At 40.8% G+C, this 137,626-nt stretch overlaps 2 protein-coding genes across 3 annotated transcripts; one reads left to right on the top strand and one right to left on the bottom strand.

The window, feature by feature from the left end:
• Positions 1-36,809: 36,809 nt before the first annotated feature.
• Positions 36,810-80,265, top strand: GSDME (gasdermin E; the record flags this gene model as incomplete). Its single annotated transcript, XM_084229566.1, has 9 exons — positions 36,810-37,020; positions 47,680-47,872; positions 60,519-60,690; positions 62,282-62,402; positions 66,387-66,530; positions 70,873-71,000; positions 72,710-72,905; positions 74,966-75,039; positions 80,035-80,265. The coding sequence occupies 9 exons, from the start codon at positions 36,810-36,812 to the stop codon at positions 80,263-80,265; spliced, it is 1,470 nt and encodes a 489-aa protein (XP_084085692.1).
• Positions 80,266-90,134: 9,869 nt separating this feature from the next.
• Positions 90,135-130,384, bottom strand: PALS2 (protein associated with LIN7 2, MAGUK p55 family member; the record flags this gene model as incomplete). 2 transcript variants are annotated; one of them, XM_084230931.1, is made up of 12 exons in its annotated part: positions 90,135-90,311; positions 97,446-97,574; positions 98,448-98,650; positions 102,392-102,553; positions 104,047-104,115; positions 104,451-104,550; positions 107,206-107,337; positions 108,756-108,797; positions 117,223-117,450; positions 118,083-118,232; positions 124,104-124,256; positions 130,268-130,384. In XM_084230931.1, 12 exons carry the CDS (start codon positions 130,382-130,384, stop codon positions 90,135-90,137), a joined length of 1,662 nt encoding a protein of 553 aa, XP_084087057.1. The 2 variants fall into 2 exon arrangements, with proteins under 2 accessions (XP_084087057.1, XP_084087058.1); XM_084230932.1 differs by lacking the exon at positions 108,756-108,797.
• Between the last annotated feature and the right edge of the window lie 7,242 nt (positions 130,385-137,626).

Below are 137,626 nucleotides of genomic sequence, written 5' to 3'. Positions count from 1 at the left end.
AAATTCAAATTAAATTTATGCCTTATAAAATTATGTTGGAGGAAAAGAGGTGCATTAAGAAATAAGAATACCCAGGGTCACCTACCCATGTGTAAGCTACCCAAGTTTAATTTGGTAGCTAAGATATCTTTTTGCCTCAGACAGCTCTTGAATTGCTCACATAGAACAATTCTGCTGGTGCTGGAGTCTAAAGAATATTTGCATTTGTATTTTTTGTGGTTGGGGGGATGATATGAAATGAGTGAAATGTGTTTTTATATAAAATGGATATGGCACCTTCTTGAAGAGAAAGCATTTGAACTCATCCTCCCTATAGCTGTATTGCCTTATGTGCAGAAGTATACCCTGTACTCAGAGAAATCGTTAATCCCAGAAATTACCATTAATTAAGTGATTAGGGAGTTAGTAGGAGATTTCTCCTACTAGTAAGAACTACATCCTTATCAAGTTAGACTATTTTGCACTTTCCACCCCAACCCTGCTTCCTGCCCTGTTGGACCACATCTCTGAGTGTGGGCTCTCCCAGTTTAGTGTGAAACGTACAGTACTTTCCACATAGCCATTTGACTTTCTAAATGTTTAGCAAAATAACTGATTGTTTTAAATAGTTCCACGTGTGTTTCTTAAATACTGTTTTTGGTATTTTCTACCTCTTAATAAGCACCGTATTTTAGATCTTCTATAAAAGTTCGACCATCTGCCTTATAGACACATGTAGAGAATTGATGCTCTTCCTTTGTGTTGTGTTCTGACAAATCTTTAAGTGTCTTATCCCTTTCCTGCATTTTCTTCTCACTCATAACACCCTTTTGGGAGTTTTGCAGCAGTCTTAAATGACATAGATTATAACTATCTAAAGGGGAAACTTTGTCTTTTTAAACAAGTTGTTTCAAATTACAATAATAGAATTTGTGCAGTAGTTGAATTGTATTATGAAAGCAATTCCATGTTCTGCCCAGATTACATTGAAACCAAAGCCTAATTTTTGAGCCTATTACTCTAATGTCCGTAACAAATTGTATGGAACATCAAGTATAAAGATACGATAGAAATATTTCTCAAGAAAACATTTCAGATATTTAAATAGTTTCAGAGCATGTAGAATAGTATGAATGAAAAGTAGAATAAGTAACAGGGAAAAAAAGAGTGCTTGATTTTTCAGTATCACATGAAATATCAGTTGGACAGTATTGCATTTTCAAAGCAGAGAGTAATTTAAAGTGGATCAGTAGCCTTTTGGAATATGCAGGCAACTAGCATTTTATAACAATAAATGACTTATTAAATATTGCATTACTTATTCCATTTTATGAGGATATCACAATGTAGACAATGTGACTATCATTTCCACTTCTAAGCAGTTAAATACGTAATCAAATTCTTTGGTATGTGCTTTGTTTTTTTCTTTTCAAGCATGTATCCAAATTCTGCTCACAGACAGGAGGAATCAGGCAATAGATTTAAGGATTCTCCAGGGGAAAACAAATCTAGTTTTCACAATGTGAAGGTAAATATAGGACTTTAGTACTACTGACTCTTAAATCCTCTTGCTCCATAGCCTGGCTCAAAAATTCAAAAAAAGCAACAGAACAAAATATGCAGCCTGAATGAATGTAGCTTTGTTGTGCAACATCTGGCAGTTAATTGTCCTAATACTGTCATTTCAGTCTATCTGATGCTTTGTTTTGGAATCACAAGGCTAAGTGAACCAAATATCACCTTTTTAGTCATCTGATTTAAGATGGGGACGAGAATGAATTAGAATATGATATTGAACTGCATGCAAATTTAAAAATCTACTAGTCAGTACCAGCATCTATAAAAGGGCTTTTCTGAAATGTATACAGCTTGATGATGCATCCTGATATTATAATCTCAAAATTACCTTGAGGGGTAATGGCTTTCCCCCCCTTCTATTTCTGTTCTCGAAAGCAACTTCCACCAAAGTTGTTGTTCAGGATGTTTTGTATTTTTAAGATGAAAAAAAAAAAAAAAACAGAAACATGGCATTGTTTAGGAGAATTGAGGCAGAACTTAATTTTCTGGACTTTAAACCTCCTGATTAAATAATGCTTGTCATTGCATCATTGGATATACAGGTTTAACTGCCATTTTATTACTGATTTACTCCATCCTAAATTTATGGTCAATTACACAGATATTTGGGACTTTGTATAGTCAACCCAATTGTACTTCATATGTTCCTGTTGTGCTACTAATGACCCCAAGCTGCAGGAGAGCTGCTTCGGAAGTTGTGAGTCCAGTAAAACCCGTAAAAGATCACTTTGCTCCCCAAGCCCCAAAGCTGGGGCTGGTATTTTCCTGAGTTAAATGTAATAATCAAAGTCTCAGGAAAGCTTCTCCATATAGTTCATCTCTTGGAAATGAGGCTGTTTCTGATACTAATTAAACAGAGTTCACTTTAAGACAATAGTCCAGTTATCTATCAAGTCCCCTGAATATCTAAATAGCCCCTCGTCTTTGTGTACTTCCTGTGAGACTGTTGGAGAGAAAAATATACAAACCATTTTTTAAAATGTTTACTTCATTTGGGTTGCTGCTTTTCTCATATTCTACTTTTAATCATTTTCCAATAAATCACTTGCTTGAGCTTGGAGCACAGTCCATCATCTGTGTTTATCAGATTTATGATTAGTGGCCCTGTTTCACTCTGACAATGTCAACCCTAAAAGAAAGTGTAAAATGTAAGTCTTTATGTGGCTGATGAACCTTGATGTAGCCCTAATACATATACTACAAGCTATATTATGCCTTCGAGTTGTCATAGAATTTCCTTAGACCTTTTAGTTATGAGTAAGAGCAATAAGTTGTTCTTATATCTTAGGAATAATAATTCCAGTGTATTGGCATAATTTATTTGAATGTCTTTAATTTTGATATTCACATTGGCATAAATCTATTTTTGCTACCAGATGATAGCTATTTTCATGTGCTCAGTTTTCCTCTGTATCTCATCAATCTGTTACTCAGTGTTAGTTTTTATTTTTCTCTGTTGGAGATGTGTATCATTAAGTACCTGCAAATCATAACATTCTAAAATGCAGACCATTTTTGGAGACTTTGGTTTTGGGGAATGCAATGATAAGAACTTGTTAATTTATTTTATTCATGATGACTTTATCTTCCTCTGTTTCCCTCAGAGGATACTATTTTTTATGAATATTTGTAAATCTTTCATCTAACCATTTATAATATTGTTTTCTGTTTAGATCTCATCCTTCCACACATATCCCTTTACCTCCCTCAACTCTTACTAATTTGTCTACCCCCCTCATGTAGCTAGTTATTGTGAATAAATAACATGGAAAAGCCTCCTTTGTCTTTGTTTTTCTAGGTGAATGGGTCTAAGTGGCTGCTCAAAGGGGACAGAGCAAGACTCTAGAGTCTTGGGAGGAAGAAACACACCAGGTTACCCAAGTGAAGAGCAGGAAATAAGAATATCCTGGGACACAAAGAAACTTAGAAACCACAAAATTTCTTTTGATCCCAACATTTCCCAGGTATACTACAAACGTAGGTACCAGCCCTTACTTAGGATGGGGGGCCTGAGGCAGCTGGAACCCCAGAGAGCCCCCAAGGAGTCCCCTTTGCTTACTCCAGCATGCTATGGAGATAGCATTTTCTGTGTGTTCTAACACAAAAAAGAAAAATGCTGACTACTCGCACTGATTTAATGGCCCTCTTGGATGACTGACATCTCCTGCCATTCCTAAGTTGTGTCCTTTGCAATGCAAGGAACACTCTTGGCCTTGACTAATGTTCCACTAGATTCCATTTGATGTGCTCACAGTGTTAGACACCATGCTAGATCTGAGTTACGGAGTTAAAGTCACTTTTCTGCATCCTTAAAAACATTAAAATAAAAAAAATTAAAATCAGGGGCCTCCCCGGTGGCGCAGTGGTTGAGCGCTGGGTTGCGAAGCTGCCCACTGCCTCTGCAGCACCGGTTCGATCCCCGGCTGCTCCCCGGCCACCAGAGGAGGGTCCCACATGGCGCGCAGACCTCTCCTGCCGCCCGCTGCTCCCCTCAGCAGTGTACTTCGGTCCTTCTGCCTGCTCTGCTCCCCGCTCTGGCTCTGGTGAATTCTCTCACCCTCCCGCGCTTCTGACTGTACCCAGTGCATGTATAAACAAACAAACAAACAAATAAATAAATAAATAACATGCCTCTATAAAAAAATAAATAAATAAATAAAATAAAATAAATTAAAATCAGATGCAGTTCATGAACCTTGACTGGATTGCTGACTTAAAAGATAAACTATAAAATCTATTGTGAGAACAACTAGGGATATTTGCATGTAAGTATGATAAAATTATTGCTAATTTTTGGATCTGCATTGTGATTTTCCCTGTTGATCTAAATCAAATCTGCCATCAAGGGAGGACCATTTTCTCTATTATTTGAAATGAGTTGTGAACACTAAAGGAAAACTTAAAAGGCAACCCCAGAATGTTTTAACATGTTGGCCTTTATTGGAATAGGTATTATGGTCACCTTAAGATTTCAACTTCGAGGAGATAATAACATTTGGAGGTACAAGTTCCAGGCCACTAGTTTACAAACTTAGTAATATTATTTTCTAGTTGTTTTGCAACCATCCCAGGCCGGGTAGGTTCACCGTCAGTTCTAGTGATTTGAAAGAGCATTTTGGAAACTTTGGCATATGTAGGATAGGTAAAAGGTATCAGGCTTTTCTGCCCTCCACCATTAGGATAGATGAGGGAACCCTGTGGTCCTGAATGCATGCCTGATGGCGGGCATCTGGAGTGCGTACACCTGGGCTGAGAAACTGGACTTTTAAGGGCGGTGTCACGGGGATGCCAGTAGTAGCAGAAGCCGAGGGAGAGGAGAAAGGGGAGAGGGGAAAAGGGAGAGGGGAGAGGGAGAACACTGGAGAGCCCAGATACAGTGAAGACTTGCTGGGGGCTGGGAGGCCTGCCAGCCTCCTGGCCCGCCAGCCTCCTGGCCCGCCAGCCTCCCGGCCCTCCAGCCTCCCAGCCCCACAGCACCCCTGCCTGTCATGTACCAGGTAAATCCAATAAAAGACCTCAAAAACCACTGAGGACTCTGACTCCTCCTTTACCCGGTCTGCATGGGATCAGAAAACCTGCACTGTGGTCCTTCCTGACCCTACAGCATAATTTTCACAGGTTTAAGTGGTAAGCAGGGGACGCAAGCCGGCAGGGACTTGAGCCCCCTCCCCAAGGGTGACACCACCATTTCAGCCACTCCCTCCTAGGCAGTGTACACACTTGCTAATATGCACACATCCATGCTCAGGTGTCCATAACCAGGCACTTGTACCCCACACCCACGAGCCTCATATGTTAACGAGATCAAGGCCGCAGGTGATAGCCACAGAGGCTAATTGATTGGGCATGAAAGCCCAATCAACTTCATTTACCTACTCTAGTCCTCCCAGCAAATGCCAGCAATAACATTAACTGATGCTCACTAGTGACCAGCAAATCAGGACATCACTGTCCTGGTTGACTCTGCTCGAGGATTCTCTTGGTGAACTTTGAAGGAAGATTCCCTGCGGGAAGCAGAATCCATCTCTGATGCTTCAAGAGATTTAGTGCAAGCTCTACTTGTGAGGCTCTGAGGAGGTTTAGGCCAGATTAGCAGCAGCTGGAATGTGCTTGAATGGTCATGCGCAGAGCAGCTCAAGCTCAGAGGCAGGAAGGACAGGCCAAGAGTTGCTGAGGGAGTGGAGAGACCTATGCCTCTGCCAGAGAACCCTCAGCAGGATGAGAAAAGCTCCCCCAACCTCTGTCTCCACTGACCTCCATTCGCCCCCACTGAATGAGAGTGAGCACAGGGACCTAAAGTGAATTAAGTTCTTAGAGTGCAGCCGCTGGAATAGGGGAAGGACCTGCAAACAGAAAAACCAGCACCTACTTGGACCTTATATTCATCAGTATCATTCACATCTGAGCTTCAGAGGAATTTTCAGTAAGTAAACAGGCTTTGAATCCCTCTCCCTGGCTTTTTTGGAGTGGAATTTATTCAATTGTTTTGGTTCCAAGGTGAATTATGACTCACTGCTTTGCAAGGACTCTGGTTCTCCGTGATATCATTGGTAGAATTTTTTAATGAGCTAAATGTAGCCTCACTTCTTTAATGTCAAAAGTTAAACAGATGCAACACTGGAAAAGATATATATATATATATATATATATATCAATTTAAGTAGCAATTTTCAAATTTGGTTAATGTCCTGGGAATAGTTTTATATTCACATGCATTCCCCCAGGTGATGACCCTCACAATCTGTTGACCAGCATTTACTCAACACAAAGGTGGGACACCACTTTCTAATTTCAGGATTGTTCTAGGACTTTCCAAGTGGCATGTTGGTAACAACTATGTTTCTTCATTGAATTATGTATATTTGCTTTAGTGCTGTGTTTGAAATGGAAAGACAGGGGCCTTCCTCCTGTGACACCTCAGAGAGTTTGCAGACAGGGAGCAGCCAACAACTGCTGTCATTAATTCTCTGAAAAATATTTACTGAGCCAGGAGTGGTCCAGAGACTGGAAATACCCAGTCTTCTTGCTTGAGAATTTTCTGCCCCCTGGGAAGCCCAGTTTGTTAGCCAAATAAGAGGGTCCCAAGTGATGAGGGAAGAGGTTATGGGGTTCAGCTAAGCTGCGGATGTGGACTGAGAGGCAATGTTATAGAGCAACCCCAATATTAAAACGGGTTCCTGGCTGTGGGTCCTCACCCGCGCGCTTTAAAGGGACTTATGAATACTCTACTACACACACACACAAAAGGTTAATAAAAGGTTTATTTACAAGAGAAAAGGAAATAAGGAAAATGTACAACTCAGGGAAAAAATAGGGAAATAAAGTCTTTAATGCGTCCTACCCAATCCGACGACCTGGAAACCCAAAGTCACTCTCAGAGCTGCCCAGATGCTGCGAGCTGGCGGAGAGCCAAAATGGGGGATCCCCCAAAGCCCACGTGTCTACCTTTTATATCCACCTGGCTGCTTAACCCCACCCTCAGGTCCCAGCCACCTTCCCTTTGGTAGTGATGGGATTTAGAGTTCCCAGTGTCTTTGGCTTTGACCTGGGGTGGGGGTGGAGTCCACAAAGCCTATATGGAATTAGCTTTGGGACATCCTTTTCCCCCTAACAGCAAGACCTCAGAGATGTCAGCAGAACAAGACGAGGCCAGGGGGAGGGTGGAAGCGCATATGACTCACAGGTCCTCTGTGCCAGTTAAGACACCACACTGCTTCCCAACTAGCATTAATGAAATTTTTAAAGTGTCACGATGTCTGGTTCCTCCTCAGCCCAGGGCTATGACACAAGGTGGGGAGCAGAGGCAGGTGGCACACAGGGACACAAGGAATTGGAGGAGGCCAAGAAAATCACACCCACTCTTCTTCCTCTGCAGCAAGGTCCCATGAGCCACCACCTCTAGCGTTTTCCCCACCCCCTCACTTTCCCAAATATGCAAGCATGTTCTCTGTGAGGGGGAGGGGAGGCTTTAAAAATCTGAGAGGTTCATCATCTCTCCAGAAGTGAGTGAGCACCACCACAGCAGACAATCTAAATGATCAGATTAGACTAAGGTTTTAATTTTCTATTGTGCCAAAATATACATAAAATTGTAGCCAGTTAAGCATGTTCTCTAGTTTTATTAAGCTACAACTGACATACAGCGTTGTGTGAGCTGGAGATGTACAGCATAATGACTTTCATACATTGTGACCCTTTAAAATAAGTCAAATCGGGCCTCCCTGATGGCACAAGGGGTTAAGAAGCAACACATGGAGCAATCCACAGCCTCTGCAACACGAATGCAATCCCCCAGTTGGCCAGGGAGCAAGCCACATGATGCAGCAGACCTCTCCTGACTCGCCCACTGCTCCTCTCAGCAGTGTACTTCTGTCAGTCTGCCTGTTCTGTTCCCCGCTCTTTCTCTGGTGAATCCTCTCACCTCCCCCCCCCCCCACCTCTGGCTTGTGCCCCAGCTCTTATATGCATAAAATAAAATAAATCTTTAAAAATAATAAAATAAGCCAAATCATGTCATTCCTCTCCTCAAACACTTTTTTGAATTTTAATCCCACTTAGAGTAAAACAGAAGTCCTCTGACCACAAGTGTCTCCCTGTTCTAACTTTATCATCCTCTGCCCCCCACTCAGGCTACTGAACGGAGACCAGCCAGTTCTCACTTCTTCCCATCCAGCCTCTAAGTGGCAGCCAGAGTGATTTTTCTAAGCTGGGGTCATGTCACTAATCATTTTGCAACAGGGTGGTCCCCTGCTCTGCTCAAAACACCTCAGCTCAGTGAATTTATACCACAGCACTCACAAGTCAGCCATGAGAACCCTGGTGCTGCTTTTCCAGTGTCCATTTCCTCAGTCTTTCACTGGACTTAACTCCTGGGTGGTTGTGAGGGTCACAGGCTGCCACCACTCACTGAGCACTCGCTCTGCTAATCACTAGTCCGCAACTCCCTCAACAGCCCTGGGGCAGTGTAGTGTCAGGATGAGGCTGGAGGTTTGGCAGTAAAAATATTTACCAGAGACAGAGTGGACAACAGGAAAGGCAGATTTTTTTGTTGTTGTTTTCTTTTATTTAGTTTTTTTTAATTTTTTTAAAAAAAAAATTTTTATATTCCCCATATAATTGCAACCCCCTTATTTTGACCCCAATCCCTCCGCCCCCCTTCCACCCCCCCACTGTGTGTCTCTGGAATGAAATACCCAGGGGACCAGACAGGATAAGTTTGCACAGGAAGACAGATTTGAGGCTCCCTTATACTCTGGTTTCAGGGGCTTTCTTACTTGGGGTGCCAGTTTGCACCAGTTTACACCAGTTATCTGCTGGACATCTGGTCTCAGGCACTGGCCTTTGACACAGAATGTGTCCTGCCCTTCCTTCTGCTTTCCCAGGGCTGGGCTGGTTTTTCTTGTCATGGATGGCCTGGTTCCCGTGACAACCTATTAATTTCCTTATCTATTCAATCTTCCCAAATTTGCCTGCCAGGCAGAGTGGGCACTTTAGATTTTAATCTTATTAAATGATACCCAGGCAATCCCCACTTACTCTAAGAGGAAATTGAGGCCTGGGCAAGGTAACTTGATCACACTCACAGTCTCATACGTGGTCAAGCCAGGATTCAAATGCTCTTCACCTCGAGGATATAGTAATTTTGGTCATTCAGATGACCAGTAAATATTTGTCATCTATATTGGGTCTTCATTCTTAGTTCCTGGCTCACAATTCCTCAAAGCCTTGGAATTTCTGAAACTTTGAGAGTGCTGAAGGCATCCCTTATTATGTTAATAAGGTGATTTGGGGCAGCACTTAGGACTGTTTTCTAGGTAAACTAACCAAGTGATTAGGAGGTTGGAATTTCCAGGTCCACATCCAGACCTCTGGGAATGGGGTTAAAGATTGAATTCCATTGCCAGTGGCTGTGATTTAATCTTGCCTAAGTTATAAAGCCCAATAATAACCCAAAAGGAAGGGCTTCAGGGAGCTTCCAGATTGGCAAACACATAGAAATTTAGGGACAGTGACACACCTAAAGGGGGCCTGAAAGGTACATGCCTTCCCCCCATACCTTGTCTCAAGCATGTGTTCCTTCTAGCTGTTCTTGAATTACATCCTTTTGTAATAAATTGGTGATCTAGTGGGTAAATGGGTTTCCTAAACCCATTTCTGTGAACTGCTCTAGCAAATTAATTGAACCTCAGGAGAATGTCCTGGAAACCCTTAATCTATGTTTGGAAGGTTAGGTAATAACCTGGACTTGTGACACTGTCACCTAAAGTCGGAGGAGGGCTTCATGGGAACATCCAAACTGCCCACTGATCAGAAGTACAGGTAATTCCTGGAGCTCATAACTAGCATTGGAAGTGGAGGATGGTCTCAGGAGACTGAGCCCTTTATCTGTGGAGTCTGAAGTCTCAGATCCTGTTAAGCTCTGCATAAACAGTGTCATAATTTAGATAAGTTTAGTTCAATTCTCCAACACCCTGCTCATGTCAGAAAATTGCTTGCTGATGTGGGGGCACCCACATATAAATGAGTCTTAAGGTACCTATATACAACCTCTCAATCAGCAGCTCCTAGACAGTGGTCTGGGAACCTTGGGGGACCCTGCAGACCCATTTAAGTGGTGTGGAAACTCTAATAATATTTCATAAGACACTAATTGCCTTTTTCACTTTCATTCTCTTATGAGTATGTTGTGGGGTTTTCCAGAAACAACATGACATGTGATAAAGCAAGTGGCCAATGTGAAGCATGTATGAGACCCCAGCTGTCTCCTTTTAAATCAGGATTAATGATATTTGCAAAAATGTAAAGCAGCATTACTCATCCCTCCATATTTTTAAAAAAGATTTATTTATTTATGCATACAAGAACTGGGATACAGGCCAGAGATGCAGGGGGTGAGAGGATTCACCAGAGGGGAACAGAATAGGCAGATTGACTGAAATACACTGCTGAGGGGAGCAATGGGTGAGTCAGGAAAGGTCTGCTGCACCATGTGGCTTGCTCCCTGGCTGGCCAGAGATCGATCTAGTGATGCAGTGGCTGGGAACAGCTTCATAGTGCTGTGCTTAACCCCTTGCACCACCAGGGAGGCCCCCCTCTAATTTTTGTTTTGTTTTGCTTTGGAGAGTACAGTTATAGTTCATTAAAAGTATTTTTTATAACAAACTGATCAATATTTAAATGAATTACTCTTTCTCAGTTTGAAGATCTAATACTATAAATGGCAATAAACACAGCCTACATAAATAAAAGCTGTCCATAATTTTTAAGAGTATTTAGTTTAAGAGTGTGTTTGGTCTTGAGATCAACTAGTTTGGAAAAGCACGGCACTAAATTATGCCTAATATATGTGAATTGCCTGTCATAGTGCTCACTGGAAAATAAGGGCTCAAAAAATGGTAGTTTTTGCTATTTTATAAGGTTCTATAAATGAATAATAAATATGCTACTGCCTGTGATTACTCTAGTCTAATTTCTCATTACTTCCTCACATGCCCTCTGCTCTCCTATTATGCTAAACTGCTGTGGTCTCAGACCCCTCTGTCTCTGAATCCTCTATCCCTATTTGAAGACTGCCCTGCCCTATCTACTTAACTCACACCTTCTTCCTCTTTACACTCAGCTCAAGCATCTGCTACTCTCTCTGTCCTGTCAGTTGTCTTCCCCGTATTTTGTTGATTTCCTTAGAAAAGGACTAGAGAGAAGATTTTGTCATTGTGTAATCAGTACACTTGCGAAAAGGCCTTCTTCCTGATACAGAGAGATTTCCTCATCACTAGAACAATAGTTGTAAGAAGGAACAAGGACAAGGCCAGTGTTTCCCAAAATGTAGCCTTGAGGCCCTGCATCCTGGTCACTGAGGTTTGTGTTCATTTGTACATTCCTGTCCCCACCGCAACCTACTGTGTGGACACCCTGGGGCTAGGGCCAGAGAATGAGGTTTTTTAAAACAAGTCTTGTGATTCTCATAAAAAATAAAAGTCTAGGAACCACTCTTCTGGGTTTACTAGTTTCCAGAAAAGCATGAGGCTATCCACTGGGGAGACAAAAATGGTCATGAATTATACTGCAATCGGAGAGGAAATAACCTCCAGTCCCCACTGTGACTCCTCCCCTGCCAGTGGCTGGCTTAGGAATTAACGGCCATGGGATGCAGCTCTGACCAGGTGGAAGGAGAAAACCTCTGGCAGCTTTGGAAATATTCTCAACATTCTCACAATGGAAGAAAAGAAAGGGCCACCACCTTCCCAGTGACTATTTACCACTACGGTAACTTAACAGACAGAGGAGTTGGTTCTATTGGGAAGGGGCCAGGAGGGATTTCACAGAAGATGTGACATTTGAATTGGTGTGAATGAGCATATCTAGGCAAAGGACAACATGAGTATTCCAGACTAGGAGGTGAGCGTGTTTTCCAGTCATTGCAGAGACATTCGTGCATCTTACAAAACAAATCAATAAACGGATGCCCTGATTTATAAATTGACCCTTGGTTAGGGTGTGTCAACACTGCAGAAAGTGGCAGGTGACAAAACTAAGTTTGTAACGTGCAACACTAGGTCAGACCCTCAATTTGAATTCACAATGCATGAACCGCCCCCCAGCTGACAGCTCAACCCTCCTGCCATGGACTGTAATCATGTCCTAGAGTCACCCCTTCATCCTATTACTTACTAACAGAGTTCTGATTCTGTTAGAATACCAGCTGCCTTGCGTTTGAGGGGAGGCCGAGGCCCCTCTCCAGCCTCAGTATCATGACCAGGCTCAGCCTATATGGCAACGCCTCCCCTGCCAGTGGCTGGCTTAGGAATTAATGGCCATGGGATGCAGCTCTGAGCAGATGGAAGGGGAAATCCACGGGCAACTTTGGAAGTATTTTCCACATTCTCACAATGGAAGAAAGAAAAGGGCCACCACCTTTCCAGCCTTAGACTGTTGTTTGTTTGGATAATTTCTGCAGCTGTCCTGAGACAAGCTTGGAAAAAGTCCTGAGGTGCTGAGGACGGCATGCAAAACGGCAGACAGAGCTCTGATTGTGGAGGCTGTGGTTGGGTCTCTGATCAGCGCTCTGGCCCCTGCGCTCCCTCCACATATCTTGGTATGTGAGGTGACAGGTGTCCTTATTCACAAAGCCATATTTATTCAGATTTATCTAGGGTTGTTTTTTTTTTTTTTTGCAACTGAATACACACTAATGGCAGCACACACACACACACACACATACACACCTTGTGTCACATCCTCAACCTGCCAACTGATGTTAAGGTGTCATAGGGAAGGTAGTAACAGACTCACTCCTAGGCCTTCAGAAACTGGGTTGTATTTATTCAGAATCCCAGCACTTCCATCACCGAGATTAACTTTTCTTTCTCAAGGATTGGCTCTCTCTCATGGCTTCTGCTTTTTGGTGGTTTCTGCAGCCTAATTTATCTTTAGGTATCTTTCAGCAAGCTCCTGAAACTAACTTTGTGTGTCAACATTTCAATTTTTCTGTGGGTAAAATGGGATGACTATCAGGCCGGCTGAGAAGCTGACAACATTATAAATTGACTGGCCTTGGGTCATAGGTCAGACCTGGACCACCCACTTGATACCTAGATGGAGGGTCACATGGTACCAGTTTAACAATTTATGCAGAAAGAGCCACTTAGAAAGGAGTTGTGAGGCGTGTATGGCCGGCACTGTGAAGTATTACATGTTCGGCACCCTGGTAGCTCACCAGGTGCCTCTCCTATATTTAGTCTCCTATTATTCAAAATAATGGCTCTTTGCCTGGGTACCTGGTTACCTAGCTAATGATATTTCTCAGACTCCCTCCAGGGGTGGCCATGTGACTGCATTCCAACCACACAGTTAGGAGCAGCAGTGGTGTAGGCAGCTCTGGGTTGTGCTTTTAAGATGCCAGAAATGCGCCTCCCTTTGTCCAGCTCCCATCCCTGCTGGCTGGCAGGGTCACATGGTAGCAGCCAGAGTGGCTCTCTTACATCTCAGCAGACAAGCTGCATATTGCAAACCAACAAGGTGATCAATCCTGGAAAACAACATCTAAGGTCACCAGCTTGTCTTGGTTCTCCCAGGATTTTCTGGCTCTAGAATTGAAGTCCTACAAGCCAGGAACCTCCTCAGTTCCAGACAAATTGGACAGTTGGTCACCCTTGTCCACTGAGCCACTACAGCATCTGTTGACCACCTCCTTAAACTCTTGTTAGAGAAAGAACAAACACACAGCGCTTCCTGCTTGAGTAAGTCACTTTACATGGGAGTTTCTTCGTTTCCATCACCCTGTCCCGTCTGCTAGTAGCACAGCTACATTGGGCCTCACCATCCGTGTTGATCACTATGTTGTTGCTGCTCAGCCTGAGGCCAGATGTTCAGGTCTGAAGCTCCACAGCTGGGCTCTAAGATCCCATGGTCTGGTCTACCCACATTTGGGTCCTAATTTTTCATTACTGAGCCTCCTGGGGACACTGAGGCATGACCATCTCCCTGCTCTAACCTAGCCCTCTCCTTCCCTGTATGAGTGGAAAGTGACTTGTGAAGCCTATTGACCCGTGCAAGTGAGCTCCCCTACATAAGCATTCTCTGTGTGTGTGTGTGTGTGTGTGCACGCAGAGAGAGAGTGTGTGTGTGTGGGCACATGCGTGTACTCCTCCTTTTTCTAGTCAGCCTTTTTAGAGAGAGACTGTGGGGGACAGATGGGAAGCTGGAGTAGATTCAAGAGCAAAATAAATTTATTTTTCTTCCTGAAATCACACAATACATGTTCTTTAAGGAAAATTAGAAAACAGAGTTTGGTTTCCTACATTTTTTCGGGCAAATTAAATGGGAACAGTAGAGCTACTTACTTTTCAGTGGTGACACCAACAGATATCACTCTCCTATCCAAGGACTCGGGCTGATCTCAGTGTCTGGGGGAGGGTGTGCTTCTTGGAAGCAGAGGAATTCAGGCTGATAGGCCTTGCTTCTCCCAGGTCAGCTGCAAGGATGGCTCTAAGAAAAGCAGGGACTCTCTGTAGGTCGGAGTTTCCCCAGGAGAGCCCTGGTTTCAGATATCCTACTTCTTATCCCCTTCAAATATCCCTCTTTCTGTCCCTAAGAGCCATCAAACCCCTCCAAAATTTTCAGTGATTCAATTCCTCAACTACACTTCCTACATTACTATCTGCTCCCCGAAGCAGCTCTTGTCAGGTCATGGGTCTGGCTCTGGGTTCAGATGCTATGTAGGGCCCTATATATATATATATATATATATATATATATATATATATATGCACTAGAGGACTGCATATGTGGACAATTTCAGGGTGACCATGTTTGTTGACATAAACTTTCCCCCCCAGTTTATACTTATCCTGAAGAGTTCCTGTGTGTAAAACCCCAATATGTTGCTTTCCATAAACATATTTTTGGAATTTATATTCCTCATGGTAGTTATTTTTGTTCATTTTTAAAAAAAATCTTAAAAGTAACTCATACTTCTAGAAGTAGAAATTTTTTAAATTGTACATATAAGATTATGAATATAATAATTATAGTCATTACTTTTAGAAATAGGAAATTTTTAAATAATCTTAAAAGAATAAACTGGAGTGTTCTCAGTTCATAATACATATAATTTTTCACCTTTAAAGTACTCTTTCTATTATACACGTTCCTATGATACACATAGAAATGAATTTCTGAGATTTTAAGAACTATAAAGTCACCATTTATATCAAATTGCTTTGGGAGATAAGAGTGGTGGCCTAAGAAAGGGGAGAGTGATACCACTGCTAAGTCAACAACAAGGGGATCCTTTGGGTGCCCAGCTTGCCATGTGCACAGGTAGAACAGCAATGTATATGTCTTCTGGAGGTTTTTATGTTTTTTTTTATTATTATTTATTTATTTATTTAGTTAGTTAGTTAGTTATTTATTTATACATAGCAGAACTGGGGTATAGGCCAAAGACGCAGGGGTGAGAGGATTCACCAAAGACAGAGAGGGGAGCAGAACAGGTGGATCTATTGAAACACACTGCTGAGGGGAGCAGCGGGGGAGATAGGAGATGCCTGCTGCGCCATATGTGGGTTAGCTCCTTGGCCAGGGTTTGATAGACACAGTGGTGATCACACTGAGACTTAACCCCTACTCCACCAGGGAGACCCAGCTCCTGAAGGTTTTAATGAAGATGATCCAGTAGTGCTTTAATTTTCATTGAATTTTTAGATGACACAAAAGCAAATCCTGGTGAGTGTGTAGAAATGGTTAGAAAATTAAACTAGGATTTGCTTCAGAATGAAATGATGGATGGGGGAAGATGGAGCAGATATGGATGAAGCAGAATTGCCTATGAGTTGATAATTACTGAAGCTGGAAGATAGATGGTGGATGATTGTGCTATTCTATCTTCTTTAACGTAGGTTTAAAGTTTTTCAAAATAAAAAGCTAAAGCCAACCCAGAATTGGCTCATATTGACAGGTATAATCTGATTCAGGCTCTCCCATCTTCCCTTTGCTGAGACTTCTCTTTTCTCAGAAGTACTACCACCATCAACACTCTGAGTCATTTAAAATTACTCATCCCAGCCACCATGGTCAGCCACCAGGAACTCCTGTTTACCAGAAGGCATTGTCCTTGCAAAGATCCCAAGAGACAGGTTGGGTCCAGGAGGCAGGCAGTTGGGGCAGTAACCTCACAGAGGAGTCCTTTGCAAGCTTGAAGTATTTTAGAAATCTAGAGGTTTCTCAAATTTGTGTGGGTTTTGCATTCTGAACAATGTGATCTTTAGGTAAATTATTTAATCTCTTCGAATCTCCATTTTCAAATCAGTGTAAGTGAGATAATCACCTTGACTTCACAGCACAGCAATAAATAAAATGTAAAATACAAATATATTTTTAAAATATCCAGCAGTATGTCTGACTCACAGCAGATGGTCAATATTCATCCCCTTTCCTTCTCCTGAGTTATTAGGAAATCTGAAAGAAGATCTATTCCTTCCTAGATTTACAATACTGCTAGGAAGATTATTTTGTCCATACAATATTTTGTAACAGGATGAGAAGAAAATTAACAAATTTCTCTTGTATGGGAATTCAAGCAACATTGGGATCCCACTTGGGGAAGGCATTGTCTTCCTTAGGAAGATTAATTTGATGTGGGTGAAGTGTGGGTGAAGAATGACACTCCAAAAGGGTGGCTTGGGAGAAGGCAAACCAAGAGATGGCAAACTCCCAAGGCCACCTACTATATAATTTTGCTTTCTTGTAAACTATTCCAAACTCCCCACACATTTGGTAACTACTTCCACACACATATGTCTTATGTGGGTGGTATTTGTGTAACTTCAAGGCAGGGGCTGTATTCCTCAGCTGGGTCCCTTCCAAGGAGGAGAGACTAAATAAACAGAGGTGAGTTAGCAGACCCAGATCTTAGAGCCAGAACGAGATTGAAGTCCTGGAAGATCTAGCATCTTGTTTGAAGTCCTGGAAGATCTAGCATCTAGTTTGAAGGACTCAAGCTGAAATAGGGCTTTTTTTTGAAAGGCTGGCAAGCAACCACTATATTGTTTAAGTGGCAAATGAGTGATGCCACCAGGAAATGACCTAGAGGAAGGTGGCTTCTGTGGGGCAGTCATGATGGAGTTGTGGAGGAGACAGGGGGTGAACAGAGCCTGGAAGTCCCTCACAACTCAGACTAGTCCACGACAAGCAGAATTGCCCCCTTCAAAAGAAAACAGGCCCATTTGCTTATAATCTAGACATCATGAACTTTCCAAAGAGATTGGTGTATCTGAGATATGCACATCTACCTGAGCATGGGAAGATCAAAGGCTAAAAGAGGGCAAAACCATGAAGAAAAGCTCTGGGAACAAGGGAAGAGGCAGCCATGGCATTTGAGTCTTCTAGTACTTCAGGAATTAGGAGTCACAGAGCTTTCCATAGCTGACCAAAGGGGTTATACCAATTCAGAAGATTGCCAGGTTCCAGAAGAATTTCTTCCAGGGCCTGTTTTCCTCTCTGTGTAAAAGGCTCAGCTCTATAAAACCCAAAGACCCTCACATCATTGTATTAGAAGACACAGAAAGGCTCTTGCACAGGTAGGGGAGAGAGGGAGCCCTACCCACAAATGACAATATGACTGTGATTGTTAATCAGTCTTAAAAATTCTTTAGTTCTGCATAATATATCTCAAACTGAGAGTCTCCATAAAATACATGAAAATAAGAGCCAATTACAAGTTGGTAAATGGAAGAACAATATGAATTGCCATCAAAAATGAACACCATTACAATGAATTAGTGATAAACTATGTGAAAATGAAGGCCACGGGTATGTGGATTTATGATTTGCACTAAAATGGGAAAGAATAATAATAGCACTTTATCTTAAGCTATCAAACTCAATTTTTTTCAATGTGCTTCAGGTATTGGCTATATAACTTGAAACATCTAAATCATAAAACAGAATTATAATCAAAATGATTTAAACAGGGACATAAGACTAAACAAGCTTATTTATACCCAAGAGCTTATTGGAATTGTGTTTATGAAGAAACTAAGGTGAAAAAAATTAGTATTGTCAATGATAAGTTTCCAGGAGACTAAGGAGGAAGGTGGGTAAAAGAAGAGCTTTTTCTGTCACCGAATCTATCTCATACCCTGTCTCCCTCTGGGTTCTGGCACCAGGAAGTCAGGTTAGGCCTCAAAAGCAAGGGGTGCCCTAAAATGCAATCCCTGTGTCTACCCTCTCCCTCCCCCCAGGTGTCTCCAATTTTATTAGGCATTTCATTGTTTGAAATAAGTTATTAGACTCTTCATCTTTTTTTTTTTAATATTTATTTATGCATGTAAGAGCTGGGGTAGAGGCCAGAGGTGTGGGGGGTAAGAGGATTCACCAGAGACAGAGTAGGGAGCAGAACAGGCAGACTGACTGAAATACATTGCCGAGGGGAGCAGTGGGTGAGACAGGAGAGGTCTCACCATGTGGGTCACCTCCCTCGCTGGGGCTCAGACTTGTGCTGCAGTGGCTGCACAGCTTCATAGTGCTGCGTCTTAACCCTTTGTGCCACCAGGAAGGCCCTGACTCTTCATCTTTAAAGGTTAAGTTTCATCTCATGGCCTCTTTATAAATGTAAAAATTTATTTTATAAATCAGAGACATTTTCATATGAAAGTGACAACAAGGCACAAAACAAAACACCACTGGAAGTTCCAGTGACACAGATTTCTGGAAAAATTATTGAACTATATGGAAATACACTCCTAAAATCCCAGCAGACCTTGCAAAGACATAACGGAGCATTGCATTTGGGCTTTTTATCCAGAATCTTGAAGTCTGACTCAATCTCAGAAGTTGAGTCCAGCTTTCAGTTTTCAGCAACAACATGTGGGACACAGAGACAGAGAGAGCTTGCAGGCCATGAGTTCCAGCTGGGGGCAGCCTTGGGACACGTGTGTACTGTCTCCTGATCTTTATTTACCCAGTTTAATCTCTCTTTTGTTAAAGATGACATTTGATAATTTATTGATGAGTGAGAACTGACTCATCGGAGATGGTATATGATCTGTAGCACCAGCCAGATGGTCCTTAATCAAACATTAATAAAGCAAAAGCAGATGGCATTTAATAAAGTAGTATACAAATATGCCTGAGGGCCATCAAAAGCATTTTTTTCTGGACTCCCTAATAATAGATCATTATCAGATAAGAGATAAAAGAGGAAATTTGCCCCTAAATTGTGATATGAGAAAATGATTCAGGTTCTATTACATATTTTGGATAGTAAGATTGTAGATGTAATTTTATCATAGATTTCATGGACCCTATTTGTGACTGTGTTTAGAAGAAATGACAAAGCTTTAGTAGAAACAAAAAAGTTTCTACAACTTCCCTCTCCCTTGACTATTTAGCAAAGCCAGATTATCCAACTTTCCCACTTTTCCAGAAAAAGAGATTTCTGGAAGGCATAGAAATAGCATATTTTAATGTCAGGGCAATAGAAAGCATTTGACTAGATTCCAGGTGTTGTTTTAGGAGTCACAATTCCAGAAAACTCTTAAGATCAGAAGAAATAACAAAGTATACTAGCACATTTCCAGTGGGAGAATACTATTTTACCTAAGCGTAAAACACTGGCCTTTCAGAATTGTATCCAAATTGTGTTGTTTTTTTTAGATTTATATATTTATTTATGCATACAAGAACTGGGGTACAGGCCAGAGGTGTGGGGGCTGAGAGGATTCACCAGAGACAGAGTGGGGAACAGAACAGGTGAATCTACTGAAATACACTGCTGAGGGGAGCAACTGGCAAGTCAGGAGATGTCTGCTGCGCCATGTGGGTCATCTCCCTGGCTGGGGATGGAATTCATGCTGCAGTGGCTGCTGATAGCTTCATGTGCTGCGTCTTAACCTCTTGTGCCACCAGGGAGGCCCCCCAAATTGTGTTTAAATGTTTGACTTCCTCCCAAAATTCACCTGTGGCACATCAGTCCAAAGTTAGGAGCTTGGATTCAGATCTGAGTCTTTTATTTCTATTCAAGGATGGCTGGCTTTATTTAGGGGCACGGACAAAGAGGAAAGTGAAATGACAAGACCTGTTAGGAGAAGGCAGGGCCAGGGAAGAGGCAGAAACTCCCTTTTCTCAGTCATGACAATCTCAGAAGCTTGGGGCCAGAGTAGCCCCCTCCTTTAAAAGGGCTCATTCTAAGTTACTGAGAGAGCTGGCCTTCCAATCAATTTTTGAACCTCAAACTCTAACAGACAAAAGCCCTCTGGCCAAGGATATGGAGGAGGGGAAAAGAGGGCCTGCCACTGGAGAAGCAGCGCACCTCTCATTGCAGACCCTGGCACTGACCATCTCGAGCTCCTTGCTCTGGTCCCCCCACCCTGCAGCAGTACCTTCACCTTCCTCAGGGCCCTGATGCCGCATTGAGAGAAAGAGGTGGTGTTAATAGTCACAGGTCATCAGCACGGAGTCGGGGGAAGGGAACTCGCTGGGTTTACAATAGCCCACAAGGGCCTGTGCCACGTGGGAGCCTGGCAGGTGCTTTGGTGGTCACTTGGAACGGTCATGTTGAAGGGATTTCATAGGAACCTGGGATGGCCACATGACCAACCTCTGGGGCCCATCAGGACCACAAGGCAGACGAACAGAGTTTGGGGGATCATCATAGGCAATCACTCTCAAGACCCAAGAACTGAGAGACATTCTTAAAATGTAGCAATTTATGGATCTCTAACCCCTTGCTCACTGTTCTAACTAAACTAAAAGTAGCAAAATGATGAAATTATTTGTTATTTCTTTTTTTATCTTTCAAATTTGTTGTCCAGAAAGGATTTGTATCAATATCTATGCCTTCTTATGACCTTGGCAGCGAGGCTTCTCTTTGGGGTAGTTATATGTCATGCTTACTCTAATTCTAGAGAGCGAGCTACTCCTTGGTGGAGGGAATGTCTGGCCCTTGTGGGGGTAGCTGCTTGAAGGGTGAGGAGGAAGAGATGAGACGTGGAACCTCAGGAGTTTTCAAGCATACTTCTTTAACTTTTTTGGATTCTTTTCTGTAAGGTCCTGATAAAGGCTAGTCTTTCCAGGACATATTTCCTAACAATGTCCCTCCCAAGTCAGAATTATTGTTTTCTTTTTCAGCTTTTCCACTAAGTCACTCTTTTCATAGTTGTGAGTGACGAAGGGCAGGGAATGACTTTATTAGGAAGTATAATGGGCACTCCATGTTTGCAGAATGGAATGAAATTCCAGGAAACTTGAAACTGATGATGACAGTACCATTTTCAAGTATCTCCTGGGTGCCAGCTAAATCACAGTAATCACGTGAGTTAGGGGAATCATCTCTACTTCACACGTGAGAAAACTGAAGGAGGAGGGGTAATGCAAGTAGGAGGCAGATATGGACCTCAAACTTATTTGTCAGGAAGGGGAGGAAATTTTCCTCTACTGCTCTGGATTCATTTTGGGTTGGTAGAGCAATAAGATGAATATCAGACAGATTAGTAGGTAGAAAAAAACAACTTAACTTTAATTACATATGTATGGAGAATCTACATAGATGTGAATTCCAAAGTAAAGGAGGTATATAGCCTAGAGGTATATATCCTGAGCTAAAGAATGAAATAAGGGCCTTCTGGGGCTTCTGCATTTAAAAAGGAGGGGGTATTTCATGATAAGGAGAGGGTGACTAATGTAATGAAGATCAGGTACTCTGTGATTAGATACATTTCTCTAGTAGAAACACTATTTCTAGTTTTTTTTTTTAAAAATTCACCTAATTTGGGCAAATAACCCCAATTTTCATTCTTCTAGGTTGTTAAGGGAGTTTGTTGTTTCTTTTTGTGAGACTACAGATTGTCTATTGTGCTCAGCTTCACATAATCCACATGCCAAAGTGACAATCTTGGGAAGGCCTAAACATGTTGAGGAGACCTGTCTTATCCTTCATAGCACTTGATCCAACTCCAATTATGAGATAACCAAGTCTTAATCAGCTCTCCGCAGTAACACTGGGATTTGGTTGGTTGATTTTTGCTGTTTGTATTAGCCAGGGCTCTCGAGAAAAACAGAACCAATAGGGCAGATATAGATATAGATACACACATACACATATATATGGATATATATATATATAAAATTAGATCTTATAGATCTATATTTCTCCATATAGACATATGTGTGTGTGTGTATGTATGTGTATCTTCATAAATGTTATGGAGACCAAGGCCTCCACAACATGCCATCTTGGAGCTGGAAAATCAGCAGTCAGTGGTGTAACTAGGTCTGGGTCTCAAGTTTAGAGAACAAGGCACACCAGTGTACCAGAGTAGGAGATGGATGTTCCAACTGGGGCAGAGAGAAATTCCCCTGGACTGGGTGATGCCACATTGGTAAGAGTGATTTTTTTTAACGATTTATTTATTTATGCATACAAGAACTGGGGTATAGGCCAGAGGTGCAGGAGATGAGAGGATTCATCAGAGACAGAGTGGGGAACAGAACAGGCAGACTGACTGAAATACACTGCTGAGGGGAGCAGTGGGCGAGTCAGGAGAGGTCTGCTGCGCCATGTGGGTTGCCCCCTGGCTGCAGAGGCTGTGGATAGCTTCATAGTGTTGTGTTTAACCCCTTGTGACACCAGGGAGGCCTGCAAGGGTGATCTTTACTCTACCTACGGATTCAAATTGTAATCTATTTCCAGACAGACTTTCACAGACACACCCAGAAACCATGTTTTACCAACTGTCGGGCATCCCTTAGCCCTGTGAAGTGGACACATGAAATTAACCTCCAAAGTGCTGATGTTTCCATTGTTTTAATATGAGATGGTTAGCAAAGGGAGATTGATTAACTTTCAAAATGCAAGTCTACTTGAATTGTGAAATCCCGTGTACCCTTTTCTTGCTGGCTGCCTATATTCCTCAGAGAAACCCAGCCTTGTGATGAGATGACAGGGACAGTTCTTCTGGGGAGAAAATGAAGCTGGAAGATTTCCAAGTATATATTCCATCAAAGTTTGCTACAGAATATGCTAGTATTAGCTGTATTATACAATATATACAGTTTACATATATAATATACTAGTATTATGTATACCACACAATATTACTTAAAAGTATACTATCACAAAGTATATTATATTCCTTCTCAAGCAACAATTTGAAACAAAGTAAAATCTTCCATGAAGTGGAAGGTGACGTTGCCCAGGGAGCCAGAGGCTCAACTTCTGTAGTTGTTTGCTCTTGCATCATCCAGACAAACACCTTATTACACTAGTGCTTTTAGCAATTAGACAAGATTGAATCAGATGCCAAGATAATTTTTCCAGGCCCAACTGCCTTTTCTATTGCAATTAGCCTTTTTTAAGGACCTCCCAAACAATAAATATGTATACAATTCCCACTCTCCTGCTCCAATTAAAACGCAGCTAAGAAGTTTTATCGAAATAATTGTTAAGGATGAAAATAGCACCCTCATCAACTCTGTCACCAGTTTCTTCACGTTTTCTTAGATATCCTTTAAACCAGGTGTAGGATTTACCATACATGTTTTATAATCCAAAAATAAATTAACTAAAAATGTTTACCCAGTTGGGACTCTTTGTAACAGCTCTGAGTTTAGCCAATATCTATTTGTCCTCTGAAAGCATTTTATTTTTTATTTTTTTTTTTAATTTTTTTTTTAATAGAGGCATGTTTTATTTATTTATTGTTTGTTTGTTCGTTTTTTGTTTATACATGCACTGGGTACAGTCAGAAGCGCGGGAGGGTGAGAGAATTCACCAGAGCCAGAGCGGGGAGCAGAGCAGGCAGAAGGACCGAAGTACACTGCTGAGGGGAGCAGCGGGCGGCAGGAGAGGTCTGCGCGCCATGTGGGACCCTCCTCTGGTGGCCAGGGAGCAGCCGGGGATCGAACTGGCGCCGCAGAGGCCGCGGGCAGGTTTACAACCCAGTGCTCAACCACTGCGCCACCGGGGAGGCCCTGAAAGCATTTTAAAGATGAGCTTATTACTGCTCTTCCAGTTCCTCTTCTCTTTTCTTGGGCACCAAAACAACATTTCCCAGCTTCCCTTGCAGTTAGGGGGACCATGTGACTGATTATGGCCAAAGGAAGTAACATGAAAGTGCCAAGACTATGGAAATCTCCATAGTTCCCAGTTCTTTCTTTGCTGCCTACTGGAGCTGTTCAATCCAGGAAACCTTGGCAACCTGGAGTTGAAACTGGCATTGCTTTGACCAACCCTAATTTCTGAATGTTTTCTCCATTCCCACCTATCACACCCTGAGACTATCTTCATTGTTCACTGAGGGGAAAAAGAGCTACTATTGTATGTGAATCTTTATAATTTCAGGGTTGGTTTGTTTTAGCAGGTAGCTTAGCGTAACTGACTCTCCTTTACCCAGATACCTTTTCTCCCCCACTATGTCAGATATTCCAGCTGAGTGGTTCCATGCAACCTCACATTAAACTTCTCCCTTATTATCCTTACTGTTTATCTGTATTCCTAGACAGATCCCCAAGCTCTTATAAGGGCACAGAACATATTACCCTGGATCACCATTATATCTCCAGTAACTAATATAGTGCTTGGCACATAGTAGGTCATCAGGAAATATTTGTTAAATTAACACAGTGTTGTTTAACACAATGTTGGATGCATGGACTTTGCCCTTCCCTAAGCTGGACACAGCAAAATCAGGTGCTAGACAATCTGTAAGAATAATGATAATGGAGTGGGAAAAGCAGTATGCCTATGAGTTATACTTTTCCTGAATATTTCTTTAAATCTGACTCCAGTGAATGACTGCTGGTCTATATTGCAAATGTCCCTAATGGTGACAGTAATCTGTGATCTACATGAACAGTGGACCAAAAAAATAGGAGTTTTTACCTTGTTTATTGGATCACTTGCTCTTGAAGACCCAAGCCTCCCTCTAAGAAGGGTGACTTCCCTGCAACCACCAAACTACAGAGGCCACATATAGTGAGCTGGTTGCTAAACCTAGCAGAGCGCCACCTTCTGCTGTCTCTGCCAATGTACAAGCATTGTGGGTGAAGCCCTCTGGGACCCTCCACATGAGACCCTCCACAGGGAAAAATCATTGAGCTGAGCTCTGCCTGAGGCTCTGACCTGCCAATCCATAACATGCAATAAAATGGTTGTTGTTCAGTCAATAATAGAAGCAAAATTATCTTATTTCTCCAATAATATTTACAATGAGGCTTTTAATTTTGACAATGTTGATTGATCCTCTTCTGACTACAAGTAACTTGCAGTTCTTCTGTTGATCTCTGTGCATTGCAATCAAACAAGAGATTGAGACACTGAAAGAAAACAGGGTATACTAATTCTGAGTCATATTTAACCCTCCATAATTGCTAATATGCATTGGCAATTCAATTCTGGGATTCAGGGAGGTAAAAGAAATGCATTTACAGATATATATCAATGTATGACACATTTTAATTTAAGTTAGAGCAGTCAATATGGTAAAAGACAAAATTAAATGTAGGTGAAAAATTTTAGGCTCAATTTAAATGAAAAATAGAGAAGGAAAGGAAACTAATTTTCATTGAGGATCTCTGTGCTGAATGCTTTTCATAGGTCTTTTAATCTCTTGACAACATTATTAGTTTGTAAGTGGGAGTTGAACATTTGCCAAAAGTCACCCACCTGGTAAGTGGTAGGTTCGATTTGATTCAAATTTGACTTATACAAGTGGCATGTGTTATTTCTCTTCTCTAGAAGCTCTTCACCTGAGAGTCTAGGTTGCTCCAGCAGTAGCTCTTAAAGAACCAGGGAGTGGTTTGGGCAGGCATGCAGAGCTGGCTTGTTAATATGTTCATTAATGAAATATATCCCATGAGTGGATTTTGTCTATTTTTGCTGAACGTTACAAGTTGTTAGTAAGGATCTGGGGAGATAGTAAGGAATACATAACACCCCAAAGATGTGTCATAGAATCCATTGTAAAGCACAGTTTATATAATGAATCTTTTTACAAGCAAATCCTTGCCATCACTACCACCACCCCAATTTATCCTTGCAAAATTCTGTCCCATATTGCTCTATTTTCTTAAGGCAACTTATCTGCAATGGAATGAGAGATTGGGGTTTGAGATTTTTTTAAAAAATTTATTGAATATTGGTTTATAATATTATATAGGTCTTGGGTGTAGAGCATTATAATTTGCCTTCTAAATGTTCTACCCAATATGATCACCATTAAAAGTCTAGTTTCCATCCTCCACCATGCACTTGACCCCTTTTCCATGATTTACCCATTTCTGACCCCTTCTCTTCTGGGAACCACCTTTTTAATCCTATAGTCTAAGAGTTTGTGTTTAGTATAGCTTGTTCTCTAGTTTTATTTATCCTATACATATGCCTGAACTCCTATAGTATGTCTTTTATGGTCTGACTTATTTTACTTAGCATATATCCTCAAGGCCCACCCATGTTGTCATATTTTCTTTCTATTCACTTTTTTCCTAGTTGGGTGAAAAGTCTTCATTTTGCATTTGCATTTGCCTATCTGGAATCATCAGTTAATTTATTTAATAATAATAAGCACAACTTCTCAAATACATAGCAGAAGAGTAGAGACTCTCAGTTACGTCTGTGCCAGCATGGAGCACCCTCCAGCATGGAGCAAGGAGGGCAGCCACAGGGAGAGGGGAATCTTCTTAAACACAATTCACCCTCCCTCCCAACACATGGTGTGCTCAAACATGCTTTATGGGGATCCTCTAACTATGCTCCTTAGTTTCTGTTCTAAAGAGTCTGTGCTGTCGGTTTAAAAACTCAGATGGTATCCAATGGCCTGGGTTTAAATCTTGGCTCTGTCTCTTCCCAGATGGGTAGGCTTTCTTGCTGGGGCCTGCTTACTCATTTCTGACTTGGACCTACAACTGGTTGCCCTGAAGATGAAATAAACATAGGTGAAATAAATGCACGCAATGATCTCCGAACCATGCTTGGTGACAGGAAGGAAAAAGCACTATATATATTAGCTGTTGATCTATCTCACTACTGTCTTCCTCAGGCATTCATTGAAATGCACTGGACAGGATAAAAAGAGTAAAAGATTTTGAAGCCACAGAGTAACCATGGCACCAAAAAAGTGCCACCCTCAATGCAAGTGGTATCCTATCTAGATAGCAGGGTGGGGCTTGGTGGTGGGAACTTCATGAACTTGCTATTTACAAGGATGTACTGAAGGCGTAGGTCAGGAGGCAATAATCTCTGCTAACAAGCCAGAGTCCTCACTGTATGATTATATGAGGACAGAACCAACTGCATAGATGCTAAGTCTCGTGACAGGGCCAGGACAGCAATACTTTTTCCCTCCAATAGCAAACCACTTTGGCAAGGCAGAGGACCCCACTTCTCTCTCCCATGCCTATCCAGTTATTCATCCAATAGCTCTGTGCTGTGCATTTACCTTGTGCAAAGATGAGTAAGACCCACAGTTTAATTTGAGAAACCAATGAAAAGATGCATTAATTATTTCAACAATTATTTACTGACTCCTTACATGCATTATGTACTATGCCTGTGAATAAATAGGCAAAAGTCCCTGCCTGCATGGAGCTGAGGTTATAAGAAAGAGAAAGATAATATATAAGTATGATGTGTATATCAGAAGGTTAGATCTGCAAAGGAGATAAATAAAGCAGGGGAGGGATGTTTCTGTGGGTGAGTGGACTGGTTGTACTTTGAACAGAAGAAGGCTTTCTTCTCTAGGAGTTCACAATCTAAGGATATGTCCATATCTGAAGGACACAAGGCAAAGTCCTGTCTCTACCCAGGTCTGCTGAGGGCAGCAACAAAACTCAATTCTCCTGAGTGTAAGGTCTCTGAGCGTTGAGCTTTTATTCTCTGCTGATAGATGCTCAGAGATGATGATCCATAAATATTCAGAGATGATGATCCATAGATACTGAGAGAATATAATGTTCAAGTCACCCAGTCAGCAAGCAATATTGCTCACTAATCCTGAGCACAGCGTTAGATGAGCACTTAGTATGTGAGGTATACTGGGATCTGTCCTCAAGAAGCTTCGAATACAGTTACATGAATTATTAATTCATATATTAATTATTATTAAGCTTCGGGACTAAGTGTGGGCATAGACACACCGTAACTTTGTACATTCCCACGTCTGGGCATCAGGGGCACTCATGGGTAACAGAGGCCTCGCTCGAACTTTTCCAGTAGTCTAGAAGTCACAGGGCCCTCACACCCCACTGCTGCCGCTGTTTCTCGGCACAGCGCTCACTCCAAAGCCCTGGCACTACCCAGCGGGGTGAACCCTCTGGAGGAAGGCCCAGTTCATTTCCCCGGGGCGCCCCACGCCTCGGAGCCTGAAAGGTCCTGTGGGACTTCAGCAAAGTCCAGGCCGCTCCAGGAGAGCCACAAAAAGCCAGGGGCCCAGCTCATTTGGGCCTTCGTCCAGGTCCTGGGTTCGTTCTGCGTAGTCCTCGGCCGCAGCCCGGCCCCTCTCCCTCTGGGCCCCTCGCCGGCCTCGGGGACGCCTTCTGCGCCCCGCGCCCCACACGGCCCCCGGGGCTCCCGGGCTCCCGGGGGCGGGGCCGAGCAAAGGTCCGGGCCCGCGGGTCCTCCCGCCCCGCCCCGCCCCGCCCCGGGGCCGCTCGGACTCCGCCGGCGCGGGACGCGGAGCGCGCGGCTGCGGGACCAGGTGGCGGGCGCGGGCAGGTAAGTTGCGGGTCCCCTTTCGCCGGTGCGCGCGTCCGGCCGCGGGGAGCCGAGTCCGCGCGGCTCCCTCTCTCACCGGGACACCTTCCCCCCACCCCCTCCTGCACCGCTGCGGGGGGAGACGGAGCTGCGGGGGGAGACGGAGCGCCGCCGCCCCGCGGCTGGACGGCTGTCCCCGTTGCGCCCCCTTTACGCTCCCCCTTCCTAGCCCTAGTCCCCAAACCTGTCTCCACCCTCTTCCCATCGCCTCTCCCTCCTTGTCCCCGCGCCACTTCCTCCCTTGGCCGTGCAGTTGCAAGGGCAGCCGGTGCCTTCTGTGCACCCCGCGTCGCCACCCTCCTCCCGTGCTCCTTTGTCTTCTGCTTGCTCCCCAGGGGGAGAGGGGGAGCGGGCTCTCCTGGCCGGGGCGGCTACGGAAGGCCGGGGCGACTGTGGAATTCCTTCAGTTTCTCCAGGCCGGAACGAGGACCTTCCGCCTGGGTCTGGGATGCGGGACCCGAGATTGGGGAGGAGGCCAGACCCCGCCCCGCCCTCCACCCCCCCCCCCGGGGGGTGTTCTGGGCCTGCGCTGCGGTGACCTCACAGCTGTGGGCACGGCAGACCCCAGGGTGAACCCTCAGCATTTGCACCTGAGAGGGGAAGGCTCGAGGGCCACTCTTAGGATGGCTTTGGTTGTATGGAGTGTTAAAAAAAAAAAAAAAATCACTCGTTGAAAGTCTGCTCTGTTCGAAGACTCAAAGATGGTGAGAGGTACAGAGGCTTTGGGATCGCAGCACTCAGCCGGCAGGTAGCGGTTAGAGAAGCTGCTGAATGAGAATAAATTACTTGTTTTCAAAATCCACCACCCAGGAGCATGACTTCTAAAGGGCGACAGCTGGGAGAAGTTGGGCCCAAGTAGTAAGATCTGAGAACTAGGGACCAAAAAAAGCTCGCAGCTGCTGTTGCTTAGTTTATCTGCTTTATGAGCAAGCTTCTAGACTCCAGAAGTTTCTTTTGGTGCTTGAATCCTCAGGGGAACAAGAGAGTTCTCTTTTTAATCAGTCTCTCTTCTGATTCCACTCCATTTCCCAATAGCCTTTGCTGCCTCACCCTGGTTCCTTTTCAAGCTGATGCCTGTCTTGTCACCATCACTTGTTTTTTTTTTATTTCACATCTTGATTTTTATATTAGAAATGATAAGAGTACCTTTAATTTTTCATCTCCTATAAAAATGAGCTCCTGTACTGGACTTGAAGCTCTGGAAGATGTAACAGGATGACACCTTTGTTTTGATTTATAGATTCAGCATCTCTTACTTAGAAAATAAAGTAAGATGTGCTAAAGTTGTTAACTAGGAGACAAGGAAGTACAGCAATGTCTCATTTCCCTGGATAATGAAGAAACAATGTGTTCCTTAGCTGTGATTTTCGCTTCTGCTATAACTGAACTTTACCCTTTTCATCACCGTGTCTTATTGTACAAAATGGATCATTTATACCCCAAACTTTTAAAAAAGAAAAAAAAAACTGGGACATTACCAGTGGGGCAGTCATGAGCTCAGGCTTGGTGAGCAGGTGGACCTTGGTTGGAATCACCGCTCAGCACTAATTCTCTGTGTGATGATATTTACTACCCACCAGCCAGGAGGCACTGAGTGTTGAACAGGTTGGGATTGTTGCATTGAGGGGGACTTCCCACCCGGAGCCCTGCAGGGTCTTGGTAAGTGGGTGTGATGTTAGAAAAGACTGATAGAGTTGTGTTTGTTGATGATTTGGGGGAGAGTTTAAGGAAAATGGGCTTTGCTCCCTGCTGTCAGGAAGGAGGGGGGAATTCTGTGGCTGAGTGTTGTATTGGCAGGAAGGGACAGAGCAGGTTCTCTATGATTAGAGCATATGAGTAAAGGAGGGAGTCCTGGAGTTCTTGGTGCCTTTTTCAGGCTTTTATTGAGTGTACCTGGTACACAGCAGGTAGAGGTGCCAGGGGCCCAGGAGGCGAGTTTTCACTCTTTCTGGGCTCTCTGGCGTTCTCTTGTGGCCTCTGCTTCTCTGCTCCTGTTCTGGTTGTTCTGTTCCTCCTATGACAACGCCCTTATAAGCCCAGTTTCAGCCCAGGTATACCCACCTGCGCATGCCCATACCCTACTCCAGGTGCCCACCATCAGGCATGCATTCAGGACTGCAGATCCATCAATCCTAATGGCAGAAGGGCAGACACCCTACAAGTGTCTTCATGAATCTTGTCTGGAAGGAGAGAAGGCTAGAGTGAGGCTAAAGCTATGGTTGGCCAAGAAGCAGCAATCATCGGGATTGTGTAGTATGGTAGTGTGTTTGGTCATTTTTGTGGTTTGGACAATGTTTGTATATGTTTGTGGTCAGATAGGATTAGTGGAGCTCTTGTTTGCGTCTTTTTTTTTTTTTTTTAAGATTTATTTATACAAGAACCGGGGTACAGGCCAGATGTGTGGGAGGGTGAGAGGATTCACCAGAGACAGAGCAGGGTACAGAACAGACTGCGTCACCAGGGAGGCCCTTGTTTGTGTCTTGATTTATCATGAGCATAGAGTGGTCACGATGTGTTGTTCACCAGGAGAACACCAGGCCAGCATCTTCACCAGGAGTAACTGATAGTGCTGTGTCAACTTCCGGATGTCTGTCTTTTTTCCTTATGGTCTTGGGCAAGTTACTTAACATCTTTGAACTCCAGATTCCACATTTGTAAAATGCCTACTCATGGTTATTGTGAAAATTAAGTGAGGAAATGTGTAGAAATGAGTTAGCTCTGTGCCTGGCACATAGCAGCTTCTCACCATGCTGTCGTCCCTCTGTTTATTTAGAGAAATGATGTTGCACTTTCTTCCCTAAGCAGAAGCCCACTGATCAACCAGAGCTGCTCTGGAGAAGAATCCTGAATTGGGTCTTTTCAAGTCAAAAGGTTTGATGATCCTCTCACTCTAAATTGTTTTAAGAACTAGTGAAGATAGTATCTTCCCATGCAAATATCTTGGTGATGATTTTAGGATTCTACGTTTCTAAGAGTTAGTGACTGTTATCGGCCCTGTGCTTTTCTGACTGTGTATTGTTTTGCTTTCTGGATCTCTGCCTTGAAGTCCCTTGTCCAGGATTCTGTTTTAACCTTGCATATTCTTACATTCACTTTGGTACATGCACTGCTAATCTGCTTTGAGTTGGGAAACCCATGACAGGTGAATAAGGACTGTTTGCAAATAGAATTCTTGACGTTCAGGCTCTGTCAGGATCACAGCTGTGAAGGGCAGTAGGTTTTTAGGCCATGAGCTGTTTGAGCTAGATATCTCTTGAGGCTATTTTTGTCTGCTGCCAGGTGGAAATCTGAATTTATAGTTTGATTTGTGGTTAATTGAACCATTATTGTTCTTGTCTGTGTCAGGGAACTTGAGTTCTAGATCCTCCAGTGGTTTCTGGGCCTATTTAATTGCTCCTTGCTAGACAGTTACTTTAGATATTTGAGAATGGTGATGACAGCTTGTCTCCCAGTAGCACATGATAAATTCAATTATATTAAATGTCTAACCTATATTTTCATTGAACTTTCTATTATATCAAAAGCTTGTTCAAATAGTTTTCTAAAAAAACACCAGAAACTGCAGTTAAAAAGAAAACGCCTTTAAACAAAAATGTTTGATTTCATTCATACTAAAACTACATAATCTGAAACTGTCCTGAGGTACAATTTCTCACCTATGAGATTGATAAGAATACAAACGTAATAACATCCTCTCTTCTGGGACTGGTACTTTTACATCTCGTTGGTGAGGCTGCAAAATGGCACAGCCCCTATAAAGATAGGCACTTTTACTCACCGATCAGCAGTCCCTTCTCTTGGACTCTACCTTCAGGTACCTGTATGAAGAAGTCATGGTCAGGAGTGTGTACTGTGGCCTTTTTATATTAACAAATTTAGAAATAGCCCAAGTGGCCAGCAATATGCAACAGATTAAATAAATAATGATGTGTCCACCTGATGGACTGTCCTGTAGTTATAAGGGAGAGGAAAGGTCTCCAGGAGATACTGTTCCATGACCAAAAGCAAGGTGCAGAACAGTGTCTGACTCCTTTGTACTTACATCTGTATTAAGAATTTTGAAGGTAATGTACCTGAAAGTGGAAGAAAATGGGATCTGTGTAGGAACGGGGCTTCTCAGTGTCTGTTTAGTGTAGACATCTGAGCCATGTAAATGTACCCTGTATTCAGACGTAACAAAGAAACCTCTCACTTCACAAGGAAAATATTCTCAAAGCAATCCTTGATTGAATAAGCCTAATTCTAATAAAGGCCTACAAAGCAATAGCCAACTCCACAGACTCGTCCTAAAGCAACCTGCCCAGTCGAGAGGGCAACTTGGCTGTGTTTGTATTTGATGTTAGATTGCAAGGGGGGGGGCATTACAACTAATTTAGCAGTCCCTTTTCCTCATCTTCTAAGCAGTGGGGGAGCACAGGTGTCACTCCTTGGGCTTTGCTGCTCACAACAGATGGGCCATGTTTTGTTTTATTAGTGGTAAGCTTGAGTTAGCTTTCTCAGAAGCCTCTTTGAAGGCAAGTTAGTAAACTCCCATTTAAGTTGTCCCTGAAAAGAAGAAAACTATAAAAATAGTCGTACATCAGTGGTAATGTGAGGCAGATTCTTTTTTTAAAAAAAGATTTATTTATGCATACAAGAACTGAGGTACAGGCCAGAGGTGTGGGGGAGAGGTGAGAGGATTCACTACAGAGTATATCTATTGAAATACACTGCTGAGGGGGAGCAGCGGGTGAGTCAGGAGAGGTCTGCTGCACCATCTGGGTAGCTCTCTGGCCGGGGATCAAACTCGTGTTGCAGTGGCTGCCCATAGCTTGAGAGCACTGAGACTAACTCCTGTGCCACCAGGGAGACCCGCCAGATTCTGTTGCACCTCTTCTCTTGGACAAGTAGGGTGAATTCTGAAGATCATTGGAGAGAACTTCATTTGTTAAAAGTCCTTTCCCTGTGTTTGGCAAGATAAAGATAAATATTGCACTTTATCCTACGTACACTCTCAGCAATCCCTGTCTTATGCTCCCAGCCAATCTGCTTCCTCCCTGACCCCCTCTCTTGGTGGATGGCATCTCGATCTCATTAGCCAGCCCACCCCTGAGATACCTGGAGGCCATCCTAGGAACCCCCTCCCTTTCAGCATCTCCTTCACATCCAATCAGAGTTCTGGGGAAACTGCCAAGCCAGCCTCTTTTCTGTCCTATGCCACTGACATAGTGCAGCAGCATCTTTGGTTGTCCATCTCTGATCTTGTTTCCCCCCAGCTTGTTGCCTGCTCTGCTTCCAAAAGATCTAAGTGACCACTCAGATCACGCTGCTCTCTATGTAGTCCCTCGATGATTCCTGCTCCCACTTATGCCCCCAGCAGAGGAGGTGCAGGTTGCAGGACCTGGACCAAGGCCTCCTGACCTTGTTCCTTGCCTTTTCCCATTCTAGAACATTGCACTTCAGTGCAGGAATCAATCCCAGAATTAGACAAGCAATTCTTGGTTTGTGAAAGAAGTGGCAGTGGGCATCTCACAAAGTCATGTGTCCTGGCTGGTCACAAATCTTGCCTTGTATGGTCTTCCTCACCCCTCACTGCCTCTTACAAGCTCTGGGTTTTGTAATTGCAATTGCTACTCTTGTTGGAAGCCCACCCCTATGCCCCTTTGTCCACTTACTTCTGTGTAGCCCACAGCATGCGTCCTGGAGGGACCTACCTGGAGATGACTTCTATGACCTGTGTCTCTCTCCAGTTAGACTTAAATGCCTTTTTCTTGGTAGCAATCTGTCATAGCTAGCATAAAACTTAGTTGTTTATTTCCCATCGGACCACCAAATTAGTAGCTTATCATTAAGGAGACAGACTGTTTTTGTCTCTATATAAAGGAGTAGTAGCTACTTTAAAAGATGAATGAATGATTCAGTACATGCTTTGATAAATGAATACGTGAGGGCTCATTTGCATGCAGGAGCCTTGTGCTTAATAGAGAGTGCATTAGCATACTTAACTGTCTTTGCAATTTACTGTTTATCAGAAAGGAACTTTTACAAGTTTTAAAACCTCCTCCTTAAATGTTCATTCTAATTGTTAATATAAAAGAACAGGCTTAGGTAGCTATGCAGTCTTTAAGAAAAGATACTCCAGAACTTGTGATAGGAAAGGAAAATGTTTTCTGATGCTCTAGCGGAGATTCATGTTAAAGTGGGGTGAATGAGTTAACGTCTAAGATACTTCCAGTTCTCAGGTTCTGTGACTTTATTATCTAGATACCAAGGTGATTGCTAGATACCAAGGTACTTTAGGTTCTGTGACTTTATTATCTAGATAATGATTGCTAGATACCAAGTGATAGCCAGATACCAAGGTACAAATACAAATAGAACACAGTTCTTGTGCATTAGACATTTTAGTAGTTTAAAATGTATGTTTGTGCCTTTTTTGAGTTATAACGATTATATATGTATGTGAACACATGTATGTATGTGCATTAGATTATGTGAAGTTTAGGTATTGTGGATTTTTTTATAACCATTGCCCATTTCTGCTAGTTTAAAACTTGACTTGTAAAGTTCTTTTAAAGTTTTCTTTAATAGTTTTTCTTAATATTACAAATATTTTCTGTTTGCTGTTTGTCTTCCTAAAGGCTTTTCTCATTACAATTGTACAAATAGTCTATGGCCATACCCCCCTGAACGTGCCCAATCTCGTCTGATTTCTGAAGCTAAGCAGGGACAGTCCTGGTTAGTATTTGGATGGGAGACCGCCTGGGAATACCGGGTACTATAGGCTCTAAAAACAAAAACAAAAAATAGAGGGTTGCAGAGGGTTGAGTGCAGTGCTGTGAAGCTGTCCGCAGCCTCTGCAGCTGTCCGTGGTCTCTGCGGCACAGGTTCCATCCTGTCCCACTGGGGAGAAACCCACATGGTGTGGCAGACCTCTCCTGTGTCGCCTGCTGCTCCCCTCAGCAGTGTCTTCGGTCATCTGCCTGTTCTGTTCCCCACTCTGTCTCTCGTGAATCCTCTCACCCTTCCGCACATCTGGCCTGTGCCCAGTTCTTGTAGCATGAATAAAAGAATAAATCTTTAAAAAAAAATTGTACAAATGTTTGCTAGTGTTTTCTAGCACTTAAATGGTTTTATTTTTCCTCAAAAACTCCCTAATCCATTGACTGTTTGCTCTTATGTGTGTTATGAGATAAGGATCTGACTTTTCTTTCCAGATGATTAGCCAGTTAATCAACACTATTTATAAATTAGTCTTCTTCCATGAGGTATAGTACTTTTTTGTCTTCCACTATGTCTCTTTGTTCTTTTTGCCTCCAGTTGAAGTTTGACATTTTAATTTTCTGTGAAATTTACAGTTTTATTCATTTTCTGAATAGTAGCTAGTTATTTTCCATTTAGGAAAAGGGACAATTACATGGTGTAGAGAAAGACATGCTTGTTCCTTCAAAGAAGTAGTCATAAATAAGAAACACATTGGTATGTTGTCCAACAAATATTCCAGATACTTGGTAGGATTGTATGTTCTGACTTTGTGGTTGGATGAGGCCATGTGACTAATTCTGACAAGTTGTGAGTGGACATGAATTGGGTCAGTTAGACCATTTAATGCTGGTATGAGCCTTTTCAGAACTCTTGCTGGATGATGACTGAGAATTTTCAAGATAGTGATTCCCCTTCATTTTAGATTCCCAAATGACAATGATAAGGAAAGTTCTCCTGTTCTCCTGCATTGGACATGTAGTGTGAGCAACAAATAAACCATATTGTTATAAGCCAGTAAGATTTGTAGGTGGTTTCTAAAACATAACATAGCTCATCCTGAATTATATACACAATCTTTTAGTATTTCCATTTGGATTGTCATCAACTGAACATAAGTTAGCACCTTTCTAGGGGAAAGGCATTCTTTCATGTGTACTAAATGAGGGTAGTGAGAAAGAAGGTAATTTTATGAAAAAACCCTTTAAGTAATAATTTTGGGATGTGTTTTTTTTTTTCCCCCAGGTAATTTGGAACTCTCAAAATGTTTGCAAAAGCAACAAGGAATTTCCTTAGAGAAGTTGACTCTGGTGGTAACCTGATTGCAGTATCTAACTTGAATGACTCTGATAAGTTACAGCTTCTAAGTCTGGTCACCAAAAAAAGGAGATTCTGGTTTTGGCAGAGACCGAAGTATCAGTTTTTATCTGTCACCCTTGGAGATGTACTCACAGAAGGCCAATTTCTGAGTCCAGGTATGTTTCTTGAGATACATTCTACAACTCGTCCCAAAATAGAAGATGAATCTTCTTTTAGACATGTGTTGTCTTGAGTGAATATAAGGTATTATAATCACTCTTATTCCCTGTTTTTTTGCCTACCATTTAAAAAGAATATCCTCTCAAAGTGAACAAAATTCTGTAGACCCATAAAAATAATATTGCTGATTTTGGTATAAAAGGAACACATGGCTATTTATGGATGTTGCAGTCACCAATATCAGTGGAATGACTCTACTACCCAAAATTTGGTGTTGAGGCTGATGTTATCTCAATATCATGCTCAATGAGAGGGTGTGAAAAGTGTTATTCATGCAATGAAGCTTTCTAAAGAGTGCAGGACAGGTTCCTAAGCTGGTCCAAAAATGGCCAGATAGAAGGGAAGATAAGGAGATGGGCTTAGCTTTTATTAGATTAGGATATGGGGCTGGGGTGAGGAGGCCCCGTGTGGGATTTGCGAGGTTTGAGCTTGCTGCAGGTGCCAAAGGAGGGAACTCTGGTTTCTCACCAGCTTGCCCATGTGTGTAACAGAAAGGGAGGAGGGTGTGGGAGCTTGAGAGCAGTCAGCAGCCAAGCATCAAAAGTAGAATCAGACTCATTATGACAGGAAAGTATTTTTAGAATGTAGAAGGGCATGAGGAAGAAAATAAATTGGCACAAATTTCACCAAGGGTTACTTCCTGATAATACTTGGATTGTAGCCACCTTTGCTCTTTAACTAAATTTTTTTAATACCACATCATATTTTATGTTCACTGTAGGGATTTTCTTTTAAGATTTTTAATTTTTATTTATGCATACAAGAACCGGGGTGTAGGCCAGAGGTGTGGGGGGGGTGAGAGGATTCACCAGAGACAGAGTAGGGGGCAGAACAACTGGATCTACTGAAATACACTGCTGAGGGGAGCAGGGGGTAAGACAGCAGAGGTCTGCTGCACCATGTAGGTTCTCTTCCCTGGCCGGGCATCCAACTCAGTGCTGCAGTGTCTGATGATAGCTCGATGGCCCTGTGTCTTTAACCCCTGCACCACCAGGGAGACCCTCTTCAACTAAAATTTTTAAACAAAACTGGAAACATACATATACTTTTTCTCTATTTGTTTTTTATTTAACCTTATATGTTTTTCCTCATATTTTTAATGCTGGTTTCAACAAACATGATATTCTCTTGTGTGTATGCACCCTAATTTAACTGTTTCAGTTTAAAGCTGAATAAGACTGCCATGAATATTTTTGAATTTTTGATGTTTTTGTTTTTCCTCTAAGCAATTGCTTTAGCATAGGTTCTTCGTGGTAGAATGAGTAAACAGGGGCTTTTACACTGATTTTTGCAACATGGTGATATATGGAAGTATCATGAGTTCTTAAATATTGGACCAAATGATGTCTGAATCCTCTTTCAGCCTGAAAGTAGTGTGATTTTATGATAGTATCTCTCCACTCAAGCAAAAATAGAAGAGATCAGTGAGTTGACCATTTCCAAACTTTCTTCAAGATAAGCAGCCAAGCCAGTTCTGTCTTTGGTCAGGCTCACTCTCAGAACTGCCCAACACTGGGCAGATGAACTGCTCACAATTTTATGTCATCACCCCCTCCTGGATATTTTGTGCTTTCTGGTGGAACTTTTATTGAGTAGTGAAATAACTAAATGTGAGTATGGGCAAGAGAAAAAACTTCACAAAATAGACTATGGACCCCTGAATAATTTGCATTTCACTGCTGTGCTGTGGAAGTGCCCCTTCTGGGGTGTCCTGAGAGATCTGGGAGACTTACATGGGATAGTGAGGCCAGATGTAGTTGTACCCCTGAAGGCGCCCAGATAGGCTAGTCAGCTCAGCCCAGAGCTCAGCTCTGGTTCTGGGTCCTGTTGGCAGCGGGACTGTCATGGGTGGGGTCCTCTAGTTTGTCTGCTGAGCAGATTCAGGAGGCTTCCCCTACATTATTTTTGTCAAACTTGTGGGTTTGTGTTGCCCTGGGATGCAAAGGTTGGGGGGTGGTAACTTGACTGCTGGCAGCCCCCGGGAGAGTCTGTTGGTTCCCTCACTTTTCCCTTGCACCAGCAGCAGCCGATGACTTGATGCACAAGGGTGATGAAACTCCTCCTCTGGGCACTGTGTTCAGAGTGGCTTTTAGGGATACACAATCTTGATTGTCCCGACCCACTGTGGGGTCCAGTCCCAGGGACAGAGTTTCCAGGAATAGCAGTAAGCCTGATTGAGACCAGCTGTGTTCTGAAGCGAGCATTGCTGTCTGGATATAGCCCCGTGTAAAACAGGACTGTCTTGCTTAACAGAAAGTGATACTGCTCTGCTGTAAACTCAGTGGGTCGATTCAGCACTTGCTATTTGCAGGGCTCTGTATTAGATATGTTATATACATCAACTTGCAACAGAATCCATCAGGTAGATATTAATTATCTCTAAATATTTGGCAAACTTGAGGTTTGGGGAGATGAATGTTATCCAGTGCCCCCCAGCTAGGAATATTAGTGAGAAAACCTGGAGCTCTTAACAGCTGCGCTCTCCTGCTTCCCATGTCGTTTCCCAAAGTGTGCTCTTGCTAGTTGATGTTAATAGGAAGAGGCTTTGACTTGGGAACATTTTCATAGCTGCCGCCTTTTTTTTTTTTTTTTTGTGGTGGTGGTGGAGGTGAATCTCTATAAATTGCAAGGATAGTGAATGGTGATTAATTCTCGTGAACCTGGTTAGGGAATGGGAATGGTTTTCACAACTGGAGTGAAAGAAATACAAGTATTTGGGACAGTGAGTGGATGGAAAGAAGCATTTCAGTTTCTGAGAGGATTTGAATACCTTATGAAGTACATACAACCGGGAGCTCAGAACCACCTGGGGTCAATTTCCTTTGGGTCAGGGAAATTGAAAAGGCCCAGTTGAAGTTCTCAGGAGACTGGATGTAACCTACTGAATGATGATAACTGAGACTTTTTTTTTTTTAATTGAGACTCTTTTTTTTTTTTTTGGAGATTTTTTTATCATTTTATTTGTGTATTTTTTTATAATAAATTTTATTGTTATATTCCCCATACAATTGCAGCCCCCCCATTCTGACCCCAATCCCTCCCCTCCCGCCCCCGCCCCCCTAAAAGTGTCTCTGGTTCATAGTTTTTTGTTGATTTTGATTTTCACTTTCTTATAGTTATTCATTTTCCTGGTCCCTTATTTAAGTTTTCTAGATTCCTGCTATGAGTGAGACCATCCGGTATTTTTCTTTTTCTTTTTGGCTTATTTCGCTGAGCATGATCCCTTCCAGCGCCATCCATGTTGCTGCAAATTGCATGTGTTTATCTTTTTTGAATGCTGAGTAATATTCCATGGTATATATGTACCACATCTTCTTGATCCAGTCATCTATTTTTGGGCATTTGGGTTGTTTCCAAAGCTTAGCTATTGTAAACAGTGCTGCTATAAACATAGGGGTGCAGGTGTTCTTTGGAATTGATGTTTCTGTGTCCTTTGGGTAAATACCTAGGAGTGGAATTGCTGGATCATATGGAAGCTCTATGTTTAGTAGGTCCAGAAATCTCCACACAGCTCTCCACAGTGGTTGGACCAGTTTGCACTCCCACCAACAGTGCAGAAGAGTTCCTTTTTCTCCACACCCTCGCCAGCATTTGTTGTTGCTAGTTTTTTTAATATGTGCCATTCTCACTGGTGTAAGATGGTATCTCATGGTAGTTTTGATTTGCATTTCCCTGATGGCAAGGGATGTTGAACATTTTTTCATATGCCTGTTGGCCATTTGCATTTCCTCTTCAGAGAAGTTTCTTTTTAACTCTTCTGCCCATTTTTTGACTGGATTATTTTCTTTGTTGTTGTTGAGTCTCATCAGCTCTTTGCAGATTTTTGTGATCAGTCCTTTATCATTAGTGTTGGGTGCAAAAATGTTCTCCCAGTTGGTGGGGTTTCTCTTTGTTTTTGTTATTGTCTCTTTTGCTGTGCAGAAGCTCTTTAATTTGATGTAGTCCCAGCTGTTTATCTTCGCCTTCACTATCACTGCTTTGGGTGATGTGTCTGTAAAGATGTCTTTGATGTGCAAATCACGTAGTGTTTCGCCTATATTTCCTTCTATATATTTTATGGTTTCAGGTCTTATGTCTAGTTCTTTAATCCATTTTGAGTTGATTTTTGTGTATGGTGTGAGGTAGTGGTCAAGCTTCATTCTTTTGCATGTAGCGACCCAGTTTTCCCAGCACCATTTATTGAACAAACTTTCTTTGCTCCAATGCATAGTCTTTGCTCCTTTGTCAAAGATTAGTTGACCATAAATCTGTGGGTTTATTTCTGGATTTTCTATTCGATTCCATTGGTCTGTATATCTGTTCTTGTTCCAATACCATGCAGTTTTGATGATTAAGGCTTTGTAGTATAGTTTGAAGTCTGGGAGTGTAATGCCTCCATTCCCTTTTTTTTTCAGGAGAGCTTTGGCTATTCGGGGTTTTTTGTGATTCCATATGAATTTCATCAATAATTGTTCTATTTCTTTGAAGAATGACATTGAAATTTTGATTGGAATAGCATTGAATCTGTATATTGCTTTTGGAAGGATGGCCATTTTAATAATGTTTATTCTTCCAATCCACGAGCAGGGGATGTCTCTCCCTTTCTTTGTGTCTTCTTCTATTTCTTTTAACAGTGTTTTATAGTTTTCTTTGTATAGGTCCTTTACCTCTTTTGTTAGATTTATTCCCAAATATTTGATTTTTTTTGTTTCAATAACAAAAGGGATGGTTTTTTTGATTTCTTCTTCTTCAGATTTATTGTTTGTGTATAGGAAGGCTACTGACTTTTGCGTGTTGATTTTGTATCCTGCCACTTTACTGAACTGATTGATGAGTTGAATTAGCTTTTCTGTGGAGTTTTTGGGGTTCTCTATGTATAATATCATATTGTCTGCAAATAGTGATAGTTTGACTTCTTCTTTTCCTATTTGGATTCCTTGGATGTCTTTCTCTTGTCTTATTGCCCTGGCTAGGACTTCCAGTATTATATTGAAAGCAGTGGTGAGAGTGGACATCCTTGTCTTGTTCCAGATCTTAATGGAATTGCTTTCAGCTTTTCACCATTGAGAATGATACTGGCTGTTGGCTTGTCATAGATGGCCTTTATGATGTTGAGGTATGTTCCTTGTATCCCAAGAATTTCAAGGGCTTTTATCATGAATGGGTGTTGCACTTTGTCGAAAGCTTTCTCAGCATCTATTGATATTATCATATGGTTTTTATATTTCTTTTTGTTGATGTGTTGGATAACGTTGATTGATTTTCGGATGTTAAACCATCCTTGTGCCCCTGGAATGAATCCTACTTGGTCGTGGTGAATTATCTTATGGATACATTGTTGGATTCTGATGGCTAAAATTTTATTGAGGATTTTTGCATCAGTGTTCATTAGGGAGATTGGCCTGTAGTTTTCCTTTTTTGTGTTGTCCTTGTTCGGTTTTGGTATTAGTGTAATGTTGGCTTCATAGAACGTGTTTGGTATTGTCCCTTCCTTCTCAATTTTTTGGAAGAGTTTGTGAAGGATAGGCACTAATTCGTCTCTGAATGTTTGGTAGAATTCATTTGTAAATCCATCAGGTCCTGGGCTTTTGTTTTTGGGGAGGTTTTTGATTACCATTTCAATTTCGCTAATTGTAATTGGTCTGTTTAGGTGTTCTATTTCTTCTTTATCTAGCTTTGGTTGATTGTAGAGTTGTAGGAATTTGTCCATCTCCTCTAGATTGTTAAACTTGTTTCCATATAACTGTTCATAGTAGTTACTGATTATTCTTTTGATTTCTGCTGTGTCTGTTGTGATTTCTCCTCTTTCATTGATGATCCTGTTTATTTGTGCTTTCTCCCTTTTTTCCTTTGTGAGCCTGGCTAGGGGTTTGTCTATTTTATTGATTTTTTTCAAAGAACCAGCTCTTGGTTTCATTGATCTTTTGAATTGTTTTTTTAGTTTCAATTTCATTTATTTCTGCTTTGGTTTTTATTATTTCTTTTCTTCTACTGGTTTTGGGTTTTTTTTTGTTGTTCTTTTTCTAGATCCTTGAGCTTCGAGACTAGGTTGTTTCTTTGAGTTCTTTCTTGTTTCTTGATGTGAGCTTCTATTGCTATATATTTTCCTCTTATTACTGCTTTTGCTACATCCCATACATTTAGGATATTGGTGTCCTCTTTGTCGTTCAATTCAAAAAATTTTTTAATTTCTTCTTTGATCTCCTCATTAGTCCAGTGGTCTTCCAGTAGTGTGGTTTTTAATCTCCATGAGGTAGGAAAGTTCCTTGCCTTCTTTTTATGGTTTATTTCTAGTTTGATGCCTTCATGGTCAGAAAAGATGGTTGATATGATTTCAATCTTGGTGTATCTGTTGATGTTTGTCTTGTGCCCCAGTATGTGATCGATCCTGGAGAATGATCCGTGTGCGCTTGAGAAAAATGTGTACTCCGTTTTTTGGGGGTTTAGTGTTCTATAGATGTCTGTTAAGCCCAATTGCTCTAGGTCCTTATTTAGAGCTTTGGTTTCTTTACTTATTTTTTGTCTTGTTGATCTATCCATTGTTGATAGTGGTGTGTTGAAGTCTCCCACTACGTATGTGTTTTCTCTGATGTCTGTTTTCAGAGAGGACAACAGTTGTCTGATATATTTTGGTGCTCCTTCGTTTGGTGAGTATATGTTAATGAGTGTTATTTCTTCTTGAAGTATTGTCCCCTTGATCATAATGTAGTGACCATTGGGGTCTCTTTTTATCTTTTTGAGTTTGAAATCTGTTTTATCTGATATAAGTATAGCTGTTCCTGCTTTCTTTTTTGGTCCATTTGCTTGTAGGATTGTTTTCCATCCTTTAACTTTGAGCCTATTTTTATCTTTTGTAGCTAAATGTGTTTCCTGGAGACAGCAAAAGGTTGGGTTTTGTTTCTTAATCCAGGCTGCAACTCTGTGTCTTTTTATTGAAGAGTTTAGTCCATTTACATTTAGAGTTAATATTGATATGTTAACATCTGTATTTGCCATTGTGTTTGTCTTTCCTGTGATTTTATTTATTTATTCTTTTAATAACTTTTTTTTTTTTTGGCCTTCTTTCATTGTTATTCGTCCCTCTGAGGTTCTGGCTTTAGGACTCCTTGTAGTATTTTTTGGAGTGGGGGTTTAGTTGCAATGAAATTCCGGAGTTTCTGTTTGTCTGGGAAGGTCCATATTCTTTCTTCAAAGAGGAAGGAGAGCTTTGCGGGATAGAGTATTCTTGGTTGGCATCTGTTTTCTTGGAGTCTGTTGACTATGTCCCTCCACTCTCTCCTTGCCCGTAGTGTTTCTTCGGAGAAGTCTGATGTCAGCCTGATTGGCTTTCCTTTGAATGTTATCTGTTTCTTCCCTCTTGCCAGCTTCATTATTTTTTCCTTGTCCTGGATTCTTGGGAGCTTTACTATTATGTGTCTTGCTGTATTTTTTCTTTCGTTGTGGAAGTTTGGTGTTCTTCTTGCTTCTTGTATATCAATTTTCAGCTCCTTCTTCACATTTGGGAAGTTCTCTTCAATTATCTCTTTGAATATTTTCTCTGTTCCTACTTCTCTCTCCTCTCCTTCTGGTATTCCTATAACTCTTATATTTCCTTTCCTCATGGAGTCAGATAGTTCCCGAAGTCTTTCTTCATTCTTTTTCCTTCGTACTTCTCTTTCCTTTTCTGTTTTCGTTCTTTTTATTTCTGTGTCTTCAAGAGCACTTATTCGTTCTTCCATTTCATCAGTTCTGCTTTCATTGCTTTTCCCAGAATTCTTTAGTTCTTCCACTAATTCTTTGATCTCCTGCATTTCTTTTACTTCCCTCTTTAGGGACTCAATTTCATTCTTCTGATCGTTGATTATTTTTCCCTTATCATTGTTTTCCTTTATGACTTCTGTCAGTTTTTTAATCATGGCAATTTTAAATTCTCTTTCTGGAAGGCTCAGAAGTTCTTCCAAGTTACTGTCGTTGCAATCTGGGGGCTGGTTTTCTTTTTGTGGTGTGCTTTTTCTCTGGAGAGTTGCTAAGTTGCGTGTGGTTCTTCTCCTCCCTACTGTCTGTTTTCTAATTTGCCGTATGCGTTGGGACACTGTGTTGTTGGGACTGGCCGGCATCTTGGGTGGGCTTCTCTGCTCCCCTCTGGTTCCTCCAGGAGTCATCTGTCAGTTTCAAGCAGTCTTTATTGGAGAAAGGTCCCTGTCCTAAAATGTCGATGTGGGGACACACTCCCCTGTGCGCCTGGTCTGCCCCGGCGGTGGGTTCCTGCTCCCCCTCTGGGCTTGGACTGCAGGCCAGAGGGGGTCTGGCGTGGGCGAACTTCCCCCGCTCACCTCTGGCTCCTGAGGAAGCCTTCTGCAGGTAGTCTTTACTGAAGAAATGTCCCTGTTCTAAAATGGTGATGTGGGACACACTCCCTGCGCGTCCGGTGTCAGGCACACTCTTCTGCGTGCCTGGTCTGCCCTGGCTGTGGGTGCTCGCTCTCCCTGTGGGCTCAGACTACTTGTTCGGAAGGGGCCGGGTGTGGGCTAACTCCCCAGCTGGCCACTAGCTCCTTCAGGAGCCTGTGCTGGCTTCAAGTCGCTAGGTGGCGCCAGAGATCTCTCCTAGAGCCCTTGGGGAGCTGATTTTCCACCCCGTGGGACAGGGAGCAGAGCGGGGATGGTAGGGTACACCTCAATGGCTTTGGGGTGCTGTGTCTGCCTTGTGCCCCACCGTCGTGGGGAACCCACGCCCCTAATTTCGTGCCCCGGGTCTCAGTTCCAAAGCCCTCAGTTCCAGGACGGGGGCTGTAACCCAGATCAGTGGCGCGGGAATGGCGCCTTTTGCACCACTCCCGTGTGCCTGGGCGCCTGGTTCCTGCTTACTCAGGGAGGGACCTTCACCTCAGTGAGGACCTCCGCTCGTCTCCCCGCAAGCCTAGGTCGTCTCCCAAGCCTAGGTTGCAGGCGCGGGGACCTGGGCAGCCGCGATCCTGGTCTGCACTTGCTTTTCAAGCGCGCTGAGCGCCGCTATCCGCGCAAGCTTACCGGCAGCCCGGGCTGTGTGCGCGTCTCCTGGGGTCTTTGTTCTTCTCTAATGGCGCCCGGAGCCGTTTGCTCACTGCCACGGCGAATCCTGCAGGGTTCGCCTCAGCTCCCGTTCACGGGGTGTGGTGGCTGCAATAGTTCCTTTCCACTCACAGTCCCGCTTGCTGTGTCCTTTGTTCTTGTTGGCTGTTTTGGTTTGTTGTTTTCCTCCTCTCTGCCCGGTGGGAGAGTGCCGCCTCTGTGGGCGGGGGAGGGGAGCAGGGTTCTGCGCTTCCCTCCCTTCTGGTCCTCTTTTATGGCCACTTTCTTCTTCGGGCAGTTTGCTGGAGTCGTCCGTTTATCTTCCGTGTCCCAGTTCTCACTGGGACCTGCCGCTTTTCCTCCCTATTAACTTTTTTTAATGGGAGATCTTACTCGCAGCGTCTCCTCGCTGCCATGTTGCTCCGCCCCCTTTCTGTCCTATCTAATTGAGACTCTTTATGTTAGTATTTGGTTGGATTAAAAATAAACAGTAGAGGTGTGGAGATAGAAGCCTGGCAGTTGAAGTATGAGATCAGCAGATGTTTATCTTTAGGGTTCAGATCCAAAGGGGAGATCTGGAAGACAATCTAATAGCAGATAGGAGGTATGGCCGTGAGGAACAGGGCAGTTCCAGGTGGACATAATTGAAGACGGGTCACCAGCGAGGTCGTGGCACCTTAAGAGTCTGGTGAGCCAGGGAGGCAGAGTGGAGGGTCCGGAGTGTGTGTGTTCACAAAGGCTGGAGAGGAAAAAGAAGGTACACCCATTGACTTTATTGGGAAGATAAGATAAGGAATTGCATGATGAGGGATTGAAGGACAGGGTGGAGGTCAGATAGAATGAGATAAGGATGGGAAAGAAATTATTTGCTTGGAGATGGTGATCAAGGCCAGGGGAATGTTCTCCAAGAATAGTGGGGAGGAAGGGGAGGTGCCAGGGATAGGTTCAAGTGGCCAGCCTGCCAGAGCTGAGGAACATTGGCCCCTGGAGTGTACATTCTGGGGGGCTGGGGAGATGTGGCTTTCTCTCTGCTGAGGTGTCATCCGCAGCTTCTTCCTTTAGTCTTTACCCTGGGAAAGGCACATATTTAAACTCTTGTTTCTGCCCCTAATAGTGGTCAAATAGATGTTTGCTTTAAAATCATTTGCCAAACTCCACAAATACATTCTGTGCCCTTTCACACATGCGCATGCGCGCGCGCGCGCACACACACACACACACACACACACACACACAGAGGAATCCATGTATGTGAGAGAGATGTGTGTGTATATATATCTGATATATATATATAATATATATGCTAAGAATTGAAAGATAAAAAGCCCTGTGCTAAGAATTGAAAGATAAACAACCCAAACCAGCACCTAGTAGAGCCTTTGGCTCCCAGTTCGCATCATGCTCTCTGTCAGCACCCAGGGGGGCGGCTCCCTTTTCTTGCCATCCCTGCAGCGTGACTGCCAGCTATCCATTGTGTGTGCGGCCTCATGTTTCCCAAGGGTCGGCACAGGTTTGGAGAGCTGGGTGATCTAAGGCACAGATGTGGCCGTATCGTCATCAGATTTTTTCATGTCTCTTTCATTCCAGTGGTTGTGGAGTCAGACTTTGTAAAATACGAGGGCAAGTTTGAAAACCAAGTGAGCGGGAGCATCGAGACGGCCCTGGGGAAGGTCAAGCTGAATGTGGGCGGCAAAGGGCTGGTGGAGAGCCAGTCCTCTTTCGGAACCCTGAGGAAGCGGGAGGTGGACCTGCAGCAGCTCATACGAGATTCCGTTGAGAGGTAATGAGAATTCTGTTTGGCATTTTGGGTTTGACATGTCTCACATTTAAAGGTCTCTTAGTTGGACCTTTGTTTAAAGGTAACAGTTGGGAACTTGCCAATCAACAAACATTTATTGAATAGCCCCAGTGCAAAAACTCTCTAGGAACTCGTTCTTTATTCTCGACTTTACTGACTGTTCTTAGCCTGAGGGGGAGACTTGGGAAGCATTTTAAAAGGGTGTTACTTCAGGCAAATATGTACTTTTTCCCAATCATTCAATTTTCAAAATGCCAACAGAGAGAATGCTCTGGCCTACATTTTTAAATATTAATATTAGCATTAAGAAAATCGTACCCCCACCCCTGGCTCTTTATAATTTTCTGATCAGAAAAAGAAGAAATTGAAGAATGTGAGGGGCTTCAGAGAAAAGAGCTGGTTTTCAACTTTGAAGTCTTGAAGCAAACCCTGTATTTATTCTTTGTTTAGCTTTTAATAAATATTTTACCCCAGTCTAACTCCTCTATATTTTCACCTTACGCTCATTCAACGTTCAGTAAATAATTTTATCAGGTGCCTGCTATCTGCAGGGTACTGTTCTATATGCTGAGGGTATTCTATATGTTGGGGATAGTGCCTGAACAAAACACCATTTCTGTCCTACATTCTTGGGGAAGAAATGCAAAATGTATAGCTAAGTAAAATATAGAATAGTTTGGTAGCGAGTGATGGTGTGGAAAAAAGTATAACAGGACAGGAGAGGACAGGGTATGCAAGGGATAGGGCTGAAATTTGAAAAAGTGGCTAGAGAAGGCATCCTGGAGAAGGTGGCATTGGAGGAACACAGACTTGCAGTTGGGGAGGGGGCACGCACTGGGGCGTCCTGGGCAAGAATGTGTGGCTGGGCCTCCCTGGTGGCCTAGGGGTTAAGTGTCAGCTCTGTCACTGCTATGGCCTGAGTTGGATCTGATACCGGAATTGTCAGGCCTAGTCTCTCAGCCAGGAACGGATCCCAGGCTGCAGGGCAGCGCTGAGCCCCAGCCGCTAGACCCCCACGGGTTGGTGTCTCACGAAGCCGCAGCAGGAACTTCGCAGACGCTCAGGCAAGCAAGCGAGAAGAGGCAGGTTTGTTTAGAAGAAAAAGTTTATTGAGGAGAAAAAGAGCAGAAATAAAGTGGGACTCCCAGGCCAGGGAACCAGGCCTGGGAGGGGCAAGGAAGCCAAAGTAGAGTCGTGTCTTAGGGAATATATACCATTTTTTCCCTCATTATTCTAAAACTTCACCAGTCTCTTTGTGATTGGTTAGTTCTCGCCTGTCTCACTTAATTTGCTACTGAGTGGGGATCTTCACATTCCTTATCTAACAGCTTTTTTTCCCCCCATTTGTTGCATTTTTAAATTTATGGCCCAGTCTTCTGGATGGGCATCCCTGCATTGAAGTTAAACAGCTGCCCTTCTAATGTGACCATAAATTAAACCACTCTCCATTTCTCCAATCTCCGCCTCCCTTTACCACCTGAAGGAAACCAGGACCAGCGTTAACAATGTTGTCCTTGGTCCTGGCATGTTTGTTTTTCCTAATGGAATGGGTTACTTTCCCTTGCTTGTCCTTATGTCTGAAGCCTCCCTAAATTTTTCAGAGGTCCCCTCCTGCACTATCCCTAAAACTGCCTAATAACCCTAGCTTGCCCTGTCTCAGATCCTCAGCCTAGGAGCTAATCCACTTCTGGCACAGCAGACCTCTCCTGTCTTGCCTGTTGCTTCCCTTAACAGTGTATTCCAGTAAATCTACCTCTTCTGCTCCCCACTCTGTATCTGGTAAATCCTCTCACCCTCCCACACCTCTGGCCTACACCCAGCTCTTCTATGCAGAACACACACACCACACCCCCACCCCAACCAGAGGGGGAGAGAGTGAGTGGCAGACCCCCAGGATTGCACAGGTCATGGGTCAAACTTTAACTCTTGCTGGAGTGAGATGAGAAACCACTGAAGACTATGAGCAGGAAAGTGATGTGATCCCACTTATGTTTTAGAAGATCATTTTGGCTTCTGGGTTGAGAAGAGACCTGCTGGCGGAAGCAGGGAGTCCAATTGAAGAGGTTATTGCCACAATTCTAATGAGAGATGATATTTCAGTTAGTACAGTAACATATGTGCATATTCATGTGTAATTTTATCACCCTTTTTTCCTTTAAAAAGAAAGTGCAAATCCAAATTAAGGAAACTCACATGTAAGTATGAGTGGTTTATCTTCTTTTTTGCAAGTTCTTAGGAGTCTATCAAATATAAAATACATTTGCTTATTGAACAAAATTATGTTTAAAAAATGAATGAGTAACAGATGCCATCATGCGCACGTATGGAACATCTCGGCAGATTTTGTTGGGCAACTGCAGTCTTCAAAACCCATTCACCTCCCAGTGGCCTCTGATGCTTACTGGAGTTGGAAGCTGTTGCCTGTGCCTCCTGGCACTCCCTGGACACCAGGACTCAGTTAGGAATTCCCTTTGGGTCAGAGAACTTCAAACACTCTCTGGTGGCACCAGGTGGAAGGAACAGCCTCCTCTGTCTCTAGAGGCCATGATCTTAATTTTCCTTTCTCTACTGCTTTTCTTCTCTGGCAGAGAAGTATTTTCCTTTCCTGCTACAATGCATGGGACATGATAGAAAAATACTTGTTTATCAGAAAAAATTTAACTGGGTGATCTGCATTTTCATTTGCTAAGTCTGGCAAATAAAGGGGAAGAGACAGGAGGCCTGGGGTGTCCAGGGGCCTCTGCTCCCTTAGTCACCAAGGCCTCTTTAGAGCTCAGTTCTGTTCCACAGTCTTGTTATTTCTGTTTCTAGAACTGCAGTCTGGCAGCACTCTGTAATCACATTTCCCGATATAGGTTTTTCAAACACTCTTCATGATTCAGGTGTAGGAGCCCATGCCAACAGGAAGCCTGTGGGAGGGGTCAGTGAGTGGAGATGGGAGAAGATATTCTCCTGTGAAGAGAAAGAACCAGCTAGTGAGTGGGGGTGGGAGGCAAGGAGAGAGGATGCGGAAGGGCACATGCACACGGAGCACCTGCTTTGTGCCAGGCACTCACAGACATCCCCTCTCTCACTCTGCTGAGCTGCCACAGGAGAGAGGCTGAGACTCAGGAAGGAGTGATGTGTGCTCAGCTCCAGAGACTATCTTGGGTGCTGGAGCTGGGATTCAACCCAGGAATTTCTGGCTCCAGAGCTCCAGTTCTTGCCTCTAAATCATGCTTAGTGACACTTTGCAGAAGCTGGCTGAGGTCAGTTTAGCTAAAATTACAGCACAGAAGGTAAGGGCAGAGGCGTGAATGCGGGTTCCTTGTGAGGCCAGCTGGGTGTGCACAATGGCCTAGGGGAGTCTGCACAAGCCGATGTGACTAGTGGGCCAGTCTCCTGGGATTCCTGCATGCGGGATGAGAGCACCTCGGGAGGGTCTGCAGAAACCCTGCTCCTTGGGAAGTGATGAGAAAGTTTGGGGGTGGCTGTGACACAGGAACAAGCAAAGAACAAATGCCAGGTCTAGAAATGGAAGAAGTGACTTGTCACGGTCACCTCTGTCTTGTTCTGCTGTTTAGAGGTAAAGGTGAGCTACAGGGAGGGATGAGTCTGGGCGGGAGGACTCCGGGCCAGGGGATGGAGATCGGGCTGCAGTAGGACGGTTTATCTGTTGTCTCTGGACTCCCACATTGACTGATAAGATGCTGTTTGGCACACGTGTGGCCTTGGGAGTGGTGATTAGTAATGCTTAAATACCGTACATTCTCCAGGGCTGATCTGCAGTTACTTTTATTTCAGGTTATTTAGATAAGTTGTCATCTGTATACATGTTGCTTTTGCCCTGAGAATTCAGAGCAATAGCTTTATTGTCAGGAGATGTGTGCATATCTCAAACTTCATCTATTTAAAACAACAAGCAGTGTTATGTAGCTATATATAGCATTTAGCATGCTGGGCACAAAGGCATTCCATGGGAATTAACCTTCCAGATACCTAGAGCTCCCCCTTTGAGTGAAAGCTCTGTGTTTATCTGAAATCATCCTTGATGGAAACTGTGCTAACATAGATCACATGCTTCTCTCTCTTCCTAATGCAAAATACCACATTTATTAAGATCTTTTCATTGTGTCTCACATTCATGTTTTATTCTTAATTTAGCATTCTATTATAAACTCTTCAGTTGTTCTGCCTTGTCTTCCTGTCAGCTGCCATTTTCATGGCCTTAAGTATAACCACCTCATCTCATCCCATTACTGCCAGCAGCTGGCTGCTCCCCAAACAAGTGTGGCCCTAGACACGGAGCCCTGCCTTGGAAAAGCTGGAAAGCGCACAGTCTGTTCTCTGCATATGTTGTTTGTAGCAGGACATGCTTATTCAACTCTTGAATAAAGATGTATGAAACCATGCATAATATCAGTGAGACATCAGTACCTTTTCTTGGTCATCACATTCTTCATTGGGATGAGCACCTGTGAAGCATTCAGAGCCCCGCTAAATCCACTCTTTTTAAAAGATGTCTTTCCTGAGACCCCCCCCCAAGTCCATATCGCTCTCTGTGATGTCTGAAAGTTAATTTATTGCCACTCCCCCCTAAATTATGTCTCCTGCTTTAGTTGGTTTTAGTTCTTTAGATTAGGAGCTCCTAGAGGCATGTATGACCTTCTGTGACCTTCAATTGTTTTTATCTGCAGAAAAGTATAGCCAGCTGACCACCCCTTATGCAGGAGAGTAGGGCTAGAAGGGCCTTTTGAGAATTCTTTCCAACATTTCACCATTGGAGTGACTTTTGACATCTTTGAAAGCATCCTGTCCTATGAGTTTAACTTTTAAAGGCTACTTTAGATCTTTTGGGAACTAGGTAGGATTTACATCATAACGAAAGACATTCAAGTACTATTTTCTTCAATGATTGATAGACATTGTTGTATCCACTCTAAGATGCACTGCTATTTTCTATACCAACGAGGAAGAACACTGCCAAGTAACCATATCACCCATCAATTTTAAAATATCTTGATTTCAGAAATATTAAGGTATGAAAAGTGTTTTAGAATTTTTGAGATACAGTGTACAAAATTGGGGTGGCTGGAGTGAGTCAGGAGTTAGAATTCAGGTGAGTGGATGTCTGTTTCCCCAGAGTATGCACCCAGTGTCTGACCTGGATTCTCCCCACCACTGAGCATCTCATCATCTCTCCAAACCAGTTCTCTGCCTGCCTCCTTCCAAGCTGCTGGTTGCTACAGCATAAACCCAGTAGTGTCAGCCAGACAGAGGAGTATCAGATTTGGCTCCTTCCTTGCCTGTTTCCTACACCATGCCTCTCACTAGTTGATTCTGCCTCTTTTTTTAAAATTATATATATTTTTAAAGATTATATAAGAACTGGGGTACAGTCAGAGGTGTGGGAGGGTGAGAGAATTCACCAGAGACAGAGCAGGGAGCAGAACAGGCAGACGGGCCGAAGATACTGCTGAGGGAAGCAGCAGGCGAGACAGGAGAGGTCTGCTGTGCCATGTGGGTTTCTCCCTGGCCGGCCGGGAATTGAACCTGTGCTGCAGAGGCTGCAGATAGCTTCATAGTGCGGCAATCAACCCTCTGTGCCACTATAGAGGCCCTGCCTCTTTTTTTTTTTTAATAAGATTTATTTTTATTTATGCATGTAAGAACTGGGTTGTAGGCCAGCGGTGCTGGAGGTGAGAGGATTCACCAGAGACAGAGTGGGGAGCAGGACAGGTGGATCTACTGAAAGACACTGCTGAGGGGAGCAGCAGGGGAGTCAGGTCTGCTGTACCATGTGGGTTGCTCCCTGGCTGGGGATGGAACTCATGTTTTAATAGCTGACAATAGCTTGATAATGCTGAGAAAACCCCTGCACCACCAGGGAGGCCCCAGATTCTGCCTCTTGATTACCTTTCTTACCTGTTCCATTTGCCCCAGCTCACAGCCACATCCCTGGTGCTGTCCTCTATCTACTGTCTCCCACCTGAATGTCCTCGGAGATGTGCATCCCCCCACCCACCCCTTCCAGCTGACTCTCCACATGTTAGCTATGGGATCATGTGACTGGCTCAAACCCTCCTGTACTTTCTGCTGTCCTGGGATGATGACAACACACACTTTTGCTCTCCAGCATTCTCTCTCACCCTCCTCTCACCCCCTCCAGGCCAGTCACCTGAGTTTATTTCCATCTCTGGAATTAACGCCTCAGGCTTTCTCACCCCAAGCCTGTCCACACAGACCCCTCCCTCCACCTCACCTGGCCCGTCGCTTGCTGGGATTAGCCTCCTTCAGGAACCCCATCACCCGGGTCCCCCTGCTGGACATCAGCCGACCACATGGTGAGGTGTGTGCTGACTGCCCAATCCGCGTGTCTCTCCTACAGCATCTGCTTTTGCTCCCGATGGCCCTGCACAGCACCTGCAGCACACCAAGCACTTTCAGTTGAAAGAGTAATTGGTTCATCTTTATTTTACATCTGAGGAGCCTGAAATGCAGAAGTTAATTAGTTTGCCTTGACTCAGGATATAAGCCCAGGCCCACAAAACGCAGGATTTTTTCCAGGGCAACTGCAGAGGCACAGAATTTAGAAAGAATAATGTCCTGAGGGCTCTGTGTGAATTTGCTCCCTGCATCAGCTTCATTTGGTCCATCTTTCAGACCTGCTGGGTCTCATAGCTGGTGGCCATTAATGAATTACTCCATCAGAAAAGCCAAACATTTCTGAAAAGCTAACCATTCCCCGGCTCTCCCCGGCTGTTTGTGAGATAAGCAATTACAGACTGACGTGCGCAGAGTTGGGTGGTCGCAGTGCAGGCCAGTGCTGGTCACTCACTTTGGTAATGACCTGTGGTTAACATTTTGATTTTTTCAGGCAATTTACAATCCTAGAATTATAGTCGAGTGGCGAGACCAAGGCATTTCTCACACTATTGGAAAAAGCGGCCCCCCGGGTCCAGTAGTTTGGGTTCCTGGAGATTCCCTTTTATGGTTGAAGTGGAGACTTGGTAATGAGGAGCCCACAAGTGGTGTGTGTGGGCTTCTAAGAGGATCTGCTCCTAGTCTCTGGGTTCTTTGCAGGAGGACTGAAACACTGAACATGAACAGGCAGGTATTATGTACCTTCTGTATGCAGGGTGCAGATGGTTCAGGAGGGAGAGGGAAGATGAATGGCAGGGGTTTGGGGCTGGACTCGATTTTCTCAATCTAGCCCTTAGCCATGTGTCTTTGGGTCCCTGGCTGATGAGCTCTCTCTACTGCTTGTCCCTCAATGAAGTAAAAGTGACCATAACTTTACAAACCTTTAGGGTGTCTTTAGTTGCAAAGAACATCTGTTACTGCCTCACACAAGAAAACATGCAATGTAGGGTGAATCGCCTTTAACCAAAGGTTGATGGTGGATGGTTTGTTCTTTGGCTCTGTGGCTCCCCCTTGTGGCAGCCTCCACAAGTTGCTCGTCCCCACAGCAGCCTAGTTCTTGTGGTTCCCAAAGGTGGTGTTGGGAACAAGGAGGTCTCGAGGCAGAAACCTGGTCTCTTCCTTGTGCCTCTTTTAAGAGGGAAAAGGATGCTCGCAGGGACCCTTGGCAGGCTTTTTCCTTAGGCGTCAGTGGCCAGAATTGCTGCAGATGTCCCGTCCTAACCCAGCCCCTGTTAAGAACAATGCAGTTACCAGGCTTGGAGCAGACCTCCTAGACTGGGTCTAACTCCTTCATCCCTAGTACGAGTGCCTCAAATTTGAATAGAATCTGGGTAGGCAGCAACGAGGGCACCACATTCAGGGCGTTGAAGCTGCCAGGCCTGAGAGCTCAGTGCTGTGCCTGGAGAAATAGCACAGATGTGGTTGATGTGCTCCTTCCCTCCCTGGCTCTCGCAAGATGCTTACAGACTTTAAAAGGTAAAGGGAGTGTGAGTCCCTGGAGGGATAGACAGGTGGATGAAAGCTGCCGTGGTACATGCATAGATGCCTTTCTAAATTAAACTCCCAAATTAAGCTCAAGTCACAGCTTTGGTGGGTGCTTTGCCACATCTGTAGAATGGAGGAGGTTGGCTATCAAAAGGGAAGCCGACACTTCACTGTGTAATGAAATCTTGAACAAAGTCAAGCTATGTGCACTGACCCGATCTGAACAGACTTTCTAATTTTGCCTCTCTACAGCTGATCCGAGAACATACACTCACACCTCCTGTAACTGCAGTGGTCGTTAGTCATCACATCAACACCCTTGGGGCAGAATGCCCAAATTACTTAATCGTCCACATAGATCTGCATTTCTGTAGGTTAGCAATTCTTAATTTTCTCGAAATAGTAGCCGGCCAGCCATCACCACCTTTGGGTTCTTTTTATGTCCTCATCACTGATCTGGGAAGATGTTGAAACAGACTCTGGCAATTTCCTGCTTCTTTAGAGTGTGCTTACTTCTTTTGCTCTTGCTGGCAAGCTTCTGCCCCGTTTCTCCTGTCAGTGGACATTGAGCTCCGGCTGGTATCCGGAGAGCTATATTCCAACCCTGCCCTTTAGAATTTCCGTGGGCATGTGTCCATTTTCCCAGCAACTGGGTGGGTAGCATAGGTCCAGGCACAATAAAAAGAGCAGGGTATTTTATCCTCTAGGCGCTCACAGTCTGTCAACAGGTCTTTTTTTAATTAACAAAAAAAATCCTTAATAATTGATAAGTTCATGTGGTTTAAACATCCAGAGGTCAGAAGAGATCAGGTGAAACGTCTCCCAGCCAAGACACACCCTCCATGAATAGTTCTTTGTGTCTCCTGTGTCTCATGGACAAGGGATCTGTCCCTGTTGTTCGGAGGTTCTTACCAGGGCCCAGGAGAGATGATGCAAATCAGGACAGTCAAGGGAAGAATTTGCTGAGACCATGTGGCTGCTGCAGCCATTAGAAGGTGGGGTCCAGGAGGACAGATGGGTGTGGCTAATCTGAGGAAGATTCCCAGAGGGCTTGGATGTAATCCTTCCGGTTCCCAGCCACTGGTCTAGCATGCAATATTGATGTAGAAGTGAACATGGCAGTATTAGCGTTAACTGGAGATGAAGGTCACGTTCTAGTACAGCTCCTGGGTGCCTCCGCTCACAAGAGGAGCAGCTGCCATTGTGGGGGATGGGTGGGGTGCTTTGTGAAAGGCCAGCCAGGCATTTTAGCTGTGTGACTCACTATTTTCAACCTCTATGAGCCTCCTTGTTTCTCATCTGTGAACCTCCTCTTCTAGGGTTTTAAACTTTTTATTCCTTGATCCCCTTGAATGGGCTAAGGAAATCCGTAGAGCTCTTGATATGCACACAGGAAAATACATAGGACTGTAAAGTAAGCGGATTAGCAGGAATATGTCTGGTTTCCCCACTTGGGTCCCGGGGCACCCTGTTGCATGGTGATTCCTACTCTGAGGAGGCCCAGAGTCAGGGTCTGGTTCCCGCTAGCCCTCCTGGGGCCTGGTGGTGTGGGCAGGAGAGGAGGTGGGAAAGAATTCCCTCTGGAGATTGCAGAGTCAGGCAAACAGTCCACTTGCCCTGACAGTGAGCCCCTTTGTCTGCTGGAGTTCTCCTCTGCTCTCTGCGGCTTTGTCCAGCGTTTGATTTCCAAAAGGTGGCAGCACTGTCCTGGGTGACCGAATCCCAGTGACCTGTGTAGGATGTGCCTGTCGGCTGGACGCTGCTGCCTGCATGCCTTGTAGCCCCTTCTGCAGGCCTTTCTTCTCCAGTTTCCTAGCCTCGGTGAGGGCGTCTCTGGCCAAGCTTCTGTCCCCCTCCTGTGGCGGGGCCCTGCTGTGGGCACAGGTGCTTGGCTGACCGGCAGGCATCTTGGGGCCAAGTCCTCGTCAGCTGCAGGAGGTGATGTTCCTGTAGTGACTTTTCCCCTCCCCCTTTGGGTGTTTAGGAGGAGGTGAGGTGGGCCTTCTGGAGGGAGGTGGGCATTTTAAACAGTGGAGTCTTGGATAGTCCAGGCTGAGTTTTTCTTTCCAAGCAACGTAACATGACTTAGACAGCGTCAAGTGTTTGAGTGAATTTGTTTATGTTGCCCGTGGTGCAAGGAAGTGACTCCATCCACCAGAGTCACTTCGGATCCCTCACGGTGGCCTTTGCTCCTTACCCCCCTTCAGTTCCTCAGGTATTAGATCGGGACTTGTGGCTTTTGATGTGTGTTCAAATGAGGATGTTGCCAAGTACCTGTACTGAGGGAGTCGATTTTCAAGAATCTGCTCGAAGGTGGAATTGTGTCCAGTGGCAGGAGGAATTAAAGCACTGGCTCAAATACACCCTGTGACTGGTGGAGGCGCTGATGCACATCTTCAAGGACCCAGATGCTCTCAGGAAGACCCCCACTGACACGTCCTCCTTTAACCACACTGCGAACCCACCATTGATATCTTCTGCATGTTTTCTCTCTTTCATACGCAGATGCATGCACACTCACACATTTACACATTCATTAAAGTAGATAAAGAGGAGAAATCCATAGGTTTTATTTATCCATTCGTTCCAGAAATATTTACTGAGTCCTTTGTATGCGCTTACTAGGCACTGACATGAAAGAAGCCATAAATAAGACAGGCACAGCCCCTACTTTATATAGAGTTTAATTCTAGAGGGAGGACACAGGCAAGGAACAAATAAATGAATGTGCTAGAAAAGAACTCCAGAGAAGTGGTACCCTGAGGAGATGAGCAGTATCACTGATATGAGGGGAGGGGACTAGGCCATGACCTTGGGGTGGGCATGCGTCTGGTGTCTAAGGCACAGGAGAAAGCTGGAAAGTGGGGCCCTTCAGGGGCCTCGTGAGTTGCCTGGGTGAGGGGTTGAAACACAATGTGGCCATTGAAGGTTTCTAAAGGAGTGAGTGATGTGAAAAGGATCTCGGACCCAATAAAGTGACCCCTAATTCCCTTCAAGTGCACATGCTGAGGCTTTGCTTTGTGGGGCCCAGTAGAGAAGGTGGCCTCAGAGGAGGTGGCTGCCACCTGTCAGTGTTTGTGTGGCATGAACTCTCTGATTTGGCAGGTCACCGATCTAAGCCCTACAGCAGCCCTTGAGGGAGCACTGGTGTTGTCAGCTTATCCACAAGAAGACTAAGGTGCAGAGGGGATGTCATTCCATCACGCCCAGTGGCTGGAGGGCAGAGCTGGGACTCAAACCACAGTGGGTAGGCTCCACGCCTCTGCTTTATCAGCCTCCCTGGAAATGGAGCTCTGGGCAGCATTTTTATTGTGATCAATATATTTTTATTTTTTAGTATGTGTGAAACATTATAATCATTTGTATCTCTTTGAACATGACTGAGATTGAACAGCCATCATTTTTTATTGCAATAAGACACAGGTAACATTTTAACCATTTTAAGTGTACAAGACAATGGCAGTAAGTATATTCTCACTATTGGACAGTTATCACCATTATCCATTTCTAGAACTTTCCGTCCTCCAAACAGAAACTCTATAGCCAGCAAGCAAGAATTCTTCTTCCTCCTCCCCAGCCCGTGGTAACTTCTGATCTACTTCCTGTTGCTATAGTTTGCCTAGGCAGATACTTCATGTAAGGAGAGTCATCCAAAATTTGTCCTCTTTTTGTCTGGCTTAGTTCATTGAGCATGATGTCTTTATAGTTTGCTTATGTTGTAGCGAGTGGCAGATCGTTCCTGTTCATAGCTGACTTCTGTCCCAGGTGTGTGCGTGGCGTGTCCTACTTATCCTTCATCTATTGATGAACATGGTTGTTCTTGCCCCAAGCAGCTTGTACATGGTAGACAGGACCTTTCCAGCAACTTAGTCCAGTTGAGTTGGAGATACTTTCTGGAGCCTAAAGAGTTGCATTTGCCCAGAATAGAGGGGCGGGGGCCACCTCTGTCTGGTGAGGGAGGGTGCTGAGCCTTTCAGGTAGCTGGATCTTGGACCATTAAAAAACCGGATGATGTAATTATTCTCGTGCCTCTACCAGCTCTAATTTGGTTCTTTTCTTGTCTACTTCATAGACTCACAGGGTTGAATGAGATCTTAGCGGGGATAGCATTATTTGCTTCTAAGTATGAAATCACCCCCTGTAGATGGAAATTCAGCTTGTTCATGAAATCTCCAGAGTAGCTGTGTGGGAACCACAAATCCCTGCTGGGGGGGGCAGGACACTCCTAGCTGGCCTCAGTTTCCCCATTTGTGAAATGATGGAAACCCCTATTAAGAGAGCACAGAAAGTACCTTTTAGTTCAACTCTAGTTTTTTCTTCATTACCTGTACTTTAAGCCAATTCCTCTCTCCTCCCATTCCAGGCCCCTACACTGTAATTTCTTGGGCTGGGACTGTAATGTCCCTCGGCCTCTGATTAAGTAACGAGGTGGAGCTCCCAGGGCCTGAGGCGGGCATACCACAGTGCTCCCACAGGTTGGTTTTCTGTTTTTCCTCTTTGACAGCCACACCATGCCCCACAGTGGCACCCCTCCCTCCCTCAGTTTCTGGCCTTACTCCAGAGGCCTGGGCTCTCTGAGGGGGTCTCTCTTTTCCAGATGAACTGCCCCTCATCACAGGAGGTACCTGATGCTGGCTGTCGCCTGTGCCCGCTCAGCAGCTGGCTGTGGAACAGGAGCAGATTCATGCTGCAGCCTTCTCCCCTGAGTCCCTGGCCACTCACAGCCATTTTTCTATTTCAGGAAAATAAATCTGAAAAATCCTGTACTGCAGCAGGTGCTGGAGAGGAGGAACGAGGTTCTGTGCATCCTGACGCAGAAGATAGTGACCACACAGAAGTGTGTGATATCGGAGCATGTTCAGATCGAGGAGAAGTGTGGCGGCATGGTGGGCATCCAGACCAAGACGGTGCAGGTGTGTGCTGGGGGCGGGCTGGGGTCAGGGCCACAGCAGCCTCTGGTCCCAGCCATGGAAGCCTGGTCAGGGGCCTCTTTGGGTGTTCTCATTGGTCAGAAGGCTTTGTGTAGTGAATTAACAGAAACCCAACTTGAACTGGCTTAAGAAAGAATTTATTAGCTCATGTGAGTGAAATGTTTGGGGCGACTGGCTTAGTCACAGCTGGAGCAAGGACTCAGAGAAGGGGACCTGCCTTCCCTGGGGGTGATTCTCTCTCAGATGTGCTCTCAGGTTGGTGCTGGCAGCTGTAGGTTTCCCCTGATCTGTGGCAACCCAAGGTGGGAGTGCTCTGGGGTGGCTCACCAGACTGCCCTGAACCTGCCCTTCTCTGGTACAGACCCCAGTTTAGGACAGCAGGACACTTGGTGTGACCGTGTAGGTTTGGGCCAGGTGCATTCTACAAAGAAAATGGGTCAAATGGGCCCATTTGACAAATGCACAGATAACCCCTAAAGCCTCTCAGAGCCAGGGGCCTCAAAGGATTTTTTTGGAATTAGTGGCCTCCAATCCTTTGTGAATCGAGTTAAGGAAGTAAAGATCAGTACTTGTGTCTGTCTCTAGATACATAAACAGATGCTTCTGGATTAAACCACAGGCATACCAAGCCGAGCCTGAGCTGATAAACATCAGTGGAACAGGAGGCTATCAACCCCAAACTCTTTCTCCTCCAGCTTGTCATGGTACTTGATAATCTGTTCTTAGAGATTTACTTCTTGAGGCAACTTTTAGTTTTTTGCAAGAAGGCCTGGGAAAGTTGTGTTTGGAAGGAGGTGGAATTATAGTTCTGGGCTAGACTCTCCCAGGAGTGGGCAGGCTGGGACAGCAGTGATGATGGAGGTACCCAGTGGCAGATGACAGTGACAATGTTTCTACCCATAGATACCCCCTACCAGAGGCCTGGAACAACCCCCCCCCCCCCGAGTCTCAGGGGGCCTGGCCAACATCACACTCTACCCAGGATCAAGTTGCTAAAGGTCTCTCACTTCCAGTTTGTGTGCAGCAGATGGATTCTTGTTTTTCCTCTGCCCAGGTCATTGAGGGAAAGGTCAGATTCATAACACTGCCTGAAGGAGCACCCTTGGGTGGCTGTCCTCTTGGTGTTTCTTGTCTGCCCTCTAATTTTTGCTTTTCCTCCCTCCAGCCTCTCCCTGGGTTTTGTTTCATAGCCCAGTGTCCCAGCCTCAGGAGTGGAAAATGACATGCAGGGGGGTTCTTGTGCTTAGCTAGGTTCTCCCCGTCTGGCTTTGCTATTGTTTAAGCTTTTCACTAGGATTTCAAAGTTGTTTTTCATAATTCTTCATGAGGGGACTTGGGAAGTTATTAACTTCTTTACTCAGACCTCATTTCACTGTGTCCCTTTTCTGGAATCTTGGTTTTGTGCCACCAGGTTGGCCATTTGCCATGAGGCTAGCAAGGATTAAGTCCTTCCTTCTGCCGGTCCTTCCTTCCCGTTGGCTCCCCAGGCACAGAGTTGCTCTTGCATGCAGGGCCCCAGCTGGCCACGGGGGAGTGTGAGAGCACAGGTACAGGCGTGTGCTCTCACCCACAGGTGTCAGCCATGGAGGATGGAAATTTCATCAAGGACACCAATGTGGTGCTGGAGATCCCAGCTGCCACCACCATTGCCTATGGCGTCATCGAGTTGTACGTGAAGCTGGATGGCCAGTTTGGTGAGTGTGGCCCCCTACGTGGGACTCTTAGGAGGTGGTTGAGCCAATGCCGAGAGACAGCCCCTTCTTCCCTTGAAGTGCACACTTGTAGAGGATCCCCTACCACTATGGGGATCTAGAGGCACTCACCTGGCCCAGGGCTAAATACCTGGCTCTGCAATCAGGCCCGTGAGTGCTGTGCCCTGGCGTCCGGTGGACTCAGGCAGGCTGTTGGATCTTGCTGAGCTTTTCCCCTCTGGTCTGGGGAGGACTGAGTAAGATGGGGCGTGTGAAGTGCCCGGAAGGCGGGTGGTTCCTGCATCACTCCGCCTTAGCTCCCATAATGCTGCTGGCTCTGTCAGCTCATCACCAGTGTGCTCAAAATTGGGAGTGCCTGGTCACTGCAGTGTTTGAAGAAAATAAGGGCTTTCACTTATTGGGTGTCTGCCATACGTCGGTGCGCAGAGCGACCCCCCCATTTCATGTTCTTCCTCACAAGTTAGGGTGAGCCCAAGGAAACGGACTGCTTGGGGACATGAGTGAGCACATGTAACATCATGAATTATTGTTGGCCTTTTGGGCTGTGGTAATGACAGTATGAGTATGTTGATAAAAAAGGTCATCGCCTAGAGACTTACACTGAACTTTTTCTAGATCAAATGGTAATGTTTCTGCAGTTCGCTTGGAGAGGATTATGGGTGGGGTGTGAGGTGTGTGGGGCGGCGGGTAGAGGTCACGACTAGTTGTTGGAGCTGGTGGATATGTGTTTGGAGGTTCATGATACCCTTCTCTCTCCTTGTGCGCTTTCCTTAGTGAAAATGTTTTTAAAAGTGGGCCCGCTGCAGGCCGCTAGCGTGTTTTCCGCTGTCGTTGCTCTCCCCTCCCCTCCCCTCCCCTCCACGTTTTCAGTCGTGCTGAGGACCTGTTGGGGTGAGTTTTCTAGGAGTCCGCCTTTTGCACTCACTACACCCGCACGAGCTGCCACACCATTTGACTACAACCAGAGGGGCTGGGAAAGCTGACTGTCCTCGTGGGCGAGGAGACAAGGGGAGAGTGGAATGTGATCCAGCCGCCTCTGTCACGGATGGAGCAGCTCAGAAGTCTCAGGGGGTTTCAGGGAGGGGCAGTGCTTTGCCTGAAGGGACAAAAGGTGAAGGTGTTTTTTTAAGAAGTTGCTTTAGAGAGGGATACAGGAAATACCAGGAAGACCAAAAATCCTCTGGGCCCATGGTTCCAAATTTGTGTCGTGTGGGTGGTATTATTTTATTTTCCTGTTGGAATGATTTGTATATTAAACTGAGACGTCAAGCTGATTAAGCTGTTCCTCTAGTTTATCTTCAGTGTGGGGAAGACCAAGTTACTAAGTGTGCGCCTGTGGTTCCAGCCTAGGATGCTCCCCTCCCCCCAAATGGACCGAAGGTCTAGGTGTCATTTTTTTGAGGCCTCAGAAAGCCAGCCCCCAACACTCCCCCAGTGGAGAATGCCTAGGAGTGAAGGGAGGACCCCTGGAGGTGCAGGGCTTCCTGTTTATCAGAGGAGGTGGCACCTGCCCTGCCCAGTCCTGCCGGCAGCTCATTGGTGCTGGGGCGCCTGTTACCCCACAGCCTCCCCCCTTTTCTCGGAAGGGGTCAGAAAGACACAGCTTTGCCTGGTGAGGCTCTCCTGTTTGCATTTCAATTACCAGGCTTTTATCTTGGCTGGCTTCTGCTGCCTTTGAAAATAAACTCCTCTTTGTGCAGCTGAGAAGAGGTGCCCAGAGGGAAGCTCCAGGCCCTTTGGCTCACTCCCCTACTCTGGCCCTGGAGGGGGCCGAGCTGCCCTTTCCCCAAGGCCCACTGTGGTGCCTCTGCAGCCTGGTGACCGGGCCTCGTTCCTGTGACTCATGGTGGATTTTTTTTTTTTGTAACAGTTCTGTTTTTACCCCATCTGTGTTTTCTATCACTCTTGCCACAGAATGTTCTGAGCTGGCTTCATAAACATAGACCCGCAGGGGCTGGAAGGGCCCCCAAGAGGCTCCCAGATGTCTCCTCCCACCCTCAGGGTGGAAGTCCCGTTGACAAGGATTCGGTTTTGTCCTTTGAAACTGAGAGGTCGACTTCCTCTGAGTCCCACAGGGAGACATCTGTGCCACCTTCCTTGCCCAAAGATTCCCTCAGCACAACCCTTCCTTCGACAGAAGCTCTCCTCTTACAGCCAGTTAGACACACTGCAGAGTCTGGAGTGTGCTTAGCACCATCGGGTATGGGTGTCTTTTCAAGCACGTAGTTCCATGGGGACCCTGAATGCGACCTTGTGCTTCCTGCCCTGCTGAGTCTGCTCTTCTGGCAGCCCCCCACCCGCTACCCCCAGACTCTTTCCACCACACACTCAATTGGCTTCTTTGCTTTGAGGAATCTCCCCGTCTCTGCTCCATCCAAGCAGTATAGCTAGTGAAATCATTTAAAAATTCAATTCCCTCCCCGATTGCCTTTGGCTTGTCTCCCCTGCCTTATCTCCAGCGCCTCCCAACACAGCCCTCTGGCCAGTTAACCCACCCTTGGGACATCCTCACTCTCGCCTACCTGGGCCCTGGGACTGCTTCTCCTTTCTGGAGCCCGCTCTCTGCCTCTCTGCCCAACCAACTCCTACCCATCCTTTAGGAGGCTCCTTAAGACACTTTCAGTCCAGGGACCTTCTCTGGTTCTCTCTCTGCACTTGCCACTGGCTTCAGTACCTCACTGACACCCCCAGCATCACCCCGAGTTACCCATTCCCACCTGGACCAGACTGATTGTCAAGACCTGGGCTGTCAGCCTATGGCTGTGACGCCTCGTACAGTGCCCGGCATGGAAATGCGAGGAGGAGCCGGCAATGCTTTCGGGGGGCTGTGCACCTGCAGGTGCCATGGACTCCCAGAGCCCCCATTTGGCATTAACACCTGAGGTGGTGTTCCTGGTCCCCGTTCCCAGGATATGAAGCCAGTGCCTGAGAGCTACTTCCCGTGGCTCCATCTCAGTGCCCTGGTGAGAGGGCGGAGCAAGCCGGGGCACCCCGGATGCCCAGTGAGGGGGTGGCTGAGTAAGGACAGGACTGTGGCACCTCTCTCTAGTCACCAGTGACCGCAAGCAAATGAAAATGAGCGCTAATACCCACGCTTTGCGTGTCAGACAAGTGCCAGGCTCAGCTGCATTTTTACTCGTAAGTATCCTAATTATTAAATAGAAGCGTGAAAGGCCCCTCATTTGTGGGCTGACTTACTGCTTTTGCTTAGCAAGGACATGACTGTTACATTTTACCCACAACTTAGATACTCCGGCTGGTTTCTGGCTTTAACAGGGCAGTTCATGTTTCATCTCTAACTGTGCTACCTGTCTTCACCCCCACTCAATTATTTTAAAGTGATTCTTAGGCATTTTATTGTTTTGTCTACAAATATTCTGGTATCTCTGAAAAATAAAACTAAAAGATGAGTTTTGACTTCCTATAAATTCATGTAGGACATGTTCTTTTGTGTCTGGTTTTTCCATTCAACACATTTATGACATTCACTATTGCAGAAACCAGTAGTTCATTTTTAATTGCTGTGTAGTATTCTCATTAATAAAGAAAAGTTGGCTCTTTAGTGACATAACCATATAGCAAGCATTTGTGCACCTAAATATATTGTCGGTAATTCTTCAGTATTATCAGTTCAGCCATATCAAACTTTTTCTCAATTTCATACGTGGTAAGTTCTTTCATTTAGAGTTGGTTTGTCCAAATCAGGATAATGAAATACTTCCAGTGCTTGAATGACTGCTTCCTACCTGTTCTGAGGGAACCCACTAGCGAGCTTTATGTGAAGAACCCCTCTCTCTTACATTCGTAGTTTCTGGTGCACCAGCATGACGTGTAGGAAGTAGGTTTATGGGGAGGAGGGGCGGATGTGCCTCCTGTCCTGCCTGAGGTAGGTGATGCCAGGTCTAAGATATGCCAACAAGGCCAGGCTGACCCCATGCCCGGTTGTCCTTTTCTCTCACATCACAGAATTCTGTCTCCTGCAAGGGAAGCGTGGTGGTTTTGAGCAGGAGAGAAGCAGCTTTGTCTTCCTGGACCCCCTGCCCTTTCAAGAACTGGAGTTCCAGGACATGCCAGATGCCAGGCAGAGACCACTGAGTGTCTTAAAACAAGGTATTGCCGAGAGGGCGGGCGGGGGAGCTGATGACTGAGTGCTGTACCCGAGAGCGACGTGGCCGCGGGAGTGGGAGTGATGCCTGTGACTTCATGAAAACACTTGAGAACAGAGAGGACGGGCCCAAGTTGGTCCTAGTCCACTCGGGACTCATTCTGGTGCAATCTAAGGGGACCACCAATCTCGGGTGCCATGCTGTGAAGAGAGGACCGTTCATGGGGAAGACCATTAATGGGGCCCGGGGTGGGGGATGTGAGGCATGAGTCAGGCCATTTTGTTTCTTTTTTCCATTTTCATTCTCTTTCCCTACAGAAGCCTTGCTGGCGTCTAAGAACAGCAAGTCAGCAGCAAGGAGAGAGAACCTGACTTTCGCATGTTTCATTGCATTGCAGGCTTCACTGGCGAGATAAGCAGCGCCTTGTCAGCACTGCACAAGCTCTCTTGGAGGCTCTTCACCCACGTGGCTCTAGGCCGTGTGGCGCCCATCCAGGAGGACAGTGCCGTCCCCTGCCTGTAGCACTTGCGCTCTCTGCAGCATTTTGTTGTTAAAAGGTTTTTTTTGGAGGCTAGGTGGGGCAGGAGTGCAGTATATAGAAGCGGAGACGGGCAAGGAAAAGGAGAAACAGATAATCAGCTTAGGGAGAGCTAGGAGCAGCTCAGAAGATGCTCTGGCGTGAGGGTGAGGAGACTCATCTCTGGGGCTTCAGTGAGTCCCAAACCAGATGATGCTTTCGTTTCTATAGCAAAACTCACTCCATGTGGAAAAATGACCACCAAGTCCTGATTTTAAGATGAGGCTTTCCTGTCTGACGCGGGGCTGCAGGTACCTCCACTGTTTGCCCAGATTGATCAGTTGGGTGCAGTTTTCAGCTGCCACTAATTGGAGTTGATGTCTTGGGTTAAAATCGAAGCAGCTGTGAGCCCGCAGCCTTGAACTGCGCTATGGGATTTTGACAACACAGGCAGTGGAGCTGCAGCTTTCTTGCAGTTTCCTTCCCATCAATCCACCTGGTGCATTCTGGTCAGCCTGAGGCAGGCTGGGGAGGCTGGCAGTGCTAGGCAGGAAGAGGGTAGGGGGCCAGCATGGCAAAGACCTAGTTGCGCTCACCAGGCAGTTTTTGAATACATCAGTGACATGTCTGTAAAGGCCAGGACTGGCCACAGTGCAGGTTTTCTGATCCCATGCAGACCAGGTAAAGGAGGAGTCAGAGTCCTTAGTGGTTTTGCAGGTTTTTTATTTGGGGTTCACCAGGCATATGGCAGGCAGGGGTGAGGCCTGCCAGCCTCCCAGCCCCCAGCAAGTCTTTACTCCACCTGGGCTCTCTAGCGTTCGTTCTGCTGCTTCTCGGCTTCCCTTTCGGCTTTAGCTTCTGCTTCTACTGCTGCTGCTGCTGCTGGCGTCCTCGTGACGCCGCCCTTAAAAGCATAGTCTTAGCCCAGGTGAATCCCATCTACCTATGCCCACACCCTACTCCAGGTGCCCGCCATCAGGCATGCATTCAGGACAAGGATCCATCATCTATCCTGATGGCGGAAGGGCAGAAAAGCCTGATATTTTCTTTACCCTACAGTCCACCCCCTCAGGGTTTTCTGCCATACAGTCTATACATATGTATACAATTTTCTAAGCAAACAAACAATGCAGCCATGGCCCACAAAAGCAAATACATCAAATATAACAAAATACAACAGAACACAAATAAGTCCAGGCAGGGCACCAACCAAGTGCAAAAGACAATTATTGGTACCAGCAGATGAGCCACCAAATCTGCTGCCGAAGGCACTGCTCATACGAGGGAGGGGAATCACTCACGGCATCTACTATATCACACCAGGAGCCGTCAGGCTTCCTGGCCTTCTCTGGCTGTAGTCTCGGCTACAAGGCACACACAGCATCCACTCCCAGGATGCACTAGCTCTGGGATTGGCAATTTTATTCTGTTGGGGGTAATCGCCAACCCTCAGGGTTTCTGTCTGCTGTCGCTCCAACACTTGGCCTTTATGGCCACCCATGCGACTCGCAGACCCCTGCACTCAAGCCAACCCACTGCACAATCACATGGGTCGGGGATCCAAACTCTGCATTCGTCTTGGGCTCCACCCCAAGCCACGTTCCCCACCCGTCCCCCAAGGACAGGTTCCTCAGCTCCTCACCCTCACTCAAGAATGAGCAGGGCATCACCCACAGGTGATTTTACGAAACTCACAGTTCTTCAGCATACCCAGGCTGCTTAACAGCCGCTTAGGGCTTCTCAACTTAGCATCAGTACCAGCTTTTGCCTTCTTAGTTGGCTTTTCTCCTCCACCTGGCTGCTGGGCATACACAGACTGCTTTTGGCCATCTAGGCCCACTGGCCACCCCCAGATTCTCAAAAAAAAAAAACAAAAAAAAAAAACAAAAAAACCATAACCTGCCAAGGTCCTCCGCCTTCTGGCGGGATTGTCAGTCCAAGTTCATCAATCCATCAGTCCAAGTCCATTAGGCCTCTCCCTGCATCAGCAACGGCCTGCTGCCTCAGGGGTCATTGGCTGGTCCTTTCCGGTGTCGTTGGCTGGTCCTCTCGGGCATCTCCTCCATGCGAGGTCTCGTCCCACAGCTCCAGACCATATCCACCTTCTGTGCCGCCATGGCGCTTCCAGCGTCATCACAGGCAAACAGTCTGTTCTCCTTAGTCCCTCCAGGTCTTCGGAGGGCTCCAATACCCATCTGCATGGATCCTGCCGACTACGCCAATTGTAAAGGCCAGGACTGGGCACAGGTGCAGGTTTTCTGATCCCATGCAGACCAGGTAAAGGAGGAGTCAGAGTCCTTAGTGGTTTTGCAGGTTTTTTATTTGGGGTTCACCAGGCATATGGCAGGCAGGGGTGCTGGCTGGGGGGCTGGGAGGCCTGCCAGCCTCCCAGCCCCCCAGCAAGTCTTTACTCCACCTGGGCTCTCTAGCGTTCGTTCTGCTGCTTCTCGGCTTCCCTTTCGGCTTCAGCTTCTGCTTCTACTGCTGCTGCTGCTGCTGGCGTCCTCGTGACGCCGCCCTTAAAAGCATAGTCTTAGCCCAGGTGAATCCCATCTACCTATGCCCACACCCTACTCCAGGTGCCCGCCATCAGGCATGCATTCAGGACGAGGATCCATCATCTATCCTGATGGCGGAAGGGCAGAAAAGCCTGATATTTTCTTTACCCTACAATGTCCCTCCCCAGAAGGGTGCCTTATATATCATCACACACACTAATATCTAAGTGTTCACACCCATATGCTTGTGTGTAACGCAGCTAACGCATAGGTGAAGCATCGCACACTAGTGGGTATTTATGTATTTGTGGACAAAAGCTTTGGTTTATAGAATCTTGTTTTTTTTTTTTTTAAGATTTATTTATTTATTTATACAAGCACTGGGTACAGTCAGAACCGCAGGAAGGTGAGAGAATTCATCAGAGCCAGAGCGGGGAGCAGAACAGGCAGATGGGCAGATGGACCAAACTACAGTGTTGAGGGGAGCAGCAGGCGGCAGGAGAGGTCTGTCGCGCCATGTGGGACCCTCACCAGCTGCCGGGGACCTAACCAGCGCTGCAGAGGCTGCGGGCAGCTTCGCAGCCCAGTGCTCAACTGCTGCGCCACCAGGGGAGGCCCTATAGAATCTTGTTTTTAAATCCCTGCTGGAATTCATTTATTAGCTTTTTTGAGAATTAAGGGGAGAGGCTCTAGCACCCTGCAGAGAATGGGATAACCCAGTGGGGCAGACCTGGGTGTCCTTCCTCCAGGACGGATAAAGAGACTGAGAAAGTGGAGTGAGTGTGCCCTGTGAAATTAGGGCAGCAGCTCCTCTGAAAGGCATGTGCTAAACATTAAAGGATAAAAAATCTGCAGTGTATGGGGTTGTGAAAAATAATGTTTTGGAATTTGTATGGCTTTGAAGCATTGTAAAAGTACCAATTGATGTTTAGTCATCCCGCCTTGATAATTTACTTTCACAAAAATCTTGCTAAAGAGGAAGAAATCTAAATGGCTTCTTCAGAAAATAATTGACTAGGCGTAATTAATGTTAGTGAGTCATCAGAGAGCGGAGGCCTGAAACAAAATGGATCTATCCTCTTCCTTTTTGGCCTTGTTCTGTCTCCGCTTCCTTCCGCCTCACCCCTTCTTGTTATAGTCTGACTGGTTATTGAAAAACATGCAGGGTGGTATTTCATTCCTACTTTATTTCCGAGTCCCATGACTGCCTGTGCAGCTGGAAGTATCTATGAAAGAATGAGGACAATTGGCTATAAAAGGCAGGAGTTGCTCCCCTTGTTCTGGGACGTGTGCAGCGGCGGTGCGACTGGGTACACTCTGCTCTTTCACAGCCACGCCGCTCCTGGAAAGGAACTTCCATCCCTTTGTGGAGCTGCCGGAGCAGCAGCAGTTGGCTTTGAGCAACATCCTCCAGGCGGTCCTGTTTGATGATGAGCTGCTTGTGGCCCTGGAACAAGTGGTGAGGCCAGAGGCACTGCTGGCAGTGTCTCTACCTGGGCTTTCTGGAGATGCGGATGGGTGACACTTCTTGGGACAGGCTTTGGGTTGGGATAAACTTGTGTTTCAGACTTCGTCACTTTAGAAGCTGAAAACCTTTCTCTAGCTCCTAGGTCCTTAGTTTTCTAACTACAGGAAGGTAGCTACAGTCATGAATTGGAGGGGATCCTAGGTTTTAGAGCTGCCCCAAGAAGTAAGCTCAAACTTTATGGCTTGACACAACAGAAATTTATTCTCTTACAATTCCAGGGGCCAGAAGTCTGAAGTCAAGGTGTGTCAGCAGGGCCTGCTTCCCCCAAAGGTTCTCAGAGAGAATCCTTCCTTGCCTCCTCCAGCTCTGGTAGCTCCTGTCATGCCTTGGCTTGTGGCCGCACCACTCCAGGCACTCTAGTCTGTCTTCATGTGACCTTCTCTGTGTCTTGTCACCTTTTCCGTTTGTTCAAAGGCAATCCCCAGTGGATTTAGACCCATTCCAATCTAGGAGGATCTCATTTCAAGATCCTTACCTTAATCTGCAAGGACCTTTAAGGTCACAGTCTGAAGTTCCAGGTGGACACAGTACAAGGGGGGATGTGGTAGAGTTCCTTTAGTCAACCTGATCTATTTTTTGAAAAGATTGAAAAACGGCCTTTGTGGTGGTGGTTTTGTTTTTTGCAGCAGGACTTTCTGGAGAGGCCGAATTCCCTAACTGGTACAAATGGTGAGGCACATACCAGGTGCTAACCCCTAACCCCCAGACTTCGTGTTCTGTTTTACTGGAGGAGGTTGGGACACTGAGTTTGACTTTCACTATAGTTTGTGTCTTTTGGTTTTTCTATTAAGTGGAATTTAAACTCTGACTTTATGGCTTAATACTTTATGGCTTTCAATAATTTCTGATAGTTCATATATTTTCCCTCCTAAAACTGGAATATGCCAGAGCAGCTTAGTTACAGTGATATAACCTGTAGTTCAAACTCAAGGGCTTGACACAACAGAAATTTATTCTTTCTTAGGTTCTTGGGGATGTGGTGCTGGGGGAGCGGGAGCTAGCCGCCAGAACACAAATGTTTGACAAAGCCCACTTGTGCTTCCTGAAATAGCTTCTTTCAAGAGGAAAGTTCAGGCCATCACCCTGTAGAAGGGGCACCAGCTGCCCTTTCAGGTGCTAGAAAAGCTGCCCAGGAGAAGGATTCTCATGCCAAGGCTACAATGGAACCCAGCTGACTGGGAGGTGCAGAGCCGCCCCCCTGCCCACTAGCAAACCTGTTGTAGCTGGAGGGCGCCGCCCGGCACCATTGGCTGGGGCAGGGGGGCTTGAGTGCCAAATTTAAAGCCTGGGGATGATGCCTTATGCCCCCTTCTCAGTTCAGTGTAAGCACTTGGTTCCCAGTCCTGGGTAAACAAGACGGACCCTGCTGTGGCTCTGAAGATTCACCCCAGTAGTTCCTGGGGGGCCACCTGCCTCCTTTGTACAAGACCAGTGCCTGGGGGGCAAGGCTCAGTTTACTGTTTCTCTATGAGGAAATCTAACCTTGTAGATCAGCAATTTCAAGACACAGGAAAGAAAGCAGGGGCTCGTTTTACCCGGTAGACAGTGAAGGGCGAGGGTTCGTGTGTGTCATGGGGTGGTGACTGGGTCCGGTGCTGCCTGGCTCTAGCTTCACCATGCGTTTTCTCTTCCCTTTGCAGTGCGATGACGTGGTCTTTGGCCTGTCACCCCCACTGGAGATGCTGAGGGAACTGAAGTCCCCACAGCAGCAGGACCTCACGGCCTTTCTGCGGCTGGTGGGCTACAAGGTGCAGGGCAAGTGTCTCGGGCCGGAGGATGTGGTCAGCAACCAGAAGCTCTTCTCTATCGCCTACTTCTTGGTCAGTGCACTAGCAGGTATGGAAAAAAAGAAATGCTGTTGTTGCTTTGAAGTAATTTCACCTACTGTACATTCTTCTGGGGCTGTGGAAAGGACAGTAACTGGGGAGGATTTAGTACTTACTATGGTTCCCTCCCTTTCAGCAGTACAGGGAGGGTAAGTGGAAGGCCAAGGAAGTTTACATGAAGTGTCACGAGCATGAAGGAGGCCTTGCTGTTGCCTGCCAGACGTCTCCATCATCTTGAGCACGTCTGTTTTCCTCCCCCGGGGCGGACTGTCCCTCTCACCCACACAGGAGAGCATCTCCCGAAGAGTCTCTGACTCACACAGGAGCCCTTGGCAGCTGCGTGGCAGCAGATCTCTACCCTGCCTGTAGTCCTTCTGGTCCTATTGTTCCCTCCAATGACTAGTGTATGATTTTTACTACTTTTGCTTTTTAAAGAACTGAGGTAACATTAGTTTAGGTTCCTACCTCTTCAGATGTATGTCACCCCACTGCAATGCATCCATCATCTTTCTCCACAGACCACTGGGTCACCTCCAAACTTTGTTCCTCAGCACCCTTCATCCCTCTGGCAGCCTCAACTCCACGCTGTTTCTGGGGTCTCTCTCTATGGTGGTGAATGGTTTTAGAACTGCCTCTTGATTCATACCTCAGGTCTCTCTCCATTCACCTGGACACTTAGTAGAGCACTCTCTTCCATGCCACTGATTCGATCCTCCATTGCTTTCTCTAGAGTCCTTGATCCTATTTATACAGGTCTGTACAACCTGAATTACTTTTAGGCTTCAATTCCTATCTTCTGATCATTGATTTTTCATTTTTCTGATTTTTGTTCTTTGATTAACTTTTCTGATTTTCCCTTTAGCTGAGTTTTTTTCATTAGAGAAGTTCTTAACACTGTATTGTGTGTGTGTTCACATGTGTTTGGGAAGTTGATCTCACTGTGCCTGTCATGCTCTTTTGAGCAGCAACTTCGGGGCTGCATTTGCTCTGACCTGGTAGACGAGCTGGGGTGGTGCTGACTAGCACTTGTGGCACCACCAAAACACCCCTGCTTGCCGGTCTTCAGGAGGAGAGTCTAGGCAGGCCGTGTGCTCTCACCATCAGTGCTAAGCGCAGGAGTGACTGCTCTGCTCCTCTTTACCGGGGAGCAGCCTGTGTAGGACACCCCAGTTCCTCTGCAAGGCTTCCCCTGGTTCAAGGGTGTGCGCTGCACAGCCTCTGCTCCTGGAGAACAGGTTGCCTGCACCACCTCCTGTTCCATGAAGCATGCATCTGTTCGGGGTCACACGAGTTGAAGTCTGCACTTGTCTCTGCTGTCCGGAAGCGGAGTCCCACCCAGTGGAGTCCCACTCCTAACCGCCAGGTGTGGCTGAGTGCAGGGTCCTCCTGGTGCCCTGCTCCAAGAGCAGCAGCTACTGGGGACCAGGGCTTGCTGTGTCTACACCTTTTGCCAGGGTTCACCACATCTGGGATCCCTGCCCTGCCTCCCCCCTTTCAGATGTTCCTATTGTTTATTGACTTTGTGCTAAAATCTAGCTGGATTACATGGAACAGGCGAGCCTGGTGTCTTCACTGTTCTGCCTTTAATTTTCATACTGACTTCAGAAGTGATCAGTCCACCACCATGACACTATATTCACCTTTACCAGTGAGATTAGCACTTCCATATATTCTGTTTTCTAACTAGTGCCCTTTTCAATTTAAAGAAGTCCCTCTAACATTCTTATTTGGCCATTTTAGCAGTGATGAATCCTTTTACCTTGTCCAGAAATCTTTATCCTTCAACTTTGATGGCAGGTTAACGGCAGAGAAATGTGTCACTAAAATGATCAGCCTATTGGGAGCCACCATTATATATGTGGTCTATTATTGATCTAAGGTGAACACAGAACTGGTTACATTTGTTTCCAAAAAGGCCACTGTTGCCTATTTAGCACCACTCATTGGATAACTACTGAGTACATGCTTTGCCCAGCTGATGGGAGAGCACTGAAGTACAATTAGGTAAAATTCAGGGGCTGGGTCTGGAGCTTTTATTTTTTCTTTGACATTGATTTTTGTCTCTTACAGAAATGCCTGATAATGCAGCAGCTCTTTTGGGTACTTGCTGTAAACTCGAGATTGTTCCTACACTGTGTTACTTGGTAAGTACCTGGGAAAATGAGGAAGAGATGAGTATCTTAGCTAATAAAACTTCTAGGGTTTCTCATCCACAACAGCTCTTACAATAGGTTAAAAAGGTATTTTAACTCCAGTTTTTGCACACTATACACCTGGAGACTTGAGGCACAGAGGCAAAGGACTTGTCTTTTACTCCAACCCTCATGCTTTTCCTATTAGAAGAGGCTTTGGGCCAAGGCTTGCTGGCACTGTAGGGAGGGGTCCTGGTGCCCTGTTATTGGCCATGGCATTTCTGTGCTCTGACCAGTTGGTTCAGCTTTGCATTGGCCTCACTAGGAGGTATTCCAGGTCTGTTTTGTCTCAGGGAGCCACAGCTTCTTTCATTCTGTTTTAGAAATAAAACTGCTTTGTGCCCTCAGGAAATATCATAAAGAGTTACATATCCATGAGGTTAGCCCTAGAGATCAAGGTTAAGCTTTTGCTTTTTACATCACAAACTGGGTCATTAAAAGAAGGAGCCATCAATAGGCTGCCCCAAATTGCTCTAATAGGGCAGTTCCTATGATGTTGCTTCTGCAGGTGTTGCTCAGCCTTGGGCAGAACAGAGCTACTATATTTTAAAATCTGATTACTAATGGCCAAGTCCAGCACATGAAGTAGGCCCGAAGCTCAGAGATCTGTCCCCAGGTTTGAGAGGACTGCCAAGTTAGGACCCTGAAATTTGTTATACATCAACTCTGGAAACTTGGGCTAGTGCTTTTGGTACATCTCTGCACAGCAGAGACAACTACAGACTAACCAAGGAACTTAGATTTTGTTCACGATAGAAAGCAGATTTTACCTATCCAGAGGAATGCTGTGTTATATTGTGATCATAAAAACTGAACTACTTACAAATGTGCCGGCATGTATATCCTGTAGTCAGCTGACAGTAAAGGCTGGTGGCAGTTTCGCTATAGAAACAATCTGACTAATTGCCTAATTGTATGCTGTGATGAGCAAGAAAGCAATTCTGCCCAGTTCCCTTTTGTAGCAACTTTGTGCCTACCCATTGTTAAGTATTTACAAAGTCATCAACTGTATTCAGAATGTGTATAAAAAAATACTGCTTGACACACTTTAGCCTCCCCTCCCAACAAACTCACTCTTAAATGTCATCTTTCTTGCTGATCAACTCTAGGCTTTGATTTTTTTTTCTTCTTTGTGGGACCCTCGCCGGTGGCCGGGGATCGAACTGGCACTGCAGAGGCTGCAGGCAGCCTCGCAGCCCAGCGCTCAACCACTGCGCCACCAAGGGAGGCCCTCTAGGCTTTGATTTATGCTGCTTCCATGTTCTGTTGGTGTTCTAAAAGTAGACACTAGGACACAAGCTCCAGAATGGTATTCATTCTGCTTTGGCAAAAAACAACCCACTATAGAAGACAAATAAGTTTTCTTTAACTTTCTGGGTACTTTCATATAATCTCCCCGAGACATAGCAACAACTCTTCTTCAAACAATGAGGCTCCTGAGGGAATCAGGTGTTTCTTAAAGGGATTTACTGAGAATCACCTACAAACTCACCAGTGTTCCTACTTTATTTTTTTTTTCTTGTCTAGGGGCCAAGGTAACTTGAGAGGCTTTCTGGGCAGTTTCAGATTTACTAATCTGGTAGATTTTAGTGTAAGGATTGATTAGAAGGTGCGAAACAATAGATAATATTAATTTTGCCCACTACCTTTGGGTGACACTAATTTCCATATACCAAGAAGTGCCTGTGGGCAGCTGGAGTTGGCAGGTGTTTAGTACTAACGCACCAGACACAGGAAATCACCCACTGTGCTCTTGCCAGTCTTCAGCCTGCACCAGGGGAACAGTTTTAAATCAATGGCATGTGGTGCCTGTCTTCTAAAGCATAATCCGTATTTTGGGTCAAATGGGTAAGGCTGTAGTTACATAGTGTGGCTTATATTTGTAAAACCAATTTTGATGTAGACACACAAGTACTTTTATATTCAAATGAGTGCTACGCTTCAGATACCAGGGCTAACTGTATATGGTACTTTCAGTAAAGTTACCATTTCTCAGCATATTTCTAGAATTCTTTAGGATTCCATTTAGAGTGCTTATTTGAAAATCAAAGCTACTAGAAAACCTACTAAAGATTAAAAAGTATCAGAGGGACTGATCAAGACCCTAAAAGTTCTTTGAAATGTACATACAAAGATGCTTCAGATTCACAGAACAAACCCATCACATCCATTTATGATAAAACTCAACAAAATGAAGTGATGTATTCCCAACATAGTAAAGGCCATATACGACAAGCCTATAGCTAACATCACACATCGAAAAGCTTTTCGAACAAAACAAGCTCTTGCCACATTTATTAAATATAGAATTGGAAGTCACAGCCAGAACAGTTAGGTAATTGTTCCATCCCTATGGGCGGGAACAAGTAAAACTGTCACTGATTGTGGACATGATTTTATATAGAAAATGAGACTCTACGAAAAGACCTGTAGCACTAATGAATCAGTGAAGTCTCAGGTGAGGATGTCAACATACACACTCAACCATCAGAATGAGAAATTAAGAAAATAATCCCGTTTATACCAAACTATAAAACAAATGAAAGAAATTGTACAACTGAAAAGATACTCTGTTCTTATGGACAGAAAAAAATAATTGTTAAAATACCCCTAATGCCCTAAAAGCAATCTACAGATACAATGCAGTCCCTCTCAAAATTCACACTTTTCACAGAAATAGAACAAACATTCCTAAAATTATACAGATTAGGAACCACAAAAGGCCCCAAATAGCCAAGGCAATCTTGAAAAAGAACAAAGCTGAAAGCATCACACTCCCTGACTTCAAACTCCATTACAAAGCAATATAGTCTTGGCTCAAAATCACAAAGTGAAACAGAGAGCCCAGAAATAAACTCACATGCATATAATAAGTTAATATGCAACAGTAGAACGGAGACTAAACCCAATAGGGAAAAGACAATCTCTTCAAAAAATATTGTTAGAAAAAGATGAAAATGGATCTCTGTCTTCCACCACAAACAAAAACGGATTAAAGATTTGAATCTAAGGACTGAAACCATCAAACTCCTAGAAAACATTGGTGATAAAGTCACTGACGCTGATCTTGTGAATTTTTAGGTAACTCCTAAAGGAAAGGAAAGCAAAGTAGGCTGCCTAAAGGAAAGGAAAGCAAAGTAGGAAAGCAAAGTTTCTGCATAGCATCAACAAAAATAATAATGAAACTGACTGAACAGGAAAAAGTATTTACACATTGAGTAAGTGGTTAATATTCAATACATACAGAAAAATCCACATAACCAAGTAACAAAAAACCTGATTAAGAAATGAGCATAGAATCAAATACACATTTTTGCAAAGACATACAGCTAAGGCATATGAAAAGATGTTTAGATCTCCAATCATCAGGAAAATGCTGATCAAAACCACAATGGGATGGCACTCTACACTTGTCAGAATGGCTATCATCAAAAAGATAACATTGGTGACAATATGGGTAAAAGGGAATGCTTGTGTTGGTGCGAATGTAAACTGATGCAGTCCCTATAGAAAATAAGGAGGTTCTTCAAAAATCCAAAATAGAACAACCATCTGGTACATACCATTTCTGAGTATTAAACTGAAGAAAATGAAAACACTAATTCACAAGGACATATGAAGCCCTATGTCACGATAGCATTAATCACAGTAGCCAAGCTATGGGGGCAATCAAAGTGTGCATTAATGAAAGACACGTTAAGGAAGATACGGTGTGTGCGCACACACATGCATGCACAAATACTACTCAGGCATAAAAAAGAATAAAAGTTTGTCATTTGGGACAACATGAATTGATTGAACTTGAAGGTATTATAATAGGTGAAATCAGGGAAAGATAATACTGTATGATTTCACTTATACGTGGAATCAAAAGAACACAATAAAACCAAATTCAGAACAGAATGGTGTTTGCCAGAGGTAAAGGGGGGCAGATGTCATGGTGATTATAGTCAGTAATAATGCATTACATATATGAAAGTTGCCAAGAGTAAACCTTAAAGAGTCTCATCACAAGAAAATACATCTAACTTTATATGGTGATGGATAGCTGGAATTATTCTGATCACTTTGCATTGTACACAAATTATGATGATGTACAGCTGAAACTGTTATGTCAATTTAACCTTAATTACAAATACTTTAAGGCCGTAAAAGCAAAATTCAAATGTTCTGAGTAGTTGTAATTAGAGCAGCCTCCAAAGTGAACTAACATTGAGTACACTGAGGGTCAGTATTCCAGGCAGCGTAAGTGGTGAGCACAGCAGACCTGTTCCCTGTTCACCTGGCACCTTGTTTAGCAAACAGACTAAACTGAATATTGAAAAGATGGCTTCAGGAAGAGTAAGTACATTAAGACCACATAATAGCGTAATGATGCCTGGCTACGAGGGCAGGGAATAGTCATCAGAGAGGGCTTGGTAGAGGCCCTTCTGATGAGGCAGTGCTACCAAAAGGTGAGAGGGCAAGGGCTGTACACAAATCAGCAGGGACAGTCTGCCAGCCAGAGAGTAGCAAGGGCAAAGGTTCTCGAAGCAGAAAGCACAACTCGCCAAAGTATGCTACCTGCCTTCGAGGGGTTCATGCAAATATGTAAGAAATTCTAATAACTTCATTAAAAAAAAAAAACAAACCTTGCATACTGTGTGCATGAGAAATTACATTGTGACCTTTCTAATCTGCTAGAGTTAATGGACATAGTACAAGGTCGAATTCAGAATTGGGAATTCAGACAGAGGACACCAGGAACCGGAAAGAGATCCAGCCTCATATCTTGGTCTGGGTCAAATAGACCTTGTTCTATATCTTAAGGGTTTTCTTGTTCCACCTGGGGAATTAAAAAGCAACAACTTAATTTGGTTCTCCCAAGTTACCTTGACGTGCATTACTATCCAACTGTGTGGGTTTTCTGTAACATTTTAAAGTGAACTTGTTGACATGTCATTTCAGCTCCATGCTCTATCTGATGATGGAGTAGCTGATCTTGAAGACCCAGCCTTGGCTCCTCTGAAAGATACAGAAAGGTTTGGGATCGTACAACGTTTGTTCACTTCTGCTGACATTAGCCTGGAGAGGCTGCAGTCATCCGTGAAAGCTGTGGTCCAGAAGGAGCCTCACATTTTCCCACTAATTCTTTATATAAGCCTGAATGGACTCTGTGCCTTGGACAGAGCACATTAATAACATAAATTATAAGTACATGCAATCAGCCATGGCTGGACATTTTTTGCCATCAAGATACTACTATGGGGCTTAGGTCAAATCTATGCTAAAAGCTGGTCAATGAAATGAATTTACAAAACCGTTCAAGAAGTGGTGACTTTTTGCACTATCAGTTACCTTGTGTAGCCGCTAGCACTAAACAGCAATAGTAACCTGTTTGTTTTGAGCTGATAAACAGTATCCTTTTCTTAAGAGACCCTCCTGTGCTGGTGACCTGGTGTCAAAGTTAGATGCCAGCACCCAAAGAACCAAAGGAGACCCGAGAAGTCCAGACTAGTGCATGTTCAGACCTTTTCTCCTTCTGCTACAAAAATGGGCCTATTCATCACTTTCTTGTATTTCTCACTTTGTTATACAAAAACCAGGTGAGTTTGGCACTTTGATCCAAAAATTCGTTTTAAATTGTGAATGTTGTGGGAAGGCGATTTCTTTTCACAGAGGGCTATGTTTTAGATGTGCTGTATGCTATGCAGAGACTGAAAAATGAACTGTAAATGCCAAGAGAGTACATTCTTTTGCTGAAAAAATTATACTAAAAAAGTCTGAAAGCAGGAGACCCTTGCTTGAGAGGGGAAAGAGGGACGTTCTAGCTCTGTAGATCTTGACTTGTCATGCTTTGATGAACCTACTGATTTGATGTCTAGAACAATGTGCTGAATTCTCATGTATTCTGGATGTTTAATTTGTAAATACTACATATTGTATCAAAGGAAAACTTATACCATGTATATTTTGCTTTTTATCCTATTTTGACATCCTGCTATTAGAAACAGCCTAGACAGTCTCCCCCGAGCCTCTGCTAATATCCACTGGGGACCTGGAGCCACTGCTGCTCCCCTTAGCAAAAAGCAGTTGAGACCTATTGCTCCAATTTGTCTTATGTTAGGAGCAGGGAGGCAGAAGGAGATGAGCAGTATCAACTGTTGGAGAGTACCTGTCTTTTTCTTGTCTCAGCATCATCTACTTAATGCGTTTTTGCCTTTCAGATTTTAATGAGACTCAATGTTATGCAAATGCTTATGATACACAGGATAAAGGACTGAGTTGCATCTAGTGGTAGTAACATTAAAAAAAAAAAAGCCCTTTATATACAAACTGAAAAGGAGCATGCAAAAGGAAAACGAATTGTGCTAAAATGGCAGTACACATGCCATTTTGTCTGCTTTTTTGAAATAAGCATACAGAACTGCAGACAAATGTGTAATGTGAATCTCTACTTGTGTCAAAAAATAGACATGCATGCATGTATCAGAAACTTTAAGACTTCCCAAGAAACCTAAAAGTGGCTTCTCTAGGGACAGGATTTAGAGGTTATGGCAAGCAGGCGGTAGGGCTCAGGGAAGGGTATTTCAACCTTCTATTCCTGTGAAATTTTTATATGTATTTTGTAAAAGCAGCATGTGCATACCCTCTCGCCCCAAGCCCCCCTCCCCACCTACACACACACACACACACACACACAGAAATAAAAGATGCTTTCCCGGCAATATTGAGCTAAGGGCTTTGGCTGTTTTCACAATTGTCCTAAGATCAGCCTGTCATCCTGTTGGATTGTTTTAAAAATTAGCTAGTGAAAAAGACACTGCTTTATGTTGCTATAGGTGTCCCCAGCCTCCCAGTTACTGCCAGGCTTCCTAGCAGATCCCCTCCGGGATGTGGAAGGTAAGACAGAGCTGGGCATACTGGAGTAAGTGCTAAAAGGTTACCCCGGTGAACTATGCTCACCATTAAGTATTTTAAAATGCACTTTTATTTACAGCTTGAGATCAAGAACCACACTTTTTCATAATTAGATTGTGAAATAAGGTCTAGTAGCACAGGTCACTTAGAAAAGATAGTAAATAAAGCAGAATTTCCTAGAACAGAGATCCTGAGGCTGCTTTTTCCAGCCATGACAGAGGGATCACTTGGTTTTCATAAACACAGGAAATTACACTTTAGCTCCTGTGCTATGGCCTGCTAATAGCCCCTTGAAGACACCATCACCTAATAGTTCCAGGAATCTGTGAACAGGTTACCTTACATGGCAAAAGGGACTTTGCAGATATTTTTTAAGATGAACAGAGTATCCTGGATTATCTAGGTGGGTCCTTAAAAGAAGTAGAAACATGCGAACTCAGTGTCACAGCTGGCGCTGAGATGGAGGCCTGCGCCCGGAGAAGTGAGCAGTCCCTCCCACCACAGCAAGGCAGCAGGCACTTAGGGTCTACAACCACGTGGAAAGTCTGCCCGCAACCTGCAAGAGCCTGGAAGTGGATTCTCCTCTAGACAAGAGCCAAGGCAGGCAGGGGGACATCGTGATTTTAGCCCTGTGAAAGCTTTGTCAGAACTGAGATAAGTTTGTGTTTTAAGGCTGTTTGTGATACAATGTGCCACTGCAAATTTGCTATGCAGTGTAAGATGAAGAATCAACATAAAATCTAGTATTTCTGAAGACCTCAAAAATACACTGGACTAGCAATTTCCAAAATATGAACTATGGAACCCTGGAAAGGAATTGTAAAGTACCTTTCTAAAACAGGCTTCCCACACTGACCTACAGTCACGCCTCCATCTCCTGGCCAGCCTGGTGTGTCCACCTCCCCTTTTCACTGCGGGTCTTGGGGCTGAGCCAGGGCCACAACAGAGGTTTTTCCTACCAGCATTTCTTGGCTAGCTGGGAAGTGGTCATGCTATCTATCCCCTGCTATGTAAGCATGGAGGCCTTCTCTTGATTCTCTACTTTAATCTTCCCTGTCTCTGATATTCTCTCCTGGCCATATGCTGTCTTTGAAAGCCTCTGAATCGCTTGGGCTGAGGTAGAAGAAACAATTAGGGTTTCCATATTGAAGAGACAGGTGTTTATTTTTGGAAAAACAGTAAACGTAGGGAGGTGTTTAACGCTGTTCCTAAGCACACAATGCAATTTCAAACCTTTTGTCATAGCTCCCACATGGCACAGCAGGCTGCTCCCCTCTGCAGTGTTATCAGTGGATCATGCCTGTTCTGTTCCCTACTATGTGCAGTGAATCCTCTCAGCCTGCACAACTCTGGTCTATACCCCAGTTCTTATGCATAAATTGGTTTCACTTGGCCAGATGGGGCCCACACACTGCACGTGTTGGTGTAATAATGAAAGGAAGGTTTACAAACGTAGTCTTCCCTGTCACCTTCCCGGATTCTTTCTCATCTTCATATGCCTACAAGACTTTTTGATTCTTTTTCTGCCTTGTTTTAGGGCTCATCTTGTTATCAGCTCCCTTGATGAGACACAGCTAGTTTTCCCCATTGTTACTTCTTGCCTGTGTGTTTACTTTAGACTGGGTCTTATTTTATGTTCTTGGATTAATGGAGGGGCGGGAAGGGGAAGATGGGGCGGGAAGGAAGAGTGGAACATTGCTGAATTACACCACTAGGGGGAGCAGTGGGCAAGAGGAGTAGGCCCTCTGCACCTCATGTGGGTTGGCTCCCTGGGCCGGGTCTCGAACTCAGGGCGTAGCAGCGATGGTGCTGTAGCACTGAGCCTTAACCCACTCGGCCACCGGGGAGGCCCTTCCTACTGCCTGGTTTTAGGCTGCTTAGTACTTCACCGGAAGGAGGGTCTCTGCCTTCGCAAATGGTGAGGGGATGCAAACACTTCATAAACTCGGCATCCAGCAGGTGTAGCCCATGTCTTGAGAGGGTCGTGAGGTGTAAACGCCGCGGTCTAGCGTCTGCTCTCGGGGGGCCTGCGCTCAAGAGGTCAAGTTCACAGGAGGTGTGGTCTGTAGCCGCCGGCAGGCGCGGCTCCCGTCTGGGGGTGCCGACCGTCCTGCACGGCCAGGGACGCCGCTCACCTGTACAGTCTGCATTCAGTGGCAGGGCCTGGAGATGAGCAAGGGGAATGATTAAAGATACAATGTGCTATTTTTCCCGAAAACACTTCTGAGTTGGCCTGGTCTGGGCGGCTGCCTCGTTCTCGGCATGCCGGGTCAAGACTCCGCCATCGGGCCGAATTTTCAACAGCCTCGCATTTTCAACAGCCTCGCATGTGAGGCAGGAGGGACCTCCGGGGCGTGGGTTGGCCCAGACGGGCCAATGACGCAGGGCCCGCGCTGAAGCCCTGGGGGGACCACTCCAAAGGCGATTGCAAGGGGTGACGAGAGCGCCCCGGCACAGGTGGGCCCGCCAGCCCCTGGGTCGCGAGGGGGGCCAACACTGATGATTAGCTTTTAATTACCAGAGCCAATCTGATAGTCTCGGTATATTTAAACCTCAATTCTACATATACACGAAATACATCTTCCAATAGTAAACATATATACAAAAAATATTTTATCAAGAGTATGTAATCTCACAGATTGAACATTTCAGTGAAGCTTGTTTGGGGCAGCATATGGAAATACGTGAAAGAAAAATTTATAGGAACTTTTTGAAAAATCAGTAACTATACTGCAAATTTTATTTATACAAGGGCAGCAGTAATGTTTCTTTTCTTTTATACAAGAGCTAGTAACAAATACTTGGGAAACAGTAACAATTTTTATTTTTAAACTTTTTCATCAGAAACTTAGTTTTGAAGCTTGTTCAGCTTAAGTTTACTAACCAGCATTTTCTCCCATTTGTAAATAAGTTGTCTTTTACAATTGCTTCAAAGACTAGAGACTAAGAGGAGCATACAATTCTATTCATATGCCAAAATGAAATGGAAAAAATAACCTCCCAAAGCAAGGTTTTTTTTACACCAAATACTCATCATGTCTCTAACAGAGCGTAACCCAACAGGTGGAAAATTTTGCTTGTTACTGAGCCTAGTGCTTATTCTTTTACAGCTGAGTTCAAGATACCACTTAAGAATCAAAGCTACTTCCTTAAGAAGGGAAAGGAGTCAGTCAGCAGTTCTTTAAGAGGACAGATAGCTGAAAAGTATTTACCTTGTATTTCAATTATAGGTGAAGGTGAGCTAGTCCTCAAATCTGGTGGTATCTGAAAGACTGTTTCTTATCTGGACCACACTTTGATACTAACTGCACACCTTTCCTCATTAAAAGTAAGATCAAAAACCACATATTGAAACTGGTATTGACTTCTGATTTAATGTTTGTAATTTATAGCTGAGTGTTTTTAAGGCTATGGTTTTTCCCTCTTGAAGTTAGTGCATAAGCCTTTCTCTAGCCCCCAGGCTATCTTGACCAGTACAAGGAATGGAAATTCATATTTAAAGTCTGACCTGTCATTTATGTGTTTCTGGCCCTAGCTTGCTGCTGAACTGCAGTAAAGACTTCTACCTTTTAAAACAATACACTCAGATAACTGCTCTGTGGTAGCAGTTTGTATGGAAACTGGAAAACAGTAAAAAACAGTATGGAAAAAAAGAACTGTCACTTCTGACAGAGTTTAGTGTGTGGAAGCAAATCAGATTTCTCATAGTGCTGCATTGCCAGCCAATAGCCATGAAGCAATCAGGAGAACAAAATTAGAACATCCATGTTGGACTCAAGATCCATTAACTGGACCCAACTGTGAATGCTTCTCCATATAAACAGATGCCTTTTAAAAATATTACTATAGGTTAAACAATAAGACTGTAGTGGATACATTTTAGGTATAAGAGTAAGGCAGAGAAGCTTTAAAGAGCAAAGATCAGAGTGTATTTTGATGTGAGAGCAGCACTGGCACTGGTTGCTTAAATTTTGATTTGTGAATGGTTTGACAGGCAGCAAGGATTTGCTAAGGGTTTGCACTTAAGATTCCCAAAAGATATGTACCATTTACTAGGTTACCTCCAAAAGAGGTATACTTTTAGCTCTTTAATTAAAGGAAACCAATATGAGCAAATGCATATAACGAACAGATAATATAGCTTAATAAGGATTTTCCAGTTTAGCCTATCAGTTACAAATTACTTCCTGTAATTTGAGGTGAAGACAAATATTAAGTCAGCGTTAAGTAACAAATAGAATATTAAAAGGAGAGCTTAGCAAAGGTCACACCATGGGCTATAATTAGAATCTTAGTATAAGTACATCATCGATATTTTTATCAAAATAGACTATTTTAAAGGAAATAGTACACTGTGTTATAGAAGTGGTGCAAAATATGCTTTTAAATTCTTAGATCTTTCACTTTCAATGTATAAAGGAATCATTTCTGATACTGTGTACTTATAGCATTCCATGAACACAAAGTATATGTTTATGGGAAATATTAAAACATGAATACAGTTTGAAGCTAACAAAAATATAATCTTACCTTAAAAAATTATAGAATTGTTATCTTCCTCAGGTATACATGTAGATGAACATAAAAACTGATAGTGCTAAAATTATTAGTGAATTGTATGCTTAAAAGTTTACGAATATTCTCTATGTACAATAATCCTATTACTTAAAATATTCAATTTTTCCCAAGAACTCCAAATACATTATAGATATTATTACACAATTTCTCATAGCAATCCACTGGAACAAGAGAAGGTTAGGTACCATAATCTCTAAGTCAGAACCATAGCACAAATTCATTCGAAGGTTTAAATAAGTATTTCCCAAGAGGTTTCCACTGACTCTGCCTCTTTTCCTTAAGGAAATAAGACTAATTTTCTGAGCTTAATTCCTCATATATTTTTCATAATGGAGATTACTATCTGCCTCAAGGTAAAACCAGAGCCTTTTAAAACATGTGAAAAGCTGCACAATCTCTAGTAATTTGGGAGTAATTAAAAATTTAAGAAACCTAGTTGTAATTACATGGGTGAATATGTTTAGGTAAAAACATGTATTTTGGTAGAACTTTACATATTACACAGCTATATATGTGTATGTATACACTGTGTGTACATATACATACATATATACATAAAACATATAGTGATCCAAACATTTAAAAAGTGACCTGCTATCTATAATATACAGCAAACTTCAGGATTAATTTTTTTCATATTTAGTATAAATGTTCATTACTACAAAATTATTGGCACTCAAGTCTTGAGTTCTGGAAATGAAGATCTGTTTCTGAGATCATAGAAATAGAATTGTACCTAATTCTATGGCTAACTATCTTGAAAAATCTATTCCAATAATGACACTTGCTACACATAAAATAAATAGCAACTTAATGAATTTTTAAAGCAAAGCTCTTTTATTGTCACCGAGATATTATGGTCAAAGCAGTTGGTATTTGGCCATAATCTGTTAAGACCACACTATCGTATTTCACTGTGAATTTGCATTGTATTTTAAATTTGTGTTAAATAACCAATTTGTTATTTTAAAGAAAATTTTTCCTTATAAGCTATTATTAGTAAATTTACTAGATTCTAGGATCTAGGGTTTAGTAATTAGTGCTATTACTAGGTTTTCGATATGACTTATTTTAGAAAGCTAAAGTTCAGAAATTATATAGTGTTGACAAAAGCAAACAAAATCCTTATTTTTTGGGTATTTGATATTACCGAAATATCAAAAAGAAACAAACTTTATAATCAAGGCACGGGTGTAATGAAAGTGAAATTCTGGTACATCATATCTATTGTATTAGTTATGATTAAAGGATTTATTCAGGGGCATCAATTATGGATATTTGTACATTTAAAAGTAAAGTGTAATATTTAGTTGTATTGTCATCGTGTCCTCAGTGCTGAATGTGAATACTTACCTGTCACAAGGAATCCTCAGGTATATTAATGTATTAGCACATACCTGTATATTTTAACTATTACCAAATGTTCAACATCATGTTAGGTCATTTTCTCTTTGGTAAAGTTAAACATCCACAAGAGAAGTTCATATTTCCTTGATCACAACTATAGTCTAGTTGTCTCAGGAGCATCCTCTGGGACTCCTTGCCACAGCAGAACTCTGCAAGTTTCTGCAGACTCAGATGGGACTTGAATTTCAAGTTCGATGACTCTTGATAGAGATACAACGAACTTTCCTCAGTCTATTCTCTTCAGTTCTGTCACCTAGATTGCAATGAACTACACGCCACCATTTTCTTTTATATTAGGAGGGATCTGGTATGTACTGCAAAATAGTCATGAATATCACTTATAAGACAATTCCTTTGAGTATAGACTATTTTCTAAATAATATGGAGTTTTATAACATATGCTAGGCTAAAAAAAATGTGATGTACAATGTCATTTCTATTGTGCCAAGATTGAAATATTTTGTGGATAACTTTCTTATGCTGCTACCACAATCCCAAAGGCATTCAAAGAGGCTCCATACTGCAGCATGAAGGCTGCCTGCAAACTGTAGCACATTTCCCAAGAGTGTGAAAATGAAACTTCTCTTAAAATATACAGGGAGTTGAAACACTCAATCATAGGGCATCACTTTGGAACTGTGCTTTGATTCATGTTGCCTCTCTGAGAAGCCAAGAATATGATGTGTGGTTTAAAAATTACCAAAAGAGTATGATCCCCGTGGCTGATGTATAGTGTGACCATTTAGGTGAGGGGAAAACAAATTCAGCAGCCAGTTGTCAGTGCCCACCACAAGAGAAGACCACCATAATTTAAACACCTAACACTTTAAGTGTGTATACTGTTCATGTGAAGAGCTAGCCACAATATAAAATTTGGCTTAGTTTAATGAAGAGTGGCATCTCAGGATATTTTAGCAAGAATTTACAACATCCAAGAAATCCTAAAGGGAGATGTTAACTGAGGTGAATTTTGGAAATTTTTGTGTTATTGCATCTAAGGGAAAACTGCTTTCCTAATCATTAAGAAAATGCATCTCCTAATGGAAATTTAAAAAAATCATTATTTTATATATAACCTATACATTGTACATATTATATAATGTATATATTATCTATATATAAAACAGCTGATAATTATTTCCAAATTTTGTAAATTGTTCAGTGGATTTGGTTCTCAATAGAAGTTGAACAGATACCTTAAGATCACATCATAGCTCAGAAAGCACACTGTTCATAAACTCTCCAACTGCAAACTTTGAGGCATTCTTAAGCAATTCCACGAAATTTGAAAAGGCATTATACACCTGCTGACCATATCTTAATAAAAAGTATCTAAAGTAGTATGTTCATTTTTGTCAGTTAAACTTTACATGTGAAAATAAATCAATTTTGCTGTAAGTTTTTATAGGATAAGGCACTCTCGCAGCCTGCATGGTCTTGCTTTCTGTGTACACATTAACTTAGCATCAGCCTGTAACTGCAGCAAATGAGAGTGCAAGGTAATGCTCTTCATTTTTTCACTAGAGACAGAAATGAAGGGGGAAAAGCTGTATCTGTAAAAATTAGTATGGATAGCCATACATCTCTGACATAAGGAAACTATGTAGCATGGAGCAGACTCTGAATGTCAGATTTGGGTGTAGCAGACTAGCTATAGTGCTAACATTAAAATTCTGATTCTGTAAGAAATTGTATTAGGAAAGAAGGCCAATAACTACTGTTTTCTCCTAATGAGAATAACTGGTCCTTCACTAGTTAAATGCTGAATGACAGCTTTACAAAACTATTTCAAGTATTCATTATCACAGTGAAAATGTGAGACCAATGCTAGAGTGAATGATTTGAAAATTCCTCTGATGAAAAAGGCAAGGGTACTAAATCAAAACATATACAAAATGCTTCAACGCATTTCTTTGTGATATGAGTAGAAAGATTATCCATAAAAAGTTAGAAAAATTAAGATAAATTATACATTAGTACACCTTCCCAAGCACATTTCATATAAAAATCAGAATAGTATACTGGCATTTCATTCTACACAATAAAAATGCCTAGACTTGGCAGATTATCTTCTATCTGTACATGTATTTTCTCAGTAGAAGGCTTATTTGTTGCAATTACTTTTTAAAAGTTTTATTTTAATTGTTAACCTTATCGAATCATCAGTAAACCCAGCTGATTGGGACCCACTGTGGTTCCATTCTCAGTTTCTCAATGGCAGTTTGTAATTTCTCAAAGGCTTTGTCTAGATTGTCGTTTACGATGATCAAATCAAAATAGTGGTTGTATGCTCTTTGAATCCGTGCACTTTCATCCACTGTTTTCTTCAAGTCAGAGTCCTGTAGAAGAGTTGTGAAAGGAAGTATTTATGAAAACAATGTATATATGTGGGCTCAAACACCAAGTCAAAGTGAACATAAACAGCAGGTCAAACAGCTGTTTACTGTATGTAATTCTGATATTAATCATCCAAATTGAATCTATATAGAATTTTAGAAATATGAAATATTAAAAATCATGGCCACATCTAGTTTCCAGATACAGTAAGTTTGCATTTATGAATATTACATACTTTCTGTTTCATTAAGATAAAATTCTTAAAAGAATGTTGATAGTTGTGGGGTGGAATTTAAGGTAATAAAACAACTATCACATGTGATTGGTTTTGGGTCAACAATATTACTTGTTTCAAAAGATTTTTATCTTATGCTATCTGCAAATTATGGAACCCAATTTGCAGTGGCTGTTCATCTTGAATCCAATTTACTTCCTATCTGAGAAAGAGAATCTAAGAAATGTATTTTGAGGACTAATTTTACATGTTCACCATGCAAACATACACTTTTTTTTTTTTGAGTTAGAATGATTTCTATTTCATAAAATAATTATCATTTTGGAATGATGTAAAGAATAAGTAATGAATTCTGCATGGGCAAGGAAAACTTTTTTCCAGGAAGCTGCAAATGTTTTAATACTTCACAATACTTCTACAAGCTCTACAAATATTTATTGAGTTCCTATTAAAGTGGTTACTATGTTTTATAATTTGTGGCTAAAACAATGAGTAAAAGAGGTTTCTACCCTTGGACGAGACAGATAAAGGGCAAATAAAAACAAAAACTTGCAAGTTGTAATACTACTGAAAGAAACACCAGACAGGAGAATTTTAGGAGATCTACTTTAGATAAGAATGATTAGAAAGACACTAAGTGAATGACATTTAACCTGAGAACTTTAGTGGGAGAAAGACCATTCCAGGCAGAGGAAATAGCAATGCAAAAATCTAGGAAAGGAATAATCCTGATGTGTAAAGATACTGAAAGATCAATGGTGGTAGAAGAGGTAATAAGCTGAGATGAGCACTGGCTAGAAGCAACAGAAAGACAAGACATCTTTGGGTTGTTACGGGGGCAGAGAATATGGAAATGACACTAGACTGGAAATATTTAGTGATATAATCATCTAGAATTGTTGACTGATGAGCTGGATAGGAAAATAAATGAACCAGTGATAGCTCATGCTCCTAGCTTGAATAAATGTATGGTTGTAGAAAGTGCAGAGTGTGTGTGTGGAGGGGGGGGGGGAAGGAGGAGGAATGGCGGGGAGAAGGTGGTTTTGGGGGGTAAAATTCTCTTTGTACAAGTTAGGTTTAAGATATCTGTGAGGGGGCCTCCCTGGTGGCACAAGGGGTTAAGTCTCAGCACTATCAAGCTATCGACAGCCACTGCAGCATGAGTTTGATCACCAGACAGGAAAGCCAACCCATATGGTGCAGCAAACCTCTCCTGACTGGCCCGCTGCTCCCCTCAGAAGCGTATTTCAGTCAATCTGCCTGTTCTGTTCCCCACTCTGTCTCTGGTGAATCCTCTCACATACCCCCATCTCTAGCCCACACCCCAGCTCATGTATGCATAAATAAATAAATCTTAAAAAAAAATAAGAAGTCTGTGAGATCTTCAAGAGGAGATATAAAACAGGCTGCTGGTTATGCAAGATAGAACTCTGAGTTTGGACAAACATATATAAATTATGTGTGTGAAATTCAAAGTGCAGAGTAAGAAATGAGTACCCAGATAGGCCTGGGAGACACTAATATTTTAGTGAATACTTTCACAGAGAACTCTCTGTAGGTTTGAAACAACTAAAAAAATCTTTTATTGTAGATGTGCAAACAAGTCACAATGTAACTTGAAAACAACCATTATTACCTCTTACAGTCTTTTTTAAAAAAGATTTATTTATGCATACAATAACTGGGGTATAGGTCATAGATGTGGAGGGTGAGAGGATTCACCAGAGATAGAATGGGGAGCAGAACAGGCAGATCTACTGAAACACACTGGTGAGGGGAACAGCAGGTGAGACAGGAGAGGTCTGCTGAGCCATGTGGGTTAGCTCCCTGGCCTGAGATCAAACTGGAGCTGCACTGCCTTATGATAGCTTGATAGTGCTGGGACTTTAACCCCTGCACCACCTGGGAGGCCCTGTCATATATAGTCTTTAGCAAACTGATTGGTTAAAATCAAATAACCTCTTGAGATAATAATGGAGTATAATATACAGATGGAGAAACAAAGAATGTTTACAGTGACCTTCAGAATATATTGGTAAGTAAAAATACAGGGAGAGTATTGTCTATAAGCTATCTTTTATGTAAGAGATGTGGACGAGAGGATATACACAATACTGATTATAATAAAAAAATAGTAAAAATGTCCACTCACATGGGTGAGACGAAGACTGGAGAGGTAGAGAAAAGCTAGATTTTTTTTTGTATTTAAGATTTACTCTGGAACTATGAAAATGTATAGAATTTACAACAAAATTAAATCCAAATTAAAAAAAGCAACACTGAAATATCGAAAGCAAATGAAACAAACTCGTGTTTCAAGTCAATAGCTTAACCACACAGAAAGGAATCATTTTGGTGAGTTTAAAATAATTTACTACCTAGTGGGTATATTCAAAGAACAATTTTTAGAAGTCTGAAACATAAAACTTTAACAATCATATTGTTAATACTGTTACTTAAAGTTTATATTTATGTGTTTAGTTTGTGTATTTATATAAAGAAATTTTGTTAATGTCCACAGGAATGAAGATTTTCTATGTAAGAGGAAAAAAGACAAATTCAAAGTCAAAGAAGTAAAACTGATGTGAAATTTGAATTAGAACTATCAAATTGAACCAATGAAGAAGTTTTCTAAAATGGAAAACGTATTTCTGACTTGTGACCATTGAAAAAGCATGGAAACAATGACCTACTAAATTGAAAGTACGTTCTCTGTCCCTATGTTGTCTCTAAATACCATTTCCCACTCAAAGGAACTAGAACTTTTAGAAGGCTGGTTCCAGGTCTCGGCCAGGAAGTGTATAAGGATGAGGTGGAACAGCTGCCAGTCATACCAGAAAGCAAAGACTCATCAAAGGCTCTGAAGAAGGGAAGGAGAATGGGCTTCTAGGAGCTGAAGAGAGGACAATTTAAATATCAAAAAGAATAAAAACTGATATAGAGAGGAATTATTCCAAGTGACTTTGAAAGCAGTTATTTAATTTTATATGTTTAATGGTATAGATTCTAAAGAATGGCAGAAAGAAAATTAGTTCACAGTAATAAAGCCATTGGTGGTGGGGTCGGTATACTTATTCTCAGACTGTTGTGAGTACTATAGGATAAAGCAAATGAACAGTCATAGGATGTTCTATTTCTAATTGTCCCAGTAACATTGAGACCCGGGATATTCAACATAGGGGAATGAAGTTACCAGTTAAAAAAGAGGTTAAATAAGACTCTGTAATTCAGAATTTGATTGTTTAGTATCAGAATAGTACAATTTCCACCAATCATACAAACAGAAAGCATATAATTACCCTACAGCACAGCCTAATGAAGCAGTGTAGCTAAAAACAATGGTCAATCCTGTGACAATGCACACCCTTAATACTGCAGTCTTATAATAGGCTTTTCCCTAAAATGAGCCAGAGCTTCCTAGAGAGATAGCTAATTCCTGGCCTGAAATGCACATGATGAGCCTAGAACACCTGTCAACCAGACAGCAAGCAAGCCATCTGAAACTACTAGGCTCATGAAATAAGGTCTCAAGGGCCAACTTCAGTAAGCTCCCTTGGACCAAAAATGAAACAATTGTTTATCAATAACAGCAATAACTACAATAGAACACACCACATCAAATATGCTTTATGATGAAACCAAAAAGAAAATTATAAAGAAAATAAAATGTATTGGTTCACTAGTCACCTTGGTGGCTCTTAGAGAACAAATCCTTTAATCTGAAAACAGATCCATGAAGGGAAAGTATAAAGTATATATCAGGCTTTCCTATATAAACTGTATTTCAGAGTAATCAACCAGTTGATGAGGAAATGTTCTTTTTTCAAACTCTCTTATAAATGCAGAAAGAATGACAAACTGGGAAATATTACCACTAGTCAGTCCCTAAAAAAATTATCTGGGGGAAGATCAATAAAACTTTCTTAAAGTATTAGGTGAAGCTACTTGGGGGGAATTTTACAGATCAGACAAACACAACCTGAATCCACTAATTTATTTTATCATGAAATGAGAAGCCAGTCTCCTCAAAATAAGAAGGACGACTTATTAATTATTCTTGGGGGGGGGGGGAAAGAACCTGAAAGAAGCTGATCAAGCTTCTATCATTTCACCAGAAACACAATGAAGAGAGGAAGATGCTAGAATGGGGACAGAATAGGCAAAATTCAGTCTATGGAACACTCTATAGGATAGGTGACCCCGTCTTTAAAACAACTAGATTACGGGCTTCCCCTGGTGGCGCAGTGGTTGAGCGCTGGGCTGCGAGGCTGCCTGCAGCCTCTGAAGCGCCAGTTCGTTCCCTGGCCGCTGGCGAGGGTCCCACAAAAAAAAAAAAAAAAAAAAAAAAAAAAAAAAAAAAAAGAAACACCAACTAGATTACAAGGTTAAAAGAGAGGAAAGGGAGACAGTGCAAACTTACAGATAATTAAAAGAAACTAAATGGACATTTGCTTCCAGGCAGTAAACAGAAATCAGAGAAAGCCTCCTGGTTTGACAACTAAAACAAACAAAATGAATGAAGCAACAGTCTTTAAAACATCCGACATTAGACAATAAAAAGATTCCCGAAGATGGGAAACAAATGCAGCAAGTCCTATGACTACCCTCACTTACTGGCTTGAAAGTGTTACCAGGCTGCTGTAAAGTGAGGTGGAGGCCAGGAGGAGCCTGTTTGACTTCAAGTTGGGAAAGAGATGAGTCCAGGAGACTGAGGTAGCAAGTGTTCACAGGACAGAACACCGTTAAGGGAAGGGTGGAACATAGAGAACACTCGGGAGATTTCTAGAAGGTCTCTTCCATTATTCAGCTGACCGTCCACCAGTCACTGTATGTGTACAAAACCAAGGCAGCTACAGAGCCATTAGGAAGGATAAGAGGATTCCTCCTGAGTCAGGAAAAGTTCCTATTTCCACTAGGCAGAAATGAAAACCTCATGTTGCACAGGCCATTTAGGAGAGTGCTCAAATACGTCTTGCTGCAGCAGCAGACAATAACTGTTCCTACAGCAAGTACTGCTCTGGCCTTATGACAAATTTTAAAGGCAAGACCTGAAAGGAGCAAACTATTTCAAATAATTGCATCCCAGAACAAAACTCACAAAATGTCTGGCATCCAATAGGCAATTACCAGGATTGCAAAACATCAGGAAAACATGATCTAAAATGAACAAAAAATCAATCAACAGCAATCCAGAAGTGACACAAATGGTCTTAGGAAATGACATGAAAACACTGCATTTCAGACAAAAAGTTAAACAGACATGAAACACAATGAAAAAAGAACCAAGAGGACTAACACTACCTGATTTCAACTCTTACTAGCTATAGTGTGGGAGAGGTAGAAGCAAGAGGATGGAGGGATTTTGAAGGGGCACAAAGAAACTTTTGGTAGTGATGGACATGTCCATTATACTGACTGCAATGGCTTCACAGTTGTATACATATGCCCAAACTTATAATGTTATACACTTTAAATACATAATTTACTATACACTTATAATGTACGCCTTACTTACCTTAATATATATCTTAATTAAGCTGGGGGGAAAAGGAGATTTAGAAGACATTAAACAAATATACTCTTGGTAATCTTGTTTGGATACTGATTTTAACAAATCAACTGTAAAACAAATTATATATCTTGGAAAAATTCAAAGACTCTGTTTCGATGATAATAAGAGGCTGCTCTTATTAATTTTTTCTGTGCTAATGGTGTTATGGTTACATTAAGCTGTCTATCTTTTACAGATACACACTAAATTATTTATGGTTGATATGGTATCAAAGATTTGCTTCAAAATAATTTCAGGAAAAAAGTGAGGAGTCTCACTGAAACAAAAATGGCCATATGTTATAGGAGGTAGGAGGAAAGGCACGTGGAGTTTACTGTTTCCTTTTTTGTAAGTATTTAAAATCTCCCATAAAAAGGGCCTCCCCTGATAGTGCAGCAGTTGAACGCTGGGCTGCGGAAGCTGCCTGCAGCCTCTGCAGCGCCAGTTCGATCCCCAGCCACGGGTGAGGGTACCACATGGCGCGACAGACCTCTCCTGCAGCGCCCGCTGCTCCCCTCAGCAGTGTATCAGAACAGGTCTGCCTGTTCTGTTCCCCGCTCTGGCTCTGGTGAATTCTCTCACCTTCCCGCACTTCTGACTGTACCCAGTGCTTGTATAAATAAATAAATAAATAAATCTTTAAAAAAAATAAAATAAAATCTCCCATAATATGAAAAAAGAGAAAAAACAAGAGAAAACATGAAATACAAACTAAAAAAACAAAACAATTCTAGCAGCATTAAATCACATGATGAACTTGCTTGTCAACTGTCTTGGACCCGATCTTCTCATTAGTAAAATGGAGAGGTTGGATGTGTATATTTTAATGCTGGTCTGTTTCATTTCTAATATAGAAGGAGAGTAAACTTTTGTTTTAAAATAAAGTGGAGGGCCTCCCTGGTGGCGCAGCAGTGAAGCGCTGGGCTGCAAAGCTGCCTGCAGCCTCTGCAGCGCCGGTTCCATCCCCGGACTCTGGCGAGGGTCCCACATGGCGCTCAGATCTCTCCTGCTGTGCCCGCTGCTCCCCTCAGCAGTGTGTTTCATCAGTCTGCCTGTTCTGCTCCCTGCTCTGGCTCTGGTGAATTCTCTCACCCTCCCCCACTTCTGACTGTACCCAGTGCTTGTGTAATAAATAAATAAATCTTAAAAATAAAATAAAATAAAATAAAGTGGAACAATGATTTTTAAGTAAACCCAACTATTTCTGGTGAGTGGAATTTTTATTCTATAATACCTTATGCAGCATATTTCCTACATATGATTAGATAGTATTAAACACATCCAAAAGAAAATGAAAAGGAAACATTCTAAGTGAAAAATAATACTGTTGGCACGGGAAGAACTGCTTACTGTCAAAAGCTTGGTAGTGATACCGGCATCCACGACGGCCTTGTGCATGGCACGCAACGTCTCCAGTTCGGGAGCAGCAATGAACACAACATAGGGCATGAACTCGGACGTCCTCAGCACTTTCAGGGCCTTCACAGAAGAATAATTATAAACCTACTGATATAGGATTCGAATTTGAATTATGATACAATTTAATTCTATCAGCTCTCTTCCTAAGGATTAGGATATAATTTAATATAGAATATAATTTAATACTTTCCCCCTTTCATCTTTTTGGTTCCAGTATTTTCCTACAATAGTGACCCATTAATTTTGTTCTGACCTCAGTCGTCTTATTCTTTGATCCTCTCGAACAACGGGAAGTACGAAACTTAATGTTCAAAACATCATCAAGGATGATGTAAACACCATGTTAATTTCATAAATTAATGTATTTTGTACTATGAAATATCAAGCAGCAATTATAAGGAACAAAGAAAGCTCTAGAATAACTGACATGAAAAGATCTTTAAGAAAAACAGTAATGAAAACAAGTTTTAAGAATCTGAATTATTCCATTCATGCAAAGAAAATTTAAAAAATGCATTACATTTTACTTGTACTAAAATAACAGAAAAATACACACAAAACAATGTTAACAGTATTATTTAAAAATATTATTTACTAATATTATTAGAGTTTACTAGGGAGGATGGACAGAGCAGAGATCCACAGAATGAGAATAAAGTGTGTGTGTTAGATGGGAAGGGCCATAACTTCATTTTTTATTCTTTTATGTTGAAATTTTTTGAAATTAAAAATTTTCCATTTCCTACTACATACATTTATATACTCCTTATGCAAATACATACTATTAATCAGAGATTTATATAACTAGCTATATAAGCATAATAAAGTGCTCTTTACCAATAAGTAAAAGCTACCTTAACACTCTGAAAACAAAACAAAACAATTCCAAAAACATAAAATGTAAAAAATAGCTTTGGAATCCATGCAGCTTACCTGTGGGTTGACATCCAAAATACAAGTTCGTCCAGTTTGGACAACTTCAAGAATAGAATCAATTTTGGTTCCATAGAGATTTCCTTCATATTCTCCATGTTCCAAATATTTTCCAGCTTTAATATCTGCTTCCATCTCTGATCGTGACACAAATTTATATGCCTGACCATCTTTTTCATCTTCCCTTGGTTTCCGTGAAGTAACTAAAAATAGCATTGAAAATTTGTACAAAGACAATGCAGGGTATAAAAAAAAAAAAAGATTTAAAAACACAGGGTAGCTGCAAGATTTTTCTATTTAGTGCATGGGGCAGAAGCCATGGCGTATTATCAAATCTGGTCAGCTTTCACTTTTTTTAAAAAAAAAGTTTTATTGGACCACAGTTGTGCTCATTTGTTTATATGCTGTCTGTTTTCATTTGTGCTACAGAGTAGTTGTATTGAGAGTAAATAGTTGAGACAGAAACCAAAAGACCTGCAAATCCTAAAATATTTACTGTGTATTCTTTGAGTAAGAAAGTTCACTGACCTCTGATCTATAAGAATGTTTTAAGAGGTAGAATCCAATATACAATATGTAATGAGAGATGTGCTTTATAGTCAGTTTGAAACTCAAAATGTATTTTACACAGAAGCAGAGTCCTAAATTTAAGTTCTTAATAAGTGTGCAGCATGTTCCTGCTGACCAGCATGCCCCTTCTGCTTAAATATCAACTATATTCCTTCTTCACACTTTACCATTTCCTAGTTGAGCGCCCAACAAGTGAACAAAGCTCTATTTTTACTTGGTATTATCAGTTTTCTCAAGTATAGCTTTACCCACAAATTTTCTAACTTTTATCTTACTTCAACACCAAAACTTTCTTTTGGTCTCCTGCTTTGTCAGAAAACCAAATAATTGTGTAATTATTCTATTTCACATCTCAGTGGTGGAGTTAGCCATCTCACTGTTACTATGACCTTTTAACTTCTATTCTGACCATTCATTCTGAGAAAGAGAGTGACTATAATCCAAGTAAAAAATTAGAATCCTTTTGGTCTGGTACTTTAGAACTCTGAATACTTCTAGGGACATACAGCTCTTTTGTACCTGGGCCATGTTAGGAATGAACTTTAATCAGCTTTCACACTGTCACAAGGGTGCAGTTAGGCAATCTCTGCCAATTTGTTGTCACTAGCTTCAAAGAAGAGAGTAGAGTGTGTGTGTGTGCATGTGCACATGTGTTATATTCAAGTTTAGCCTTAATCTGCTTTTGGCTAGGTTAGAGATTAAAAAGTATCTCATGTCTACTAATCAACTAATCATGCAGAATATCTGGCCAAATCATTAAGTACATGAAATTAAAATTAGAAAGTAATACCACTCAAAAGCTGACATTTGACTTAAAAAGCCTGACACATCAAGAAAACTTAAAAGAACAAAATGGACTTCAAATTCAAGCTCAATAATAAAGGTCTAAGACCACATGCAAATGAGACTTTCCCTCCCTCCTGGTGTTTCCTGGCTCTTCACTGAGGGTGAACATCCCAGACTACCATGGAGAGCATTTATAAAGCTACTTCAGATTCTTCAAGACATTATGGTAGCTTCTCATATTTAAAACTGTGTGATCTCTACAATTTCTGGAATTATTCACTAGAGGTGGCATTATAAAATTTCTAAGGCAATTTTAAGCTCCCTCAAATCATACTAGAACTTGGCTTAGTGTCTGTATACATAATTTTAGAAAAGTACTATTTTTTTTGTTAAGTTCTACTGTGGAATGGAATTGTATATGGCAATGTGCTGTTTGAAATAAGTACAGGCAGACATACTGTATCTACCACCATCTTCAACATGTTGAGAGAATCTTAATTCTTGGAGAAATGTCTTTAGTTTACAGAGAATTTTAATTACAATTCCATGTACTGATGAACACTAAGCAAACAAATTAAAAGAAACACCCCAAACAACTATATTGTCACATATATAAAACCCTTTCTATTCCTAGAAAAGATAAATTAGAACTGGGTGACTTGACTACAACTGACTCCTTAAGCTCATATGCTAAGCAACCAAGTAATGCAATTGTTTAGAATCTTGGTGATTAACAGGCAAACTTTTAAGTTTTAGCAGCTCTTCAAAAAATGAGGAAACAATCAACAAAGCTCAGATTTTATTTGTTAACTAAACTCAAGATTAACTGTTAAAGAGAACGTATCACTCATAAGGTAGCTTATTCGCCCCCACGTCTTTAAGTTTAGTTTTGTAGAGAAAATTAAGTCAATTTAACACAATGACAGCATTTACCTCTCCTTTCCTGTAAGACCTCTCTCTGTACTTATAAACCTGACAATGTGCAGCACAATACTGCATATTAGAAATTAAGCAGACATATCACATTTTACCAATGCTCAGGTTTTGTGTTTATTATGAGGCATAATAAAAACTAGCTGCTATATAAATGTAAATGATTTAAAGACAAGTAAAATACAACTACACCAAATAAGAGGAATTCACCTGATGTACAGCTATACATAAATCTTGCTATGTAAAATTTCAAATTTGAATCTTTACTAAAAATAAAATATGTAGAAAGGAAAAACAGTGTCTCTTTCTGGAACTAGAGTTATCGTTACAGTGGGAGCATAGTAAGGAAGTTAACTAATAAGTACTAACTTGGATAAAGCAAGAAATAACAGAATGAAGACATTATTAAGAAATATGGAAGACTACCAAAATAATACCAAAAAGAATGAGAAGCTACTGTTTCTGGTAAGTGGGCCACAGTTGATGTAGGAGAAGATGGGGGGGAGAGGGTGTTATTTTTTCCTTATATATCTTCAAGATATATACTGTGTGTAATTTGATTTGATGAAATACTGTGCGTAATTTGATTTGACAAAAATGATAAAGAAGACTTCAATATTAAAGTACTTTGATCGCAATGAGGTTTTTATTTTTTTAACCACTCCACAAGGATTTTGTCTGAATTTAGTGATTCATGATGCCTACGAAGAAATCCAAAGTTTACCCTTACGGGATTATAAGTAGCACGAGGAAGCAATGACTTGGTTACCCTCCCAATAAACTTTAAGAATTTTCGCAATAGGATTACTTCTCATTTAAGCATTAGACCCCAAATATACTGGATGAAAACAGAGAAACTAAAGTTAATCTGAAAGAGATAGGGTGACCTTAGTTTAGAGCAATCACCCCCTTTATTTTTTTAGATTTATTTTACTTATTTATACATTCAAGAACCTGAGTCTAGGCCAGAGATGTGGGGACTGATAGGATTCACCAGAGACAGAGTGGGGAGAACAGGCAGATCTACTGAAATACACTGCTGAGGGAAGCAGCGGGTGAGACAAGAGAGGTCTGCTGTGCCATGTGGGTCATCTTCCTGGCCAGGGATCCAAGAACTCATGCCAAAGTGGCTGGTGATAACTTGATAGTGCTGAGACTTTAACCCCTGTGCCACCAGGGAGGCCCAAGATCAATCACCTTAATGTGTATCAAAAATCAGGTTTATGACCCTGCTGGACTGAGAGCTACAAGTAAGACCACAATTCACGGGATTGGTACATTAGGGGTATCTAAAGATACAGCAGGTTTCCCCCTTTTCTTTACCCTATAATTGCCAAAAATACAACTTTTCAGATAGATATTAGTTGCATACGACAACAGAACATTAATGCTGATTTTGTGCATGAACTCTTAATGCTTTCATTTAACTAACATTCTGGGTGATGTCTAGAGAAACAATTACGACCAAATGTTAGCTGACAGGGCTATAGAGAGCTGTCTTAAGACAGCTGTGGAATCACTGGAGTTTTTCAATATCTTCTACTTGTTCATTTTCACTGGCATAATCAAGAATTATTTGAGAATGAAAATAATAACCATCTCCATCTGCCACTCACCATACTTTTCCTGCCAATCAAATAGCAAAGAAAACTTACATGGTACAGTGGTTGCAAATCTAGTAGGATTCAGTACTATGAATCTGTTTTTCAAGCTTCTTCGGCCCACTCCTTGAGCTCCTATTAACACTAAAGTCTTTCTCTGGAAGGGAGGCATTTTGGCTACCTCCTCATAGATCTGGATTTCATGTCGGTCAAATTCTAGATGTAAAAGGAAATAGGAAAGCATCATATTCACATATCTCTTATATGGACACAAATCCACCGTTACTATGTTCAGAGATGGCTCAGTTATCTTGATAGTTAATTACCACTTAAATTGTACATTTTAATAAATTTGGTTTTCATACAGATTTGTTTTTATAAATTTGGCAAAGTACAAAAATTATTTTATATTCTGATTTAAACATCTGCTTCTATCCATCTGCCCTTAAAAGTGTGTCTATCAAGCTAGAGAAATGCCTTTGTATTTTCCTTATCAGATATTCTAGTTATTAGAACCTTTTTATTATCAGTTTATCACTAGAAATAATTCCTTTAGCATAACCAAATTCCTAGTTAAGAACTATATAGCAAATATATAGCAATATGTTAAGTCTGATTGCTTAAATAAGTTCTATAGAAAAAGTATGGCCTTTCAACGATATAAATGGATAAATATTAGGTAGGATTCATAAAATGCATGCTGACATTCAAATATTAAAAGTCTGAATTTATGTATAAAATAAAAAGTTGGATCCAAACTATTTTCAGTAGAAATACATTCCAAAGTTATAGTCTATGTCAGTGGGGAAATTACAAATTGTCTGTTTTGCAAGAAGGCTTTAAGAATATATATGTAATAATTAAGACAAAATGGATCTGAAATATTATATCACCTGTTACTATGATTATAGTTCTCAGTCTATAGTGTAACATTCTTCTTTAGGTTAATATCAGCAAATCTTTCGATGTACAATTTCTCCACAGTTTAAACAAGTATTAAGAGACTATTTTCTCTTATTATGTATGACATTATAATATTTTCTTTACAAGTATGTTATTTACTTTATTACCCATATAGAGGTAGTTTTTTAAGGTCCTTTAAAATTGTCAATTCCTTTGAGTAAGCCTCTAGGGCCTTCTGATTCAAAGAACTACATTTTACTTCTGTCAACTTCTATAACTAAGAAGAATAGCTATGGTAGTTGTCATATTTATCTCTTTTTTTTTTTAAATCTAAAAGATTTAAGATAGAATCTTACCAGATCAGACTGAGATTTGTTTAGTTCAGTACTAATTTTTCAGAAGTGTCAGGGACAATATTATAGCAGAATATATAGTTACCCTTAGTCATAGCTCTTTTAATAACTTCACATAGGCATTTTGCTCTTTAGAAATGACATATAAATTATTACAAAATTCTCTGAATAGTTTCAATTACAACATTGCCCCTTCATTAACATCAGCATAACTTCGTTTTATTGTAAACTATAGTCACAAAACACACTGGTAATATAGTCTATATGATATACCAAAATTTAAATAATTTCTATATATTATATTGTACTATGTGTTAATATGCCAAGTCCCTTGAAAATCAGTACTAATCTGAATTATAGTCATTTAAAATTACACATTTAGAGCTTGTCCCACGTTGATAAACAGTATTACACTATTTGACTTGGTCTTCTCAAAAGATATTTAAAACATACCTGCATTTCTGGTTGTGAGATACATCATCTTTTTCTTTTTTTTGCTACTTATGGTTCCACAAAAAGGTCCTGAAGGATGACAAGACAAACATAACTTAAGCAGCATGTCACAATCTGATAAATCGCTCTGCAGTCTTCTATAGGGGTGAGCGCACATCTTCCCAATCAGTCTACATATACATCACAAGGGGCAGGGATGAGCTAAGCCAAAAACTCTGCTACTATACCAGCAGGGGGCAGAAAGGGATCAAAAAGTTTACTTTTGAGAGCAACACAGTAAAATGATGGGAGGGATTAGTTCTAGATATTATTTTAAATAAATTCATTTGCTAATTCAGATGAAAGTGGCAAAGAAAGGTGGCCACAGGTACTACTCATTATTTATTGTGCTGAATTGTCATCACCTGAATTGTCCCAGTCTCTTCTAACAAATGCCTTTCTCTTCTCTTCCAGGAACTGGCTTGGAATGAGGCCAGCGCTTCCACCCTCTTTTACGTGGCTAGCCTAGAATTAGATTAATGAATAGTGACCAAAATTTGAGACCATACTGTAGGAAGGAAGGACAAGCAGTAGTCAGACAGAGGGGGAAAAAAAATCACACTTTCGGGCCTTCCTGGTGGCGCAAGGGTAAGTCTCAGCACTATCTAGCTATTGGCAACCACTGCAGCACAAGTTTGATTCCCCAGTGTGACTGGCCCACATGGTGCAGTAGGCCTCTCCTGTCTCACCTGCTGCTCCCCTCAGCAGTATATTTCAGTTTATCTGTCTGTTCTGCTCCCCATTGTTTCTGGTGAATTCTCTCACAATGCCCCTGTTCCCCACCTCTGGCCTACACCCCAGCTCTTGTATGCATAAATAAATAAATCTTTAAAAAAAATCACACTTTCTCTTTAAAACTAACCTTGACATTTAAATCCATTAGCCATCAGTTATACTGATTTCTAAGGAGGAATGAATTACAGAATGAGAACAATCTTACTAATGTTTCCTCAGATTCAACATTATTATATATGGGTGTACTGGATGATGAAAGAACTAAGAAAGGGTAAATTTTACAGAATCTGTGATTTGAAGAAGGTAACTGAATTTCTTGGAGCTCTCATCTAAAAAAAAAAAAATCTGCTTTCTATGACTATTTCCTTTCTTTAATTTGTGTGGTTTTCTTTTTTTGCTCTTTCTATAAATGCCTTCTCTTAGTTTTCTAAGAGAAAACACTTAAGCACTGAGGAGTAAACTGGCACCTTGTCAATTCCTAGTGAAATATCAGGACCAAAATATAAAGGTATATAGGTTCTGTAAATTATTAAAACTTTAAGATAAAACTTTGATAAAACTTAAAGAATGGAAAGGAATAAATGCTATCCTATCTGTTAAGAGGGCATTTCATCTAACATCCTTTAGTATTTACTATCAACATTAATCCTGCTCTGTTGGTATATTCTGAGGCCAAGAATAATGAAAGAAAGATTTGGGGAAAGAATAGAGAGTTTAATTCATGCTACCAAGAATCTGAATTTCCTGAGGGGTAGTGAAGTTTACAACAGGTAAAATTTTACTTAGTATCTAAACCATAACTTTTAAAATAAAATCCAAAGAAGTGATATTAAAAAAAAAAAATGGTTGGACAGTGGCTGCTACTGTGTTTATCCTAATAACGAGCATTGGAAAACCTGGTATCTATTTTAGCAATTAAAATTCTGAAAAATAAAATAGCAGACCACAAAATGCAGAGACTGAAATAGTGGTAACAAGTATTAAAAGAGAAAACTAAGAGAAGGCATTTATAGAAAGAGCAAAAAAAAAAGAAAACCACACAAATTAAAGAAAGGAAATAGTCATAAAAAGCAGATTTTTTTTTTAGATGAGAGCTCCAAGAAATTCAGTTACCCTCTTCAAATCATAGATTCTGTTAAATTTACCCTTTCTTAGTTCTTTCATCATCTAGTACACCCATATATAATAATGTTGAATCTGAGGAAACATTAGTAAGATTGTTCTCATTCCGTAATTCATTCCTCCTTAGAAGTCAGTATAACTGATGGCTAATGTGAGCTACTACTATCTCATTTAGAGTTGAGTACTAGGTTCTGGGTCCTCTTCTCTCACACCATAAGACTTTCATTTGCGCTAACAATTTAAAGGATAGACATTCTGATTTGTCAGATTCTCCAGTTCTGAATACTGTGGTTATTTTGATATTAACATTTACAAAAACAGACTTATTACTGCTGATGGAGCTTTCTGAAAGCTGTATTGCAGAAAAGGATCATCAAGATACAAATATATCTTCTAGGAAATGAAAGGAGGGAAAAATAAAGTGAAACACACCCATTTCCATTCACGCAGGTTTCTTTTTTTTTAATTTTTATTTATTTATGCATACAAGAACTGGGGTGCAGGCGAGAGGTGTGGGGGGTGAGAGGACTCACCAGAGACAGAGTGAGGAACAGAACAGGCAGACTGACTGAAATGCACTGCTGAAGGGAGCAGCAGGAGAGGTCTGCTGCACCATGTGTGTAGCTCCCTGGCTGGGGATCAAACTCATGTTGCAATGGCTGGTGATAGCTTGATAGTGCTGAGACTTAACCCCTTCCTTGAGCCACCAGGGAGGCCCCATCCACACAGATTTCAATCCGAGACCAAACAACGCTGATAAAGTAAATCTTCACTTCTAATAAACTGAGAGGTGAGCAAATAGATTAAAGAATTTAACATATTTTTATCATGAATGGATACACAGAGAAAGAGGAGGCAAGCGATAGACTACTATACTCATAGTGAAAACAAAACAAAACAAAAATTCCTGGTTAAAATAAACAAAAAACAAATATTGAAAAGAAAACCCCAAGCGAGTTCTTCTCACCCCAAAGCATATTTTACTACAATCACACATACAGGAGAACCAACTGGTCTAATCCCTAAACCAAAGTGAAGGTACCATAGGCTAGTTAATTCTGCATTTATTAATAGCTACTCACAAATTCCCTCTCAATTTGGTCTTCTGTCCACAAAATTAGCAGTCATGAAGCACGAGCTGTTCATGCAGGAAAAAGCATTGGAACAAATGCTAATACCTTCTTCCTGAATATTCAGATATTGGGCCAGATCTAAGATTGAAAATAAAAAAGTAGTTGAGGAAATTTTGAGAAGCATACTAACCTGCCACCAGTTTGGATCTTCTCTGTTTACAATCTGAAGAATCTCTCCTTTTGAAAACTTCAATCCTGCTTCTTTGCAGGGTATCAGGTTATCATTGTATGGATTATAATCAAAATGACATTTCACAAATACCTAAAACACATAACACAATTAAGAATACTAGATATATCATTTTCACCATATTTTTGAAAATTTTTTCCACTCTAATTATATTAATAATTGACTATATCTTTATAGTAGTTCAACCAAGAAATCTTCTTAAATAAAAAACAAATTATTAGAGCATTAGTAATTTGATGTAAGAAAAGAAATAGTAGTACTATGTTAAATTTCATTTCTATTTTAATTTCAAATCTTATATCAACAATTTGACATTTTATTTCATCATTCTTACATTTCCCAATTATTTCACGATTTTTCAATCAACACTGCATAACTTTTATGCAAATAAATGGTACTTTTGAATTAATGTCTTGAAATAATATATGCAGTTGATTTAAAGCATGTATTTCATAAGATTGACATAAGATTGACTTCTTGAAAGAGCCCTGAAACCAACAGTAAATATTAAAAATTCATATAGAAGTCAAGACTTGAAATATATTTACTAACCTTAAAAGAAATTTTAATCCCAACTTTCATCCTTGGTAACATATTTTTTTAATCATACAGATTCACACTGGCCAAGAACTAGTGTAGAAAATACATTTTTTGGAATCATCTTGCTGATTACCTTTTTCATTCATAATTTAAGGATAACCATTAAATTGATTATAGGACAAATACTGAAAAAGCCTTGAAACTGTTTTCCCATTTAAATAAATGTAAGTCTACAAAAATCCTTTAAATCTGTTTTATTAATATAAGCCTGGTGATTACCACTGGAATATTTTGCCTATTCACTATGATTTGAATTCTCATTAAAGTAAGTTTTTTCAGTATTTGATGTCAAGTCCAGACCAATTACTTTCTTGAAACAGACTTTTCCATGCATAGTTCCAAAAATTCAACTTTTATCTACAAAAAATTTGACTTAGCACTCATCAGGTAAAATTTAACAAGCAGGGAAGCATATAATTATTAGTCAAAAAGACTATTTTTCTACTTATTTATCTTACTCCTATAACACAAGTAGCTACATTATATTAGTGCAGTAAAATAAAATATGATGGATGCATATTAAAATGATTTACAAATAAATTTGGAAACATAGCAAAATTTTAGTTTTGTACAATTAGATGATTCGGATAGAAAGCAGTCTGAACATTTTCAATAACTTTGGAAAGACTAAATATTAATGCCCCCCCCAAAAAAAAATCAGTAAGTCAATAATTTGTTTTCTGGCACATAATTTTAGAAGTATCTAAAAGCAAGCATACAAACAATATTAAGATTGCTAAAATGGGACAATTGGCTAACTTGACAATGACATGCAACTCAATGTTTTGGATATGGGAAAAATCCAAAATGATTAAGTTTAATCAAGATAAATTTAGTTGGCTGGTAAGAAAGAAAACAGTACCAGAGAAGGCATTGGAATGACATCATACCTGACGGATGTGTGCCGGATGCCTCTCCATATTGATGCAACTCTAAAAATACATTTTTCATTGCATAAATAAAGCCAGATTTTAAATTTATAATAAATTAACAAAAACAAATCAACTGGCCCATTTTCATCACTTCATTCATTTGGTAAACAACTACCTCACTAACTAATTGTTCACAGGTATATCTGAAAATTATAAATCATAGAAGCAAAAAGCTAGAGGTATTTGAGATGAGGCAGAAAAAAGGGATGGATATATAAAGATATAAAAATACCTGGATATACCTTCTTGAAAATGCTGCAGTGAATGAATAGTAAGAGCGCATCATAATCTAACCTGAATATGTTTATCATTCTTATTTATGAGACAGAATATATTTTACAATCATAAAGCTCAGACTCTTCAAGATAGTCCAAATTTCAAATATTCATCCCCTGACTCTCATTAAATTGTTCTAGAAAAGCCATTATTTGTAAAACAAACCATAATCTCTCAAATGCACAAGACTTCTAGAAAGATTTATTTTAATTTCAGTTATCAATTGTGGAACATTATTCTCATACTCAAAAACTCAGATTAATTTCATTTTATTTACAATGACCTTTGAAAATGTCTGAAAAGAAAATCAATGAACCCAACCTTTGATCTAAACATTTGTAATTACCTTAAAAATCATTAGAGATTTACTAGATTTAGTACTGTATCTTCAGTACATTTAAAAGTGTTTCATTAATAGGCTCTGCATGTATACTGATCATTTTTCATTAAGAAATTACTAAACACAATCTACTAAAATATTTCAATTTGTGAATGACAAACAATCTGAAGTACATAGAAGAAAGAAAAAGAAGTATAAAGGGCTTTTAAGCACAAGAATATAGTTCAATCTCAAAATAGAAATAACAAAGTTAAAACTACATTATGACAGCATTTTCTTCTATCAGATTAGCAGAAATACAAATATTTGATAACATTTTGTAAATAGGACTATGGACCAATGGACATTTCCTAATAGTTTAGTGGGAGAAATGACCCAACCCCTTATGAGCACAATTTGGTACAAGCTGTCAAAATTACAAAGGCAAAATCCTCTGACCTAGTAATTCACCTATGGGAATGTATCCAACAGCAATATTGCTTGGACATATGCAAAATGAGGTAAGTATAAGACTATGAACCACTGATTTATTACTAAAACAAAAGATTGGATGCAACTTATTTAACAGTAGGGAATTATTTAAACAAATGATGCTAAATTTGTGTAAATCTCTGCAGCTGTTACTAAATTGGGGGGGGGGGGAGAAGAGATTGTATATCAAGAGGCAGCCTATGTGCCCAAGATTCTTGAGAGACATGGCTAAGTGAAAAACCATAAGGTGGAAGGGGAGAAAGACTATACAATTCTTATTTACTTGCATAGGAATTAAGAAATTCTGGAAAAATAAACTAATAGCATGGTCATGGTTTCTCATGGGGGATGAGGTCTAGGTTGATAGAAATAATCAGGAGGGAGATTTCAATAAACACATATTTATATTTCTTGAATTCTAAATCACTGGATTTACCTATTCAAAAAGTAAATTCTTATGGTAATATAAGTGTTTCCTGTTTCTAAGTAAGATGAAATAACAAGGTTGGGCCCTCCAACCCAAAACAACTAAAATATTGGACAAAATATGCAAAACAAAGTCCATGCAGATATCAGAAAACTGTGAGGCCTAAAAAAATGGAAATAAACAAAATGAATTATACTATTGCCCCTGCTAACTACAGACTTTCCAGTTTGCTACTCAGAAAAGGAGAATCAAATGGAGCCAGGTGGCTTCCAAGTTGAAAAGATGAGGTAGGAGACCAGGAAGGTCAAGGTGGCTGCAGTGCACAAAACAGAGTAATAAGTGAGGGAAGAGCTGAACAGAGACAGGGTTTGAGAACTGTAAAGGATTCCCTCCTGTCTTAGAGTACTGATCAGTACATGTGTCTGAGGAACATAAACAACAGATGAAGAGCCATCGGAAAGCATAATAAGGAACAATATCAGGAGGTCATACAGGTCAAGAAGTTTGTTATAACAGGATGAGTGAAAAAAACCTCATAATTCACGAGGCATTAAAAACTCACGTGTTATACACTAGACTTAATCCAGCTTTGGCTGCCTCTAACAAAGCTGAAAAATCAAGATCCAAAAGGATCAAAAAGTTCCCAAGGAACTTAAATGTATCCTAGAACAAAGCTTACGATTATTTCTGGAAATACAAATATATACAGCACCCAACAAGGTAAAATGCCTGATGTCTGGCAGCTAATAAAAAATGACCAGGCATGCAAATAAGGAGGACATATAACCCTCAATATGAAGGGGGAAAAAATCTAGCAAGTGAGAGTGACCCAGAAATGTCACATATGATGCACGAAGTAGACAAGGAGATTAAACTTTTAACTATACATATTCTATTCCTATGTTCAAGAAGCTAGAGGAAGAATTGGGAATGCCAGATGGAAAAATGGCAGATAGAAAAAAACTCAGTTTAAACTTCTAGAGATGAAAACCAAAATATTGGAAACAGAAAATAAACCAGATGTGATTAACAGCAGACTAGACACTGTAGAAGATCAGTAAACTTGATGACACAGCAACAGAAACATGAAAACAGGCAGAAAAAAAGATAAAGTAAATGAACAGACTATTAGTTCTAGGACAACTTCAAGGAGTCTAATATACATGTAATTGAAGTCACCAAAGGAGAAGAAATAGAAAAAACATTTGGAGAAATTACAGCAAAAATTTTCCCAAATTCAATCAAAGTAGTCATTTTTCAACAAATGGAGCTAAAAAAATTGGATACCTATATGCAAACAACAACAACAACAAAAATCCTTTGATCCATTCCTTGCACTCTTTACAAAAAATTACTTATAAATACTTCATGGAGCTACATATAAAGCATAAAGCTATAAAACGTCCAGAAGAAATCTTTATGGCCTTGGATTATATAGAGAATTTTTACACAGAACAATAAAAGTATGATCCAAACAATAATAAATAGTAAACTAGACCATCAAAATTAAGATGCCTGCTTTCTTAGTTGTGATAAGAGAAACGCAAATCAAAAGCATGGTAAGATCCATGACACACCTATTAGAATGGCTACAATTATAAACCAATCACACCAAATGTTGGCAAAGATGTGGAATTTCCAAAATTCTATCTAATGCTATGGAAATTGTAAACTGGTAGAACCCCTTTTGAAAACAGTTTAGTAATTTCTCCATAACCTCAATATATATCTACCATAGGATCCAATCCTTCAATTCCTAGGTATTTACCATGGAAACTTAGTAACTATTTGCAATAGTCCCAAACTGAAAACAACAAATGGTCATGATAACTAATACATAATAACTAATACAACAAATAACAGGTTAAAAGAGAAAAACCTTAACAGAGAATGTGATAAAATCCAATGCTTATTCATAATTTTAAAAAAAGATTAGCAAATTAGAAATAGGATTTCTTAATCTGATTAAAAAAACCTTCTAAATAATTACATGTCAGAAGTGCCTCTTTAAAGTCAGGAACTGAACTGAATTGAGTATCTATTTTTAGATGTAATCAAAACTATGTGAAATTTTAAAAAAATCAGTAACTCCATGCACCCTCAGCTGGTCTGCCTTGAGACCACTTGAGTGCCAAACTCATTTTCCTGTGAAGCCTGTTTCCACCTCAACAAGATGATAAAACAAGGGAAACTTGCCAACCTTCATACACTAGATAAAGGAACTTCCTGCAGATGATATATGCAGTAACAAATAATATATGTCTGTCATAACAGATGATAAAAATCTTCAATTGCCCTTAAAGAAACTAAGAATAAACAGTATCTCTCCTATTAAAGAGGTAGCTTGTTTGCAAAACAGGGAATGGTGATTCATTTTAACAAATCTCACACTCACACATTTCTGGCAGTAAACACTCTCACCATTACCAGCCATGCTGAGACAAAGCAGCTGACAGAAATGCCACCCAGCATCTTAAACCAGGTTGGTGTTAACAAACTTAAGAAGACTGCAGAGGCTGGATGGAAAAATACCACTGGCTATTGGGGAGGAGGGTGAGCTTGTTTAGCATTTTGATGAGACGTCCAACAGTGAGGCAAACAGAAATGACTTCACTTCTATAAAAATAATAAAACTTCATTAATATTGACTGCTTAAAAATTTTGCTTAGTATGTAATAAAATATAGAAATCTTTAGTAATTTAAATTCTGAGGTCCTTGATTACTGCTTTTTAATTGCTGATACACAATTACTGGTTAGCAATTAACTGATCCAAAGAAGCCAGAATAAAGTTTTAAACAAGCATCAAAAAGTCTGCCTAGGGCCTCCCCGGTGGCGCAGCAGTTGAGTGCTGGGTTGCGAAGCTGCCCGTAGCCTCTGCAGCGCCGGTTCGATCCTCGGCTGCTCCCTGGCCACCTGAGAAAGGTCCCACATGGCGCGCAGACCTCTCCTGCTGCCCGCTGCTCCCCTCAGCAGTGTACTTCGGTCCCTCTGCCTGCTCTGCTCCCCGCTCTGCCTCTGGTGAATTCTCTCACCCTCCCGCACTTCTGACTGTACCCAGTGCTTGTATGTATGTATGTATAAATCAATCCATCAATCAATCTTTAAAAAAAAAAGTCTTTGCCTAGTTAAGAAAAGAACTAAAGAAGCATGCTCATTACCTACACTTCTAGTCAACATTTTATCGAAAGTTCCATAAGCACAAGAAGGCAAAACTAAATGAGAGAAGTAAAAGGTTTGGAAAGGAGAAAATAAAACTTATTCTTTAAAAGTAATATTTTTGCATAGAAAACTCCCCAAAAACTATAAAGTATTAAAAATAATAATTTAGAGGCCTCCCTGGTGGCACAAGGGGTTACGTCTCAGTGCTATCAAGCTATTGCCAGTTACTACAACATGAGTTCGGCCCTGGCCAGGGAGTTAACCCACATGGCACAGCAGACCTCCCCTGTCTAGCCTGCTGCCCTCCTCAGCAGCGTATTTCAGTAGATCCACCTGTTCTGTTCCCCACTCTGTCTCTGGTGAATCCTCTCACCCCTCCCCCCATACCTCTGGCCTACACTTCGGTTCTTGTATGCATAAATTTTTTTTAAAAAATAGTTTAGAAAGTTACTTAAAAATAAGATTAATATGTTAAAGTGAGTTGATATCTCTGTGGTTTAAGATATGTAATCAGTATTTGCACAAGTCAGTCCACACATTCCCAAACAAATTACTAGTCATATTCTGATTTAAAGTAAGGACTTGGCAGAACTGTTTCTTTAGTCATTTCACCCACTCAGTTTCTCCTACTAATTACTGTCATTTGCATATACATCACTTATTCCATTTGCAATATTTATTGTTTTCTCAGTACTTTCACTATTTTTATTTTTGCTTTTGAAAGATAATTGTGAGGTAAAGTTTATATAAATAGCATATACTTGAAGTACACAATTTGATAAACATGGACGAATATATGCATCCCTAACTCCATTAACACATTCCAGAGAGCAAAGTTTCTTCACCATTAACATTTTTATCCATTAACATACATAGATTTTCTAATATGAAACCAGTCTAGCATATATGGGATAAAGCCAACTTGTACATGTTAGATTATCTCCCTTATACATCATTAACTTTCATTTGCTGCCATCTTGTTGAGAATTTTTACATGTGTATATATCCCTGAGTGAAATGGAACTGTCATTTTTTTCTTATGATTTTGATACCTGGGTCATGCTGGCCTCAAAGAGGAGTAGGAGAGAATTCACATCAGTTTGACCTTAATAAACAAATGGGATCATGAACAACCTTTGGGAACCTATCTGATCTGCAAGTTGAAGAACTTCAGAATTGGTTATAACTTCTAAATTTGGATTCAAATTTGAAACTATAGATCCTTACCTCCCATGAAAGATTTTGGGTTTTAAGAAAGCACCTGAGCAGCAGCTCTCCTGCATGTGACTGTGCAGGTGTTTCTCATCACCAACCTTCTCCCTCTGCAAAGCAGCAGAGAGGCAGCTCCTCCCAAGGCTGCTGCCTGCGACCATGCGGCCTTCATTAACCAACCTGTCCCTTTCAGGGGCAGCTCTTTCTTCCCACTTGTGTTTGCACAAGTATCCTTTCCTTCCCTTCTCTTTTTATAATAAAGCTGCCCTTTTAGATACAAAAAAAAAAAAAAAAAAGGCACCTCAAATGATTCTAATAAAGATGATCTACAGAGCATGCTTTGGATGGAAGGAGGTAAGCTCCTGCTTCCATCTGCTCTCACACCATTCCAGAGGGAGGGCTGAAACAAGCCTAGCAGGACTACATGGAAGAGCTTCTAGTTACAGCTGAGTTAAACGGAATGTTCTTGCTGCTCTCCAGCTTCCCTTTATAAAAGGATTAGTTTGTCAGGACAGTCCTGGTTTATGCCTATTGTTCTAGCATAATTAGTGATAACTGCCCCTTTCACGGTTAAAAAACACCCCAATTTGGGTAAGATCTAGCCCTCCTTTGGAAGTCTTCATGTTACAATTTCTTTTCTTCTTTACTAGAGGATAGGTCTGAGACAGCATCAGGGTTAGCTGATTTATCCTTCCCATCCTTCCCCCCTTCAATCTCTCTTCTCTTAGTTCTACAACCCAAAGTTTGAGAAGCCATAGGATGGGGAAAACCTCATGCTTAACATGCAGTTAAATATCACTGCATTTCATGCCATTCAGACCAGTTCACCAGGGATAGAATCTACAAAAGAATTTGGATCAAACTGTAGTTATTAATATTGGAAACATTTATCTTGCAATAAAAGTTCATGGCTGCCATGGTAAGCTGGTAAGAATTCTGGAGTTTGGGACACAGCGAAAAAATATTCACAGTTATCAGAACATATAATACAAAAAACTGAACAATCTTAAGTTCTACTTTTCTAGGCTATTTAGGTCCAAATGAAAATGTGAAAGACAATGTGAACCCAAGTGAAGACTAATAGTAGCCCGAGAGGCAGTTAGTGCTATGAAATGTCTACTTTCTAGTACCGTTTCTTTCATGATTCTTCTTGAAGATGAGGTCTCTAGACTTTCATTTTAACCAAAGTTCATTACAAGTCTACTTCTTTTCAGATGTTCAATTAACACACTAAATTCATGACTAAATATTCTATCCTAACCTCCAAAGATCAATATAAGGCAGGTATGTAACATGGTACCATTTTTTTCTTTTTGGGTTTTTTTTTTTGTTAACATTTGTTTACATAATTTTAAACAATTTTGTGTTTTAGATGAATAGGATCTCCCCCTTGGGTGTAGTTACATCAACACATTATTTAAAAGGATTGCACACACACAAAAAAATAAAACTAGGCTTTAAGTTCTCATATTAACCATACAAAAATAAGATACATTGACAGCATCTTATGTAAAAAACTTGTTTCACTCACACATGAAACTGCAAATTTCTGAAAATACCTGAACAACAAAAGGTATTAATCTAAGGCAGTGATAAATATCTCTTATTTCTATGTTATCTAGACTTGAAAACTCTTTCTTCAGTTCCAACACTATGATAATGGCTCATGGTTTCTCTGCAATCACTTTATTCTTTTCTTTCTTTATAATCCTGTCACATCGCACTACATCATCACCACTGTCACAAAGCTATGTGCTAAGTACTCTGCAGCAAGGGCTGCTGTGAGGACTTTACATGAATTAACTCAGTTAATCCTCAAAACAATCTTGCAGAAAGGAAAAGTTTCCCTAACTATATAGGTGAGAAAAAAAAGAAAGAAGCTATTAAGAGGCAGCTTTGGTACTGGAGCCCACACAGCCACCTTAACCTTTCATTGTCTTTCCCAAATCACATCACACCTGCAAAAATCTGTTACCTGGTAACAAGATCTTTCTTTTTGAAAGTCACTCAACATAACAAGGCTAGATGATCACTTTCATTAAAACATTCCTGTTTAGTTATCTATTTTATTTAAAAATTAGTTACAAAATACAGATCAAATATGTACAAACCAAGGAGTCAAGATTCTTTTCAAGCTGTATTTATTTCTCCCATCCTGACTTCATTCTTTTTAGGCCATCACATGAACACTTAGCAAAAGGTGATAAGGACTATATTCTTATTTTCTCACAGGGCCTGAAACAAACCAGGTTTCAAAAATGTCTAATAAACTAATGACTAAACAGCTTTATGGTTTTTCTGATACCTAGCAGTAAGTTACTGTAATGTTCACAAGGAGTTCCTCACTTCTTTCCTTGTAAAAGAAGATGGTGCTAATTATTGACAAATTCAAAACTCTACCCATGACGAAATAATACAATTCAGAAACAATTAAGCCAGGATTTTCTCTGTTTAACAAAAGAATAGCAACCATTGGCTGTACCACACGATTAAAGAAATTTAAGTATTCTTAATATTGCCAAGAATTTTATTACTAACCTGCTGAGGGGTAATGGTGTCTCTATAGCTGGGTAAAATTTTTAGGGTGACACTTCCACTAATACTTTTCAGTAATTCTTGTAACTCCTTTGGATTGTTTCCGACCTCATGGCCATTGACTTCTTTGATGATATCTCCCACATGAAGCAGACCCTGTCGATCTATCATTCCTCCATGAAGGATTCGGGCAATTACCAGATCATTATTTTCAACCCTAAATGTTACACCCTAAAGAAAATAAGGAACAGAATTATCATTGAGTTTATATTATTAGAAAGATAACTTAGATATTTGTGAATATGTATATATAAAAAATAATTTTCATAATAAGCAGGTGAGTAAACCATTTCTACTTTTCTCATGTTCTCTTACTTTTCAGATGTCTCCTGTCTCAATATGTTAATCCCATTTAAAATATGAGCAACTGTTTAAACATCAAAATTAACCTTAAAAATGAACCAAACATTAGACTGCATTCCACAGTATAAATGGAAGCTCTAGGGAGCAAAAAAAGTTATATACATGTACTCTGATAGTATTCCTTATGACTTTTTTTTTCACTTCACTGTTCCTGTAGTTAGGAACCAGAAACAGTGATTTTAGCAGGCATCGTAAACTTCACTACTTAGAGACTATTACCACGGTTTCAATTTCCAGTTTCAGTTCATTTTGGTTTAATTTTGTATGTTACATCAAGTAGCGAGCACATCAGTTATGCACTTACATACAGGCCCAAAAAAGACTGATAGAATATAAATAAGGTTTCATAATGATACAATTATGAGAGACAAAAAATGAGATAGAGGAGTGACTGAGCCACAGTATGTCAGGGTTAAGCAGGCATTGATTAATCTACTCACCAGTGGTTCCCCAGCTCTTTTGTGAATACCAAGAATACGAATGGCATCTACCGGCAACAACTGATTATTGATAGAATTATTCATTTCTGGGCTTGATGGAGGTGAATCATAACACTTTGATGCCACAATATCATGGGCTTCCAGGAGTGACTACAAGGATTCAAAATAGCCTGTGGTTATTAATTGCTGATAAGTTATTAAAAATGATTGAATTATCCCAGTGGAGTACTAAAAATATCCAAAGTATACATTATTAAATTTTGAAGTATGAGTTAAATACAATGTATTTTTAAGAAATAGAAATATAGTTTTACTTATTATCAAACAATATCATACCTCTTGTTTTAAAAGATTTAAAGACACTGGTAGAGTTTTTACTTTCAAGTGCCATGCTCAATGGAAAGTAGACCTCGATTCCCATCTAGGTGGGACAAAATAAAAGCACTCGATTTCACTGTTAACACTGTCATCACCATCATCATCAGTCAGTAATTATTATCAATCCCAATTTATTAATTATCACACAAACTTAAAAGCCTGAGACCCTAATTTTTACCCTAAAGTTATGTTAGCAATTCCATAATACATGTACAAATATATACATATATACAAAATATCTGCTAAAAAGACATCCAATAGAAGATAAATATCAGTAACATATCAGTGATAGAATATTTCATATTACCAATGAGGTTATAAGATCCATGGGATGGGAGGAATAACAAATCAATAACAGTTCTGAATATATTCCTACATTTACTATATATATCTTCATGGATAACTTTGCTCTACCTTTCCAGGACTTTTTAATTATTTTCTGTTTTTCATTTATACCATTATACTCAACATAAAACTAATCTAAAATTTATTTGAGTAGATGGAACACAAGTTCAGAAACAAATCAAAATAGAAGAGAGCAAATGTAAACAGGTTCAGAATACAAATGTCCGAACTTAATTGTTAATTTCTGGTCATTTCATGAAAATATGTATAAGATATTAAAGAAAAACTGTTTTTTAAAGATTTATATATTTATGCATACAAGAACTGGGGTGTAGGCCAGAGGTGCATGGGGACAGAGAGCGACAGACCAAGCATTTCCCTGACTTTTCAGTAGGCAATGCATTATAGGGTAACTGAATAGCCAACGGGATGGAAGCAAAGCACTACTTTATGTAAAGACACTAGTTAATAAGTGTAGAATGAGAGAATTTGACAAAAGTTATTTTGCAACCTCTAAAGAAAATATTGATTCCGTCAAGGAATATTTATATGTGTTCATGAGCAGGTTGAGAACAGTGTTGTATAATACTAGAATAACAACACTCTAGATTATTTCCTAGTAGAGAGAATTTCAAAGGAAGGATTACATTGTTTAGCCCTTAATCCAGGGATCAATCTCAATATGAATAGTGGTTGCTCAACCAAGGATTTATAGATCTTCTGATGCAGTTTAGTTCATGTTATATCACATCACTTACAATTCACTTTCATTTCAAATAATTAACTTGAATCATTAACTTTTCATATAGTTTATAGGACATAGAAGGAGGAACTAAACAACACAGTGGGGAAGCAACCAGATAAATCCAGGGAGTGGAACACTCTGCAGGAAAACAGGCTGCAGATCACTATCATAATCAGGCGGAAGAGATAGTCCAACCAAATACCACCTACATGGACTCAGGGTGGAAACTTGTATATACAAGCCATTTGTGTAGAATATCTGGGTGCCAAAAGAAGACGTCTGATTACAGTATATGTACTACATGAGATAGAGGTTCACTGAGATGGGAAAGTGGAACTCAATAACTGAAAAGAAAGGGTAACTTTCCAAACAGCTTGTGCAAAATGATCTCAGTGAGTAAATATATATATATATGCATATTTATGCACAGAAGAAATAGGGTGGAACAGGCACTAAAATATAGTAGAGTAGTGACACAGATACTAAGAATGTAATCATTTCAATTTTTGTACTACTGCTCACCAGATTTCAATTTTATATATTCATTAAGCTTTATGTAGATTTGTTTAGTAAATTTCATATATTTATTAAAATATATAGCATAGGGCCTCCCCGGTGGCGCAGTGGTTGAGCGCTGGGTTGGGAAGCTGCCCGCGGCCTCTGCGGCGCCGGTTCGATCCCCGGCTGCTCCCTGGTCACCGGAGGAGGGTCCCACATGGCGCGCAGACCTCTCCTGCCGCCCACTGCTCCCCTCAGCAGTGTACTTCGGTCCTTCTGCCTGTTCTGCTCCCTGATCTGGCTCTGGTGAATTCTCTCACCCTCCCACGCTTCTGACTGTACCCAGTGCATGTATAAACAAACAAACAAACAAACTAAATAAATAAAGCATGCCTCTATTAAAAAAAAAAAAGATTTTAAAAAAAATATATATATATAGCATACCTGAAAGCTCTACTCAGATGCTACTGAGGTAGCACAAATTGAACATGATCAATTACCTTAATAGGAACACATCCAAAACAGTTTTCCTAGAGTGTTCCTCACCCCAGTGAAAGCCGAGTTGTTTGTCTGAAATTCTATTATCATCTTCCCACATTGTCACATGTACCCAATCACCAAGTCTTGTGGATTGCTGTTCAAAACTTGCAAATTCTCCTATCACATGTCCCACTCCCTACACTGTCACCACAATTTCTTGCCTTAGCTTAACCACTTGTCTCACAATCTGACCCTTCCCTGTTTAGTATCTCTCCCTCTCCCCACCCAAGGTTTCCATTTTCCTCACAATTAAGTGCTTTGGTGTGCCTCATAAGGCCTCAACCAAAACCCCCTAAGGGGTATCTCTGATATGTGGTCCATATTTTGGTACCTAAGACTGATTTATGCAGGAACTATCTCACTATAAATCATATTTTGCATTAACATTTTGAAGACTCACAGAATGTGTTTGAGAAAAAGCAAGGGAGCCATTCTTATAGTTATTAGATAATTCAATGTGGGTTTGATTTGCATTTCTCTAGTGATAAGTGATGAAAAACATTGTTTCATGTCTCTTGGCCATCTGTACATCTTCTTTGGACAGTGCCTATTTAGATTCTCTATCCGTTTTTGATCAATTTGCTTTTTTGTTGCTGAGGTGTATGAGTTGTTTATATATTTTTACATATTACCCCCTTGTGTGACACATGGCTTGCAAATATCTTCTCCCCCTCAGTAGGTTGCCTTTTTGTTTAAGGATGATCTATTTTTTGTGCAGAAGCTTTAAAGTTTGATGTATCCCATTGCTTATTTTTGTGTTTGTTTTCCTTGCTACTGGAGTCAAGTCCCCAAACACGTCATTGACTAACATCAGTGAGCTTACAACCTATTCTTTTTTTTATGTATTTCATGGTTTGGGGTCTTACCTTCAGGTCTTTAATCAATTTTGAATTAATTTATGTGCATGTACAGTATAAGATAGTGGTCTAGTTTGAATGTAGCTATCTCCTTTTCCCATTACCATTTATTAAAGAGATTTTCCATTCTCTATTATATTTTATATTGGGGAAAAGGGAACCCTTGAACATAGTTAGTGGGGATGTAAACTGGTTCATCCATTATAGGAAAAGGTATGTATATTTCCCCAAAATTTTAGAATGTAAATACATGATGATACTGCCATTTCATTTCTGGGTATTCACCCAAAGAATACAAAAAATCTATCTTGAAGATATATATAAAACCCTATCTTCACTGCAGCACTATTTTCAAGTTATGGAGACAAAGTTAGGGGCCACTGATGAATTAATGGATAAAGAAGATGTAGTATATATGCATAATAGAACACTACTCAGCTATTAAAAAGATGATGAAATTTTGCATTTGGACAACATGGATGGACCTAGAGGGTATAGTAAGTGAAATAAATCAGATGGAGAAAGACAAATACCATATGATTTCACTCATAAGTGGAAGAGAAACAGAGCTAACAACAACAACAACCAAAAAAAAAATAATAATAATTCTTAAAAGTAGAAACAAAATGGTGGTTACCGGAGGGGAAGGGGTAAGATGGTAGGTAAACTGGGTAAAGGGAATCGACTGTATGGCAGTAGACGGAAACCAGACTTTGGATGGCAATGACATATGACAAATTATAATGCTGTATACCTGAGACTTACATGATGTCTTAAACCTATGTTCCTACAATAAAAAAAAAACAAAAACAAAGGGGTGTTCCACTTAGTTTTCAACACTAAGATTTGTAGTAGAATACAGGGAACACTTTATTCTTCTGCCTGAACTGTTCATTAAATAGTCCATAATTTCTCCATGAAAATCCAGTACCTGTGTTATAGGGCAGCCCCGATATTGAATGGGTTGCCTGGCTGTGGGTCCTCACCCGCACGCTTAAAAGGGACTTATGAATACTCCACTACAGACACACACAAAAGGTTAATCAAAGGTTTATTTACAAGGGAAAAGGAAATAAGGAAAATGTACAACTCAGGGAGAAAATAGGGAAATAAAGTCTTTAATGCGTCTTACGCGATCCGCCGACCTGGAAACCCAAAGTCACTCTCAGAGCTGGCAGGACGCTGCTAGCTGGCGGAGAGTCAAAATAGGGAACCCCTCCAAAGCCCACGTGTCTGGCTTTATATCAACCTGGCTGCTTAACCCCACCCTCAGGTCCCAGCCACCTTCCCTTTGGTGGTGATGGGATTTGGAGTTCCCAGTGTCTTTGGCTTTGGCCTGGGGTGGGGGTGGAGTCCACAAAGCCTGTATGGAATTAGCTTTAGGACATCCTTTCCCCCTAACACCTGTGTCACAAATCAAGTTGCCATATTGTATGGATATATTACTAGGTTTCTACTCTCTGCAATTAGTCTATTGTTCCAATGTTGCTCAATAATACACTGTCTTAATTAATATAGTACAGTAGTGAAATCTTTCCCCTTATCTTCTGAAACTGGCTCTTCTTTGTTAAAATATTAAATTTTCACTCACATAAACTAATGCTTAAATTGTACTTATTTTTTGTACCTATGGAGAGTATGCTGTATTTGCTGTATCAGTTTCTATCCTTACACAGCTCTATTTTGTTCCCAGGTCATTAACTGTACCCCACTATTAGCAGCAATACTAAAAATGTGTATTATTTGTTAGTAAAAAGGCTAGGAAACTGATAATGCGGATGAAAAATCTGTTATCACAGTAAGGAGAAAATCATCTCTAGCATGTGGTCTGATCAATGTCAGGGTTGTTTAATTTTTTTCTAATTATACAAAGGAAAATCCATTTTGGTATATTTCTGTGACAAACATTATGAAATGTTTATACATAATGTGTATTAGTCTTGCTTGACTAATCATCAGCATATCAGGACATGAAAATACCTAAGCTAGAATTCACATATTTATAAAACATGGCACTAAATAATCTTAAAAAACATCACCTTGTGTTCACTTTGGCAGCACATATACTAAAACTAGAACAATACAGAGAAGATTAATATGGAAAAAGCAAAGGAGCCATTCTTATAGTTGACACACAAATTCATGAAGCATTCCATGTTGTTGTATATACACAATGGAATACTACTGAGCTATAAAAAATGAAATCTTGTCATTTGTGACAACTTATATGGAGCTGGAGGAGACTGTGTTAATGAAATAAGTCAGAAGAAGACAGACAAAAACCAAATGATTTCACTCACATGGAATATAATGAAATAAAATAAAGGAACAGACAAAAGTAGACCAAAACAAATTCTACAAATCTGACTGCAGAACTGAGGTTATGAGAAGGGGGAGCAAAGGAGGACAAGAGCCCTAATGGACTGTGGTAGAGGATCATGGGTGCTTGGTGGTGAGCATGGTATGGTAATGTACATCTGAAGAGGTATGAACCATATATCCCCAAGTCATATTCAGTGTTGTAAATAAATGTTATTGCAATAAAAAAAATACAATTAAAAAAATTCAAATCACCTTAAACTGGACCTTAATTACAAAAAAAGAGGAGACTTTGGGTATACAGGGGATATGGGGGAAAGAGTGATAGGGTAAGCTTACCTGGAAGTGAGGCTCCTTGAGGATACCAACCAATTCTGCTACATTTTCATCCACATTCATTAGAGGAGTGATATCTTCAAGAATTTCATTGACTAATTCCAAGTTATTGTCACTAACAGCTTCTAATTTTGAATCTTCTAGTCGCTCATGAGCCTGAAAATTATATTAATAAATATTAACATTTATTGTGTGGTATTGTTTCTTTTTCATAAAGAAAGTCTAAGGTACCATTCATTGAAACCAAATTTTATTTTAATCAAAGGAAACATACTGATTTTATAATAAATATATCATGCAATATAATAAATTGGCCCCTTCCTAGCCTAAAAATCATGTAAAACTCATTTTTATAACAAAGCTATTAAAAAACTAAATAGGACATTACAATTAAAAAACATTATATTCACTACCCAATAGAATTTCCTAGTGACTTTCTAGTATAGGCTCAAACTCTAGATGATATTTAAATGCATTGTTAAAATAATTGATCAAAAAAAATCATTTCATAATGTTAGTCAACCTATTATGCTGTACCTTAAACTTAAATAGTGCTGTGTGTCAATTCTATCTGAAAACTGATAAGTAAAATGAAAATAGAAACCCAATCATTATATTCATTATCATTAAAAATATAACAAATATCACTTTGGGAATTTCAGAAACCAAAAATTACTATTTTCAAATTTGGAAAAATCAGCACAAATGGTCAATTCAGAGAAAGTAGTCCTTGAACTGGGCTGTAAATAAACATGCTCTCCTCGTGTTTCTATATCTTAAGAGGTTTTGTTTATTCAGATCTCACAATTTCTCATGGAAAAGGTACCATGCATCAGTCACACTGTCACAGAAAATAAGTGCCCATAATTATCCTTAATAGTAGGAGTAAAGTAGTTTTAAATTCAACCTGAGAATAAACTCTAAGCAGGTTCTATGTTTGGTGTTCTTTTCTTTCTTTTTGTAGGCCAGAGGTGGGGGCTGGAGGGGGAGTGAGAGGATTCACCAGAGACAGAATGGGGAGAACAGGTGGATTTACTAAGATACACTGCTAAGGGGGACAGCAGACAAGACCGGAGAGGTCTGCTGCACCATATGTGGGTTAGCTCCATGGCTGGGAATTGAAGTCAGGTCCTGACGGTGATAGTGCTGAGACTTAACTAACCCTAGGCCACCCGGGAGGCCCCTTGTTTTCTGATTAATGGTTGGTGTCTAGTTTTTGAAGACAGGTAAAATATAATTAAGATTTAATTTATAAATAAAACGATATAAGATGACTTAGTTTACACAATATTTTGAAGATTCAGTTCTGTCAGTGATTAGAAAATCCAAATTTCTTTTTTGTTTTTTAAAGATTCATTTTATTCATGCATACAAGAACCAGGATACAGGCCAGACGTACGGGAGGGTGAGAGGATTCACCAGAGACAGAGTGGGGAACAGAACAGGCAGACTGACTGAAATACACTGCTGAGGGGAGCAGCGGGCAAGATAGGAGAGGTCTGCTGTGCCATGTGGGATTCTTGCCGGCCGGCCGGGATCAAATCTGCACTGCAGAGGCTGCGGACAGCTTCATAGGGCCATGCTCAACCGCCTGCGTCGCCAGGGGAGGCCCAGAAAATCCAAATTTTAAGTGGCAACAGTATCAAACTTTAACTGATACCTATACTTTATTTTTTAAAAAAAAGATTTATTTATTTATGCATACAAGAGCTGGGGCACAGGCCAGAGATGCGGGGGATGAGAGGATTCACCAGAGACAGTGGGGAACAAGACGGGCAGATTGACCGAGGTATACTGCTGAGGGGAGAAGAGGGCGAGTCAGGAGAGGTCTACTGCGCCATGTGGGTTGCTCTCTGGCCAGCTGGGGATCGAACTCATGCTGCAGAGGCTGAGGATTGCTTCATAGTGAGGTGCTGAAACCCCTTGCGCCACCAGGGAAGTCCCAATAGCTATACTTTAGATGTTATTTCTACCACAGAGTGGGGTCCTTCAGAATTTGAATATTTATTGTAATTTAAAAAAAAATGTTTTGTTTAATTGTAGCTTTTTCTAGGTGATTCACAAGAGTGAAATTAGTTTTTAAGTTGAAAAATGGGTTATATGTTAAGCAACATTTTAAAGAAAAAGGAAAAATAATTTAAGTCACATAAACTGATAAAGAATACAACTGTTATAAAACAAAGATAAAAGTTAAAAGTCAGATAGATTAAAAAGATAAAGGAATTTCTATTAGACTTAGATAAGGAAAAAATTAAGGAAACATGAAATTATCACGAAAAATGAGAATGGGTAAATTTGTAATTTTCTGAAAGTATTAAAAAAACGTGACAAAGATCAACTAGTAAGGACACTCAATTTGTATCATGAAATGATGATCATCCCTGGAAAAAACTAAAATAAAGTATATAACTAACTTCTATAAAACAAACTAGAATTACTGTTTCAATACAAATATTTGCCAACAGTGAATATTTAGCATGGTTAACTTTGTAATACTCTAATGCTCTTTTGGTAGTGTAAGAAAGATTAAGATAAAAAAGGAAAGCAACTTAACATTGAGTTAGGGACTATATTCTCAGTTCAGTGTAAGAGAGAATGTGTGTCTGTATTCACACAGGCATTTTAGTCTCATCTTCACTTTACAGACAATGATGCAAAATGAAACAGTGAATTACTTGAGTTCACACTACTGGTAGTGGCAAGTCAGGTGTTACAATATAAAGGCTTGAAGTCTTAAAGCTTCTTCAACTATCACTAAACAGTCACCCTATCATCTTGCAGTTAAACGTTTCATCTAATACATGATGTAGTATTCTCAGTTAAACATGTAAGATAAGTTATGACTGCTAGTTAAATTTTTGCTTCTTACTGTGTCTGTGACTTTTCTAGTCCAGTCATGTTAATTCCATTCCACCACAACTATCCCCACAGATATTTATAGGCCTAAGATTTCAAATACTATCTATACTCTTGTACCACCCTTTGCTCTAAAATGATTATAAAGATCACCCATATCTCCAGAAAAGAGATAATGATTGCTTTACTATTTTCAGGTACTATGTCAACATATTCCTATATATCACGATTAGGATACATTAAAAAAAAACTTTACACATTGGTGGACTTTGGTTTAAGACATTGGGACAAGTAAGGGAAAAGAAATAATGCCTTGAAAACTCTATATAATAGTTTCCTTCCTTTTCTATGTTCCTTTACTGTATAATTCCCAAACCGGGTATAAACCGGTGGGAAAGGAAAGACTTATGGTAAGAGAGAAGCAGCCAAGTAGGAGGGCACTATTATATTAAACAAAAAAAAATCTGAATTTTTTTTTTCCCATCACTCTCACAGACTGTCCTGCTGTTCAGAAAGAATTTTGCCATAAAACACAGAAATCCCAAAATGGTGTGCTTTTCTAATGAAATTGCAGCTATAATTAAATGAATATGAAAAAACAATTTCGAAATAGTTGGGTTCAACAAAGACCAATTTACTTTTCCTAAGAAAGCAAGTACAGATCCATATTTGTTAGCACATAGCTGTGTAAGCACTAGGTATTATGAAAAAATTGGAATCTCTATTCACCAAACATAAAATTTATTTACTAACTTTCAAGAGGCAAGTACAACTTGAATTTAATTAATAAAACCAAAAATAAAAGACAAAGGAAAAACTGACAACTATCCAAAGGGACAGATGAATCATATGCTATTTGAAAAAAAAAAAGAGTCTTGTTTCCTTTAAAAAGTATTATTAGAAAGCTTACGTAAGTCAGTAAAATACATCGCACCAGCCACCAAGTGTTTGGAATAATGTATCATGATTGGCTGTGTAGATGACTTGGAAGTGATACAAGTATGGCCTAGCCTTTCCTGTATGTTCAGTTCTGAGAATCCTACTTACTGCTGAAACTTACAAAAATGAACTGCAGAGAAAAATTTTTTTTCAGAACTTCTGTTTTTTTCACCAACCATGCTAATCATGTTTGCAAACCAAAATAAATAAATAAATAAAAATTAAACGAAAGTGTGATCTATATCAAAAGTGACAAATAGTATTATCTAGTAGTGTTAACAGTACTATACCGTCAAATTCCCTATCTAAGCTATACCACGATAATAATATTCTGATGATGATGAGTGACTTCACCTTTTCTCCCCTAAAAATCAAGGACGAAAATATCACAAACTTTGTTTCTATCATCTTAGAACACTGCTAAATAAATAGTAGTAGCTCACTAAATATTTTTTGAAAATGTCACATAAATGGGAAATAAGTTCAGCTTGGTCACAAGTAAACCACATCTTTCATTCTAGAGATCTTAAAATAACAAACACCAACAGTCCACAAATAGGTACAAGAAGAATTTTAGCAGTGAGAAATGAGACAGAAAGAATAGAGACCGCAATTTCTATTTGGCTTCTGCATATATTATATAAAAATATATTTATCACGCAAAAAGAAAATTGGAGGTCAATATCTCCGTGAGATATACACACAAAAATCCTCAACAACTATTAGCAAACCAAATTCAACAATATATTAAAGATTATTCACCATAATCAAGTGTGATTTATTTCAGGGATACAAGAGTAGTTTACCATATACAAATGTAGCACTGTGATACATCACAAAAAAATGAAGGATTAAAATCATATGACTATATGAGTAAGTGAGAAAAAAGCACTTGGTAAGATTCAGCATTGATTTATGAAAAAGGAAAATGCAGTAAGATGGGTAAGCATCATACCTAAACATAAGGCTATAGATGACAAACCACAGCTAACATCATACTCAACTGTGAAAAACTAAAGGCTTTTTTTCTAAGATTAGGAACAAGACAGGAATGCTACTCCTATCGCTATTTTTAGCATAGCATTGAAGGGACTGGCCAGACTAATTAGGCAAGTTGGGACTTCATTAAATTTTTTTTTTAAAAATGGTACATCATCTTGGTTATATAAAATTTAAAAAAAAAAAAAGATGAGACTGAAAAAAAAAAGGTACACCAAAAGACAGTATCAAGATAAAAAAAGGCCACCAAAACAATAGGAGATATAATTAAAAATCATATATCTGACAAGGGATTAATATCCCAAACAGAGAATTCTTAACATTCAATAACTACAAAAAGCTGATTCAAAAATGTACAAAGGACTTGAACAGCTATTTCTCCAAATATGTACAAATAGTCAATATGCACATTAAAAATATTCTGGAAATACAGCAAAATAAATTTCCTATACTGAAAAAGGGATGAAACAAATGGAACAGAATACCTAATACAATGATAGAAGGTACAGTTTTCACGTAATAGAAATATGAGAAGGAAAGTGAGAAAAGGAAAAATGACAGATTTTTCCAAAATCAATGATAAGACACTAAGCCACAGATCCAGGAATCTCAGAGAATACTATACATCAAAACCTAGCCATAACATATTCAAGTTGCAAAAAAACCCAATAGATCATAGGAAACACTTTCCATCTGGTTTTGTAAATCTGTTATTATCCTGACAATCAAACCAGCTAACGACCATTTCAAGGAAACTATAGAGTAGTATGTCAAAAATGACTAAAATAACAATTCCAGCTGGGTGATCTGCAATTAGATTAGTTTCCACTTAGCAGCCAAAGTTTTTTCTTTTTCTTTTTCTTTTTTTTTTTAATCTTCTGACCCTAGAATAAGTTTCTGAATAAAAAGAAAAATCTGTATTGATAACTAACTTTTTAGAAGACAACAGACTGACTAAACTTTTAAAAAGTATTAAACATATGAAATCAAGAATATAAATGAAAAACAGGTACACAGTTTAATGTGAAAGAAGAAAATCAATACCTTATTGTTGCTGAAAAGAGATAAGACCAATATCTTTTTCACAGAACCTGTTACATTACTATGCGGTTATCATCTCCTTAAAATATTGTGTTAGGCCAAAACTAAGTGCATTCCATCTTTTATTAAAATAAAAGACAGCATAGAAAAGGCAAAAGTACTATAATTTTTGTATATGGTAAGGTTTTCATTATGTGATAAGCACTGTATTGTTTGCTGACTAACCCAAAGTAAGGCATATCTCCCAAGTTCTAAAACAGTGATATCTGAAAAGACCTCTACAAACACAATTTTAAGAATAATTTAGTAATCTTATGAATAAAACAATATACCTTAGCCAGTGATTTTACAATAGGATTCTCCATAATTCCCTTGAGGAAAATTAGGTCTATTTCTTCTGCTCCTGTAGATGAAGGCAGCTCCGTAAGATTATCCAACACTTGCTGCATTGCTGTTAAGATAAAAGCAACATTAAAAAAAACTCTTAAATTTCAAGCCATTATGGAGTAAAATGATAAAATAATGCAAATGAAAAGACTAACAACAGTTTTGAAAAATTACATTTTAAACAACTGAATTGTTAAATAGTTTAAGTTTCAAATTGCCTTTCCCTGACAGATTTTCATGAGCACTTTGGGCTTTATCAGACAGTCTGATATATACTTACAACATCATACTTTATATTTTTCAATTTAAAACAACTCAAAAAATAAAAAATTCTAACAGTAAAGAGAGGAATTACAGTAATCAAAAAACTTCCCACAAGCCCAGAACCAGATGGCTTCATGGATGCATTCTATTGAAAATTAAAAAATTAAAATCAAGATACCACAAACTCTTCCAAAACAAAATGGAAGAGGAAGGAAACACTTCCCAACTCCTCTAAGACTGTGATCCTAAATCCTGAAAAACAACAAATATATGAAAAGGATTATACAATGACCAACTGCAATTTATCCAGGTAAACAAGGGTGGGGTTGATCAACATATGAAAATCAATATAATACATATACTGTGTTGATAAACAAAAACCAAAACCACAGCTCAACAGACATAGAAAAAGTATTTGACAAAATCCAGTATCTTTTTATGATAAAAAAACATTAAGCACACTAGACATTGAAAGGAAATAACCTCAGCCGAATGATGAGCATCTATGAAAATCCAACAACTAGGATCCTTTTAATGGTGAAAAGACTGGATGCTTTTCCATAAGACTATGAACAAAACAAGGAGGTTCACTCTTATACTCCTTAGTAACATTTGTATTAGAGATTCTAGACAGAGCAAGTAGGCAGGAAAAATAAAGGGTTTCTAGTTTGGAAAGGAATAAGTAGAACTCTTTTCTTCCTCACTCTGTCTCTCTTTTTTTCAGATGACATGATATTGTACATAGAAAAACCTTAAAAATGTAAAAAAAAATCTTCTCAAACTAGTGAGTTCAGTAAAGTTGAAAGATATAAAGTTCAAATAAACAAAAATCAATTGTATTTCTGTTACCAAAGAATAATCTGGAAATAAAATTTAAAAAAACCATTCCTTTTACAATAGTATCAAAGAGTAAGTAAGAATAAATATAACAAAAGAAGTACAAGACTTGTACACTGCAACTGTAAAACCTCATTGAAAGAACTAAATAAGATTTAAATAAATAGAAAAAAGTCCATATTGATGGGTTGGAACACTTAATATATATAGTTAAGCTCACAATGCTTCCTAAAGAGATCTGCAGATTTAAGGCAATCCTATATCTAATCTCAGTTGCCATTTTGTTGTTGCTGTTTTTGCGGAGATTGATAAAACTGATCCTTAAATTCATATGAGAAGTCCAAGGAACCCAGAATAGCCAATTAATCTTTAAAATGGACAAAGCTGTAGACCCACACTTAAACTTACTGAAACCAGCTAAAGTATTATTAATTGCATAAAGATAAACATATAACTAAATGAGTTTAGAAATAAATCCATAAATTTAGTCAATTGATTTTTGACAAGGGTGACAAGACAATTCAATAAAGAACACTCAACAAATGGTACAGTGAAAACTGGATAGGCACAGTGAAGCAAGACACCTATATCATCTAATATCATAATTTAAAGTTTATTTGGCTTGATCATAGTTTTTATCTCCTTTTGCTGTTTCTTTTCTCTATTCCATGGTGTATGCCTCCCTTTCAATTTATCCAATTTCCAGAAGGCATCTGTGGCTACAGTGAGATCCTGAGCTATCAGAAGGCCCTGATTAAGCTGGCCATATCAGTCAAGTATAAAGTGGGAGTTCTCAGTGACAACACCAGTTAATAGTCAGAGACCTAACCCAGTCTTTTGACCCAAAAACCATCAGGTAACATACCTCCTCTCTTTCAGTCAGAAAAGTAAACATTTTAAGTACTTCCTTGAATTGAAGAGCTTTAAGGACAATTCTAGCACACTGAGAAGGACTCCATCATGGACCTGAAGGATTCTCAGTGTTGATGGAGTCAGACACACAGCAGTATGCTTGTTCAGCAGGCCCAGACTGAAGCTTGTCATCTCTGCCCTTTTCCTATGGCAGTTTCAGAACATCAGGTAAGATTTAGTTTTCTCTTGGTCATAGTTTTTTCTGGAGTTGAATTTGATGTTATTCTTAATGTCCCTGTCAAAGCTTACTTAAAAATCCTCCCGTGGTTCTCATCACAATTCACCTGCCCTGTTCCAGGCTAATTAATCCTAAAGGTGCGAACTGGGGTGAGGGGAAGTGGTATGGTCCATATCTACCCTTTAATACATGGCTGAGTAGGAATCAGTGGCAAGGTTGGATGAGGCCCTGGGTGGATTAACTAACCCTGGTGCTCCACTTAAACCATTAAGTCAAAATATTAAACATAACCCCCCTGACATGCAAGGAGCTCCCCTGGCACTTTTATTCTATACTCTGACATAAAAACAAAAAAAGAATAAAAGGTAATATCCTCACTGCTAGCACAATTCCACTCTCCTCATTTATTGGAATGCTATGGGACAGCATGGAGGAATGATTTTCTCTAACTAGCCAATGAACTGGTCTGAATTGATACATTAGTTATCTAATAAAATGAACGATTAAAAACATAGTTCTTTATAACTAAATTATCACAAAACAGGAAAATAGAGAAAATTACAACAAAGAATGAGAGAATTAACCCTGTAAAATATTATAACATAAATCTAAAATAATCACTCAGACATGGATAATTTACAAGGTAACTAATTCTAATTAATAAAAGCTTAATATTTGAAATAGGAAGCTTTGTAGTGGCGTTTTTTGCAAGACTCCAAAGAAGCTGAAGAAAAAGGGATATATACCAATTTGCTTGGAGATTCCATGAAGAAAAAACAAAATCCCCAAAACCAGAAGGTAAATTACCTGTAAATTTCACTCCTCTTTAATTACTAAAGGATAGAGTCAATTACAAATATGAACAAACCAAGAATTACCACTTACAAAAAACTGGCAACATGAATGAGACTCACCAAATATCAATAAACAGAAGCAATGCCCTCCAAAGAAATGATAATTAGGGTAAAAGAGAAGAGATTTAAAAGAAAATTAACATTGGGCCTCCCCTGGTGGCACAGCAGTTGAGCGCTGGGCTGCAAAGCTGCATGAAGCCTCAGCAGTGCGGGTTCCATCCCTGGCCTCCAGGCCAGGGTCTCACATGGCGTGCAGACCTCTCCTGCTGCCCGCTGCTCCCCTCAGCAGTTCTTCGTCACTCTGTCTGTTCTGCTCTCCACTCTGGCTCTGGTGAATTTTCTCACCCTCCCGTGCTTCTGACTGTACCCAGTGCTTGCATGAATAAATAAATCTTTAAAAAAAAAAAAGAAAACTAACATTAAATTATAACATGCAGGGAGCTTAAACTGAAGAATTCTCCCATTAGAAAAAGACAATGAGAGAGGAAATTTGAGAAAACGCCCATGGATCATAAAAGACCAAAATTCACAAGGTAATGGGAAATCCTGAAATAAGAAAAAGAAATAAAAGTGAAAGTAGAAATCAATCAGATGGAAAACCCCATAGATTTCATAGTTTTGATCAGTAAGCTACTCTTTCAAAAGATCAAAATAGACAAAATAGGTGGAGCTAGTCTTATTAATAAAGGAGAAGGCAAGTAACACTAGATGAGATGAGAAAATAATGGCAAGCAGAGAAGATGAAGAAGAGAATACAATGAACATATTTATTTTAAAATGTAGTCATGTAGATGATTTTCTAGAAAAAATGTCAGTATGAAAGTTTAGGAGAAAGAGGTAAAATGGAAATAGATCATAATAGAAGAAACTGAAAAGCTTTTAAAAGATTCACCCTTAAAAAAGGCATTAGGGTTTGGATTTATTTAAGAATCAATTCTATCTAACCTCCAAGAAAATGTCTCTTATGTTTTTAAGACAAAATGTAGAAAAGACTTGAAAGCTTTCTAACTCCAATGTGTCTTTCAAAATTCAATTAAAAAAAGAAAATTATATGCTAAGCTCACTTATGAAAACATGTGCATATATCTCAAACACACTGGCAAACCCAGTTAACAATTTTCAAAATAACAATTTAATATCAAGTACAATTTATCCCAGTAATGTAAAGATGGCTCAATATTAAGAAATTTGTGATGTGATTTGATATAAATAAGAAAAAAATCCCATGTCATTTCAATGCTTCAAATAAATAAAATTCAAAATCCAATCCTAATGGAAAATCTTACCTTTGTAAGGATAAAAAGAAACCAGTCATTTTAGATCAGAATCTATAGACTGTGTCATCCTTAATTAGGAGAAATATCAACTTTAACAAAAAAGTCAAAGTAGTAAGCTATGACATTAAAAATTACAAATAACTACTTACAAGTCTGAAGGAAATCAGTTGAAAATAAAAATAGAGTGTAACTAGGTGACAAGACATAAAAGCAATATAGAAAACCAAAAGTTTTCCTAAATAACAGTAACAGCCAATTAGAAATTATCATTGGGGAAAAAGAGAGATTTCATTCCAAACAGCAACAAAATCTATAAGTGAGGAATAAGGATAAGATCAAAATGTTCAGGGCAGATATGAGGAAATTAAAAATTATACTAAAGGGCATTTAAAATGAGTAAGTGAAGAAACCATGTTCTGTGATGGAAAGATTCAATTCTATAAAATGCCAACTCTCTTCAAATTATTCTTTTAAAAAGGAATAAATCCTAATAGGAATCCTAACAGAATATTTTGGTAAAGTTATTTCAAAATTCTTACTTAAGAGAGAAAACATATAAAACTAAGCCAATACATTTGGAAAAAAAGCATAAATGTAAACAAGGGACATGTGCTAGTGAGTGTAAAAGCACTCTAAGTCAGAGGCTCTGCAGAGGACTGTACAGCAACAGACAAACCTTCAAACCGAATAGCAAATGGTGGCATGATTTAATTTGCTAATGGTGGCATGTCATGGCTAGGGTTCAGTTACTTATGGTAGATTGACTACTTAGGTTTATATTTCTTCCCTTCAAAATTATTAAAACAGCACTATTAAAACAGCAGCAAAGTGTTAATAAAGGTAAAAAAAAATCCACAAAACAAGGGACTAACCAACAAGAAAAAAAATGGGCAAAAATAAATGAAAGTTTGAAAGTGTTAGGAATAAAAACTTAGAACAAAGTAAACAGTAAATTCTAACTCCTAAATAGTTGAGGATTGCTACAATTTCTTTCCATTACCCCTTCCTGAATCCTAGCCACCATCATCTCTTGCCCATACTACCAGAGTAACCTCCCATCACTCTAAAGGAATTATTGAAATGTACATTTCATGGACTTTAAGCCTTCCATCTGCACCACCCTTTGTAACTATGACTACGCCAATCTTTCCCCTGTCCTGATGCAAAATCTTGCCTCACTTGAAAGAGAAACAATGCAGTCACAAAAGAACATGTCTCTCTTCCTGTCCTACCAGACCTTATTTTCTTACATTCCAAGGGAAAAAGAACATCAAAATTGCTAACCACCAGGTGATAGCAAAGCAAACTGGCATCAATCTGAATCTCCCTAAAATCTCCAGATGCCTGCATCAACAAGGATAGACAAGCTACCTCTTGCCACTTCCTCCCTTCAAATCCCTTGTAACTCTAGATGAACAGCCCTGCCCTCTACCAAAGAGCAGGACAGTGGTCTTTCAAATGCCAGTCTGCTGCCCTCCTCAATTTGTTGACAAATTAAACTACTTCCCTCCTCCTTAAACTCTGCTTCCTTTTATTGGCTATTGGAAAGCGAGACAGGCATTAGGTAACACACTTACCATCACAAATGCACAACCACTTTTGTGTACTTAAATTTATACTCATCCTTCATAAACAGAATTTCTATGTCCCTGACTGCCCCAACTATAATAATTTCTCATAAATTTCCATAGTATTCCATACTTCTGATAAACCTGTAAGTAAATATTTTGGAATTTGTTTAATGTCTATTTTCTTTCTAAACTCTAAATATGATGAGTACAGAAATCCTATCTGTGTCATTCAAAACTGTATTCCTAGCAACAAGCCCACAGGCTAGTACATTAGAAGTTCTTGATAAGTTCCAGTAGCAAAAATGTAACATTTTCTGTTTTCAAAATTAAGGAGTTTTGAAATTACATATTATGAATGAAATGTTTGTATAATACATGGAACCAGCAAAATGCAGTGTAGTTTATAAAGCAGTAATCTTAAAACAATCAATTTTCAAAAAATTGTGTCACAAGCCATAAAGACAGAAGTGGTATCTTTCAATACGCAGTCTACTAAATGGCAAATGTTTATAGTAACACTTCTTACATATAAATATAATTCTGACTTTCAATGAAATAGTTCAATATGTAACACAGATTTAATAAAATGATTTGTATTTATATTTACCCACTTATATTCTGTTTCAAGTTTTCTAGAATTGTTTAACAAAAGCATTTCTACACAGGGGTGACTCTGATGGCACAAGGGCTTAAGTCAGGAGAGGTCTGTCTTGCCCGTTGCTCCCCTCAGCAGTGTATTTCAGTCAGTCTGCCTGCTCTGCTCCCCACTCTGACTCTGGTGAATCCTCTCACCCTCCGCACTTCTGGCCTGTACCCCAGTTCTTTCACGTGAAAATAAAAATAAATAAAATCTTTAAAAAAAGCATTTCTATCCAGTTTTAGAACTCTAATTAAATGTACTATTTCTAAAAATTAGAACAAAAGACCATTTTAATATTAAAAGTACTTTTGTAACCACATTTGGTGATATATTCACTCCCACTCAATTCAACAAACTGAATGCCCCGTAGAAAATATGACAGGTAAATTAAGTTTTCTCAATGTTAAAAACTATTTCTATTCTTGTATGTTATAGATAAAATAACAATTATTTCTCAAGAACCATGTTACATAATTTGCAGAATCCGGGAAATGAAAAACAAAATCTCATTCTATGTGTAATTGCAAAGATTTAAGCATAATTTAAAAGAAGTAGCAAAAAGTCACTTAGAGTACATCTAATGTGTTTGCAATATAGTGGCACAATTCTTTTAAAAATACATTTCCAAGAAATGATGTAGAAAAAAGGATCTATTTTAATTTGGTTCAAATAAGGTTTCTTAAAGATTAAAATGACACAACTATTATCACACAACTGATTTACCATGACAGCAGAGTTAATCTAAAACTTTAGTTAAGTCAATAAAAATCA

Source organism: Talpa europaea (genome assembly GCF_964194135.1).
Source record: "Talpa europaea genome assembly, chromosome: 3".
NCBI classification, from domain to species: domain Eukaryota; kingdom Metazoa; phylum Chordata; class Mammalia; order Eulipotyphla; family Talpidae; genus Talpa; species Talpa europaea.
The sequence above is the reverse complement of the archived record's forward strand: the minus strand, read 5'-3'. Positions and strand labels throughout refer to the sequence as shown.